At 41.0% G+C, this 144,179-nt stretch overlaps 2 long non-coding RNA genes across 2 annotated transcripts; one reads left to right on the plus strand and one right to left on the minus strand.

The window, feature by feature from the left end:
• The first annotated feature begins 9,963 nt into the window (after positions 1-9,963).
• LOC122698946 lies at positions 9,964-117,372 on the plus strand. Its single transcript, XR_006342461.1, has 3 exons — positions 9,964-10,092; positions 60,922-60,973; positions 117,307-117,372. It is a non-coding gene; the product is annotated as an uncharacterized LOC122698946 (long non-coding RNA).
• Positions 71,386-108,017, minus strand: LOC122698945. Its single transcript, XR_006342460.1, has 3 exons — positions 107,903-108,017; positions 74,034-74,241; positions 71,386-71,598 (listed from the first exon to the last, which is right to left on the minus strand). It is a non-coding gene; the product is annotated as an uncharacterized LOC122698945 (long non-coding RNA).
• Positions 117,373-144,179: the final 26,807 nt, after the last annotated feature.

Here is a 144,179-nt window from a genome sequence, read left to right on the forward strand (position 1 = left end):
CACCCAGTCTCGCAACTTGGCTTCGTGGTCGTTGACTTTTCACCTCTGACCCCAGGACCAGGTGTCACCGCTGAAAAGGTGACACCTACTCCATTTGTATTTTGTGAGGGTGACCACAGGAGTACTCTCACCTGCATTTCTCCAGATGGAAATATTACAGTAGGTTGGAGTGGATGCTCCCCAGCCATAATGTCGGGCATCCTAGCTGCAGACCTGGAGAGGAGGCTACTAGCTCCTGGGACAGGATTTAGAGCAAAGGTAATTAGACACACATTCTGCTTTAGAACCTGGTTATTCAGGGCTTGGCTCACCCAGCCTTCTTCCAGTTCTTTCTGGCCTTGGTTTACTGTCAACGTAGATATTGTTATCTACTTTTCCTTTTAGATGATGAGTGACTCGGAGGGTAAGAATTATCTCCAAGTTCCTATTTGCACCCCTTTGGCATCTTGCCTCACGTTGTGCACGTTGGGGCTTCCCTTGTGACTCAGGGGTAAAGAATCCACAGTGCAATGCAGGAGACCCAGGAGGCGTGGGTTCGATCCGTGGGTTGGGAAGATCTGCTGGAGGAGGGCATGGCAACTCATTTCAGTATTCTTGCCTGGTGAATCCCGTGGGCAGAGGAGCCTGGTGGGCTACAGTCCCTAGGGTTGCGAAGAGTCGGACACGACCAAACTGAGGGCGCTCACATGCAGGCATGAGCCCATGAGACGATTCCAAAGGGGTAGAATTTTTCAAAGTCTCAGATTGTCAGGTAATGTCTTTTGTTATTCAGTCAATTCTGTGGTTGAATAACTATCCTTGCTATTTTCTATAGGTATATGAGCTAAATTCATTTATTGAAGATTATTGTACAAGGAGCAGTACATAGTATTTTACTTTATATTTTTATATTTTAATAAAGTAGCATTAGATCCATATAAGAATTCTATTTCAAAAATAAATAAACAGAGGCCCTGAGTCTTACAGTGAATTTCTTTGGTCCACCAAACTCTGTGCAAAGATTCTGAAGTTAAACTGTAAACATGAAGAAAAAAGGGCCTAAAATGAGGGGTTGATATGTGAAGTTCAAGACATGCCTATGAAATAATGTTATTCAAAAAAGAGAAGGTGAAGAGAATGTTATTCTAACTGGCAGCAACTCGAAGAAAAATTTTACCAGAGATATTTTGAGGCCATCCTAAAAAAAGTACCCCAAACAAAACTTAACTAAACAAATAAAATAAATGATGATTTTGGGACAGTGCAAGGAAGTGAGAGAATCAACAAAGTTAATGAAGACAAAGAAAATAAAAATGGATTGTGAAGTCTGAAAGTGGGAATGGGTTGTTTTTCTTTAGGGATCTGATGACCTCATGCCCTTGGCCTAAAGGGGAATTTCCACAGTATAGGTCCGACCCAAACCACAGGTTGAAGGAATATCAGTAAGAATGTCAATCTTTGGAAAATCTTGTGAGCACGGTTATTGAGTTATGACTGTCACTTGAGCAGTCTTCAGTGGAATAGGATATAAATTTCCCCAAGGCAAGAGCAAGGGCTTGGAAGCCAACAAAGTTTAGTGATCCTCCTTTCATTTTTCTATGCTCAAGTCCTTTGTCAGCTTCAGAACCGGGAAGGCAGCTATTAAATTAGAGATGAAATAATGCCAGACTCCAGATGTGGCTGCCTCACACTCCTGTCTGCAGCCAGATGTGCCCACACCATCACATTCATCATGATTAGAGTGAAGGTGGTGGGAAAGCAGCATACGACGCACCCAAATGATTCCCAGCTCATTCACTCAGGAGACGCCTCCGAGCAATTGGAGAGGCTTTTCTAAGGTCCGGTAAAAAGAGGGATATATTTTCTTTTTAAGGCTAATTGACCCCAGCTCCAAGTTCCAGTGATCTCCACTGGGTCATTTACAAGTGGCTCAGACAGTAAAGAATCTGCCTGCAATGCGGGAGACCTGGGTTTGATCCCTGGGTTGGGAAGATCCCCTGGAGGAGGAAATGGCAACCCACTCCAGTACTCTGGTCTGGAGAATCCCCATGGACAGAGGAGCTTGGCAGGCTACAGTCCCTGGGGTTGCAAAGAGCTGGACACAGCTGAGCGACTAAAACATTGCACCGCCACATTTAAGCCACCACCTCTGGTCTCAGAACTATCCTGCCTTGGTACAGATCTATCCTTGCTTAATCGCTTTCTATTTTGGGATAAAGCCTCTGTTCCTTTCATTCCCCTTCGCCCACCTTTGATTGGTGAAAAGCTTATGTCAGCACTAAATGGTGTGGGAAGAACCCTGAGGGCAACAGGGAAGGAGCTTGGATCTCTAGGAGATTTTTGAGGACACTGAAGCTCCTGGTGCTGGCGGTGGGGGTGGACAGGCCAGAATGAAAAGTCCTACCAGGGCTTAAGGGCACTTGGGCACAGTTATCCTGGTCTAGGCGTGAGCTGGTCTCCGGGGTGATACCAAGAGTTCGCAGATTATCGCTGTCCCTCGGATGAGAATCTCTAAATCACGTGTCTTTCACAAGTGGGGATGAAGCTGGGGAAACTGAAGGGTGTGAGCGCCTGGAAGTCACTGTTCAGACCTGTGTGGAAATGAGCATGTGCTCTGTCATTTCCTCCAAGGCCTGCAGCCCACACGACAGTAACAGGTCCCGTCGGGTGTGAGGTGAGTCACTGTCGGAACACAGCTTGGAAGGAGCGAGCTGTCTTGTGTGTCGTTTAAGAAGCATGTTTATCAGGAATGATTTTACTTAGAGCCGTGAACTCTCCTCTGAGAGCTCTTTGCTCAAAGAGAGGCGTCTCTGCTGAATAAAACAGTAGTAACTACTTGGATTGATTGGTTGCTTCTCACATGAGCTAAAACAAAATGGACAATGGCAATAAAAATGGTCACAAGCAGGTTCTAGGCATTGTGTGCTGACCAGGCAGGATGCATCTGTGTGCACGCTCAGTCGTTTCAGTCGTGTCTGACTCCTCCTAACACTGTGGACTGTAGCCCACCAGGCTCCTCCGTCCATGGGATTCTCCAGGCAAGAATACTGGAGTGGGTTGCCGTGCCCTCCTCCAGGGGATCTTCCTGACTGAGGGATCGAACCCACACCTCCTGTGTCTCCGGCATTGCAGGGTTCTTTACTAATGCTGAGCCACCAGGGAAGCCCCCAACAGAGCACAATAGATCACTTCTAAAAATTCCCAGACAACATGGTGCTTTTCATTAGGCAAGGATATTAGGACTCTTCGAAGAAAATCTTTGAGATATTCTAACATTTCTAATTGGCATTCCACTACTGACAGAAAAGCATGCATTATTCTCTGAAATGTTTTCTAATAATATTCTCCATCTTGACAAAGTGGAATAATTTCAATCTTTTCTCATTCCTTCTACAAGCAGAGAGAGAGAGAGAGAGAGGGAGGGAGAATGGCAGTAGAAATCATGAACAATTTTAGTTCATTCGGAAGTTGAAGAGACTTATTTTTCAAATGTATTCTTTCAAATCCAGATTCCTATAACAGATGCTCTCAGCTCCCAGGATCCTTCCATCTGTAATTCAATTTCCTTCCAAACGTGATGCTGACATCTGTTGCAATGCAGATACACACTCAAGTACCTGCGATTTCTCTGTCAAGCTCAGTGTCATGTTAAAGAACTGTGAACTTTGCAGGTCTGGGGAGCAGACACTGGAATCCTCAGGGCTGCAGGCAGAAAGAAATGTAATGTCTCTTTCATGGTTCTGATGTCTCAGCATCTTTTCCTCTCTGACACTTGGGCTTTTGTTAAAGATTTTTCAGGGAACATAAAGTGTTTATTTAATAGTGCAATTAATTGTTTCAGCTTCACTTCTGGAGCCACCTGAAATAAGCATGTGCTAAGATTTAGCGGGGAGGCAGAGATTGCGTCTTCAGATTCTTCCTGACAGAGTGAATTAGATAAATTACCACCCAATTCTCTAAAGTATTTTAAAAACAAAGACAAAGCACTGCATGTTGCATTTAAAGATGCTGATCTTTGCCCTGTTTCTTTTCTACCCCCTCCCCCAGTGCCTTTCTATAAAGCAAGCCCATTTGAGGCATGGATTGAATTCAATCATTCCATCATTAATTAATTCATTAAATAAACATTTATCAAGTCTGTATTCTGTGACTGGTATTATGCTAGGTGCTGGGGAAAGAAATGATGTAGGATCCATCAGGAATCCTTCAGTAGTGCTTTATTTTAGAAAAAAGTACTAAATCTTACTGAGGTTCCCCGTGATAGGTGAAATCAGAGTTTTATGCCAAAGGAAAATTTTTATATTCTGACAAGATTACAAACCTATTATTGAGTTAAATACTCTTCCGTTTTAAAAAAGCAAGAACTTGTTTTTGAGCTTCATAGGAAGGTAGAAATCTTTGCTATTTATCATCTAATTTGGAGCTGATGAGAATAGGGGAGAATGGACTGTTCCTTCTGACCCTTCCTGCCTTTCTGATACAGACAATCCACTGACTTCTGAAGGGTGACACTTGATTAGCCATGTCATTTCTTCAGGTAGCTTTGCTGGGGCTGTGTTAAAATCACGAACATTCATTCAGGCCTTTAAAAAGGTTTGACACAATAATATTTAACCTGGACACCTTCTCTACCAATTACCATCTTTTCAGTTTTGGACAACACCGTCAAAAGGCTCAGCGGGTTGTGTGAATGTGGCTTGTATTGTTCAGTAGTGACTCAAGGAGGAGTCTGGCTGTGAGAGCCAGGCCAGTTGTGACTGGCAATAGGCAGAGGATAGGACTGTAGGCTGGGGTCACCAAGCTGCTTGCAGGCGGATCTGGTGTCAAGGACAGATAGGGAGGGTCTGAATTACTCACTGTAGTTTCTCAGGCATTTCCTTTAACTTAAGATATTACCAGTTGTTGGGCCTGGGCTGAACCTGGTCCACAGATGTGTGATATTGGGCCCCCATTGTATTATTATTTTTATTTTTTAAATTGATTGCTCTAATGTAAAATTTGGGAGATTTTATCGTCTGTCTGAAAATTGGAATATCTAGCAATGCAGGGTCTGCATGGCTCCATGACGAGCATCACTCAGCATCACTGATGTAGAGCTGAATCCCAGTTTTCCCCTTAGGTGGGTCCTGCATGTTTCCTATAGACCCAGTCCCCACCACACCATATTGTCGCATACCTAGCCTGCTTCAGTATTCGGTTACCTGCCTGGGTCCCTGATCTACATGAATTAATTAAACAAAAAGTATTTTCGGTCAATCAGAATGTTTTTATTGGATCACTTCTCTACTTTTAGATGCTTATTAGGTAGTGTAGGAGAAGCAAATGATGTAAAATGTGAAAGTGTTAGTTGCTCAGTTCTGTCCATGGGATTCTCCAGGGAAGAATACTGCTGTGGGTTGCCATCCTCCTCCAGGGGATCTTCCTGACCCAGGGATCAAATAGTACTGCAGGCAGATTCTTTACAATCTGACCCACCAGGGAAGCCAAAAGATATTCCTGCCCAAATGAGGAATAAAACAGTAACAAATGCAACAATCAGAGACATGGCCTTGAATAGACCACAAATCAACACAAGAATTTGGAGAAAGGAATATTGATATACTTAGTCATTAGGCTTCTATATTTTATTACTTCTATTTTCCAGAAAAGGGAAAAAAACAAAACAAAACACTTCTTGTTCATGAAAAGGAAGTTCTTAGCAAGTTTAGAATGTAGCTATTTAACACATCTAAGTGTGTAAGGCATTTGTATTTTAATCACATTTTTAAGAAAATCTTTTTGTTTATGCAGAAAAAGAACCCAATCCCAGGCAAACATGTATTACTTACACCTGAGAGAATATAAAAAGCAATGATGCTGAATAGACTATAGAGATTTAGAAGAAGAAATAACAATACCAGGTCTATTCTGCAGGTCTTCAGGAGCCTGCACAGAAAATCTAATGCTTAAAACGGATTGTAATTGTTGAGAAAGACCTGGGCAATGTTTTAAAATTCTAGGTTTAATTTAATATCGACTCTCTGGCTAGACTTGTGGTCTGGATTTGCTTTGTGAGAGGATGGCTGACATAGAAAGCAGGAAAGGTCAAGGTCTTATTGGCATTAAATAGGAAACAGTTGGCTACTTTCCCTAGGAGCAAACTCATCGTCCATTACCCCAGTGCTTTGTTTATATCTGAAAACAAGAACTAGTCAGCACAGCTGGACAATTTAAAGCCACCACTGAGGGCTTGGAGATTCTAGTCTCTCACATGACAGTGTTCACATGTATATGCATGAGATGCCATGCGTCCAGTAGTGAATGCTGATCAGTGAGGACACTAAGCAGCTAGCAGCACCAGTGAAATCCTTGTTTGAGCCTTAATAAAAGTTAACGTTTATTGACCACTTATTATGTCTCAGACGTTGTGCTAAGTGCTTTATATGTTTTATTTAATACTTACTACAACCTTACGAAGTATGCTCAAGTAACACCTCCTTTTACTGGTTAAAAAAAAACAACAGACATAGAGAGGCTCAGGAACTTATCCAAGGTCACCAGCTAGCAAGAGGCACTGATAGGAACTGAACCCACACTTGATGCCTGTGTCTCTATGGTGAACCACAGGCTACACTCTAGGTACAGGACACCTTGGCCTTTCCTGGTATGGGTTATCAGCCCTCAACCTTTCCCTCTTTGGAGGAAGCTGCATCATTTTTTAAACATCCTGGGACATCTATGGATTGCAAGCAGTCCCTAATAGTAAGGACAGAACTTCAGTCATTTTCTTTAATCCTACTCCTGCACTTTCAGCCCTTGCTAGAGAAAATTACAAAATCAGGGCAAATTGGTTTCACTATGAAGTCCACAGAAACTCAGAAAGGGCCCCAGAGCTGCTGAGCCTGGCTTGCATTCGCTCGCAGGGGAGCCCAACCCAGCAGCTGTTTCAGACAGCCAGAGTCTTAAGCTGTAGCTCCCATACAACCCCTCCAGGGTTAGAGACGCCGGCAGATACCTTTGTTCTAATTCCACAAGAAAATGAGACCTAGGGGACACAAGCTAGCCTCCCTTGTCTTGCTAGAACACTCTGTGTGCTCACCCCATTTCTATTCTTTCCCTCTGATCTCGGCAGAAGAAAAACTCAAATCTTTCTAAGATTCACTTGCTACTGTGCTCACCAACCCCTCCCCTGGTGCTGCCTCCAAGCAGCCCTGCTTCCCTAGTTGCTCCTGGTATTTCTTGCATCTATAATCTGTCTCCTCCCCACTGCTCCTTCCAGGGTAGCAGGGAGGCAGTGGCCTGGTGACTGGAGCTCAGCCTCTGGGTCAGGCTGCCCACCACGTGCCTATGTCTTAGGCACTGTCACTGACCTCTGTGTGACCTTGGGCAATTTACTTCATTTTCTTATGACTACACTTCTTCTAAGCACTTTGCTCATAATAACTCATCTTAAATTTCTGAACCACCCTAAAAGGAGATGAGAAACTGAGAGAGAGAGAGGTTAATGAAAATTGGGAGTATAATAAGAGCTTATTTCTTTAAGGGGACAACAGAGGATGAGTTGGTTGGATGGCATCACTGACTCAATGGACATGAGTTTGAGCAAGCTCCAGGAGATGGTGAAGGACAGGAATGCCTGGCATGCAGCCGTCCATGGGGTTGCAGAGTTGGACACGACTGAGTGACTGAACAATAAATTTCTTTAAGAGGAAGAAACCTTTTTCTCTTAAAGTAAGTAGTACCAGAGGGTCTAGGTAGAACAGGAGAATCATGCCCATGGGCTCTGGGATCTTACTGCATGTGTCCATACTCAGTTGCTCAGTCACATCCAATTCTGTGCGACTCCATGGACTGAAGCCTGCCAGGTTCCTCCGTTCATGGAATTTTCAATTTTCCAGGCAATAATACTGGAATGGGTTGCCATTTCCTTCTCCACTGGGATCATACTGCTGCTGCTGCTGCTAAGTCGCTTCAGTCATGTCCGACTCTGTGCGACCCCATAGACGGCAGCCCACCAGGGTCCCCCGTCCCTGGGATTCTCCAGGCAAGAATACTGGAGTGGGTTGCCATTTCCTTTTCCAATGCATGAAAGTGAAAAGTGAAAGTGAAGTCGCTCAGTCGTGTCCGACTCCCAGTGACCCCATGGACTGCAGCCTACCAGGCTCCTCGGTCCATGGAATTTTCCACACAAGAGTACTGGAGTGGGTTGCCATTGCCTTCTCCGGGATCATATTAGCTGTGTTCAAATCCCAGTGTTGCTTCTTTTTCTCTGTGTGGCTTTTGGCAAGTTCATTAACCTCTCTGTGTCTCAATTTCTCATCTCTGTATAGAGTTGTTGAGAAGTTTAAGATAAGTTTTTTTTTCCATTTATTTTTATTAGTTGGAGGCTAATTACTTTACAATATTGTAGTGGTTTTTGCCATACATTGACATGAATCAGCCATGGATTTACATGTATTTCCCCATCCCGATCCCCCCTCCCAAGATAAATTTTTATAAGCCAAGTGCTTAGAAGAGTGCTGGTTATGATTAAGCATTTGGGTAAATGTTACTTGTTATTATTAGAATTGGCACTTGTAGACCTCTCGTGTCCTGGATCAGTAGATCAAGTAAATACACAGAATTACAGGGATCTTAACATCACATTCAGAGGCAAGGGAAGCATGTGTTATCACCAAGAGGCTCTGTTTAATAGAAAAGGAAGTATGAGGCTACCGTAATGTTCAGTTCAGAATAATAAAGGGCTGGAACCTAGCCTCGTTCCTGAAGTGACGGCCTGGGAATCTTGATGAAGTCCAGAATTCCTTTTAGGTAGGTTTAAAGTCCTCCTGCCATACCAACCTCATTGGTTCTGATGTTACTTTAATTAGGACAGTCTGCCTCTTGAAGGAAGTTGGGAACATAAGCACAGCACATGGCAAAGCTTAAAGGGATGTTGGGATCCAAGTCCAGCTTTCAGTTTCTATAAGCTAGGAGAGTGTGCTGTGATGCTCACAGACTGACCTTATCATTTGGAAAACAGTGGGCTTCTAGACCCAGGGAGCCCCTCTTCCAGATGGTGAGAGGCGGACCTCAGAGAGACATGTGCTGACTATTGACTCATTTTGTGCATTTCCTGTGTGGTTCTTGCATCTTCCATCTAAGTTACTGACTCAGCTTAACCCTGCTTAGCTTTCAAGACCTTTCAGGGAAATCAGAGAACGAGATGCAGTCACTGCAAGTTGTCACACATGATTAAGGAGCTGGAGGGAGTGATTTATGTGGAAAGATTAAAATCCCTAAATATGGATGGCAGTGCTGCCCTGACTGAGTGGGGCTCTAGGTATTTGCAAACTGCCCCCGGGAAGGCTGCAGACTTCAGTGGAGGTAGGACTGCTTTAAAGGAGTTGAAGGGCGATACAGATAGCAGAAATGTGATGATATGAAAATAGGATACTTCCTCCTGATGAAGCTGAAAAGACTTGATTCAGACAGGAAATTCTTCTGTGGCTTTTATTTTATCGGGCAACTGGCTGTCTCTGGAATTTTCTACATGAACTTCAAGCTCTGTGCTATCAGACAGCTCTCAGTAGCTCTTACTTCATCCTCTGCAGGGTCCCTATTCTTGGGGTGCCTTTGCTTTCTCCCACTGTCCTTCCACTAAGGCTCCTCCCTCTAGGGTCTCTCTTGCTACTTTGTTGCTCCCCACCTCCCCAGTACCCCTCATCCACACTCCCAGTCAACTGGAAATTCCTGGTGTTCTGACTTTAAGTTAGGACTATGATGCTAGAGTTAATTGGATAAACTACTTCCTGTTGAACTTAAGCCAGATAATTAATTGTCTGGTTTTCCCAGATAACACTGACCAAGCTCTTAGCGAGTGTGAGACTTTTCAACACTTGTTGTGTGGGCGAGGGTTGTACGTCTGTGTGTGTGTGTGTGTGTGTGTGTGTGTGTGTGTGCCTTGTGTGTATAAAGAGGGAAGGAAAGGGCAGGGTGCTTTTTAGCAGTCTGTACATGATCCTGTGCAAACCAGACTACTCTCAAAACAGCTAAGCACGGATATGGTCATTGACCAACCAAAGTGATCAAGGAGGACTTTTTAAGGAAGTGATGCTGAAGTCAAAGACGGAAGGCTGAGTCTGAGTTATCAAGGTAAGGGAGGTAGGTGAGAAGGGGGATATATATTAAGTTTCTGAAAACAGTCTTATTTTTCAATACTCTGCTCCATGCAATGATTTGAACAATTTGGTTACTGTACCATTAACTGCAATAAACTAATTTAAAGAAATGGTGCCCTAGCTGCATGGATTTTCTTTTTCTATAGAGTAAGTCAAAGACAATCTATCCATGCCTCTTTCCTATCCTAATGGCCGTCCTCTGGCATAACAAGCCCTCAGCAGTCTTCACCTGACCTTTCTCTAATGTTCTTTATGCTCTGTCCTTGCAGCTCCCAGATCACACTGTTCTTTTTGGACCTCTGTACCCTTGAGCAGTCTTTTTTTTCCTTTCCTCTGAGTTATTTCCTTACTGTTTGGATTTGGCTGCCAAGCTCTTGACTTTTTTGCCAAAAGCCAACTTAAAAATCATCTCCTCTAGGAAGCCCTCCATGATTAAGGACATCTTCCACTATAGCATTCTGGTGTCTTACGCTTCTCCATATTTGGCACATGTGTCGGTATCATGTTTCTTTGAATATGTTACCCCTCTGGCCTATCAGTAGTGCCTACCATAGTGTTGGGCATAGTGTAAGTGCCTAGCAAATATCTCTTGAACGAACAAATAAACAGTGGCATACCTTTCTATATTCCATAACTGTAATGTGCATGTATAACCATTCACCCAGTAGCAATAAACAGGAGCTCAGATAGTGAACATTTGGACTTTCTCTTTTGTTGGGTAATTGAAAAAAGGTACATAGTCAGTCCATGAAGTATAATTCTGTGTTTTAGTGGGTAAATTGCAGATGTCTATCTTTAAAAATAATTTTCTTAAATGTGATAAAGTTTATTTTTTGGTTCGTATTTGTTAGGCTGTCATAGTGTTTTAAAATATCTGGCTTAGATCACTTAAATTTTTAAAATTATACTTCAAGTAGCTATTAGCTTAATGATATTATCTATTAATAGAGATTCCTACAGGAGTAAAGGTACCTGCAATTTACATGAAATCAGAAAACTTGGTGTGATTAGTAGCATCACAACAAACCCAGCATGACTATTGTAATGACTACATTTCCCATCACTGTAATTATCTCCTAAAACTTTTATTGGGAACATTGATTGCCATTTGCTCACTCATTCACTTTGAGAAAGTGGACTGATGAACATGTGCCAGGAGTGAAACAGTGGCTGTGCAGGTCCTCTGGAAAATACATGCTGGATGATTACAAAATGAATCATTTGTATCAGCCAGGAGAGCTGTCTGATCTTTCTGGGTTCAAAATAAATGATAGATTTCTTATTTCTTTCAATTACTAAGAATTTAAGTGAAGAAGATGAACAGGAGATGGTATTCTAAGAGAAAATGTGAGATGATTATTCCTACTTGAAGGACGTTAGACAAAATGTCACATCCCCTCCCCGCTGTAGTGTATCATTCCCCTTCATGCAATTGAGGGAAGGTGGAGATTTGGCTCCTTGAATCCGTCCACTTCTCTCCATTTTCACTGTTAAGTCTGTAAGCCAAGCTGCCATTGGCTCTTGTCTGGACTACTGCAACTGCCTTCTAACTGCTCTCCCCACCTTCCACTACGCTGCTTTCCAATTCATTCTCTCTACTGCAGACAAAGTGCTCTTTCTAAACAGCAAATCTGATCATGTCACTCCCCTGCTTAAAGTACTCGGACTCCCCGAGTCTTTATTCTGGTTTATAAGGCCTTTCACTATCTGACCCTCTCTTAGCTGTGCAGTCTTATAACTCACCATATCCTGGCCACACGGAAGCAGAAGGGCTCTTCTTCCTTACCACTCCCCTCCCACCCTGTCTTTGATCTAACTTCTGATCACCTTTCAGGGTTAGATATTCCCCTCTGCATTCCGAGGGCATCCTCAGCTGACTTCTCCTTGTGCACTTATCACACTGTCCTGAAGTTGCCTCTTGTCTGTTTCTGCCCTGTTCTGTAAACTGATGAGAGCAGAGTCTGGGTCTGACTGGTTCATCTTGTATCCTTAGCACTAAGCGTGGCGAGAAGACAGCCAGACACGGCTAATAGAGGGAGCAATTCTGTTTTCCAGTTTTGCTTGTTGCTGCTTTTAATTCAGGTCAAAGGCAAATGTTAATTTAGCCTCAGTGTCTATTTTTAGGCATTGCTCCACACTTTCCCTATACTAGGGATTTTCTTTGTGGAAGATCGCTCAAAGAACAGAATGAAAAGTGCGATCGTGGTCCTCATTGGTTGTTCTGAGCATAGGAAATATCACTGTGGGTGACCATGTTTAGTCTGTCCCTCCCAGACCCAGGCAGTGAGGACTAGAGGCTGATCAAACAGAATTTCAGGGTGTGTGTGCGCATGCGTGTGTGTGTGTGTGTGTGTATGCGCACACACATGCCTGTGTGGGTATTTAGGTGTGTTGTGTTGCCGGGCACAGGAATGGGTTAGCTTTGTTAGAAATGAATGCTTGTGAGTTCTTCTGATAAAGCAGTTGCTGGGCTCTGCTTTCTTTGCCAGAGAATGACCCATGTGTGTCAAAACGGTATGTCTCAGAAAGGAAAAAGTTGCCAGTCCTAGAAGGTTACCCTGAGATGTATTGATCACTACTCTGGTCATTAAAACTAGCCCAGTTTTAATGACCAGAAAAGTTTTCTTTTAGTCTTTTTGGATATGGCTATGTATGTGTGTATATGTGATTAGCATTGGAGCAAACCAATTTAGAAGAATGTAGCTTTTATCAAGAAAATGAAATTGCAGAATATGAAAAAGGTAACCTGGAGTATCTAGTTACAGATTGGTGGTAGAGATCTTGATTTGAATTTTTGGCATTTGTTAAAATTATTTTGAATGCTCATCTTTTTTTAAAAAAAAGCTTTTTTTCCCCCCTTCAAAGTCTCCCTGTAGCTCCCATTGAACCCTCTTGGGAGGTATGTTACACAAACCTTGCTGGATTGCTTCTTTCTGTCCCAGACTAACAGAGAATTGTGGCAACCTTTTGACATCACTTAACTGTGTGGCTGCAATGGGCACCTTCGAGCTGCATGTAGCCCTTTGTCTCACGAATAGTGCAAATTGGGTAATGCGTTTGAACAAGCCTGATGGATTCCAACCAGGATAAAGACAGAGTAAAGAGTGAGGGAAATCTAAAAGATGCCTGTTTCACTCCCTCCCTCCGCTTCCCAGTGCTGGATCCCCAGAGTCCAATGTAAGCACCGAACAAGTTGGCTTACAGAGATATCACAGAGCAAGGCTATGTGTCATTTGCATTTCCTGAAAAACAATCAGGTGGTGAGAGCCTGCCGTGGGCTGCTGGCAAGAAATTCAGTGATTATATAGCCACCCAAACAATTTCTTCTTCCCCCACTTTTCCGTTTGGGCTTTAATTTGTATCTTGTTTCTTTAAGCAAAACAGCTGACTTGACTTGTGTCTGACTTCTGGGAAAAACTGAATTCTTCTGGCAGGGGCTAAGTAACCAGAGAGCAGCAAATGAAAATTTCACTCTGAAACACGCCCACACTCACCCACACACAGACTTGTGGGCTTGTCCGCAGCACTCTCTGTGGTTTGGAGAGAGGGATTTGGAGAATATTTGTGTATTATTTGCCTTTTTAATTTCCCAGCCCATTTTAAGGGGTCAGAGCTATAAATCTCAACATGGGATGTGGGAAAGAGAATTTTTGTCTGATCAAGAGGCATGTGGATTCTTAAAAGTTGAGAAAAACCGTGATGGCGAGAAGTTGGGTTGCTTTGTGATTTCTCTCAGCCCTGCTTTTATGGAAAAACCTTGTTAGGGAAGGAGGTCAGAAAGGCAGAGAAACTAACAATAGTTGAATGTTCAGTTCCTGTTCATGCACTTTGAGTGAATTAGCGTATTTAATTTTCACAGCAAATCTGCTACTCCACCTATTTACAGATGATGAAAATGAGGCTTGGAAGGATTCAGTAATGTGCTCAAGTACACCCATCCCGTAAGAGATAGAGTCAGAACTCAACCCAGATCTCTCTGATGCCAAAGATAGATCCAATTATATCACTTTAAATCACTGGGGGGAAAATATCTAAACCTACATATCTGTGATTGTGGGGTTGCTTCTCCACTTGTCACAGCCCTGTCTTTTCTCTTGCTCCCTTGCTTGCCTGTCTCCCTGCTTTGGAACACCTCATTAATGCCGGGTAGCTCCAGGGAACAACCTGAGTATGGCAGGCCTGCCTTCCTTTTGAAGTTGTACATGGCACCAGCTTGCATGTTTTTACGCTGAGTTGGGAAGGAACATTTTTTTCTTGTTTTTAATTTATTTGAATTTGAAGGATAATGGCTTTACAATGTTGTATTGGTTTCTGCCATGCAGCATGAATCAGCCGTAATTATACACATGTCGTCTCCCTCTTGAACCTCCCTCCCACCCTCTACCCCATTCCACCCCTCTAATTGTTACAGAGCACCAGGTTGAGCTCCCTATGTTATACAGAAACTTCCTACTAGCTAGCTATTTTACATACGGTAACGCATATGTTTCACTGCTACTCTCAGTTCATCCCACCCTCCCCTTCTGCTGTGTCCATGAGTCTGTTCTCTATGTCTGCATTTCTATTCCTACCCTGAAAATAGGTTCATCAGTACTATTTTTCTAGATTCCATACAAATATCTTAATTTATGATATTTATTTTTCTCTTTCTGACTTACTTCACGTTGTATAACAAGCTCTAGGTTCAGTTTACTGAACTAAAATGAAATTCATTCCTTTTTATGGCTGAGTAATGTTAGATGAGAATACCAGACCACCTGACCTGCCTCTTTTTTTTTTTTTTTTCTGACCTGCCTCTTGAGAAACCTATATGCAGGTCAGGAAGCAAGAGTTAGAATTGGACATGGGACAACAGACTGGTTCCAAATAGGAAAAGGAGAACGTCAAGGCTGTATATTGTCACCCTGCTTATTTAAATTATATGCAGAGTACATCATGAAAAATGCTGGGCTGGAAGAAGCACAAGCTGGAATCAAGATTGCAGGGAGAAATATCAATAACCTCAGATATGCAGATAACACCACCCCCTTATGGCAGAAAGTGAAGATGAACTAAAAAGCCTCTTGATGGAAGTAAAAGAGGAGAGTGAAAAAGTTGGCTTAAAGCTGAACATTCAGAAAACTAAGATCATGGCATCTGGTCCCATCACTTCATGGGAAATAGATGGGGAAACAGTGGAAACAGTGAGAGAGTTTATTTTTGGGGGCTCCAAAATCACTGCAGATGGTGATTGCAGCCATGAAATTAAAAGACGCTTACTCCTTGGAAGGCAAGTTATGACCAACCTGGATAGCATATTTAAAAGCAGAGACGTTACTTTGCCAACAAGGGTCCATCTAGTCAAGGCTATGGTTTTTCCAGTGGCCATGTATGGATGTGAGGTTTGGACTGTGAAGAAAGCTGAGCGCCGAAAAATTGATGCTTTTGAACTGTGGTGTTGGAGAAGACTCTTGAGAGTCCTTGGGACTGCAAGAAGATCCAATCAGTCCATGCTAAAGGAGATCAGTCCTGGGTGTTCATTGGAAGGACTGGTGCTGAAGCTGAAACAATACTTTGGCCACCTCATGTGAAGAGTTGACTCATTGGAAAAGACCCTGATGCTGGGAGGGATTGGGGGCAGGAGGAGAAGGGGATGACAGAGGATGAGATGACTGGATGGCATCACTGACTCAATGGATGTAAGTTGGTGATGGACAGGGAGGCCTGGCGTGCTGCAGTTCATGGGGTCACAAAGAGTCGGACACAATTGAGTGACTGAACTGAACTGAATGTTCCATTGGGGCTTCCCTGGTGGTTCAGCTGGTAAAGAATCTGCCTGTAATGCAGGAGACCTGGGTTCGATCCCTGGGTTGGGAAGATGCCCTGGAGAAAGGAAAGGCTACCCACTCCAGTATTCTGGCCTGGAGAATTCCATGGATGGTATAGTCCATGGGGTCACAAAGAGTCAGACACAACTGAGTGACTTTTACAATATTCCGTTGTATATATGTACCACAACTTCTTTATCCATTCATCTGTCAATGAACATCTAGGTTACTTTCATGTCCTGGCTGTTGTAAATAGTGGCATGCATGTCTTTACACCCACTTAGGAAAGAACATTTTTTTTTTTTAAGATTTTTTTTTTTTTTTTTTTGAGCAGCTTTAGGTTCATAGCAAAACTGAGAGGCAATCACAGAGATTTTCCATCTACTGCCTGCCCCCACACATTCACAGCCTCCCCTGTGTGGGACGTTGGTCTCACACCAGAGTGGTATATTTGTTACAACTAATGAACCTACATTGACACATCATTATCACCTGAAGTGCAGAGTTTGCATTAGAGTTCACTTCTAGAGGTGTACATTCTATGGTTTTAGACAAATGTGTAATGACATACATCCATCATTATAGTATCATACAGACTATTTTCACTGCCTTAAAAATCTTTTATGTTCCACCTATTCATAATTCCTCCCTTGTCCCCGCAGTCCATGGAAGCCACTGACCTTTTTACAGGCTCTATAGAAATAGTGTTAGTCACTTGGGTGTGCCTGACTCTCTGTTAATCCACCTACTGTAGCCTGCCAGACTGTAGCCCGCCAGGCTCCTCTGTCCTTGGGATTTCCCAGGCTAGAATACTGGAGTGGATTGCCATCCCCTTCTCCAGAGGATCTTCCCAACCCAGGGATCAAACCTGAGTCTCCTGCACTGCAGGCAGATTCTTTACCATCTGAGAAAGACCTACAGCCTCTATAGTTTTAATATATATATGTATATATATATTTCTTACAGCTGGAAAGGTAAGGCTATGGGATGATTTGTTGAGCTCACCATTACTTTTCCATCCATTCAGGACTGGCTTGTACATTTACACTGAGTCAACAATCGACACACATTCATGAAGGCCTGTACTAGTCACCTGCCTGGGAGATACAGGAGGACTCTAGCTGCAGTTAGGGCTTGTGAGCAGCTTAACAATCTGGTTAGTGGGATGGACAAGATATATCCATCTCCATATCTGTTTCGATCTCTGTATCTATGTCATTGACTACAAAATTAGAGCAGAGAGAAAAATTTTCAGGGCTTCCAACACCTGTTAATTGAGAAAGTGAGTAAATATAACCAGAAGGTTTTGAAAAGACTTGAAATTGAACATGTTATTTTTTAGAACCTGGTAATGCCTGCTTATTAGCTTTTTATGAGGATAGATAAGGGTTATTTTTTTTAAAAAAGCTCCTCTTTTGTACAATAGTAGCCCAAATAGTCAGGGGTTGGCAAAGCCTTTTCTAATGTTTATTGGAGCAGCTGTGGAAATAATTTTGTACCATTAGGAATAAATTTGGGATTGGGATTTATTTTAAGGCTTTCAAAAACTGGAAGTGCTCTGGTCTCAGAATTATTTTTTACTAAACATTGTCTCCCTGGCTACGTTTTAGGTGCTGGCTGAATTCCTCACAGTGGATTGTGTTAGCATTAGAAATGCTGTTGAATGATAGTAATGACAATAAATTTCATTGGAAAAGACCCTTATGCTGGGAAAGATTGAGGGCAAGAGGATAAGGGGGCGACAGGGGATGAGATGGTTGGATAGCATCACTGACTCAATGGACATGAGTTTTAGCAAACTCCGGGAGATAGTGAGGACAGGGACGCCTGGCAGTGGTGTAGTTCATGGGTCACAAAGAGTCAGACACGGCTGAGCAACTGAACAACAGCAACAATGACAATAAATACATGTATTAAAGGATGGAATTGGGTTCCAATTCTGTTTGGCTAAACTTGATATTTGACTTTGCTGACTCAGTTTGGGCATCCTTAAATATAATTTATATGTACTCTTACCTGGGCACAATCATGCTTGAAAAAAAAGTGAACCCTTGAATACAGGTGCTTTGAATGCAAATTGTTATATATTTCCATCAATACGTTTTACAGATTGACTTCTTAGTCCAGAAGGAAATCTTCCCTGTACTGTCAGTTCAAGCTGACTTCCAAATGAGGATTGAGTAAACATGGTGGGCAAGGAGGCTGGGAAGATCTTGACTTTCCAGGGGCAGCATTGCCACCTTGCTGCCACCATGAATGAGAACTGCATTCTTTTTCTCACGGTATCTGATTCTGGAAAGACAAGTTGCACGTTTTGCTCCCAATACATAGCCATGTACCCCAGCCTCTTTCTCACCCCATTCTCGCTTTCTCTTCTCTCAAGCTCACTAATTCTCTGTCTCCATGGGAGCTTCCAAGAGAAACAGAGTGAATCATTCAGCAAGGAGAAAGCACCACCCAAACATCAACCATCAAACACCTGGAATCCTCAACACTGATTTAGAATCCACTTTCTTATGGTTTCTCAGTAAGGCTATATAACAATGTACAGAGAAGAGAAAAGTGGTTCATCTAATGAGGGCCAAGGAGACAAACTGAAATGTACTGCATATACTCTGAGTCAGGGCCCAAGGGAAATATACAAAATATGAAACTTGTTTTTGGTCTCTAGGAGCATAAAATCAAGTAGGGAAGAAAAGCATACTGACAGTTTATGAGACAGGATGAGACAGGTTATAGCTTTTACCACAGCATCACTTTGCTTCCATTTTCAAAATACAAAGCCCTCTTTCCTGGCTCTCAGGGCTCCTGGAAATCCATATGCCATCTCTTTCACTGTCCACAAAAGTATGCTGGTAGCAGATGGACACCTTGTCTGGGTGAGGGAGCCACAATCAAGATTGTCTTCTATAGTAGACTCTCTCCCAGTTCAATTCACAGCCACTCCCAGTACCATAAATGGATCCCCCAGTGCTTGGACATGAGAGGTTCAGATTCTTGGTCTCAGAGTCCTGACCTCTTTCCTTTCTCTGTAGCCCTGGCAGACTCATCCCCAAGGTCTGGAACTGTCTTTTCATATATCTTTCTTTTGTAAAAAAATTGATTTTGTTTTTGGCCTCACTGTGCAGCATATGGGATCTCAGTTCCCTGATCAAGGATTGAACTCATGTTCCCTGCAGTGGAAACACAGAGTCTTAACCACTAGACCAACCAGGAAAGTCCTTAGATCTTTAAAACACATAATTTATGAGTTTGGAAAAATGGAACCACCTTCCTATTCTCATTATGTAGATACCCTGATGATGATTACTATCTTAAGGACTGCTAAGCTGATCTTCCTTCTCATCTCCTGTTAAAGGGGAGAAAAATAAAGAAAGAAAATGAAAGCACAAGAATGGTTAATTATCAAGTAAGCAAAAAAAAAAAAAATGTGCTGAGCAGCAGCAAAATAACAAACATTTTCATATACGTTATTCTATTTAATCTCCATAATAAAGACCACAAAGTGGTTGTTATTCTTCCCATTTCATTGAAAAAAAAGTTGGGTCTCATAGGAGTTAAACAACTTGCTCAAAGTCACACAGTTAACAGAGCCAATACTGCTTATATTTCTGTTGTCTAGGACAGTATTCCTTCTACTACAGCTTCTCCTAGGTCAAAAGAGGAAGGACTTCCTGTGGGTTGGAATGTTCTCAGGGCAGGTTTATGAGGAGGAGGTATCTGAACTGGCTCTTGACTGAATTACAGGCTTTGGCTAGACAGTGGAAGAAGGCAAACCTATTTCTGGACTGGGAGGATTTGCATGACTAAAACCACAGGTTGGGAAAGTGGAAGGTGTATTTGGAAGACTATGTGTAGTCTGCGTTGGCTGGAGAGGAGGGTTCTTTCATAGAATGAAATGGCATCCAGCCAAAGAGAGGAGAACAATGAAGACGGTTCTGCCATTGTTGCAATTCGGGAGTTTCAGGCACCTCTGTTAAATGAGGATAAACAGGGCTGACCTTCCCTCATAGGCAGTCTGGGATTCTGAATCATCAGTGACTGGGAAGTGGCATGCTCCATTATTTGAGGCATGATATTATATCCACCAGCTATTTTGTGCAGTTGAATTTTTGTTCCATTGAAATGATTCTCTCAGTGTGAGCTCAATAGCAACGGGCATGATGGTGGTTTTTCTGTGTTGCCAGAAACTAGGTCTGAATTTCTTCCAGCTCCTCCTGCTCTAAAGCACCTCTTATGATTAATTAACCTTTTGTGGAGTAACTAGGACATCTGTGTGGGATGAGATGTACTTTGGTCAGACTTCAGTTTTCAGTTGTTCAGCAAGAGGGTAATTAATTATAAGAGCTGAATCTGAACAGAAGATTGTTGGAGGAAATCCAAATGAAGCAAAACATCTAATTATCAATGAACAGGAAGGGTTTTTTTTTTTTATTGTTGTTGTTGTAGGAGTGAACAAAATACTTAATGCGATGTAAATAAGAGATAGTAACAACTTAAGATGTCTTCTTGTGGTGTACACATAATGCAAAAAGTGTGAGATATTTGTATTTTTGGAGATACAATACAATGAACTAATTGTAACAAATAGGACAAATAGGAAACAGAGGCCAAGTTAGTGTCTGAAATAAATATGTATTCCCCCTGAGATAATTGTTATGTTGACTTTAACAAGGATATATCTAGAATCATCTGGTATTATTGCCCCTGACAAATAACAGTAAACACCTCTTGTCTACAGAAGCAGGTTGGATTACGATGCAAAATAAGAGATAAAATTCAGAAGCTAAAAACAGTTTAAAATCAATTTCTTTAACATCAATGGTTACTGTGATAGAGATGTAGCTAGCTTTTTGAGGTGAGTCACCTCTAGCATTTAACTCACTTCTACTTGATACAATCTCCCCAACCCCACCACTAAGCCTGACAGCCAGAGATTCTAGCTTGACTTACTTAACTATGATGAGGGGGTACCTTAGTGGAAATGTGAGAAATTTCCACTCTCAAACAAAATGATTCTCAAGGGGTTGTGCACATTCACCAATAACTTCTATACAAATGCTGCATGATTCAATTTCTATAGGGGAATGTGATTCTGTTACCAGAAGGGGGGACCCTTCTAGGGCCCAAGGATGGACTCTTGTCTAACACTAGGAAATGAATTGTCTAAGGAGACACATGTGCTGACAAAGCAAAAGACTTTCTTGGAAAGGGATATTGGAGAATAGGAGGGTAAGGGAAGCTAAGAGAACTGCTCTGCCACGTGCCTCACAGTCCCAGGGTTTATGGTGGTGGGGTTCCCCTTCCAGGTTATCTCTGGCCAATCGTCTTGCCTGTGTCCATATTTGGTCCAGTTCAAGGCCATTCCTGGCAGTGTGTGCATCTCCCAGTCAAGATGGATTCCAGTGCAAGGGTTTCTCTGAGGTTGGTAGGATATATTAAGGGCTGGGGTCCCCTCCCTCTTCTTGGCTCTTCCCAATTCTTCTGGCTGGCAGTAGCTAGTCAGTTCTGAGTCCCTTATCAGGCCCTCCTGTTGTGAGATAACTCACAAAAGCGGTTATTATCATGGCTGGCCAGGGCTGGCAGTTTTGGTCAATGGCTCCGTGACAGCACTAGTTCATGTTTATAAATACTATCAGGCTCCCACTGGTATGAAGATGCTGTATCCTCTCTTACCTATTTCTTCTGCTGCTGTCAAATAATTTCAATTCCTACTTTTCTTTTCTCTCTACTTCTGCTGTCCTGTGTTAGAACTTGCTGCCTACTCTTTGTGTCTCTTAGTTATCATAACTTTCCATTGTATGTTGCTGTTGGGAGACAGCCCTTTGTGGGTCTCTTGTGTTTCTGCACATCTTTCAAGCAGAGGCACTGACAACTTATTCGCGACCATCTTTTCATGAGTGTGTATTGGTGAGCAGACTTGGAAGATGGAGACAGTGTTTCCCTCTGGAGCAGAGGGCAGCTTCACTTGCCATTCAGTGTAATAATATCTCTCTTATGGGGGCAAAGATAAGAAGGTTTGCTAGTAACTCATTATGAAAGATTTAGGTTTCCTAAGTTTGAATTTTCTCGGTGTTAATTGCTTAGTTGTGTCTGACTCTGAGACCCCATGGACTGGGGCCCACCCAGGCTCCTCTGTCCATGAAATTCTCCAGGCAAGAGTATTGGCTGCTGCTGCTGCTCACTTCAGTCGTGTCCGACTCTGTGCAACCCCATAGATGGCAGCCCACCAGGCTCCTTTGTCCCTGGGATTCTCCAGGCAAGAATACTGGAGTGGGTTGCCATTTCCTACTCCAATGCATGCATGCACTCTAAGTCGCTTCAGTTGTGTCCGACTCTGTGCGACCCTGTGGACAGCAGCCCACCAGGCCCCTCCATCCACAGGATTCTGTAGGCAAGAATCCTGGAGTGGATTGCCATTTCCTTCTCCAGGGGATCTTCCTGACCCAGGGATCGAACCCAGATCTCCTGCACTGCAGGCAGATTCGTTACCATCTGAGCCGCCAGGGAAGCCCTGAGTTTCCTCAGCTGTGATGCAGACCCACTGCATCACCTGGCTGCTCTGTGTCACCCTTTTGGTGACTAAAGGGGTGAAGGACAAGGGGAACCAAAGCAAATATGATGTTTACGCTGCCTGCTGTGCTGTAAGAAGTCCCTTGTCTCTGATTCAGGTGTCTTGTGTCTCCTGCACCATCCACAACAGTGTGGCAGGATAAATTGCTAGCTTGCAAGAAAAGTCAGATTTCTTAATACTTCTTGACATGTATGTCTTACGTCCAAACTCCCCCAGAGAATCTGACTGGGTCAGGTAATCACCATCTGGTACAGAGGACTCCTGTAATATTGATTCTTTTTTTCCCTTCTAGTTTTATTGAGATATGATGGACATACAGCACTGTATAATTTTAAGATGTACAGTGTAAGTATTTGACTTGCCTGCATCATGGAATGATTATCACAATAAATTTAGTGAATATCCATCATCTCATATTGATACAAAATTAAAGGAATAAAGAAAGTTTATTTTCCTTGTGATGAGAACTCTCAGGATTCACAATCTTAACAACTACAGTAGTGTTAATTATATTTTTCACATTGTATATTCCATCCCTAGGACTTTATCTTATAACTGAAAGTTTGTATTCAATACATTCGACTGCCTTCATCCAGCTTCCTCTCCCATCACTGAACTCCCAGATAAGACCCTCTTATAGGCTAGTCAGTAGATCACTGCTTTTGGATCAGGTACTTGTGCTTCGACCAGTCATCTGTGGCCAATTTTTCAAGGTCACTTTGTTCAAATATTGGAAACAGTGAATGAGGGACAGGAACTCATTGAAAGAGGATGTGAGCTTGGCAAACCCTGTTAAGTTCTCAGAAGCAGACATTGTATCTTGCACTTTTCGTAGACCATCTAGGAAAAGTTACTGAGGAAATGGCAAATTCACCTTAACTCTCCTTCATAATCTGGGATTTGCAATATTATATTAGTTTCAGGTGGACAACATAGTGATTTGATATTTTAGATTATACTCTATTTAAAGTTGTCATAAAATATTGGTTATGCTTCCTGTGCTGTATATTATATCCTCTGTCTTATTTATTTTATACTTTGTGGATCTTTTCAATAAGTACTATACTATTACATGATCCATGGTTGGTTGAATCCATGGATACAAGACCATCACTATGGAGGGTCAACTGTAAAGGTACACATGAATTTTTGATTGTTTGGGGGTTCATGCCTCTAACTCCACGTTGTTAAAGTGTCAATTGAACACAACTTTATGTGTGGAGATTATATATTAATATATTATACGTATTCTATATCTATACATATGTGTCATTGTTGTTGTTCAGTCACCCAGTCATGTCCGAGTTTTTGTGACCCCATGGACTGCAGCATGCCAGGCCTCCCTGCCCTTCACCATCTCCTGGAGTTTGCCCAAGTTCATGTTCATTGCATCGTTGATGTTGTCCAGCTATCTCATCTTCTGACACCCTCTTCTCCTTCTGCCCTCAATCTTACCCAGCATCAGGGACTTTTCCAATGAGTCACCTGTTTGCATCTGATGACCAAAATACTGGAGCTTCATATTCAGTATCAGGCCTTCCAGTGAATATTCAGGGTCGATCTCCCTTAAGATTGACTGGTTTGATCTCGCTGTCCAAGGGACTTTTAGAAGTCTTCTCCAGCACGACAGTTCAAAGGCTTCAATTCTTTGGCATTCTGCCTTCTTACAGTCCAGCTCTCACATCTGTACGTGACCACTGGGAAGACCATAGCCTTGACTATATGGACCTTTGTCGGCAGAGTTATGTCTCTGCTTTTCAACACACTGTGTATACATATAAAACTTATATTTTATACGTATAAACAGTAAGCATATAAAATATAAATTTTATGCATATATACATATAAACATACATATAAAACATATACAATTTCCACACACACATACATATTTCTATCTATCCACACACATACATATAATCCACATATCTCTATCTACCCATATACCTATCTACATATATCTATATTTATCTATCTATATTTCTGTTGAGAGATATTTGTTATGAGGAATTGGCTCACGAGATTTTAGAGGCTGAAAAGTTTCACAGTCTGTCATCGTCAAGCTGGAGATTCAGGAAAGCCAGTGGTCTAATTCAATCTGTGTTCGAAGACCTGAGAGCCAGGGACCTTGATGGTATAAACACCAGTCTGAAGATAGGAGATGAAATGTTACAGCTGATGCAATGAGGCAGGAAAGAAAGGCAAGTTTTTCTTTCACCTTTTGTTCTATGCAGGTCCTCAACCGATAGGATGATGCCCACTCACACTGGTGAGAGTTAATCTACTTTACTGAGACCACCAATTCAAATGCTAATCTCATCCAGAATATCCTCACAGTCTGCCCAGGAATAATGCTTAATCTGGGCACCCTATGGCCAGTTTAGTTGACAAAAAATTAACTATCACAGTCACCAGGAGGGAAGTTAGTTTGAAAATAAAGGTGATACTTGGAGGAAGAAAGAGCCAAAACAATAGCAAAAATTGGAGCCAGAGCCGTAATCAAATTATCCCCAAAGTCTATATAGTTTCTGGGCATGACACTTATGTAAGCCAATAAATTAACTTTACTATTAATATCAGTTTGAGCTGGATTTTCTATTACCTACCAACAAAAACATCCCAAGTGATTCATGTAGTAGTTTTCATAACATCTAAAGTCACTCAAGGATAATATTGGAGGTTACACAGGTCATACAGACATCTTTCTGAAGTTGGGAGAGTGCATTTTAGCCCTGGAGAGGTCAGATGCAAGTCTCATAGGTGCAATTCACTGTTCTTTCCAGTGCTGGAGATGATATTATCCATAAACTGCTGTGGAATGAATCCATGAATACTGCCTATTGCTTTTCATAACTTATCTGTTATTTCCTGACTCTGATCACACCTGCTTCATCATTAATGGGCTTTTGCTGCAGAATTTGGAGGATGAGATTAGTTACTAAAGAGTTAAATGAAAAGACCAAAAAAATCATGCTGTTTCCACAAAACAGTGACCCATGTCATCTTGGCCTCCACATTCTTTAGGGGTGGGTTTCCATACTGGTGATTCAGCAGGCCAGGCCATACTACTTAATCAGAAGTTATAATTTTGGTTTGAACTGGTCAGTGGTCCATTATAGTCTACAGTTTACATCTTGTGGAAAATGGAGAGATTAATCATTTTGCTGGAGTACAATCTTATTTTCTTCAGAAAATAATTAGACCTAGAGCTGTGTTTTAGATCTCAGCACTGCCCTTTGGTATTTAAAAGAATATCCTCTTTCCTAACTGAAAACTAACATTAAAAAAAAAAATAATAAGTCAAGACAGAGATGGCCCTACCCCATGAACAGGAATCACTACCATCTGTTATAAGTGGAAGTACCAACAAGAACCACACCCAAAATGAGAGAATAATACAGCCTAGCTAACCACGGCTGAACCATGTTAAAATGATGAAGAATCCTGATGGGAACGCAGGTTAATACTCCCAGCTTGCCAGGCCACATGCTTGCTGATATCAGGATTTTCTAGTAGATGTGGAAAACTGTTGAAGTCAGAATATCTGGGTCAGCATAACTGAATGTGCACTGACAAAAATCTAACATGAACAGCCTTCCCCAATGTGTTCTTTTCTTCTCATTCAAATGCTCTGTGATACTTGAAGAATGGAATAACATCTCGAAATGTGGCCCGTGGACAGCAAAGCCAAGTTGCAAGTTGGTAACAGGGTTCTTAGGCAATCTGGGAATAAGGCACAAAGGCTTCTCCCCAGAGGTGCATCATTTATACCATCAAATACACCCACAACCCTTAAAATGTCTTTCTGGAATCTCAAAGGTGGTTCAAAGGGAAACCCAGGCCAAATAATTGTCTTATAAGTAGAGCTAAATCCAAGGCCATGCATCACTGTGGAGAGCAAAAAGCTTGTTGGAATTTTAAGCAGAAAAGGGCTGTTTGTCCTGGTCAAACTTGAATTCAGAGAAATCCTTTGGTTAAATTCTCCATGGTTTTTCCAATTGAGTTTCATTTCAATATTCATTATTTCATTAATATAGCTTTATGTACATTTATTTTCTTAAAGTAAGTCTATCCATTCATTTTCTTTAGTATTTAGAAGTCCAAAATACTATCATGCTATCATCACTTTCTTTCCAGCGTCAAGAAGCATCTTGACAGGTTTAGATTGCCAACTGACTTTTCTCTTCTGATCAGAAAAAAAAATCCTGTTAACCATTTCCGCATAATATTCTTCTCAGCAGTAAAATTCACAGCAAGGCTACTTAATTTCTTAGGTGCTCGTTTTTTCTTTCCATAAATGAGACTGCCAACAGACGGCCATATAATGGAAATCACCATTGACTCTCATGGATTATCTCTACCTGAGCTTTGTAATCTGCATCAGGAAAGCATTTTCAATATCCTCTGTCTTCCTGGATGGTCTGTTTCTACAAATTCTCTTCACTGTGCTTCTACCTTCTTGTGTGGACATTTCCGTACAGGAGTATATCCCTTTATTCTCATTACAGCTCTTGATTGTACTTACTTTGCAGTATTCTTTTCTTCTCTAGTGTCTTTTTTTCTTTCAAGCATGGATTTATTCCATCCAGATGGTTCCAAGAATAGGAAGCACATCTTCTAATTCTTCTTATGCCTCTAAACACCGCTTAACATGTTGAAGATGGAGAATAAATATGCTTCCCCAGTAATTTCAGTTTCCTAGTCCTAGCTTCATTTGCATTGGTTTCCTTTCCCTTAAAGACATCCCTCAAATTAATTTTTTATAATTAATATTTAAATTGTTTAAAAGCCATTTGCAGCCCTCTTTTTTTTTTGCAGCCCTCTTATAAGCTAATTTCACCTGGTTGCAAATATATTGAAACTGGATCTGATTAGAAAGGAGACTTAGGTGTATGGACTATGACTGGATATATTCCTTGTTTATCTTAGCATCTTGTTTATGTTCTTTTTGTTGTTAATGCTCTAACTGGTTTATTAAATGTGCTTAACTCAGTAGGGTTTAACCAAGAAACGTATTTATCTTTCTTTCTCGATAGCCGTTAATTATACTTGGTCAGTTTTCTCTGCCTCCTTGATGACAAATTGAATAGATCGCACAGCTTTTCAGTCAATTTCTAGGTGTTAATAAATAGGTTCACTCTCAAGTATTAAATGGCAACTTTAATATCTCATCTAACTGAGGCTCCCTCCCACCTGTGTCCTTCCGTCCCCCTCCACTGCCCACCCAATGCTCAGAGAAGACAAGAGCCCTGGGCTGGTGGGCTTCCCAGGTGGTGCTGGTAGTAAAGAACGTGTCTGCCAATGCAGGAGACATAAGAGACCTGGGTTCTATCCCTGGGTCAGGAAGATTCCCTGGAGGAGGGCACAGCAACCCACTCCAGTCTTGTTGCCTGGAGAATCCCATAGACAGAGGAGACGGGTGGGGTCGCAAAGAGTTGGACACGACTGAGGCGACTTAGCACGCACATGCACTTGGCTGGTGGCCGGGCTGTGAGGCAGGTCCCAGCTTCCCTTTGCTTCTCCACTTTGCTCTTTCCCTCCAGGTGTCTGCTCAGAAGGCTGTTGCTTCCATCCTCCTCTGAGTCAGGCTGGCAAGTGGGGAGGACAACCAGATGATGACAGTTTCTCACTTGCCTGGTACTGGTATAAATGACCCCCTTGTTCTCTCTGGCATATGCCCCAGTGCTGGGATTCTCTCAGGAGTGTGTTTCATGACATCTTTGTCCTGCACAGGTCACACATTCTCTGGCTGACCTCTGTGATGCCCTCCGAGTTTCTTTGCTCTGGCTGTGTACCCTACTGAGTGTTTTTTGGGGTCCCGGTGCCCTGCTACCTGAGCCCTTTCAAGACAGGGCTGGCCTGTCTCCTCTCTGTGGCATTCAGATGGTCCAGAGTGCCTTTATCCTACTGGGACAGGTAGAAGCTCAGCATGCTCACTCGGATGTTGTCTCTGTTTGTTTATTTGCCAGGAATAGCTGCTGTCTTGGTGGACAGTTCAGATTCTCTTAAAAATTTTCTAGCCTCATTCTCTGTGATCATCAGTCATGAACTAAGGTGCTCTTATTCATGTATTCAAATAATTGCGCTGCAGCACTTTCTAGCTGGCTGGGTGTTTTGCACGGGAGATGGGAGGCAGAGCACTCCCCCCATCCCCCAGTTCCTTTCTCCATGGAAAAAGGATTGAGAAATCCACTCCCATGAATTTTTCTAAAGAATCTTTTATTTTATTTTTCCTTCCAGGTTATGGGCTCAAGTTCTCAGGACAGGTTTTGGCAAGCTAAGCTAGTCCTATAGGGAGGGTTTTTGGATTATAGGGTGTGAAGTTCCTTGTTCTCAGCTTTGGTTCATCAGATGAAATTCCAATTAATTTGGAATTAATTAATGTCATGATGCAAAGCAGCTTTTGAGACTAAAAGTTTTATGTTTCTCTAGTGAAAACTAAAGTATGAATGCACATTCTTTCAATGTTTATTCCAGATTCTTCTATAGGGTTCTTAAAAATGAAACAAGGCACTTTGAAAGCTTAGATGTTTCCTTTCTAAGTTTAGTATCACACTGTATTACCAAAGTCAGTGCGTATGATTAAAGAAACACGAATTAGATGGATAAAAATTAGAGTGTAAATTTGTTGAGTGATATTTGAGTTTGGATTTCTTTTACTCCTCTTTTAGTTGGTCAGTTATTTTCGTTGAAATATTATTTGGTTGAGAAACCTACTATAAAGTAGGCTTCCCTGGTAGCTCAGTTGGTAAAGAATCCGCTTGCAATGCAGGAGACTAGGGTTCGATCCTTGGGTCAGGAAGATGCTCTGGAGAAGGAAATGGCAACCCACTCCAATATTCTGGCCTGGAAAATCCCATGGACAGAGGAGCCTGGCAGGCTATAGTCCATGGAGTCTCGAGAGTTAGACATGACTTAGAGACTAAATTACCACCACTATAGAGTAAAACGTATTGTCTGTGATTCTTGACTTTAGAGAGTCTAGTTTCTGATATGGTTTAGAGGTGTCTTAATGCTGAGAATTGGATTCGCTTATTCGCACCAATGGGTTTCGAGTTAGGTAAACCGCTTAGCTTCATGATTTAGGACAAGGCATTTTTATGGGACTAAGTAGTACTATTTTTAAATTGAGAACATATTAGTGGGTAATTTTTAAAGTCTTTCAGAGCTCTAACAGTTTGTGACATTTGGATAATATACATTTGTGTTGGTGTAAATTAAAAAATACCAGCTTAAAAAAAACTGCTTTTTAAAAAATATCTGATTCAACATTCACATTATCAATAGTGTTGTTAGACAGAATTTCATCATTCACTATAATTCATATAGTCTTTAATTTTATTACTTAGTTTTGCTATACTTTCAATAAAGGAAAGCTTAATGATCAGTGACTTTGATTAAACATTTAATCTAGCACTAGCATTTTCCCTTCGCTAGCTGTGAAACAAGTTACTGTTTCCTTCAGAATATATACTAAAAATAAATGTTATTTATTTATTTTGTAGACTTCTTGATACTAAATATATTTAGTTTTCCCATCTGGACAATGGGTACAATAACAGTCAAAAAAAGCTAAGTATGTCTTCAGGGAAAGCATTCCTCAGACCTTCCTGCCAGAGAATGTTTCACCAAGTCACAAGACAGGGAACTCCCATGACTATTCTTTCCCCTCAAACTGACATCTAATCAGCTAGAAAATCCTTGGCTCAACTCCAAAGAGGGTCATGCATGCTGTTACCACCGATTCTATAAATTCTTGCCCAGATTAAGCAGCCACAGTGGTCCTTAAATCCATAAACCAGGTCACCTCCATCCTCTCCTTGGAAGCTTCCAGTGGCATTTATATGCAGTTTGAATAAAATCCAAGTTCCTTGTCAGGGTATATTAGTTAAGATGGTGATAAATAAAACTCAAAACATCCATGGCTTAACACATGAAATTTTACCCCTGGCTCGTGTACCAGTTCAGTGTAGGTGATCCTGGTTTTGAGCAGATCTCCTCCACTGATGATTCAGGGACTCAGGTTTGTCATCTTGTGGTCCTGTGTTTTGCCAGCTGCCTCAGAATCTTCTGCATCTTGTGGGAGAATGGGTGGGAAAAGGTGCATCCTCTTAGTTGTTGTGGCACTAATATGGCTGCATTACAACGCTCACATTCCATTGGTCATATGACCCCCGCTAGAAGCTATGGGGGCTGGGAAATGTAGTCTCTGGCAGGAACCACATCCTATGCACCTCTCTTCCCTCTGGAACAGGTGCATAAATTTTTAGGGGACAGCTAGCCATTCTGCCATACACAGTCTTGAAAGTCCCCCCAGTTGTCCCATCTACTTCCCTAGCCCCCTCTCATACACTTTCTCCGGCTGCGTTCCAGCTACACTAGCTTTCTCTTCTCATCTTAAGCTCATCCTTGCTTTAGGACTTCTGCGTTTTCTTCCTCCTGCCTGGAAAGGTTTATCCCCAGACCTTTTTCTGGGTCATTCTCTTTAACTCTCAAGTCTCCGTTCAAATGTTGATACCATCTCCTCAGGAGTTCACTGCCTGACTGCCAGTATGGTCCTCGCCCATGTCACCAGGTTTAGTTATCTTCACAGCCGGAGTCAACTCTCTGGAATTATCTATTCTGATTACGTAGTTATTGCCCATTTTCCTCCCTGCTCTCACTCCTTCTGCCCTACTCCCCACCCTTACCGTGTGCAAATGTAAACTCTGTGCCTGACTGTCTTGCTTTCTCCCCTATGTATTTCCAGCATACAGAACTTCACTGGTAAATATAAGTCACTCAATACATATTTATTGAATGAATCCTGAGTCAAAATCCACAAAGAAGAGTTTATATGGGAAGGCTGGCATCACTCCACATTTTCAGTCACTAGGATTCAGCTCAGCTAATCAGTCATTCAACCGATACAATCACCTATCTGTTGCATTAAATCCTCATTGTAGTACCCTAGAAGAATCTGGTAGGGTATGTTAATCCAATGAACAAATCTTGGGCCTGTTAGAAGTCCATTTTTGCAAGATTTTTAAAACTGTACTTATGTCTCTTGGAATTTTAAAGCAGTCCTTTTCTGGCTAAATGTGAATATGCATTACAGGTGGTACACTTTACTTGTGAATGATTCCCATTGCTACTAAAAATACAACTGGGGAATACAAATGAACCAACACAAAATAATTCTAATGGCTGCTCCACCAGTCAGTTTCAAAACTGCTAATGGAACCTGAGACTTTTGAGTTTTTCATACACTCAGAATATTAGAATGACTATTTACTTCCATTTCCCTGCTATTTCCAGAGTGGAAACTCAAAGCCCTTTTGAATATTCTTGATGAAAGTATTCACACAGTTGTGTTTTAAGAAGATGTATTTTACTCTACTGAGAGGTGACATACGTGGGGGAGTAGAAAAATATTTATTTCAGAGCCCCAAACCCTGAATTTGAATACTTTGGGTGTGCCACTTACCAACTGTGTGACCTTGTGTAGGTATTACACAAGGGCTCCAAAATCACTGCAGATGGTGACTGCAGCCATGAAATTAAAAGATGCTTACTCCTTGGAAGAAAAGCTATGACCAACCTAGACAGCATATTAAAAAGCAGAGACATTATGTTGCTGACAAAGGTCCATCTAGTCAAAGCTATGGTTTTTCCAATAGTCATGTATGGATGGGGGAGTTAGACCATAAAGAAAGCTGAGCACTGAAGAATGATGCTTTTGAGCTGTGGTGTTGGAGAAGACTCTTGAGAGTCCCTTGGACTGCAAGGAGATCCAACCAGTCCATCCTAAAGGAGATCAGTCCTGGGTGTTCATTGGAAGGACTGATGCTGAAGCTGAAGCTCCAATACTTTGGCCACCTGATGTGAAGAACTGACTCACTGGAAAAGATCCTGATGCTGGGAAAAGTTGAAGTCAGGGGGAGACGGGGATGACAGAGGATGAGATGGTTGGATGGCATCACTGACTTGATGGACTTGAGTTTGAGCAAGCTCCAGGAGTTGGTGATGGACAAGGAAGCCTGGCGTGCTGCAGGCCATGGGGTTGCAAAGAGTTGGACATGACTGAGCAACTAGACTGACTGTGTAATTTTTTTTCTGTGCCTCAATCTGTAAATAGAGAAAAAAATATCTGTCTCATTGGACTTTTGTAAGGACCAAATATGACTGGTTAGTCTAAAGCCAGCACTTAGTAGGTACTTAAAGAATGTTAGTTTTTTTCCTCTATGGTATGTGAATATTTCTTTACTCAACTTAGCTCAAAGTTCTTTAGAAGAAAAAGCCCATTTTTTGACAATTGTTCAAAAAAAAATATGGAACAATTTTACACAAAATTTTTTACACACACCCAGGAGCAGATTAGAAATGTTGGAGTCACCTTTTTTCAATTGATTATACATTTAATAAGTTATAAGTATTGTTGATTCTACTCCTGAATTATCCGTAGAGGCCATCCACTTCTCCCTGGACTTCACTTCTGACTTTCTCACTAAGATAATTCCCAAATGGTCTTTTTAGCTCCTTTCTCTTTCAACTCTATCTTCTACATTGTGTCAGCATCAGTTTTCTAAAGTTCAGATATAATCATACTACTTTTCTTCTTAAGTCTCTATGATGGTGAATTTTATGTGTCAACATAAAATTATGTTGTTTAATTTTTTAATTATGATGTTTAATTTTATGATTGTGGGTTGCCCAGGTGTTTGGTTAAACATTATTCTGGTGTGTCTGTGAGGGTGTTACTGGAAGAGATTTGAATTGGTAGACTGAGTAAAGCAGGGTGAACACTGGTGAAAATCATCCAGTCCACTGGGGTCTTGAATAGAACAAAAATACAGAAGTAGGGAAAAAGTCTCTGTCTCTGCCTGACTGCTGAGCTGGGACACAGGTCTTCTCGGACCCTGGAATTGGGACTTACACTCAGTCAGCTCTGGTTCTCAGACCTCTGGGCCTGGGCTGGAACTTACCTGGGCTGGACACTGAATTTCCTGGAACTCTAGCTTACAGATGGCAGACTCTGAGACTTCTCTGCTTCTGTAATTTTGTGAGTCAGTTCTTCATAATAAATCTCTTTATGTATCATATTGGTTCTATTTCTCTGGAGTTGCCCATAGGTAAAAATTTGTCCTTACAAATACTTAGCATGGTATCACTCTAACAACCTTACTAGCCAATATTTCTTTCTTTCTACCCTCTTACATGCAATATTTTCATTATAGTGACTTTTTTTTTATCATTGCCCAAACACTCAGTCTTCTATAAGACTTTCTGCCTTGAAAAGTAGTTTTCTCTGTTTAGGATACCCTATCCTCTGTTCTCTACCTGGTGAACACCTACTCATCCTTCAGGACCCATTATGTCTTCAGGGTGGTTGACCATGTAGCATTGGTGAGAGTCTAGAGTTGCATCTACTGCTGAAGTATAGGCTTGTCTAGTAGAATAACAATTGGGGTGGGTAGTTGGTCCCTTCTGCTGACAGCCCTGTGATGATGTATAAACATTTTATGAAATTCAAAACATTATTACATTAACTTAACTATATTACTTAATAAGGTAAATCCTATGTTTAAAAATCTGAAGATAGAATTTAAACAAAACCATATAATATTTAAAAAAATGCTGTAAGAAGCCACATTTTACAAAAAGAGGTCTACAAATTGAGTCTAGGAAGAATAACATAAACCAGCTTCAAAACCAACTTATTCAACAATAAAGCTCGATCACGGGTACAACATTAAAATCAGATAGTGCTGTGTGTGCTAATTATAAAATATATGAAATTTTAGCTTGCAATGAAAACCTCTAGTGAAAGTGAATAAAAGGATAATGCTTAAGTTGGTGATATTGCATTTTCTGATAATAAAAATTTGGCATCTTTTACAAGTGCGATCTGCGCGCTTTAAATTAAGTAGTTATTAGTTAATCTACATGCAGACTCTGGGAGATAGTGAAGGACAGGGAAGCCTGACTGACTGCAGTCCATGGGGTCGCAAAGAGTCGAACATGACATAGCAACTGAACAATAGCAACAACAACGTGCAGAGAATATTGCTCCTCACTGCTTTAGGCAACCCACCAGGAATCAGTCAGGACACAATTTCAGAGTGTCCTCTATGCTCTGGACACTGTGCTGGGCATTGTGGGGATTATCAAGAAGTATAAAGAGGGGGTGCTTGTCCTCAGGGGGCTTTCAATCTGTTCTCTTGCTCATCCTTGCTTCATCTCTGATTTTGTCTCCTAAGCCTGTACTCAAAACTTTGATTAATGAGCACTGTCTGTATCCATACCATTCTTCTGTGTTGCAACATCAGCCCATCAAGTCCCTCACTCCAGTTAGGACCACCCTGGTCTGTATCTATGCCTCCTACAAGAGGGGATTTGAAACCGGTTAATGTAACTCCCATCTTACCCCAGAGGTCTCACCACTGTTTTTAAGAATTAGTGCCCTTTATTTACATTTAATTGTATTTACTTCTGTCCCTCTGACTCTTTCTCTCTACACTCTCATTTCCAGATCCTCATCTTATTGTTAGTTCTTTACGTTTAGAAAGCTTTTTGTTTTCTTCTTCTTTTTTCCCTAGAAGACTCTTAAAGTCCAAAATGACCCAGGGTAGATATTATGTCACATCTTAAGCTCTTTCACTTGAATTTTCACTAATGTTTTATCCGGAGAGAGGAAGAGTGAAACTAAGGGTAAGTGGAGGGATCGATTTGAAGAACGTGGAGTGGGGTGAGGACTCCTGAAAAAAGAAAGAGGAACTCACAGGAGAGGTGGGAGGCAGGGTTAATGATATGCTGTCGAGTCTTCCCTTTCCTCTAACAACTGGCCCTGAGTAATTAAAATGGCTTCTCTATTCAGGGTCTAGTTTCGTGAACTCTGCTGCTCAACACTTTTTTTCTAGTGAATATTTATTACCCCAACTGTAATCCTTCATTTAACATAATATAAAAATTGTAGAAAAAGAGAGTAGTTAGTAATAAATCATCATCTCATCCATTAGCAGCAAATAATGCCACTTTGTCAAAGTCATAATCATCAAGCAGTCAGTTAGAGGTGATTATGTGTGCTCCCCAACTGGAATCAATCCAAAAACAAACCACAGCTCCCGTTTATTATCCTAATTATGCCTTAATATGATGCTGTCTTTTTCTCCCATAAACTTGATAACAATAAAAGAGTAACAGTGAAAACTGACAGGATAAATGAGCAAGAAAGGTGGCCTGAGAAGCTTACCAGACCTGCCGCCCACCAACCTCTCTAATTTCTGATGCTGCAAAGGTTCTAAGACAGAGGAGGGAGCTGAACAGAACAGGGTAACTCTTGGGGTGTTGGATTCATGACTATATGGGATAATCTTTTGTCCATTAGTCCCTTAATCCAGTTAGAATACAGGCAGTCCTCACTTTACACCATACCACATTAACTGAAATGTGTGCACACCGGAACCGTGTCATTGTTTTACATGGTTCAGTGATACATTTTTGTTACCATGGAATTGCGCAGAAGAGAGAACATGGTTCTGATATGCACACAATTGAGTTAGCATGGTGCCACGCAAGGCGAGAACTGCCTGTGTAGTCTACTGTAAACAAATCTTTGTTAACTTGAGATTTATCAGACTGTTTGAAAGTGGTGGAGTTGATGGAAAATGAATGCAAGAGATATAAATGAGGCTTTCTGACATCCTAACCTATTACCTGGAATGAAAGATATACATCCTCTGGGTTAGGTGGATCCATGGTAGAAGGATGAGACTTCTGGAGAGGGTGAGTGAAGGATAGGGCAGGGGCTAAGAGAGCTAGTTGTCTAAAGATCAGAGTTAGGTGGAGAAAGCAGATTGAAATCCAGAAGAAGAATGCAGGTATGGTGACTGATATGGTTATGGGAGGTCCAGCTTAGGAAAACTAGGGCATTTCCCAGAACCAAGAGAAAGTCAATAAAGGACCTGTGTGGAGAAAGGTTGGGGAATCTTCTTTGAATTTGCTACTTAGGTAACTGTTATGATAGGATTTCTGACCTTTTGTGGAAACTCCCTAGAGGATTTGCCCAACTCAAATGAACACCTGACTGCTCCAACTGGCCACAAGCTCAACTTTCTGGTTTAAATTAGTCTGAGAAGGTTTCTATTCTTGCAATCAAACAATCCTAATATATGATAGAATTTAAACCCTAAATGGTTTAGGATAGAGAGAATGAGGATGAATGAGATCTTGATTGGGAGGAAAAACAGGTTAGATGAATAAAAAAAGTCTTGGTGACCAAAGGCTGAGTCCAGGGCAGTGGCTTGTGGCCAGAAAGTTCACAAAAACCTCTAGTGATTGGAATAGTTTATACCCTGTTGGGTGATATGAGATTTACTTGTGAAGTAACTATATTGTTTACTTATATATATATAAATATATATATATTCTTGTGAAGTAACTAATTGCCTCAACTATAGAAGACTGATGCTCTGCAATTTAAAAATGTTACCAAACAAGATCTGTCATTTTCTGGTCCTTATCTTTAAGTCTCACTTTAGCCATTTGTTATTTCATCCTATTCAGTCACCTCCAGCTGAATTGCTTTCAGTTCCTTTAATGGACGGTGTGGCTCCTAGCCCCTCTTCCCCCATATAATCTTGCCTGGAAGGCCCTGTTTCTTTGCACCTTCTCTACCCACTAAGTGCCTCCTAGGTGTCCTTCTAGGCACCTTTTTGAAAATAAACCTTCCCTAAACCCTATAAGCAGAGTAAATCTCTTCATCCTTTACCCCACAGACTGTCATTGCCTACTTGTTTTTATGTCTTCCTCCCAGACTCATAGTTTGTTTAGGGCAGACAGTAGGTCTTCATCATCTTTATTTCCTCAGTGTGAACACAGTTCAGGAACCATATTATATGCTCAATAAACATTTACTGGCTCAACTTAATGACTCTTTTCAAGCCTGAATACAGATGGAGGAGATTGTCCATGAATGGCGTAAATGTGCTGAGGTAGGCTTGCTGAGGAAGGTGTACCTCTAGTGAACAGGGGATGAAAAACAGTGGTAACCTAAGAGCTGTGATTGCTTTGAAGATGGTATCTACTCTCTCCCTGATTCTTACCTATTCCAGGTTCTGGAGGTAGAAAGTCACTCAGGTGAAAGTCAGAAGAACCAAGGCTGAAGGCACGTTCTCTTTGGGGGATGCTCTGAGGATGACCCATCTAAACACACAGACACACAGGCCAGGACTTGAAGGAAATTGGATTTTGTTGATGCCCGTCTTGCTGCAATGTCCAAATCTGAATCTCTCATCAATTTCAGAGTGTCATTACAATGTTATCAGCTGCCTAATGGACATTGCGGATGGATGTTACTGGAACTTCAAACTTAATGAGTGTAAAACTAACTCATTATAATACCTCCCACCCCAGGTCCTTCTCCAGCCTTGTTAAGGTATCATCATTTTCTCATTCTCAGGCTCAAATGTTGTAATTTTCTCCCTATAGCAAATGATTAACTCTAATCTCCTCTATGCTTCCCTTGTTGTGTCTTTTAAATACACTGTTGGTGGGAATGCAAACTAGTACAGCCGCTATGGAGAACAGTGTGGAGATTTCTTAAAAAACTGGAAATAGAACTGCCATATGACCCAGCAATCCCACTCCTGGGCATACACACTGAGGAAACCAGATCTGAAAGAGACACGTGCACCCCAATGTTCATCGCAGCACTGTTTATAATAGCCAGGACATGGAAGCAACCTAGATGCCCATCAGCAGATGAATGGATAAGGAAGCTGTGGTACATATACACCATGGAATATTACTCAGCCGTTAAAAAGAATTCATTTGAATCAGTTCTAATGAGATGGATGAAACTGGAGCCCATTATACAGAGTGAAGTAAGCCAGAAAGATAAAGAACATTACAGCATACTAACACATATATATGGAATTTAGAAAGATGGTAACGAGAACCCTATATGCAAAACAGAAAAAGAGACACAGATGTACAGAACAGACTTTTGAACTCTGTGGGAGAAGGTGAGGGTGGGATGTTTCAAAAGAACAGCATGTATACTATCTATGGTGAAACAGATCACCAGCCCAGGTGGGATGCATGAGACAAGTGCTCGGGCCTGGTGCACTGGGAAGACCCAGAGGAATCGGGTGGAGAGGGAGGTGGGAGGGGGGGATCGGGATGGGGAATACGTGTAACTCTATGGCTGATTCATATCAATGTATGACAAAACCCACTGAAATGTTGTGAAGTAATTAGCCTCCAACTAATAAAAAATAAAAAAATAATAAAATAAAAAAAAATAAATAAATACTTTCTCCCTTTCCAGTTTCACTGTCACTGTCCTCCTTCAGCCTTGTTGTTGTTTAGTTGCTCAGTCATGTCTGACTCTTTGTGACCCCATGAACTGCAGCATGCCAGGCTTCCCTGTCCTTCACTATCTCCCAGACTTTGCTCACACTCATGTCTGTGGTGGAGAAGGAAATGGCAACCCACTCCAGCGTTTTTGCCTGGAGAATCCCAGGGATGGAGGAGCCTGGTAGGCTGCAGTCCATGGGGTCGCTAAGAGTCAGACACGACTGAGTAACTTCACTTTCACTTTTCACTTTCATGCATTGGAGAAGGAAATGGCAACCCACTCCAGTGTTCTTGCCTGGAGAATCCCAGGGACGGCGGGGCCTGGTGGGCTGCCATTTGTGGGGTCGCACAGAGTCGGACGCGACTGAAGCGACTTAGCAGCAGCAGCAGCAGCATGTCCATTGGTCAGTGATACCACCCAACCATCTTATCCTCTGTCACCCCTACTGCAGAGCAAAAATGAATCTGTGTTCTTTCAAATAAAAATAGTATTCCATGAAAGAGATAGATCAATTAGCAACTCAAACAATTCAGTTCAGTTCAGTCACACAGTTGTGTCCAACTCTTTGCGACCCCATGGACTGCAGTATGTCAGGCTTCCCTGTCCATCACCAACTCCCAGAGCTTACTCAGAATCATGTCCATTGAGTCGGTGATGCCATCCAACTATCTCATCCTCTGTCATCATGTTCACCTCCCGCCTTCAATCATTCCCAGCATTAGGGTCTTTTCAAATGAGTCAGTTTTGCACATCAGGTGGCCAAAGGATTGGAGTTTCAGCTTCAACATCAGTCCTTCCAATGAATGTTCAGGACTGATTTCCTTAGGATGGACTGGTTGGATCTTGCAGTCCAAGGGACTCTCAAGAGTCTTCTCCAACATCACAGTTCAAAAGCATCAATTCTTTGGCACTCAACTTTCTTTAAAGTTCAACTCTCACATTCATACATGACTACTGGAAAAACCAAAGCTTTGACTAGATGGACCTTTGTTGGCAAATAATGTCTCTGCTTTTTGATATGCTGTCTAGGTCGGTCATAACTTCTTCCTAAGAGCAAGCATCTTTTAATTTCAGGGCTGCAGTCACCACCTGCAGTGATTTTGGAGTCCCCCAAAATAAAGTCTGTCAATGTTTCCATTATTTCCCCATCTATTTGCCATGAAGTGATGGGACCAGATGCCATGATCTTAGTTTCCTGAATGTTGAGCTTTAAGCAAACATTTTCACTCTCCTCTTTCACCTTCATCAAGAGGCTCTTTAGTTCTTCACTTTCTGCTATGAGGGTGGTGTCATGGCATATCTGGGGTTATTGATATTTCTCCTAGCAATCTTGATTCCAGCTTGTGCTTCATCCAGTCCAGCATTTCTTTTGATGTATATAAGTTAAATAAGCAGGGTGGCAATATAGAGCCTTGACGTATTCCTTTCCTGATTTGGAACCAGTCTGTTGTTCCATGTCCAGTTATAACTGTTGCTTCTTGACCTGCATATAGATATCTCAGGAGGCAGGTCAGGTGGTCTGGTATTCCCATCTCTTTCATAATTTTCCACAGTTTATTGGGATCCACTCAGTCAAAGGCTTTGGCATAATCAATGAAGCAGAAGTAGATGTTCTGGAATTCTCTTGCTTTTTCTATGACCCAGTGGATGTTGACAATTTGATCTCTGGTTCCTCTGCCTTTTCTAAATCCAGCTTGGATATCTGGAATTGTACATGGTGCATGTACAGCTGAAGCCTGGCTTGGAGAATTTTAAGCATTACTTTTCTAGCATGTGAGATAAGTGCAATTGTGCGGTAGTTTGAACATTCTTTGGCATTGCCTTTTTTGGGACTGGAATGAAAACTGACCTTTTCCAGTCCTGTGACCACTGCTGAGTTTTCCAAATTTGTTGGTCTATTGAGTGCAGCACTTTCACAGCATCATCGTTTAGGATTTGAAACAGGTCAGCTGGAATTCCATCACCTCCACTAGCTTTATTCATAGTAATGCTTCCTAAGGCCCACTGAGTATGCATTCCAGGATGTCTGGCTCTAGATGAGTGATCATACTATCGTGGTTATCTGAGTGATGAAGATCTCTTTTGTATAGTTCTGTGTATTCTTGTCACCTCTTCTTAATATCTTCTGCTTCTGTTAGGTCCATACCATTTTTGTACTTTATTGTGCCCATCTTTGCATGAAATGTTCCCTTGGTATCTCTAATTTTCTTGAAGAGATCTCTAGTCTTTCCCATTCTATTGTTTTCCTCTATCTCTTTGCACTGATCATGGAGGAAGGCTTTCTCATCTCTCCTTGCTATTCTTTGGAACTCTGCATTCAAATAGGTATATCTTTCCTTTTTTCCTTTGTGTTTAGCTTCTCTTCTTTTCCCAGCTATTTGTTAGACCTCCTCAGACAGCCATTTTGCCTTTTGGCATTTCTTTTTTTTAGGGATGGTCTTGATCACTGCCTCCTGCACAATGTCACAAACCTCTATCCATAGTTCTTCAAGCACTCTGTCTATCAGACTTAATCCCTTGAATCTGTTTGTCACTTCTACTGTATAATCATAAGGATTTTATTTAGATCATACCTGAATGGTCTAGTGATTTTCCACACTTTCTTCAATTTAAATCTGATTTTGGCAATAAGGAGTTCATGAAACTGAGCCAGTCAGCTCCAGGTCTTGTTTTTTCTGACTATGTAGAGCTTCTCCATCTTTGGCTACAAAGAATATAATCAATCTGATTTCTGTGTTGACCATCTGGTGATGTCCATGTGTAGAGTCTTATCTTGTGTTGTTGGAAGAGGGTGTTTGCTATGACCATTGCATTCTCTTGGCAAAATTTTGTTAGCCTTTGACCTGCTTCATTTTTACTCAAACGCCAAATTTGCCTGTCACTCCAGGTGTTTCCTCACTTCCTACTTTTGCATTCCAGTCCCTTATAATGAAAAGGACATCTTTTTTGAGCGTTAGTTCTAGAAGGTCATGTAGGTCTTCATAGGACCATTCAACTTCAGCTTCTTCATCATTACCTTTTGGAGCATAGACTTGGATTACTGTGATATTGAATGGTTTGCCTTGGAAATGAACAGAGACCATTCTGTCATTTTTTAGATTGCATTCAAGCACTGCATTTCAGACTTTTGTTGACTATGATGGCTACTCCATTTCTTCTAAGGGATTCTTGCCCGTAATAGTAGATATAATGGTTATCTGAGTTAAATTCACCCATTCCAGCCCATTTTAGTTCGCTGAGTCCTTAAATGTCGATGTTCACTCTTGCCATCTCCTGTTTGACCACTTCCAATTTGCTTTGCTTCACGGACCTAACATTCCAGCTTCAGCCTTGGACTATTATAATAATCCTAAAGTCTCTTGGCCTCAATACATCTCATTCTACAATTTATCCTGTATGCTATTATAACTGAATTAATCTTCCCATCTCATCATGCTAGTCTCCTAATAAAAATATTCAGAAGTACCCAGCACAGTGCCATACAAAAAGTTTGTAAGTTCATTAAAATTACAAATTTTCTTGCCCTTTGGAATTCTGACCATAAGATTAAATATTTAAATTGCTGTAATACCTTCACTATTATAAGCAGAAAAATTTATATAGATTGCTAGATGTTTTGTACTGTTAAAAGTATTTTTTTCTATATTATTGTACTCGATGTGGTGGAAACGGTATAAAGAGAAAAGTAGCAGTCTTTCACATTCAGTGGAGCAAGCGAGACACTTAAAGTGCAATTTGTTCCTTTATCTATTCAACACATTTATTAAGTACTTACTATGCATGGTGTTAGGTGCTTGGGTGTGTCAGAGAGAGAAGAATTGAGTGAGGAGAGATAAAGGGAATGTGATCCTGTTTTGAACCAAATGTTTGTGTCCTTTCAAATTCATATGTTGAAACCCTAACCCCCCAGTGTGATGGTATTAGGACGTGGGGCTTTTGACAGGCAATTAGGTTTTGGGTGTAGAGCCTTTATGTATAGGATTAATATCCTTTTAAGATGAGATAACCAAGAGTTTGCTCTGTCTGCTGTCTTCCATGGAAGGACCCAGCAGGTAGATGGCCACCTACATGTCAAGCAGTAGGCCTTCACTAGACTTTGGACTATACATATATAAATATAGAGGAGGTGCAGGAGATGTGGGTTCAATCCCTGGGTTGGGAAGATTCCCCAGAGGAGGAAATGGCAATCTGGTCCAGTATTCTTGCCTGTACGAATCCATGGAGAGAGGAGCCTGGAGGGCTACCGTCCATATGGTCATAAAGGGTCGGATATGACTGAGCAACTGAGCATGCACACGCATGCACAGATGTCGTCTTTTCATCTCCTGGATGGAGTTATGTGCCCTAAATTGCTCAGTTACATGTCCCAGGAAAATCACCCCATCTCTTTTCTAGCTAGTGTTGTTGCAGATGGTTTGACCTGTATTTTCTGACACTAGCAACTGGATTTTGATTAACAAAGGGATTGCACAGGGACCTAGTGAAGAAGTGGAAAATGTTACGATTATAGAGAGGGCTGAAACAAAGCAAAAGCTATTGTGTCTGGTGACATAAGGAAGACATTGCAGCATGAAATGCAGGGCACTGAAATAATTTCTCAATAGGGTGATGTTTTTGCCACTGGTTGAGATGGGGCCGTGTTATAAGATAGCAGCTTTTCAAAGCTTCAACTATAATTTAAAGAATGCATGTAGGAAAATTAATATGATTTAAAAATTTAAAACTATAACTTTTACATATGAATAATTTAATTGAGTAGTGTGAATTATTATTAGCCCTGCTCCATATGATAAATCACCTAGTTAATTAAAAAATTCTGTTATTGAGGATATTAATAAATACGACATCAATTCTCGATTGGCTATTCTCATTTTAGATATAAGGCAGTCCCAATAGCCACCTCTTTAACACTGACTTGGTTGGCAAAAAGTTATGCTTTCCTTGACTAGTGAAAGAAGCAGCCGTGAACTAGGATGGCAGACAGGTGATTGAATTAGCATTTATACTTGACAGTGTCACAAGTACAACTTTAAAGGGAAGCAAGAGGCAATTGAGAGAAAAGAACAGAGATATCTAGATAAGAGTGGGGGGTGCCAAAGAATTCTTGAGGAGTAAGCTTGAACTGATATTGGAGGGTGAGTAAGAGTTACTAGATGATGGAGGGGCTGAGGGCATCCCAGGCATCATAAATACAGATGCATGGAGGACACAAGCATCTCAGGATGGCAGAAATGAAATGTGCATGTAGCCGAGGTGGGAGATGATGGTAGAATGGTAAGCAGGGACTAGGGACTTTGTGTGTTAAGCTTCAGAATTTGAACTCTGGCTGTAATTTATGGATCACCACTGAAGGACTTTAAAACAGAACAATGACCATTTATTTAAATCTCTCAAGACATTTTTTAAAAGCCTTGACTGCATTTGGTGCTAGTCATAATTGCATGGCAAATCAGGAAATGAGCAATTACTCCTATCTGTAGGGTGTTATAGGGAAAACCTTGACTATCTATGAGGCTCTGATCAACAGGACTTCCAAGGAGTGACTGGGTCATTGTTCTCATGGGGCTTAACCAAAGGCCTTAGGGAGAAAGACAGTACTTTGAGAGAAGGAGGCTTTGTACCAGAGGGTGGGTACTGATTCAAATTCATGTGTGTTGAGTCCCAGCTGGGGCCTTGACATTGATCTTCTGTACTCCCGGATCTGAAATAAATTCAGAAATATCATCCTTTGGAATGAAAGCAAAAATGAGGGTGGGAGAGAAATGGGAAAAACAGAAAAGAATTAGCCTTACTTTAGTGAGAAATTCCCAGCAGGGTATTCTTTTAAGTAGCATGTATTCTGTTCTGTTCCATTAATTTTAAAAGGAGAACCACTAGAAATGACTTATCTGAGTAACCCAGAAGATTCAGATCAGCTAGTCAACTAATGGGACCCAGGTCACCTTTTACATGAATGATGCATGAGTAGATGATAGATACAAAGAGCTTTGCGAAGTCTGCTGATGTTCAGTGTCTAAGAAATTGAAGGGTTTCAGTCAGATGAATAAAGATTCTTCCAGTGTAGTGATTTCTTGTGTTTTAGAAGATTAACTAGTGTATGCTTTCACTAACAGTTTATTTTTCTGCTTTGACAAAGAGAAAAATGAAAGAAAAAGAAAGGGTGATATGTACATGTATTAGGAAGATAGGGAATTTTTAGAACTGTACTGTTTTACTGTTTCTGAACGACCCGTTTTTAATGGAAAAGAGACCTGTGACCTTATTTGCATTTCAAATATTCTTGGAGTGGAATGGTGAAGATCAATGAATTGATTGTCAGAGAAACAGCATGAGTGACAAATTTCTTAGTAAAGAGAAAAGAAATATAAAGGAGGAGGAAAGTAAGGTCTTCTCAATTCAGAAGTAATGGAACAAAAATATCTCCATTCTATTCCTGGTCTCATTTTTTTTGAAAATTCAAATAATCTGTGAGGATAAGAAGAAAAATGCTGACCTGAAAAGTGCAGTTTAATATTTTCTCAGTGCATAATGATGTGACATTTGATTACGGCCTGACATGTATTTTAGTGGTGGGCTGCATTTATCTTGTCTGGGATATTTTGAGAGGTGATACAATGTAATAGAAAATGGGTTGTCTTTGGAAGCTGAAGGCCACCTGTCTAGAAACCCAATCCTCAACTATTCAGGGCCAGAGGGTGGGCTTCTTTTCAGAATGAAAATTCTTCTCAGAGTAGTGGAAACATTTATATATTCAGAGGAAGTCTCATTCTATAGAGCAGGGTGTATATTAATACTAGTTCTATGCCTCTAATAAAATAATCACTTCATATGTCATTGTTCCATATCTGAATGGCTTACAAGTACTTATCTTTACTGATCACTGACTGGGTTAGGCATCTACCTGCGTGATATCAGGTGTCCTGTCTGTGTGGAGATGCAGCAAGGTCAGGGCAGCTCCTTTTCACATCCCTCCTCCACTGAGGGGTAAGGAGCTGGTCTGTAGACTTTCCATACCATTCATTACATCTGCTTTCCCATCTTGTCTGAATGGAGGGAGGCTGGATAAGGACTTACGCTGATTCATGAGCAGGTTGTGTAGGGACATGGCAAGAAGAATGAGATTGCTTACTTAGGGGTTTGGGAAATGGAAATATGATTAGAAATCTAACATGAGCCCAGAGTTAGATAATTTGTATGTTCTATGTGGATGCTCATTGTAGAATTGAGTTGTGTCCCCCCTAAAAGAGATGTCTAAGACCTGACTTTTAAGAAGTGTGAATATGACCTATTTGGAAATAGGGTCTTTGCATGTGTGCTAAGGCTGTGTGCCTTCCAGCTCTGTTCAACCCCATGGCCTGAAGCCCACCAGGCTTCTCTGCCCATGGGATCCTCTAGGCAAGAATACTGGAGTGGGTTGCCATGCTCTCCTCCAGGGGATCTTCCTGACCCGGGGATCCAACCTGTGTCTCTTAAGTCTCCTGCATTGGCAGGTGGGTTCTTTACCACTAGCGCCACCCAGGAAGCCCCAGGGCCTCTGCAGATGTATTTAAGTTAAGAATCTCAAGAGGAAATCATTGTGAATTTAAGGGGTGGGCCCTAAATACAATGGCTGATGTCCTTATAAGAGAAAAGGAGATTTGAGATACAGAAGCCTCTCACAAGGGGAGAGGCCATGTGCAGACAGGGGCAGAGATTAGAGCTATGCTGCCATAAGCCAAGCAATATCTGGAACCACCAGAAGCTGGAAGTGTCAAACAGCCTTTGGAGAGAGAAGGACCCTGCTGACATCTTGATTTTGTATGTCACTAGAAAAGGTCTCCACAGTCTGGAACTAAGAGAGAATAAATTTCTGTTGTTTTAAGCCACCAAATGTGTGGTAAGCTGTTACTGCAGCCCAAGAAACCTAGTATACTTCTGAAAACACCACTTGGGGACTCCAGTCAGAACCCCACACCATTGGGAGAAAAGGTCCAACAGGGGGTTATGGTTTTGCTGGCTTGTCTGACCCTAACACTGGAAGCGAAATGGGGTCGCTACTACAGTACGAGAGGGAGGAGGGTGGACACCTGGTGGCAGAAATGAATGGAACACCCTTAGTCACCCTGTATTAATGGGACTGCCATCGACTCAGATCCTGCAGGAAGAAAACTCTGGGTCACTCTTTGAGGCCCAGAATACCCAACTGAGCTTCTGAAGGCGGAGGAACCTTTAGAATGGGTATGGAATCCATCAGTTCAGTTCAGTCGCTCAGTTGTGTCCGACTCTGCGACCCCATGGACTCTAGCTCGCCAGGCTCCCCTATTCATCACCAACTCCCACAACTCGCTTAAACTCATGTCCATCGAGTTGGTGATGCCATCCAACCATCTTGTCCTCTGTCGTCCCCACCTCCTCCTGCCTTCAATCTTTCCCAGCATCAGGGTCCTTTCCAGTGAGTCAGTTCTTCGCATCAGGTGGCTGTTGGAGTTTCAGTTTGAGCATCAGTTCTTCCAACGAATATTCAGGACTGACTTCCTTTAGGATTGACTGGTTGGATCTCTTTGCAGTGTAAAGGACTCTCAAGTGTCTTTTCCAGCACCACAGTTCAAAAGCATCATTCTTTGGTGCTCAGCTTTCTTTATGGTCCAGCTCTCACATCCATACATGACTACTGGTAAAACCATAGCTCTGACTAGATGGACGTTTGTCAGCAAAGTAATATCTCTGCTTTTTAATATGCTGTCTAGGTTGGTCATAGCTCTTCTTCCAAGGAGCAAGCGTCTTTTAATTTCATGGCTGCAGTCACCATCTGCAGTGATTTTGGACCCAAAATAAAGTCTGTCACTGTTTCCATTGTTTCCCCATCCATTTGCCATGAAGTGATGGGACCAGATGCCATGATCTTGATTTTTTGAATGTTGAGTTTTAAGCCAGCTTTTTCACTCTCCTCTTTCACTGTCATCAAGAGGCTCTTTAATTCCTCTTCACTTTCTGCCATAAGGGTGGTATCATCTGCATATGTGAGGTTATTGATGTTTCTCCTGGCAGTCTTGATTCCAGCTTGTGCTTCCTCCAGCCCAGCATTTCTCATGATGTACTCTGCATATAAGTTAAAAAAGCAGGGTGACAATATACGGCCTTGACACACTCCTTTCCCAGTTTGGAACCAGTCTGTTGTTCCATGTCTGGTTCTATTGCTTCTTGATCTGCATACAGATTTTTCAGGAGGCAGATAAGGTGGTCTGGTATTCCCATCTCTTTAAGAATTTTCCACAGTTTGTTGTGATCTACACAGTCAAAGGCTTTGGCATAATCAATAAAGCAGGGATAGATGTTATTCTGGAACTCTCTTGGTTTTTCTATGATCCAACGGATGTTGACAATTTGATCTCTGGTCCCTCTGCCTTTTCTAAATCCAGTTTAAACATCTGGAATTTCACAATTCACGTACTGCTGAAGCCTGGCTTGGAGAATTTTGAACATTACTTTGCTAGCATATGAGATGAGTGCAATTGTGCAGTGGTTTGAGCATTCTTTGGCATTGCTGTTCTTTGGGATTGGAATGAAAACTGACCTTTTCCAGTCCTGTGGCCACTGCTGAGTTTTCCAAATTTGTTGACATATTGAGTGCAGCACTTTCATAGCATCATCTTTTAGAGTTTGAAATAGCTCAACTGGAATTCCATCACCTCCATTAGCTTTGTTTGTAGTGATGCTGACCTAAATCAAATCCCTTATGATAATAGAGTGGAAGTGAAAAATAGATTCAAGGGATTGGATCTAATAGACAGAGTGCCTGAGGAACTATGGACGGAGGTTGGTGACACTGTATAGAAGGCAGTGATCAAGACCATCCCCAAGAAAAAGGGAATCTGTAATTACCACTTATTGACTCATGACCAGCTAAAGTCTTTTTGATTGGGTTAAACATATTTTTATACTTTAATCTTCTTTCTCTTCCCTCTTCCTTATTTTCTGTTTCCTCCATTATGTTCATAGGGTGAACTTATGGGAATTAGCTTAAGAGTTTGTTTGGTTTAGAGGGTACAGAATACCAGAAGGTCAGGATAGAACTAATGTAAGAATGGACACTGAGAGATCTTGGAGCTGGGCGTAGGACCTGGGGAGACCCTGGGTCTTTTGATGCTCTTCGTACTGTGGGCATGAGGTGATGCGTCATTGATTAAATGAGGGATGTTATGTTAAGCAGCAATATTTTAAAAAGCAGAAGCATGGGAATAAGGATGCAAGTTGATATTTAAAAGCTAAAATGTGGACATTTATCAACTGTTTTGACACCCAGCGTCTGAAGTCACTATCTCTGTGTGGGAGATTCACTGCCTTATGAGTGTTGAGGGAGGCAGAGTCTGCTTTGTACAGGAAAAGCTAAACAGGTTCTCAGCCTCCCGTGCAGATAAGGCACAAGCGTGTGACCTGGGCCCCACCAGTCAGACTTACCCACCCAGAGCTGGAAACTAGAGATAGCAGGTGAGATGAAGCAAGGGTCGCAGGGCCCCTGTTGGCTGCAGCTATCCCCTGTCCAGTTTTGAGAGGCAGTGTGCTAAGGTTCTAGTGCCCTCATCAGAGTTCCGTGCTGTTGGCTTGGCGATGTAAGCTGTAGTGTCTGTGTTCGTGACTTCCCAGGGCTGGCTCTGCTGCCTGAGTTCTTGGTTGACCCCTAGACTGGCCTTCCCGTCCTTCTGGCTGTTCTGTGATCTGCCCAGTATCTTATTAATAAGATCTTTTTTCTGTTCAAATAACCCAAGGTTGGTTTCTTTGCCTGGAGGAATCTGACTGATAAAATACACCAATAGGGCTTGAATTATCTTTTGAAAATATATCTTTTTATTTTATACACACCAAAGAACACACACACACACACACACATGTATGTTACAAAACATAATATTTATTCAAGATAAGACTGAGAATATTACCTTCCTTCATAGGAGATAGCCACTATCCTGAAATTTGTGTTTATTGCTCCTTTGTTTCTTAAAATAATTAATTTTATCACCTATTCAGATTTGTCTAAACAATATAATCTTTAGCTTTGTTTATTTTTGATCTTTATTAAATAGTATGAATTTTCCATATAGTCTTCCAGGACTACCTTTCTTAAAAAAAAACAACAAACAACTCAACACTATTTCATGTATCTAGGTAGTAAGAGAATTAAATTAGTGACATGTTTACTTTTTGACTTTTAAAATATTTATCACATATTGAGGTAGACAATTTTATTTGTTACACATTCTCCACTAGAATTGCTTGTAAGAAAATCTGACAGACCTGGAGAAGAACTGCACTTTCTAGGGAATGCTTTATGCTTTTCTTTCGTGAACAACAAGGAGAGAACAGGTACATGGAATAGGTATTGTTTAGGTGCTGTGTCATCCAGGTTTCCAGAGCGTCTGTGACTGACTGGCTAGAAGAGAAGTCTTTTCTTTTAGTGTGGCATGCGGGATCTTAATTCCCTGACCAGGGATCAGACCTGCACCCCCTGCATCGGAAGCTTGGAGTCTTAACCGCTGGACCACCAGGGAAGTCCTATGGAACAGAAGTCTTGATGGTGACACATTCAGGAAGGGCCTGTAGGTGAGGAATGGTAACAAGGGAGATAGCATTTTCTCAGCAAGGGATGATGAGAGAAAAAAAGCCATGGTTCCTGGGTGTGTGTGTGTGCAGGTGTGTGTGTGCATATGTGTGTAGGGATTTAAAAGAGCAAGAGGCTCTGGAGAAATTTTAGGTTGTGCAATATCTATAGAGAAGAGGAAAGGGGATTTTAAAGAAGTGTTTTTGTAAGACAAAAATATAATTTCCTCTAATACTCTTCAAAAAATGAGAACAAAATTTAGATTGCCTTTAAAAAATTTTTAATGACTTTCACTTTTTTTTACAATAGTTTTAGATTTACAGAGAAACTGAGATGATGTACAGAGAGTTTCCATATACCTACCTGTATGCAGTTTTCCCTATTATTAGCATCTTACCTTAGCATAGTACATTTGAACCAATTACTGAACCAATATTGATACATCATTATTAACTAAAGCTCACAGTTTATTCATATTTCATTTAGCTTCTACCTCATGTCCCTTTTCTGTTCCAGAATCCTATTCAGGATACTACATTACATTTAACTGCTATGCCTTCTTTTTTTTCATTTATTTTTATTAGTTGGAGGCTAATTACTTTACAATATTGTAGTGGTTTTTGTCATACATCTGCTGTGCCTTCTTAGACTCCTTTGGGTTGGTCGTTTCTCAGGCTTCCCTTGTTTTTGGTGACCTTGCCAGTTTTGAGGGGTGTGGGAAGGTATTCTGTAGGATGTCTCTCCATTTGTCTCCTGTTTTTCTTATGATTAGACCAGGTTATATGGAGGAAGACCATAGAGGTAAAGTGCCAATTTCATGGTATCATATCAGGGGCACACACTATCTACGGATGTCTTGTGCAGTCATTTTGTTTCTTGGACTTAAAAAAAATGCAGCTTCATCTAATAGCTGAAACTGAAGAACTATAGGATTTATTCTGGTTGCAATTGAATATAGAAGAAACACCTGCTTGTTAAAACAACAACATGAGAATATTAGATATGGCTTCTAAAGAAGACTGTTACAGTATAGAAGCTGCCATTGCGTGTTGTGCATTATATCCCTTAACTCCAGCTGTGTCTCCTTCTCTGGGCCTCTGTGCTCCTGGGGGATAGATGTGTCTTAGGCAGCTGGTCTTGGCTGGTGCCTATTTGGTATGTTATTTACCTTGTTTTGCTCGTGTTTGCACTTGGAGTGTAATATTAGGAAGAGGCAACTCTAGATCTGGCCTCTCCCTTTTTTCCTCAATAGGCTCCCTGTTTCTTATTCAAATCTATCTTGCCCGTTATAGGCAAAATGGTTAGGAAGAGGGAGTCTGGGGTTTGTTTGTTTATTTTCTGAACATCATTGGAATTATCTTTAGAGAATTCTGGAGACCCTAATTTGTACATACCTTTGGGGAAGTAATGCTGCGATTCATGGGGTCGCAAAGAGTCAGACACGACTGAAGGACTGAACTAACTAACTAACTAACCACACAGAATGTCATACTAGACACTTTCTTGTCACATACAATGCATATGTGTTATGTTAGAGTTTGCAAAGTGCTTTTGCATACATAAAGATTTGACTCCCACAACGGATGTGTGAGGTAGGTAGACCATGTATTATTGTCTTGCCTTTGTAGGAATTAGAGAGCTTAAGAAGTAACTTGCCCAAGACGACAGGACAAGTCAATGATGACAGAACTCCACACCAGGCCTGCTGATTGCAAGTTATTAACAAGTACATTAGTTTGTTAGAGCTGCTATAACAAAGTACCACAAACTACGTGGCTTAAATAACAGAAATTTCCTGTCTCACAGGTCTGGATGTTAAAAGTCCAAGATGACAATGTCAGCAAGGCCATACTTGCCAAGGAAGGACCTGTTCCAGGCCTTTCTCCCAGCTTCTAATGGTTCCTTAACTTGAGGCAGCTTAACATCAGTCTCTACGCGGAGTTCTGTCTGTGCACTCCGCCTTTGGCCATGAAGCCACACGGCCTCTCTCATCATTCCTCATTTCTTTCATCGGCACCTGGCTGTTTGGTTTCTATCAGAGATCCTTCACAAAGTTTGGAAGCATCTCTAATTTCAGGATCTTAAGCCTGTCCCTCCTGTGAGTAGGGAGAGGTTCATCACCCCTGCCCCCGAAAGGTGCAGGCAGGCTGAACAGCCCTGACTGACTTCCTTTTAAAATGCCAGAACCATTAAGTACAGCAAATTTGTTCTACTAGAGCGGGTGGGGTGTAGTCAGCGGGAGTAAAAGCCGTGCCACTTACTTGTCTAAAAAGGTATTTAGCAGCTGCAAATAACCTCCTGGATTAATGGAATCAACAGCCTTTAGGTCTCCAGATGTAAAGGGACCATTTATTCGACATCCATTCATTTATTCAACAAGCCGTGGTGCCGGTTTGGGTTGAGTTAACTCAAAATCCAGGCTGCTGTCCTTCCTCTTAAGGCTTTCTTCAATAATTATTCTGTTATTGACACATCACTGACCCAGGCATGACTAATGGGTTAGTATTACTGAGAGATGCAGCTAAAGGTCACCTCAGGGTGGGGGCCGCCGGGGGAGAGTCGAGCTGACATTTCCGTGGTGCAATGGTGGAGCAAATGGAGATTTTTAAGGGGGCAGACCCCATTCAGTCTTTACAGGAGACTACAATGCCATTATAATGCTGTGTAATCAGATTTCTTCCTTTTCTGTAATCTTTGTCCCACTTATTAATTAAGTGAAATGACACAAGAGGGTGAATGCTGGCGGTCTGTGACACATTTTCGTGTATTGTTAGGACCGTGGCACAGGCTTGATCACAGTCAGTGTGAACAGTAGCAGGTTACTTATTGGGTAATAAGACTGACCCAGGAGTGTCTTTATGGGAGTTGAAAGAGAAATTTTCAGATAAAAGAGAAAAAAAAAATGTTTTTAATGAAATTTAGAAAATGGGGTCAGAGTATAATTTATGGACTACATCTTGCCCTCTGGCATCTGCAAAAATAGATAGAAGCCAGGGAGGAGGAAAGAGTCCAGAGCTCAGGAAATTTCTCATTAGCTCACTGTCTGTCCTGTTCCTGCCCATCTATGACTCCATGTCAATGGACTGCCTACATTGGCAGGCAAGATTTGCCATCATCTCCTCAGATGCCTTTTTTTCTTTTAAATACTGGATGGTTGACCTGTAAAAGAGTTGAGCTGATTGCTTTTCTTCATCATCAGTTTTCCTATGTATAAAATGGGCAGGTGAGTCCTTGATACTGTATTGCCTCACAGAGACTTCTGGGGGCATGATGAGTACAAAGCTCTTTGTGTTCTCTGCGGGCAGACATGCTGGAAACGCTCATCAATCATTGTCGATGGGAGCCATGCCCACTGAAATGATGCAACAAATGTTTGCTGAAAGGATGTGCATGCCTGCTCAGTCACTCAGTCACGGCTGACTCTGCGACCCTACAGACTGTATAGCCTGCCAGGCTCCTCTGTGGAATTTTCCAGGCAAGAGTACTGGAGTGGGTTGCCATTTCCACCTCTAGGGCCGTGAACAGATGAACCCCAAAAGGCCTGTTCTATTTGCTTCCTGTGGTGCTGATCAGATCCCTTCTCTGTCCTATGGGTTTGATACCTCCAACTGCTGGGGTGCTGTGGGCAGCCAGCCCCTCTGGGTTCTCTCTGATGGGGAGAGCTGCTTTGAACAAGGCCACACCCCCTCCCTGGGATAGCTGCATCCGAAGACTGCTTGAGCAAGGGGTAGGGAGCCCTGGCCCTCTCATCCAAATGGGACAGCATTGAGAAGCCAGCCTCCAGAATGTTGGATGAGATGTCCATCGAAACTGCATTACAGGGACTTCCCTCGTGGTCCAGTGGTTAAGAATCCACCTGGCAATGCCGGGGACTTGAGTTCAATCCCTGGTCTGGGAACTAGGATCCCACATGCTGCAAGGCAACTAAGTCCGCACATCACAACTGAGACCTGACCCAGCCAAGATTAAAAAAAGAAAAGAAAACAAAACAAAACTGCATTGCAGCCCGACTTCCCCCTCTGTCCAGTTTTACTTCCTTCCCTTCCTTTCCCTTCCCTTCCCTGGGTGCTGGTATTGCAAGAGCAGCCCCTAAAAGTACCCTGCACTCTAATCTCTGACTCAGAGCCTGCTTCCTGGGACACCCAGGCTGCCACAGTCATGAAATTCTGTAGGTGTCATGTGCCGTACTACAAATGCAAAAAGATCGGGGGGCTGACAGGGTAGGGAAGACATGTGCTGCTCGTTGACAGCTGAGACAACTCTTGTTTGTAATGAGAACCTTAATGTGGCATTTGCAGGCTAGAACACGGCAAATTCTGCCAGCAGCCTCACCCCACCCTGTCCCTGTTTTAAGCTGGTGTCTCTTGGCTATGGCTCCCTTGGAGCCAGCCTCTTTTTGAGTCTCTCCCTTTTAAGGCTGTAGCATGTAGGACCTGGTTTACTGGAAATGTGACTATATTATACAGCAGATGTTAATGAAGAATGGGCACATGAATTTAATAGTACTTTTTGATTGGCTTATCGCATTGTGAAGAGAACACTGAAGCTATTAAAATGTGCAGTTGGGAAACAGAGCCTATGATGCCATCTACATATTCCTGTGACTCATGTTTAAGGGTTTCATTCAGTTCTCTAATAAGTGAAGGGAGCAGTTCTGACAGTGCCTGCTCTTTGTTGTTTTCCTCAGTTTTTCTTTTTTTCCAGGGCTGAGGACATGCAGACCTTCTCTGCATCCTGGATCTATGTTTACTTGCTCTTGCCACTGGCTTGGCCCTGTTGTTAAGGGAAGAGAATATGAGAGAAGAAAAGTTATGCTCCTTAGAGGCTTTTCTAATTAACTGTTTGAAAGAGACTTTTAAAAAATGCCTAAGTGTGAGGTTATTTGTATGCCTAATTTCGTTTTTATGTTACACTTACTTTTAAGTGTAATTTACCAAGGCTTAACACTTGTATTCTTTCAGGGGCATTACAAAGAGCATTGAACATTTATTACAGCCCTTTAAATGGCTGTGTTTTATTTCCATATGCTTTTAAATGGTTATTGAGTGGATTTGGTGCTCTTCCTGTAGTTAAAGTGCATTTTTTTTTATTGTGCATAAATGGTAAATAATTGATACCTGCCATATGCTTCGCTCTCCCTTTTTGAGCTCCCCTTTCCCTTTCCCTCTTCATTCTCTTCCCTTCTCTGTTCCAATTGGTTTCTGCCCTTATCTTGCTCTTTATCCTTTCCTCTGCTCTCTCTGCAGGTCTCCATTGCTTTCAACACCATTTCCCTTGCCGCTAAATATGCTCATTTGAGAGGGGGCTTTTACATGAATTCTTGAGACCATCGCATTACTCTGTGGGGGTGAAGGGGGTGGGTAAGGGCATCAGCTTTTTATTAGGTGATGCCAATATCAAGAATTTAAAATAAGAGAATGGTTTTAGAGAACATTTCTTGAATATATTTTCTTCAGATTGCAAATGGATGCAGGGCTAATTACTGTTGCCTCTTTCTCTGACTAACCAGTGACAACCTCTAAAGCTTGGAATTAAGAAAGATGTGGCCAAGTGTCTGAGATTGTTCTTAGCAGGCAAAGCTTCTCAAGCTGAACAATTTTAAAGAATCTCTCATTAGGGAAAGAAGAGGATAAATAGTGCAAGGGAAAATTTAAAGAATGTTCAATTGGATGAATTTGTGGGAAATTCCTACTATACTGAAGCCACAAGACTAGAAAAACTTTGATTTCTTTGTTCTTATATCCCCAAAAGGCAAAAAAAGAAAAAAATAAAATTATATATGTGACAGCTCACCAACACTGGAAGAGCTTTTCTTTTTGAAGTTTTAGAAAGGAGTTGAGAATTAATATGCAAATGTAAGGAACCCAGAAAACCCAAAAATAATCTTGGCAAAAAAAGAACAAAGTTGGAGGACTCATATTCCCGATTTCAAAAGTTACTACAAAGCAACAGTAATTGAGACAGTATGGTAGCAGAGTATGGATGGCCGTACTGATTGATGGAAAAGAAATGAGAGCCCAGAAATAAACCTACATATCTACTGTCAACTGGTTTTTGGGAAAAAATGCCAACATCATTCAATGGAAAAAGAATAGACTTTCCAACAAATGGACAGCCATTCTTCATGCAAAAGAATGAAGTTGAATCTCTTCCTTATACCTCTACAAAATTAAATCAAAATGGATCAAAGGCCTGAAAGTAAAGCTAAAACTGTAAGACTCTTAGAAGGAAGCATAGGAGTAAATCTTTGTGACTTTGGATTTGGTGATGGATTCTTAGATATGACACCAAAAGCACAAACAACAAAATGAAAAAAAAAAAAAGATAAATTGGACTTCTCTAATGTTAAAAACTTTTTTTTCCTTCAAAAGGTACACTATCAAGAAAGTGAAAAGACAACCTGCAGAATGGGTGAAAATATTTCCAAATCACAGATCTGCTAAGAATACTTAGAATATATATTTACAATATGTAAAGAATTCTTACAGTTCAATAATAGCTAGATTTTAAAATGGGCAAATGATTTGAGTAAACATCTTTCCAAAGATGGTACCACTTAAAAGGAAACAGGAGTAAATCTTTGTCACTATGGATTTGGCAATGGATTCTTAGATATGACACCAAAAGAACAAGCAACAAAATGAAGGAAAAAAGGACCAACAAACTAAAGAAAAGATGCTAAATGTCATTAGCTATCAGGGAAATGCAAATCAAAACCATCATGTGATACCACTTTATATATGCTGTGATAAAGAAGACAGACAATGGCAAGTGTTGTCAGGATGTGGAGAAATTAGAATCCATATACAAGGATGGCAGGAATGCAAAATGTTGCAGTCATTTTGGAGAAGAGTCTAGTGGTTCCTCAAAAGATTAAACATAGAGATACCATATGGAGTAGAACCCAGCAATTTCACTTTTAGGTATATACTTAAGACAAATGAAAACATATGTCCACACAGAACCTTGTACATGAAATGTTCATAGTAGCATTACCTGTAATAATTAAAAGGTAGGAATAAACCAAATGTCTATCAACTGATAAATGAAAGAAAAAAATGTGTTATATCTATAGAGTGGAATATTATTTAACCATAGAAAAGGATAAGTACCAATACATGCTACAGCATGGATAAACTTTGAAAACATTATGCTAAGTGAAAGAAGCCAGACACAGAAGTCCATTTACAGTATGATTTCATTTATATGAAACATCCAAGATAGACAGAAAGTAGAAACAGATGGCTGATAGGCAGAAAGTAGAGACAGAAGTTTGATTGTGGTTACCTAATACTGGAAGAGAATGGATGGGGAGATTGAGGTGTGATAGATAAAGGATATAGGCTTCTTTTGGGGGTGATAAAATGTTCTAAAATTGATTGTGTTGATGATTATATAACTCTATGAATACACTAAAGACCACTGAATTGTATACTTTAAATATTTGAATTGTGTAATATTTGAATTTTATCTCAGTAAAGCTGCTATACACAGAAGAACTATACAAAAAAGATATTCATGACCCAAATAACCATGGTGGTGTGATCATTTACCTAGAGCCAGAATTCTGGAATGTGAAGTCAAGTGGCCTTAGGAAGCATCACTACGAACAAAGCTAGTGGAGGTGATGGAATTCCAGCTGAGCGATTTCAAATCCTAAAAGATGATGCTATTTTAACATATTGAGTGCTACACTCAACATGCCAACAAATTTGGAAAACTCAGCAGTGGCCACAGGACTGGAAAAGGTCTGTTTTCACTCCAATCCCAAAGAAAGGCAATGCCAAAGAATGTTCAAATTACTGCACAACTGCCCTCATCTCACATGCTAGCAAAGTATGTTGAAAATTCTTCAAGCTAGGCTTCAACAGTATGTGAACCGTGAACTTTCAGATGTTCAAGCTGTATTTAGAAAAGGCAGAGGAACCAGAGATCAAATTGCCAACATCCATTGGATCATAGAAAAAGCAAGAGAATTCCAGAAAAACATCTACTTCTGCTTTATTGATTATGCCATAGCCTTTGACAGTTGTCATGTACGGATGTGAGAGTTGGACCATAGAGAAAGCTGAGCACTGAAGAATTGATTCTTTTGAACTGTGGTGTTGGAGAAAACTCTTGAGAGTCTCTTGCACTGCAAGGAGATCCAACCAGTGAATCCTCAAGGAAATCAGTCCTGAATATTCATTGGAAGGACTGATGTTGAAGCTGAAACCCCAATACTCTGGCCACTTGATGCGAAGAACTGACTCTTGGAAAAGACCCTGATACTGATTGAAGATTGAAGGTGGGAAGAGAAGGGGATGAAAGAGGATGAGATGGTTAGAAGGCATCACTGACTTGATGGACATGAGTTTGAGTAAGCTCTGGGAGTTGGTGATGGACAGGGAAGCCTGGTGTGCTGCAGTTCATGAGGTCGCAAAGAGTTGGACACAACTGAGTGACTGAACTGAACTGAACTGAAACCCTTTGACTGTGTGGATCACAACAAACTGTGGACACTTCCTCAAGAGATGGGAATACCAGACCACCTTACCTGTCTCCTGAGAAATCTGTATGCAGGTCAAGAAGAAACAGTTAGAACTGGACGTGGAACAACAGACTGCTTCCAAATTGGAAAAGGAGTACATCAAGGCTGTATATTGTCACCCTGCTTATGTAACTTATATACAGAGTTCAGTCAGTTCAGTTCAGTCACCCAGTTGTGTCTGACTCTTTGCGACCCCATGGACTGCAGCATGACAGGCCTCCCTGTCCATCACCAACTCCTGGAGCTTATTCAAACTCATGCCCACTGAGTCAGTGATGCCATCCAATCATCTCATCCTCTGTCTTCCTCTTCTCCTCCTGCCCTCAATCTTTCCTAGCATCAGGGTCTTTTCGAAAGAGTCAGTTCTTTGCATCAGGTGGCCAAAGTATTGGAGTTTCAGCTTCAACATCAGTCGCTCTAATGAATATTCAGGACTGATTTCCTTTAGGATGGACTGGTTGGATCTCTTTGCAGTCTCAAGAGTCTTCTCCAACACCACAGTTCAAAAGCATCAATTCTCTGGTGCTCAGCTTTCTTTACAGTCCTATTCTCACAACCATACATGACTACTGGGAAAACCATAGCTTTGACTAGATGGACCTTTGTTGGCAAAGTAATAATATCTCTGTTTTTTAATATGCTGTCTAGGTTGGTCATAACTTTTTCCCAAGGAATAAGCATCTTTTAATTTCATGGCTGCAGTCACCATCTGCAGTGATTTTGGAGCCCCCCAAAATAAAGTTTGTCACTGTTTCCACTGTTTCCCCATCTATTTGCCATGAAGTGATGGGACCAGATGCCATGATCTTAGTTTTCTGAATGTTGAGTTTTAAGCCAACTTTTTCACTCTTCTCTTTCACTTTCATCAAGAGGCTCTTTAGTTCTTCTTCACTTTCTGCCATAAGGCTGGTGTAATCTGCATATCTGAGGTTATCTGCATATGTGAGGTGGTTTCATCTGCATATCTGCATATGCAGAGTATATCATGAGAAATGCTGGGCTGGTTGAAGCACAAGCTAGAATCAAGATTGCAGGGAGAAGTATCAGTAACCTCAGATATACAGATGATACCACCCTTATGGCAGAAAGTGAAGAGGAACTAAAGAGCCTCTTGATGAAAGTGAAAAAGGAGGGTGAAAAAGCTGGTTTAACACTCAACATTCGAATAATGAAGATCATGGCATCTGGTCCTATCACTTCATGGCAAATAGATGGAGAAACAACAGAAACAGAGACTTAATTTTCTTGGGCTCCAAAATCACTGCAGATGGTGACTGCAGCCCTGAAATTAAGAGACGCTTGCTCCTTGGAAGAAAAGCTATGACCAACCTAGACAGCATATTAAAAAACAGAGATATTACTTTGCCAACAAAGGTTCATCTAGTCAAAGCTATGGTTTTTCCAGTAGTCATGTATGGATGTGAGAGTTGGACTGTGAAGAAAGCTGAGCACTGAAGACTTGATGCTTTTGAACTGTGGTGTTGGAGAAGACTCTTGAGAGTCCCTTGGACTGCAAGGAGAGCCAGCCAGTCCATCCTAAAGGAAATCAGTCCTGAATATTCACTGGAAGGGCTGATGCTGAAGCTGAAGATCCAATACTTTGGCCGCCTGATGTGAAGAACTGACTCACTGGAAAGGACCCTGATGCTGGGAAAGATTGAAGGCAGGAGGAGAAGGGGACGACAGAGGACGAGATGGTTGGATGGCCCCACTGACTTGATGGATATGAGTTTGAGCAAGCTCTGGGAGTTGGTGGTGGACAGGGAAGCCTGGCGTGCTGCAGTCCATGGGGTCACAAAGAATTGGACTTTGAAAGCTGAAAGCTGCTATCCTCAAAAACTATAAACTCCAAGAATTTAAATAAAAAAGAGTCAAAGCATTTTAAAGTTGTGAAAGCAAAGCTGCAACTTCTTTGAACAATAACTTGTAAAACTCAAGACACACCGGGTGTCAGTAAGCAATTATTCCTGTTTTACAGATGCAGCAATCGAGACTCAGAGGATTAAATGACTTGCCGCATAGTCATACAGGTAATTGGTGGGAAGATGGGGAACCTAGATCTCTCACAGCCTCTTAGTGCATGATTCTGACATTCCACTAGCTCCTCTCAGACTTCCTTTTTCACAGGGCTTTGGAGGCAGCAAAAACATGAAACAAAGCTCCCTTTGCTTATTTCCTTACTTTGTGGTTAACAGTGTATTAGTGGCTCAGTCGTGTCCGACTCTTTGCAATCCCGTGGACTGTAGCCTGCCAGGCTCCTCTGTCCATGCAATTCTCCAGGCAAGAATACTGGAGTGGATTGCTATTCTCTTCTCCAGGGGATCTTCCCAACCCAGGGATCAAACCCAGGTCTCCCAAATTGCAGGCAGATTCTTTATTGTAACTAACCCAAGGCTATTTTTAATGAACAAATCTCAAGTTCTTTGGGGGATATAGCAGAGCCTTGAAGAAACTTGAGGTGGGTGAATTAGTTATTTCCTCACAACCTCTCAATCAGGTGAAGGCGGATCTCAAGACAAATTCTGCCCCATATATGAATATGAGCAGGTTGGCACAAAGGAGCTCATACAACCTGCTTTGCCAACCTGATGACATCTCAGGGCTCTCACCTTTTGTTTATCTTCACTTGTATGAAAGGTCCACTGGGGAAGACGCGGTGATATTGTAGAGGTAGGATCTGCAACTGTTCAGATCAGTTTAGGCTACAGAAGTCCTGGCTAATGATCGGGTGTAAGACCATTCAAACATCAAGTCTGGGGCATCATCTTAAAGAGACAGGCTACAGGTCCAGCTCGATTCTGATACCCAAGCAAGGATGCAGAGAGCCTTATAAATATTTTGTTCAGTCTATACATCTTGAGTACATCTAATTTTTACTAATAAAGCACATTTTTAACCTTTTGAACCTCAGGTTTCACTTCTGTAAAATAAGATATTTAAGGAGTGATGTTACAAATATGTGGAAACTTCTGTGATACTCTAAAGAGCCACTCATTTATTTAATAAATCACCATTTTAAATATTTCTAAAATTCACTTCACTAATTAGAAAACCTTGGGTACTGATTGAGATACAGAAGACAAAATCATTTGCGGTAGCTGCTTCTAGAGCAGTCCTCTCAAATGTGTTGCTAACTGGGCACCCCAGGAGTATAGATTTTCCATTAAGGCAGCTGACTGCCCCTGGAGTGGGAGTTTATACTAAGTGGCATATTCAGAATATCTCAGTCTAGGCTAAAATATTTCAAATTAAATTATAATTAATAAATAAATTAATAAATATGCAAAAAAACTCCAAGCAATGTACTAGGGCTGCCACTTGCTTTACATATTTTAATTACATAATTGTGATGCTTATGTCCTCAGGCTTGTTAGCAAAGGACACAATTTTTCTTTTCAAAAATTTTTTAAAATTTTTATATAATTTTTAAATGTTACTTTCCATTTACAGTTATTACAAAATATTCACATATTCCCCATGTTGTACAATACATCCTTGAGATTATCTTATACCCAGTAGTTTGTACCTCCTAATTCTCCCCCATCCCACTGGAACCATAGTTAATTCTCTGTATCTGTGAGTTTGCTTCTCTTTTGGTATATTTAATAGTTTGTTTTTCTTTAAAAAAAAATCTATTTTTTTAAGATTCCACATGTAAACGATATCATGCAGTATTTGTCTTTATCTGACTTATTTCAATTAACAATGCCTTCTAAGTCCCTCTATGTTTTTGCTAATGGCAATATTTCATTCTTTTTTATGAATGAGTAGTATTCCATTCTATATTTATAACACATCTTCTTTATCATTCATCTGTTGATGGACACGGGTTGCTTCCTTGTCTTGGGAATTGTAAATAATGGTGTTATGAACGTTGGGATGCATGTATCTTTCCAAGTTAATGTTTTTTTCAGATATATAACCAGTAGTGGAATTGGTAGGTAATATGGTAATTTTATTTTTATTTTTTTGAAAATTCTCCATACTGTTTTCCACAGTGGCTGTACCAATTTCCATTACCACTGACAATGTAGGAGTATTCCCTTTTCTCTACATCTTTGCCAATGTTTGTTATTTGCAGACTTTTTGATGACAGCCATTCAGAGAGGTGTGAGGTGATATATTATTATGGTTTTGATATGCATTTCCCTGATGATTAGCAGTATTAAACATTTTTTCTTGTATGTGTTGTCCATCTGTATGTCTTCTTTGGAAAAAATGTCTACTCAGATCTGCTTATTTTTAAAATTGGGTTTTTTTTTTTTTGATATTGAGTTGTATGAGCTGTTTATATATTTTGGGAATATATAAATTTAACTCTTTATTGGGAATATAATTTGCAAATTTTTTCCCCATTCAGTACATTGTCTTTTCATTTTATTGATGGTTTCCTTTTCTGGTCAAAAGCTTTTAAGTTTAATTAGGTTTCATTTGTTTATATTTGCTTTTATTTCCTTTACTTTAGGAGATGGATCCCCAAAAATATGGTTTTGATTTATGTCAAAGAGTGTTCTGCCTCTGTTTTCCTCTGGGAGTTTTATAGTATCCAGTCTTACATTTAGGTCTTTAAGCAAATGATGTAATTTTTTCAAATCAAATAAAGAGAAACATGGATAGAAGAGGAAGACATAGAGAATGGATAGAAAGAAAAAAAAAGTCAGAGGCAGAGAAAAATGGAAACTGAGGAAGGAAGAGTTTTAGAGACTCAGAGAGAGGCACAGAGAGAAGAAGAACCAAAATAATCAGGCATCCTCAGGTTGGTCATTTTTTAATTCTCATGTGATTCCTTCAAAGACCTCTTTTTTACTGCCAAGCATAGCAAGTCTCTCTCATCAAAACTATCCCTGGCTTGGCTGGAGGGATACACAGAGGACAACAGAAATATCTTCTGAGAACCCCCATGTTCATTGCTGCAGTATTTATAATAGCTAGGACATGGACTGAATCTGTGTCCATCAGTGGGTGAATGAGTAAAAATATGTGACATATATAAATTTCAGCCATAAAAAGAAGGAAATTCTGCCGTTTGGGACAATGTGGATGGACCTTGGGGGCATTATGCTAAATGAAATGTGACACAGAGAAAGACAAAGGTTGTATGATCTTACTTTTATGTAGAATCTACAAAATCTGAATTCATAGAATACACTGATGGTTGCCAGAGGTGGAGAATAGGCCATGGAGGAAATGGGAGAAGATAGTCAAAAGGAACAAACTTCTAGTTATATGATAAACAACTTCTGGGGATAAAACATACAGCATAGAGATTAGAGTTAACATGGGATTTTCCAGGCAAGAATACTGGAGTGAATTGCCATTTCCTCCTCCAGGGGATCTTCCTGACTCAGGGTTTGAACCCATGTCTCCTGCATCTCCTGCACTGGCAGGAGGATTCTTTACCACTGAGCCACCTGGGAAGCCCCATGGTACACTAATATGATTGACTAATACAATGTTGTTCATTGTTCAGTTGCTAAGTCTTGTCTGACTCTTTGCGACACCAGCACACTAGGCTTCCCTGTCCAACACTATCTCCCAGTTTGCTCAAGTTCATGTCCATTGAGTTAGTGATGCTATCTAACCATCTCATCCTCTGTTGCCCTCTTCTCCTGCCTTCAGTCTTTCCCAGCATCAGGGTCTTTTCCAATGAGTTGGCTCTTCACATCAGGTGACCAAAGTATTGGAGTTTCAGCTTCAGCATCAGTCCTTCCAATGAATATTCAGGGTTTATTTCCTTTAGGATATGTTTTATGTCAATTTTACCTCGATAAAATTGGGAAAAAGTGAGCAATATCTCCTGAGGAAATAAACATAAACTCACTCTCTCTGAGTCTGGCAGGGTGCTGCAGTGCTGGTAGGCACGTGGTAGAATCCTTCCTAGAGCAAGATGGCAGTGCTGCAGCTACACGCCAACTGCGGGGGATCCCAGTGCTCTTTCACAGAGGTGGAATGAATGACTGCCCATGGGCAATGATACCAGGGTTTCAGAAAAGGATCTCCTTACTCACAATCTCTATTCCTTGCCTGCCTTGACTTTGCCACTCAATGTGGCGTCAGACAAATTATTCAGCCTTTCTGAATCTCAGATTGTACCTTCATACAATGAGGACTAGTGCCGTAAGCATATGCTATATGTACTGTAAATACTTCTTTTTTTCTTTTTCCTTAATTCATTCTCTCTCTTTTTTGGTAACAGATTTTGTTTTTCATTAAGAGTATCTTTTTAAAATATCAGTGACTCTGGGAGAGGTGCATTAAGACAGTTTTTCTCAAATACCCATCAAAGTGCCCCTAATGGAGGAGGAAGATAAACATTTAGACCCCGGAGATCGGGGGAAGGATTTGAAAGTTCCTGCTTCAGGGTCAAAATTTATTTATAGTTTTAAGATTCGTTTTATTTTAAAAGTCCATGAATTTTGCATTTTACTCCATGTTTGTATAGTACTCTAGTTTGTAATGCTCTTTAAAAAAAAGGAATTTCCCCTATTACTGGCACTCCAGGAGAATGTCCCATGTTTATCCTGCAGCTTCTTGTTTTCTTGGCATGTGGCCATGTGCTCCTTAGGGTCTATAATCCCTGGCTTGAGCAGAGTGGCCTTACGTATCAGTTAACATGCTGGCAAATAAAGCTACAGAGGAAATAGGACACCCAAAGATGATTCCAGTTTTGTCTTGAGGCCACCAAGCCTGGTATTCTCACGTCTGTGCTGTATGCTGTGATGTGCTTAGTCGCTCAGTCATGTCCGACTGTTTGCGCCTCCATGGACTGTAGCCCGCCAGGCTCCTCCATCTATGGGGATTCTCCAGGCAAGAATCCTGGAGCGAGTTGCCATGCTCTCCTCCAGGGGATCTTCCCAACTCAGGGATTGAACTCAGGTCCCCTGCATTGCAGGCAGATTCTTTACCATCTGAGCTGCCAGGGAAGCCCGATATTCATGTCTAGGCTACTCTAAATTTCTAGGCTATTTCTAAATTTTTAGCTAGAAACTATGGTGATTTTATTTCAGACTGAGACCAAAAGGTGATAGGAGTAGTGAGTTTAAGAACAAATTTAGGGGTTTTCTGATTGTATCAGCATCCTAAGAATTTGGCTTTAGACTTGAGGTCTTTTTGGCCATGTACAGAATGACAAGGGTTTCTAGTCTCTCAAAGATCTTTATCAGGCTCATTCATCTGGGGCCCTGAGCGAGGGTGAGAATTTGAAATGGGATATGAACCTGAAATATCCTTCTGGGTAATATTTATAGTCTTGGGGGCCTTGAAGTTCTCAAGGTCCTCTTGGTTGCACAGTGCAAGTGTTCCTTTAAGATGGCCATGTTTGTGAGAAGGCATCGTCTAGTCTTCTGCAGCCACTGAATTAATGATCCTACTGTCATGAAAAGGTATTAAGAGGTTAAATGTTCCTTGGAAGCGGATCTTTTTAGAGTCATCTCTCAACAAGTTGTCTTAGGCTGTACAGATAGTCTCAACCATTACTAACAGATGCATCTGCCGTGAGACAATTTTGCAAGCCCAGGCAGAAAAGAACTCATGCTTTTCTGAATCTTCCTCTTGGCTCATATTAAAACTAGCCAGGAGAGGAGTCATAGCAAAGTTTATTAGGGACAGTTCCCTGGAGGGGGAAATAATGGGGATAACGAGACAAATATTCTTAAGGCATCCTGGGGCTTCTGGAATAAGCAGGCTCTGGTCCACCGGAATAGCTGGTGGAGAAATGGCTTTGTTATACATAATTTCAGAAAATATGTTCTGTTGTTATATTCCAAATACATTTGAAATTTCCTAGAGAAGTTCTTTGTTGTTGTTTGTTGTTGTTCCGTTGCTAAGTCGTGTCTGACTCTTTTGCGACCCCATGGACTGTGGTCCTGCAGGCTCCTCTGTCCATAGGATTCCCCAGGCAAGAATAGTGGAGTGGGTTGCCACGCCCTCCTCCAGGGGATCTTCCTGACCCAGGGATCAAACTGGCGTTTCTTATGTCTCCTGCATTGGCAGGTGGGTTCTTTACCATGGGCGCCACCTGGCAAGCCCAGTGTAGGATAACCTTAATCAGGAAGGAAGCAGATGAAGTGTATGTGTGCATGTGTGTGTGTGTGTGTGAGAGAGAGAGAGAGAGAGAGAGAAAGAGAGGAAGAGAGAGAGGGAGCGAGGAAGAGGGAGGGAAAGCTAGAAACTGATTTTCTGGTTAAGGTGAGATAAGCCATCCATTTAATGGCCTAAAAGCTATTGGAACCATCATTTTAGGTTCAGGTAAATGCTACCACAGGCTACACAAGTTAGTATAAGGTCCAGATATGAAGAAAGGAACTTTTATCTATTCCAAAATCACATTATAAAGCCTTATTTAGTGCATCTTTCCAATGGCATTGTAGATAGCTGTGACCCTAGATATATAATGGGGAGGTGAGGAGAGTGTTCTGTGTGCAAACCAGGGAAGCTCCTCCATGCATTACTTCCAAATACATTGACCATTTTCTTATAGACCTGGCCTTGACACTGAGAATATGAAATCAAGGAAATCGGGACATAGTTGAATGTGAGGAGCTTCCGGTCTACTGTAAAGGATTTATGCAGAGGTATTATACCATGGCTAGAGCCATATACAGAGGCATTGTAGTGTAGTGTAAGCTCACAGACTTCTGAAGTCAGGCTGTCTGGGTTCATGTGCTACCATTGCCACTAATTAGTAGTTCAAGATCACTGAATTTCAATTTTATCATTTGTAAAATGGGATTGGTCTTACTCTATATACGTATAGGATATATTTATATTTTTATATATATATATATATATATATATATATATATATATATATATAGAGGTCCTCCTATAGGACTATTTTGGAGAAGGAAATGGCAACCCACTCCAGTGTTCTTGCCTGGAGAATCCCAGGGACGGGGGAGCCTGGTGGGCTGCCGTCTATGGGGTCGCACAGAGTCGGACACAACTGAAGCGACTTAGCGTAGCATAGGACTATTTTATCTATAAATGAGCTGATACACACATACAGACACACACACACATATATATATAAAGTGTCTGACTCATAATAAACATTCAGTAAATGGAGAGATATTATGATTATGTATATAAATACATTTTGTTATTGTTGATATTTAGGGAGAAAATTATGCCAGGAGACCTTTGGTAATCCTCAGATTTGGGAATAATGCCATAACTGCTTTGGAGGTAAATTATCTTTACTTCTATAAGTTAATACTTTGGAGAGGAAGAGGCAAGTAGACCTCAATGAGATATTCTAGTCTCACAAACTAACTCTCTAACCTATACAATAAAACTGAAGTAGTGCTCAGCAGATGAGAAACTGCCTCTTGCCATGGACTTTTGGAGTTAGACAGGAATAGTCTGTTAGGACTATTAAATTTCAGAGACTGTTGAAGGTCAGAGACTGTTTAAGATAGCAAAACCAGCATGAGAATGCTGATTTGCTCAAGGAACAAAAGATTCCTCCAGTAGTCCAGTGATGAGCTTGGAAATTCTGGCTCTGCCCAGGTTGCAAAGAGTCTGACACAACTGAAGTGACTTAGCACACATACACACCCACCCACCTCTTCCAGGTGAGACAGGAACTGTAGAATTTCAGGAGCTGATCTAGGGTTGGGAGTTGTTGGTTGGCCCAAACCTGAGATACAATTAGGCTATGACTGCCTTGAATTTTTGTAGATTCCTCCCATTTTTCTGAGATAGGTGTCCATTTTCTGTTTGATTTTGAATGACTATACCTGGACTCTTTCACACATCTGTGAAGGGTTGAGCAAGTTCAAGGTGAAATAGAGGTACAAACCCAGATGACCTTCAGAAAAGGTTTTCTTTTTCTGCTTATTTTTCTCCCCTCTGCTAAAGTCTCCCTTCTTAAAGGCTTCTTCACCCTTTCCTATCTCTGCCCTCCCCTTCATCAATTTCTGCTTCTGCAAAGCATTTGACATTAGTCATTTATATTTCATAATGAATTTCAGCCAACATGTTACTTCTCTCAGGAGTAATTTTTCCCTTAGCCTCAGATATACGTGACTGTTGAACTCACCTTGTATTGGCTTTGCCTCGGCTCCTATGTTCATTGCAGCATGATAACAGCTTCAGGGGCTCTGCTGTAGATTTTACTGTGATACAACATGGAGGAACTTTTGGTTTCAGAAGGAGTTTTAATTCACTGGTTTTCTTTGATCAAACAAAAAGTTATCCATACCAGGAAAAGGAGCATGTTTGCAGGCAAATCAGGAAGCACGCTATCCAAAGCTGAATGTTAAAGCAGAGGGAGAATGAAGAGAAGAGAGAGGAGAAGGGAGGGGAGAGGGAGGAACAAGGAAGGAAAAGGAAGAGAAATAGAGAGAGCATCATTCTCTCTTCCTGGCTGAGAACAAAGAATCCGAATGACAATGTGGATACATGGCTCCTGGAAGCGTCAGCTTGATGGTATAAACAGGTGCCGCAGAGAACCACAATGATTTTTTACAACTCTTTTCTCCTTTTCTTTGCTTTACAAATCTTTGCCTATGAAAAAGTAGCTTACCTTCTTTCTCATTTCTTACTTTTTTTTTTAAACTCAAAATTTCCTTGCTTAAAACACACATACACAAAAGAAAAACAACACACACAGTCCATTTTAGGACTTTTCTGTGTCTTCCTGTCCTTGTTAGATTTTTTTCCCATTCTGTTCATGACCTAGTCCTTCTCTCTTTCTAACTGATTTCTTTGAAGATGTTGAAGGTCAAAGCTTATTACATTATTACCTTTAAAAAGGTACATTAAAAAAATAGAGCAAAGAATATTCTGAAAAATGAGCCAGGTGATGTACAAAACCCAGAAATTTTTTCAGTTTCTACTTACAGGGTTTAAAAGTTTGCTTTTGAACAGAGATTAAAACTAAGGAAAGAAAAGAAGAAGATCATCAAGCAAAGGGAAAGAAGTCTGAAGTATCCAAAAAGCATTATGTTTTCTTTTTTCTCTTTTTAACAGACTAAAATAATCTAAATAGCCCCTAATTAAAATGCTTAAAATGCCTAAAATGCTTAAACATGCTTTTCTTAAAAAATGGCTCCCCCGCTCCCAAGTTACAATGTCAAACTGGTGATGTTGTAGTTGCAGGGGGAATATGTAGCTTGAGGAAACGCAGTATCTGAGTTACGGGTTAAAATTGAAATTATGAAATAATGGCTTTCATTCAGCCTGATAGAGTATAAGCTGTGATGGCAAAGGTCCTATTAATACAAGTCACATGTTCTAATCCATTTGTCCAGTGAATAATTTCACCTTTCTGCTGTGTGCCACTATTTTACAGGCTGAAAGAATTGGGGTTTCTTCCAGCAAATGGAGGATCCCCAGGGCTCCATCTGTCTGTCACTCTCAGACTATATTAGGGGTAACCTTTCCCTCTCCCCAGCAGTGGAATCCAATGCAGATTTTTTAAGATGCATGACTAAATTCTGTTACAGAGGGCACAAGGGTAAAAACCGTGTAACAACAATAGCCATTTGCTGCATGTTTCCTATGTGCCAAGTGCAGTACATGGTGCTTACTTCATTCTCCACTGTCTTCAAGTCAGGTAAAGCCAACATCTTTAGCGCCCCCTCCCCCCCCACTTCTGATCTGTGGAACAGAAAGTTTCTTTCCTGTTTAGGCTCCAGGTTGATTCCCCCCCCCCCCCCCCCCCCCGCCCCCCTGTTAGCAGGGCCTTTCCAGGCTTTGGGAAAAACAGTTCTCATGATCAAGCTCACCATGGGTACCTAGGGTTGGGGACTGTCAGCTACTTTCCAGAGTTGGTCCCCAGCAAGGGCCCTCCTGCTCGGTGTCCTTTGGGCTAACAGAATCAGGCCAAGCTGGGATCATAAGCCAGTGAAACTTTTATTTTTGGATCAGAAAATGGACAGATGGGAGATTGTGCTGTATATCAGGGATCCCCAACCTTTTTTGGCCCCAGGGACTGGTTTTGAGAAAATGTTTCCTTGGCCTGGGGGTGAGGGTGGGCGGGATGGTTTCAGGATGACTCAAGCGCATTACGTTTATTATACACTTTATTCCTATTATTATTATTTCAGCTCCACTAGATCATTAGGCATTAGATCCCAGAAGTTGGGGAACTTTGCCCTTTAGCACACGATCTCCCCAACAAGCCACTAGCAGGGCTGCTTTATTGAAGTCTTAGTATGGAGGAAAGGGGGCGGAGCTTTCACGAGTCTGGTGCAGGCATGTCGCTCAGGGCTGTGGGTCACAGCGCCAGAGCAGCGACTGTGCACGAGGCCTGCTGCCGCCATCTTGAATTGCAGTGCCATTCACAGCGCTCCTGCGCACGCCCTGAGCCGAGGTGTGGGCACGGCCATTTTGCACTAGGAACTGGTCTGAATGGCCAGTGTGAGGCCTCTGCACATGCCCCTCTATGAGCAAATGAAACTAGTCCAAGCACAAACGAAAAAAAGGTTAGACTGTATTTTATTACCCAGATTCTAGTTTTAATTCTTGGAAATTTTTCCTGGGCTTTGCTGGTGACAGGAGGAGGGATGCTAGCTTGATCAGAGCTGAGTGGTAGAATCCTGGAAAGCAGGGGCAGGTGGCTGGCCTGAATCACGTATTTCCGCAACAATGTGGTCCACCTGCAGACAGTACTGTACAGTTTCTGTCTTATAGTATTTGAGATTTCGACCTGGAAAACAAATGGAGAACAGAACAGTTATACCGTTTTGTCATGCTGTGAGGTGACTTGTGCATGAGTGGTCCCATTCACGGTCTCATCCTGAGCCAGTTATTGACAGTTGCAGTGCCTGGAATGGTGAGAAGTGTGGGGTCTGAAGTGAGACCCTTGGATTTGGACCTCTGCTTGGCCACTTATGAAACACATGACCTTGGGCGGATCACTCAACTTCTCTGGGTCTGAGGCGCTTCCTCTACAAAATGAGGGTTAAACAAGACACATAATATATGCAAAGTGCTTAATGTAGTGCCTGGCAGTTGGTAAGCATTCAGGAAAAGTTGTTCATGATTATTATTCTGATCATCAGTCCGAGAGCTTTAAGTAGCATGTGCTACATGGACTAATGCTTCTGAATACAGATTATTAGCCTTGTTAATCATGTTGAAAATAAAAAATGTGCTGCATATTTTCTTTTTATAGATACACAGTTTGTGATGGTTTTACTGTTTGTTTGTCTTTTCTTTCTTATACATTTCAATGATCTCTTAAAGTGTCAGTTGCTCAATACTGTCCAACTCTTTGCAACCCCATGGACTATAGCCAGCCATGCCCCTCTGTCCATGGAATTCTCTAAGCAAAAATACTAGAGAGGGTAGCCATTCCCTTCTCCAGGGGAATCTTCCCAACCCAGGAATTGAACCTGCATCTCCTACTTTGCAGGCAGATTCTTTACCATCTGAGCCAAATGTTAGACTAAAGTATACTTTAAATCTCTTGATTTAAGGTTGGCAGTTATATATATTTACTTGTATACACACACACATATTACATGATAAAAACACATATATGGGGCATGATGCATAACATGGTTCTAAGTGAGATTTATTAGATTTATTTACCACATTGTTTACAAGTTTTGTGCCCAGGAAAGACATTAGTCAACTTATAATATTTTTTAAAGATATGTATTTAATCAACAAAAATAATAGACAACTTGATAAATTTTCATATTCTAATACAAATTCATCTAGGCAGTTAAAAATAGTATAAGTTGACTAATGTCTTTCCTGGGCACAAAACTGGTAAACAATGTGGTAAATAAATCTAATAAATTGCACTTAGAAGCATGTTACGTATCATGCCACATATATGTGTTTGTATCATGTGATATGTGTGTGGCTCTACAAGTAAATATATATAACTGGTGACCTTAAATCAAGAAATTTAAAGTATAATTTTGTCTAACATTTCTTAGATAAAATAAGTTGATTATCCATTTTTGGCCTCATTCACATTGCAGGAAACCTATTTACCATTTAATGTAGTTAATAAAATTACTTCTGAGGTCCTTCCGTATCTAAAGCTGTGGCTTTCTCTTGAAAATTTGCCATTTTGATATCTGAGTGATTTGAGTTATTTAATTGAGAATTCTTCATCTTTTGATGAGGCAGTTTAAACAAGATTTGTCACCATAGAGGGAAGAACTTTCTCTAAATTCTGTTCATGAGGAAGTTGGTCCCTTGGGCATGGTATTATTTTCCTTTGAGAGATCGTTTCCTGATAAAGGGAATTCAGTATTTCATAAAGATCCTCTAGTTTTGTCAAAAATTGGTTTAATAATCTGTTTCATTTCCTGTGCCAAATACTAGTGTAAGACTTTTTTTTTTTTTGGACTATCATAGTTAATTCATGAACTGCTACATGCAGCAGATCGAAAGCTATGTCAGTACGAGGTACACCTCGGGTTTTTGAAAAAATTTTGAACCTACAGAAAAATTGAAAAAGTAATATAATCCTGGTAATATTTACTAGACCCAATGATTACTTTAACATTTTGCCAGTTTTGTGCCTGCACTCACACAAGCATCTATGTCTCTTGATTTGGACTTGTCTGGGTTTTTCTCTCCTGATAAGAATCAAGCTAAACGTTTTTGGCAAGAGTGCAACACAGCAGAGGGTTGCAAAGCTTTCAGAGCTAGGTGATGAGATAGGAAGGTGACAATGTCCCCTTTTATAGCAGTAATGAATGTGGGCAGAGTCATCTCTCAGATCAGGTGATGTGGGGTGACTGTTTTATATTTGGGGACGGGCTTAGAGAGTGAGTCACTTAGGGATTTGGTGAATGAGAAGGGTCAAGACAGAAAGAGGTTGGCTTTTGCCAGGTGGTACATTTAAATACTTCAATATTCTTGGGTCTAATTTGTATAAATATCATCAGCTTATGAAACTTTCCTTCTCTTCCTATATTTCCAAGGCAAAATCTATGATGCTGTCCATAACATATCCATTCACAACTTCTAGGTTGACCTTCCAAAAACTTGTTTTTCCCTTCAAGGAAATTAAAAAAAATTTTTTTTCTTTTTTATCAAGTTTGACTTAAAAGAAAAGATTTATGGATTGGGGTAAGGGCAGGGGAGGGAATCACAAGCCCCAGGTCTTGTACTTACTAAAGTCAGCTCAAAACTTTGTTTTATTTTTATTTTGAAGCCATGATTCTCTAGGGATGGAGGCAGGGGATTCTTAGAAGGAGAAGAGTTGAGAAGTTTTCCTTAAGTGGGCATCTGAAGAAACCATGCTTGCAGTCCTTCAAGATGGGATGAAACAAATAAGGAGATTGGGGTCAATTGCCTAAAGTCCTGGAGTCTTCAGGAAAAGCTGTAAATAATAGATTTTTCTCTTTAAAATAAAGTTTAGAAAGTAAAAAGCAGAAAAATAAATGATAAATTTCAGAACATTTTCCAAAATTATTTACTTTTCTTTTTCTAAACTTTCTTGCCCTGGGGCTTATTACCTCTGTGGCAAGATCTCAGAAAAATTGATAAAAAAAAAATTGGTCTGACTCTATAAACAATAATGACAAACAGCTATCACATAAGTTCAGGGAGGATGGGAGGTCCTAGAACCCATGCTGAAACTCTGTCTTGAGTCCCTGGACCATACCATAGAACACAATGGCAGCTACTAGGATTTTTTTTTCCCACTAGGTGGTTCTGTAATGGGCCATTGGCAAAACTCATGTGTTAAAAATCTGGCCACCTCTGACTGTGCTCCAGGTCTTGGAATCTCCTCTCTCCTGATGGATATAGCAGAAGCAGTAGAGCAAGAGAGTGACACCAGAGTGAATTCACCAGAAAGATTGAGTTTCCTGTTTTCTTATTATCAATGGCTTCTTAAAGGTTGGGGGATAGTTTGCAGAAAAAGTGGCACATTGACTGTGAATTAATTACTGATACAATTTCCATCTGTGTCTTCCATGGACAGGTGGCTCATATGTAAGTCCTAAGAATCTTCAGCTTCAAGGTGCCCTGGTGGGGTTGGCATGTTGTGAAATGAGCTACACACCCTCTAATACCATACTTATCAGCAGCTGTGATAAAGAAACATCTGCCCCCGTGAAAAGTCAAGGGCAGAGGTCATCTGGCATTCCAAGGGAACGCTCCACAGCAGGGAGCCTTCTAATTGGCTGATATTGATTGGTAAATTGTGTCCCCACTGTGATTAATTCTAGCCGCCCCCCAAACTCCCACAGCAGGAGCGTGATAGGTCAAGATTTGGGGCCTCTAAGCATCCCTTACAAATGGAGCTCAGGTCCTTAAAGGTGCTAGTGAAAGACACAGCTTGTTAACTCTCTCCCGGCTGCTAGTGCTAACCCAGGAAGCTGGTTTCATTCAGTTTCCTTGCTCTCACTAATAACGGCTTAATGGGATGCTAATGTGAGGAACAGAAGTTATCAGATGGCTTGTATGATTCATGATGGATTTATTACCACTCTGAGTTCCCTTGATGTTCAATGCATCCTTTCCCCATCCATCCCTGTTATTGGCCTTAGCAAATGATTTCATAATTAATTAATTTTTTTTTCCTGGAGGGGGTTAAATTATTTTTGCCTTGCTGCCTTTTCTCCATATCTAATTCCCAATGAATGATTCTTCTCTGTGTGCCTACCAAAAATGGAATATACTAACTAACATCTGTTCTCTCCATGGTCCCCTCTCTTTCCCACCTTTCCTGCCAGCTAATGCCTATTCATCTTTCTACAATAGTGGTTCTCAACTTTGACTCTTCACTGAAATTACAAGGGAGACAGAGCTTTTAAAATACTTATGCCTGAATACCTTTCCTAGAGATTCTGTTTTGATTGGTCTGGGTTACTTCCTGGGTAACAGGAGTTTGAAAAGCTCCCCAAATGATTCTAATGTGCAGTCAAGGTTGAGAACCATTGGAGCAGACTCTAAATTCATCTTAACTGCTACATGTCCCATGGTGCTTTTTCCTGTCTCCCAGTAGACATGACCTCTCATTCCTTAGAATCCATGTATTTCTTTGTGTATGTCCTTGGAACTCAGAGTGCTTTGTGTATTTCCATTGGCAGTTTACCTATTTGTGAACTTGTCTTATTGCCACTATTAGACTCTGAGCTTACTGTGGTATTGTGAGCAATGCCCAAGCTGTCTTTGTGCCCTTGTGGTGCCTTGTACCTACCTGGGACTCAGTAAATAATTATTGACCTGTGTTTTACCAATAACCACACCCTATGGGGGGCTTCCCTGTTGGTTCGGACAGTAAAGAATTCACCTGTAATGCAGGAGACCCAGGTTCGATCCTTGAGTCAGGAAGATTCCCTGGAGAAGGGAAGGCTACCCACTCCAGTATTCTTGCCTGGAGAATTTCATGGACAGAGGAGCCTGGTGAGCTACAGTCCATGGGGTCACAAAGAGTCATACATGACTGAACGACTAACAGTTTCACGTTCACACTCTATGGGAAGTTGCTCTCTAGCCCCCAATCTCAATTACATCTCAGGCACTGTGAGTGGATTCTGTTTTATGATCTTTAAGATAGATTTTGCCTGCTAGTGCATCCCTGCTGCCTTCTAGCATCCCTTCTCACCAGGGTGACTACCTGACCTGGTTTGCTGGGGACAGTCACTGTTTACACCTTTTGTCCCAGCATCATTATGTATAATACATCCTTTTGCTCTCAGAGGTATTCCAGTTTGGATGACAGATTATATGTTTCTTCTCCTCATCCCCTTTCTCTTCCAGCTCACTTTCCTTAAGTTACCCAAGAAAAGGCAAGCTTCTTTAGGGCTCAGACCTTCTTGATGTGGTAAGCTTAACTAAGCTTCAGAAAGGCTTATACTAATAATTCCATACATAAAATTCCATGTCTAATTCCATGTTTAAAAAATTATAAAACAGATGAAACACCTACAGCATTAGAAGTTAGGCTAGTTGTTTTCTCTGGAGTTTTCCAGTGTGCAGGATGGGGTACACAGGGGCACTTTGAGGATGCTGGAAATACTGTTTCTTCATCCAAGTATTGGTTACACACCTGTGGTCATTTTGTGAAAATTCATCACATTGTAACACTTAGACTTCTTTTCTCTATGTATATTCAGTTCACTTCAGTTCAGTTGCTCAGTCATGTCCGACTCTTTGTGACCCCATGAATCGTAGCACGCCAGGCCTCCCTGTCCATCACCAACTCCCGGAGTTTACTCAAACTCATGTCCATCGAGTTGGTAATGCCATCCAGCCATCTCATCTTCTGTCGTCCCCTTCTCCTCCTGCCCCCAATCCCTCCCAGCATCAGAGTCTCTTCCAATGAGTCAAATTTTCACATGAGGTGGCCAAAGTATTGGAGTTTCAGTTTCAGCATCAGTCCTTCCAATGAACACCCAGGACTGATCTCCTTTAGGATGGACTGGTTGGATCTCCTTGCAGTCCAAGGAACTCTGAAGAGTCTTCTCCAACACCACAGTTCAAAAGCATTAATTCTTTGGCGCTTGGCTTTCTTCACAGTTCAACTCTCATATCCATACATGACCACTGGAAAAACCATAGCCTTAACTAGACGGACTTTGTTGGCAAAGTAATGTCTCTGCTTTTTAATATGCTATCTAGGTTGGTCATAACTTTCCTTCCAAGGAGTAAGCATCTTTTAATTTCATGGCTGCAATCACCATCTGCAGTGATTTTGGAGCCCAAAAAAAATAAAGTCTGACACTGTTTCCACTGTATACCCATAAAAAGTTTTTCTAAAGGGAGGGCTAAATTATAATCAGCACAGATGCAAAAGTCAACACTTACCCTTGTCAATTAATATGATCACCCTGATTGATGAATTCTTGTTAAGCATGAGCAAAATATTGCAATGGACAGAGCATGCAAAAATCTATTGTTTATCTTCTTGGGGGCATATGTTATTATTGTTTTACTAAGAAAATGTTGCCATTGACAGCAATATATGTTGTCAATCACCAAATATGGTGCAGTCTTGTTTATTATATAATTCTTCTGGTGACTCTATGACCTAGGTGGCTGTTTTCTCGTGTTGCAGTTGAGAAAGTTGTTACAGACTGGTGAAAAAGTGGGCTGAGTTTCCATACAGGCTGAATTTATGCCTAGAAGGTTGAAAAATTAGCTGGTTTTTCAGCTGTCTCAAAGACAGAAGCAAATTAAATGTATGGCTGATGTTATTGATTGGGCAGAAATCAAGTAAGAGAGTTTAAACAAAATAAAATTAAAATACATCTAGAAAATAAATAATTTCTTGAGTTTAAAGAGAAAAGCCCAGAGACTTGGTAGCTCAATAGCAATTAAGACTGATAGTTTTGAGTTTCTGGAAAGCATTATAACAATCCAGGTCTTAGTGAGGGTTTTAGTTTCATTTTTTTTTTTCCATTTATTTTTATTAGTTGTAGGCTAATTACTTTACAATGTTGTAGTTGTTTTTGCCATACATTGCCATGAATCAGCCATGGATTTACATGTGTTCCCCATCCTGATCCCCCCTGCCACCTCCCTCCCCATCCCTTCCCTCTGGGTTTTCCCAGTGCACCAGCCCTGAGCACTTGTCTCATGCATCCAACCTGGACTGGTGATCTGTTTCACACTTGATAATATACTTGTTTCAATGCTATTCTCTCAGATCATCCCACCCTTGCCTTCTCCCACAGAGTCCAAAATTCTGTTCTATATATCTGTGTCTCTTTTTCTGACTTGCATAAAGGGTTATCGTTACCATCTTTTTCAATTCCATATATATGCGTTAGTATACTGTATTGGTCTTTATCTTTCTGGCTTACTTCACTCTGTATAATGGGCTCCAGTTTCATCCATCTCATTAGAACTGATTCAAATGAATTCTTTTTAATGGCTGAGTAATATTCCATTGTGTATATGTACCACAGCTTCCTTATCCATTCGTCTGCTGATGGGCATCTAGGTTGCTTCCATGTCCTGGCTATTATAGACAGTGCTTCGATGAACATTGTGGTGCACATGTCTCTTTCAGATCTGGTTTCCTCGGTGTGTATGCCCAGGAGTGGGATTACTGGGTCATATGGCTGTTCCATTTCCAGTTTTTTAAGGAATCTCCACACTGTTCTCCATAGCGGCTGTACTAGTTTGCATTCCCACCAACAGTGTAAGAGGGTTCCCTTTTCTCCACACCCTCTCCAGCATTTATTGCTTGTAGACTTTTGGATAGCAGCCATTCTGACTGGCATGTAATGGTACCTCATTGTGGTTTTGATTTGAATTTCTCTGATAATGAGTGATGTTGAGCATCTTTTTTTTTTTTTTTTTAGTGTGAGCCTGAATATGGCTTGATTTTTATTTTTCTTTTTTTTTTTTTTTATTAGTTGGAGGCTAATTACTTCACAACATTTCAGTGGGTTTTGTCATACATTGATATGAATCAGCCATAGAGTTATACGTATTCCCCATCCAGATCCCCCCTCCCACCTCCCTCTCCACCCGCTCCCTCTGGGTCTTCCCAGTGCACCAGGCCTGAGCACTTGTCTCATGCATCCCACCTGGGCTGGTGATCTGTTTCACCATAGATAACATACATGCTGTTCTTTTGAAACACCCCACCCTCACCTTCTTCCACAGAGTTCAAAAGTTTGTTCTGTACTTCTGTGTCTCTTTTTCTGTTTTGCATATAGGGTTATCGTTACCATCTTTCTAAATTCCATATATATGTGTTAGTATGCTGTAATGTTCTTTGTCTTTCTGGCTTCCTTCACTCTGTATAATGGGCTCCAGTTTCATCCATCTCATTAGAACTGATTCAAATGAATTCTTTTTAACGGCTGAGTAATATTCCATGGTGTATATGTACCACAGCTTCCTTATCCATTCATCTGCTGATGGGCATCTAGGTTGCTTCCATGTCCTGGCTATTATAAACAGTGCTGCAATGAACATTGTGGTGCACATGTCTCTTTCAGATCTGGTTTCCTCAGTGTGTATGCCCAGAAGTGGGATTGCTGGGTCATATGACAGTTCTATTTCCAGTTTTTTAAGAAATCTCCACACTGTTTTCCATAGTGGCTGTACTAGTTTGCATTCCCACCAACAGTGTAAGAGGGTTCCCTTTTCTCCACACCCTCTCCAGCATTTATTGCTTGTAGACTTTTGGATAGCAGCCATCCTGACTGGCGTGTAATGGTACCTCATTGTGGTTTTGATTTGCATTTCTCTAATAATGAGTGATGTTGAGCATCTTTTCATGTGTTTGTTAGCCATCTGTAAGTCTTCTTTGGAGAAATGTCTGTTTAGTTCTTTGGCCCATTTTTTGATTGGGTCATTTATTTTTCTGGAATTGAGCTTCAAGAGTTGCTTGTATATTTTTGAGATTAAACCTTTGTCTGTTGCTTCATTTGCTATTATTTTCTCCCATTCTGAAGGCTGTCTTTTCACCTTGTTTATAGCTTCCTTCGTTGTGCAAAAGCTTTTAAGTTTCATTAGGTCCCATTTGTTTATTTTGGTTTTATTTCCAATATTCTCAGAGGTGGGTCATAGAGGATCTTGCTGTGATTTATGTCGGAGAGTGTTTTGCCTATGTTCTCCTCTAGGAGTTTTATAGTTTCTGGTCTTACATTTAGATCTTTAATCCATTTTGAGTTTATTTTTGTGTATGGTGTTAGAAAGTGTTCTAGTTTCATTCTTTTACAAGTGGCTGACCAGTTTTCCCAGCACCATTTGTTAAAGAGTTTGGCTTTTTTCCATTGTATATTCTTGCCTCCTTTGTCGAAGATAAGGTGTCCATAGGTTTGTGAATTTATCTCTGGGCTTTCTGTTTTGTCCCATTGATCTATATTTCTGTCTTTGTGCCAGTACCATACTGTCTTGATGACTGTGGCTTTGTAGTAGAGCCTGAAGTCAGGCAGGTTGATTCTTCCAGTTCCATTCTTCTTTCTCAAGATTGCTTTGGCTATTTGAGGTTTTTTGTATTTCCATACAAATTGTGAAATTATTTGTTCTAGTTCTGTGAAGAATACCATTGGTAGCTTGATAGGGATTGCATTGAATCTATAGATTGCTTTGGGTAGTATATTCAATTTCACAATATTGATTCTTCCAGTCCATGAACACGGTATATTTCTCCATCTATTTGTGTCCTCTTTGATTTCTTTCATCAGTGTTTTATAGTTTTCTATATATAGGTCTTTTGTTTCTTTAGATATACTCCTAAGTATTTTATTCTTTTTGTTGCAATGGTGAATGATATTGTTTCCTTAATTTCTCTTTCTGTTTTCTCTTTGTTAGTGTATAGGAATGCAAGGGATTTCTGTGTGTTTATTTTATATCCTGCAACTTTACTATATTTGTTGATTAGCTCTAGTAATTTTCTGGTAGAGTCTTTAGGGTTTTCTATGTAGAGGATCATGCCATCTGCAGACAGTGAGAGTTTTACTTCTTCTTTTCCTATCTGGATTCCTTTTATTTCTTTTTCTGCTCTGATTGCTGTGGCCAACACTTCCAAAACTATGTTGGATAGTAGTGGTGAGAGTGGGCACCCTTGTCTTGTTCCTGACTTTAGGGGAAATGCTTTTAATTTTTCACCATTGAGGATAATGTTTGCTGTGGGTTTATCATATATGGCTTTTATTATATTGAGGTATGTTCCTTCTATGCCTGCTTTCTGGAGAGTTTTTATCATAAATGGATGTTGAATTTTGTCAAAGGCTTTTTGGGTTTTAGTTTCAAATTGAGAAAATCCTCTGAAGGTTCAGTGAGAACCCTGCCTGTGTTTAAGTCCTCTCCGAGCCCAGAACAGAGATTTGTCAGAATGGAAGCATCTCATAGAGTACTTAATGGCCATCTCTGTCTCCTCTTCATTCTACCCCTATAAGCATGATCAGGAAATAAATGTCTTCCCTTTTTAGATGTAGCTAATGTAGGGAAATGAAGTGAATTAGTTTCCACTATAACAGATAATAAATACACCTAGTGGTGAAATAAATAATATAATATATAATAATGGACCAAAAAATATGGCTCATAACTCACAAAGCTGTATCAAAACAAAAACTATCAAAAGTAGAAAAGTCAGAGAGCTATGTATTCGAACAAAAATAAAGCAGTGAAATCCTGGGAGCCTCATGCACTGTGCCAAAGTGAGTTTTAGCTATTCATGCTGTGTTAACTGCTGATGAAATGTCATTGAGCTTAAAATAAAATAAGTTTGTAGTCCCAGATAACACTTCACAAGATCAAATAATGTTAGGCTACTATAGCCAGTTATATGAAGAAATAACTCATAGCAATGTACCAATATGTCAGGATTTTTCACAGGAGGCAATATGAAAACTAGCTGGATGGTGTCAGGCTTGTTTAAAAGCTCATTTGCTCCCCTTAGTCACTGTCCTTTCACCTTTGCATGTCGTATATCCTGGTCTCATGTCGATGTAGTTGTCAAAGCACCAGCTTAATAGTGCTGGTCCCTCAACAGAGACATGTTAAATGTAAAGATGGCAAAGTTCCCTGCCAAAAGGGAAATGCAAAGAAGTGGAGCCAGCTGAAGTCATGAGATATCAGGTGACAATGAGACTGTGTCATTTCATAACACATTTCCCTGAGGTCCCAATGAACTTTACATGAAGTTTTTTTCTGTTTTATTATTTTGACATCCTGAGGGACAAAAGGGGTTGAAGAAAGACATTTCCATGCTACAGAAAGGAAAACTTGGCTTCAGAGGAGTAAAATGGATTTCTCTAGATCACTTTAATTTTCGGGATTTCCTGGTTTTCGTAAATAACCACAAATCTGCCTGTACCTCTCACATACATCAAAACTCCATCAATATTCTTGCATTTGGAGGAGCAGACTTAATGTCTGTGATGGAGAGGGGGTGTAGGAGGTGAATGAGAAAGTTCATAGCTTCCTGCCTACTGAAGTGACCACAACATGAGTCATCCACAAAATCCCTTCCTGGTTCAGTGCAACAACTGTTTGTTTAATTAAACTCAACCTGTAGGCACTTCTCTTCCACTCCTGATATTGCCCATCTATAAGATCCAGTGAATGCTCCCAAGTCATTGGAGTCCAACAAGAAGACTACACACTTTCTCTGAACAGTTATTTCCTGGAGAGTTTCATCTTTACTTTGGGAACTTCTACATCTTTGTGATAGTGGGAAGTTCATCTGCAGTTAGATAGGGGTTGCCGGTCCTAGAAAACAGGACAGAGTAGAAGCATTGCAGCTCCCTACTTCTGAGTGGGCTCAGTGAGGAGACATCTCAGATGTTGGTTCAGCCTCATGTCTCTGTTTTTTTTTCTTTTGCCAAGGTTTCTATAATTTGATTTTTAATATTGAAATCTTCAGACAACCAGATTTTTTTTTTTTTAATCTTTGGCAGGGATATATGGTGAGTCTAAATCTTTTTCTCTCTAAATTTCAGTATCACTTAAAAAATATCCATTCTCCATTGCTTTGTGAGAAAAATATAGTAAAAGGAGGCCTGCTTTGGGAGGTCAAAAAATCTGGGCTCAAGTCCCCATTCATCTTCTCTTTATTATGTTGGGCAAGTCATTTAATTTCTGAGTATCAATTGCTTCATAAAGAAAATAAGCATAATGATAATTCTTGTTTCACTGTATGATTTTGAAGCATAAATGGTAATGCAGGTAGAAAGCTTTGTAAACTATAGAGCCATCTATAAAAGTGACACTAAGTGTAACAGAATCTGTCCCCAGGGTGTTTGGTCTTTTCCTTTGGTTTACATTTTTACATTTATATCAAAACTCACAGTTATAATTGCTGATTCTTCACATCTATATTCTGATATCTGACAAGACTGATCCCTAAGAATACATTTTGCTAATTATTCCTGTTTAGAATTTTGGTCCCTTGTTATAAGATAAGCACCAAGCTTAACAGTTAGTCCACACTAATTCTAATGACTACCCAGAAAGGTCCTGTTGTATTTTTGGATAGAATTATTTTAATAAGTTTGAGAAGCCATGATGCCTTTATGTTAAAATTTTCCATTTCATATAAACGTAACTCTTCCTATTAATTATTCAAATTGTATCTCTCAATCAAAGTTTTAACAGTTTTAATACATTTCACATTGAGTTGGTATGTCTTTTATTTGTTGCTCTTTGAATAGCTTTTCTTTTCCATTTTATGGTATATTTGGTTATTGTCAGTTGGAGTATTATTGCTTTTTAGGTATTTATCCTATTCCAAGTCACTTTATAAGTCTTTATTAATGAAGAAAGCTTTTAGTTAATTCATTTGGCTTTTTCAGATATATGCTTATGTGATTTTTGAGTACTTTATTTAGTATCTTAGTTCACAAAATTGATTCTTTTTGTTTCAAGACTTACTGCCTTAGCCAGAGAATATAAGGTGATAAAAATATTGAAGGACATCTTTATGTTTATTTCTGATTTTGAATATTTCCAGTGTTTACTCATTAAATATATGCTTTATTTATTTTAAGCCAAGAGAACCTTTATCACATTTAAAGGTCATCCTAATTCTATTTAAATGTTTACTTCATTATTAGGAAAAGGTATTGATTTTATCAAATGTGGTGTCTATGAAATTATCACATAGGTTAATTATTGTTGAATCAGTGAATACTCAGTGGATTCTTTTTTCCTTGGAAATCAATCTCTGTTATCAGCTGACTGGCTCTGCTAACAATGACAAATGTGTAAATGGTGTCTTGATGAGTTTGAACATACCAGGGCCAAACTCAATACACAAGAAAGTGGGCCAATGTGGAAGCAAGGGTTGTGGGAGAGAACCCCCCTGAATCTGTCTCTTTGGGCACATTCTCTAAAGTTGGTAGCTTTGGACAGTTGTCCAAGATAATGGCAGTTGACATCAGAGTTGTTAACACTATGAAAAAACCACATTAGAGGAGGCAGTATGGAATACAGTAAAGGAGTTGAGGACATGCCGCCTCAATATGTGATGCTTCAGTGTATTAATTACTTTGTTTTAAATGTGCTTGAAAAACAGCAGATGTAAGGATAGCACTCGGATGTTCCTTTTTCTTCCTAAAGGCAAGAAATAATGAAAGGTGACCTCCCTGTGCCAGGAGAAAGAAACATTCTTATCATTGGAAATGGGGAATCGAGGCTGAGAAAAATCTGTACAAACAAAAAACTTGTTCCACAGCTTGTCCTCCTTTGGCCACCCCTTTTGTTTTAGGTACTTTTCCAAAACTGCTACTCTTTGTTCCACCCAGTAGAGAAGCACTTTGGTCTAGTCACTTCTTTCGCTCTTCATTTTTCATTTTTCTTATGGGGACCCTCATTTATATGTAAATAAAATGTGTCTACTTTTCTCCTGTTAATCTGTTTTTCAGTCCCAGCTGGAGGCTGCAGGAAGGTAGAGGAAATTTTACTTTCCCTACAATGGGAATGGAAATCAGTGGCCTGCTCATGACATGTGCAGCTGGAAGGTTGTCCAAGATGGTGCCTTTCGTGTCTGCGCCTCTCTCTCCAGCCAAAGGTTCAGGCCCTGCTCCCTCGATTGCACCCCCCCGCCCCCGCACCTCACTGGCTCATACTCAGCAAGCTCTGGCCTCCGGGTTTAAGACTCAGAGTAGAATTTCAATGCCATGAGTCTTACATTTTTAAATGCCAAGCTTAAAAATAGCCTCCAAAATGTAGACAAATGAACTGCTAGCATCACTGTCTATACCAGGTTCTTGCTGGCACTCTGGCCGCTTGTATGACCTTTCAGCATAGCATTTGAAAAATATGAGCAGTGCTTTCCTCTTCCCCTGGCAGCTCAGAATAGCTCTGTTTCCTTTCCTATAAACAAGTCGTATCTCTGGGAATTTCTAAAGCCGAATATTGTCTGCTCAGAAGCTGTGACTCACGCTCTTTCCTGGCAGTCCTGACAAATTCATGAATGCCTCTTGAGGAAAGAATCCCAGACAAAGAGTGGTCACAGAAAAGCCTCAGATTCCTGCATGTCAAACCCAGGAAGCTGAGAGACAAAAGAAAATACCAGCAAGAATCGCTAGTCACAGCATCCCCCTCTACTTGGCTCAGCTCACGTTCATGACTGCTGGAGCAGGGAGGGGAAACCCGCCTGGAAACTTGTCCTGTCTGTCTTTAGGTCATCATCTAGCCAGCCCCTCTGTTTGGGAATTTACCTAGCTCAACTTCCTCCTGATTCTGGATATACAAGTTCTCTGAGGGGGACTCCCCAGGGAAATTACCAGGAGGTCATACACAGTGGCTGGTGGGGCTTCCTAACTGCTTTTATCAGGAACTCTGTGCCCCACCAAGTCTCCTTTCTGCAATTCTTGTCCCAGTACTTTCTCCCCTCCTCCACTCCTGGTCCTGTCTCTCCACTTTTTTTTTTTGTCCCTCTTTAGTGTCACGTCGTTTTCCTCATACTCACTAATTTGTCAAGAAACAAAGGAAAAAATATTTATCCTACCTCTCCCATCTCAGCAGCATAAAAATCTGTGTGTGTGTGTGTGTGTGTGTGTGTGTGTGTGATACATATGTAAACAATAACGCAAAGACCTTGGTTGAAAAGTCTGCATGAATAAAATTGAAAAAGCTCTGGCTTCATACTAGTGAAGGGACAAAGGATTGATCTGCTTATGGCTCTGCAAATACCCTGTGGTGGAAGATTTAATCCCAGCTGGCCCACAGCACAGTCTGAAATCAGACTCACTATATCCAGAACCCAGAAAGTCTGAACTATCCATAACTATGTGATGTGTGAGATAATAGCACTTACCATATATACAAGGTGACATAGGTGTCCGACATGGTGGTAAATACTTCACATGCATTTTCTCAATTGCCAAACCTAAACAGCTATTAGTATTTTACAGTAAGGAAGCAGTACTGGAGAAATTTAGTCATTCAAGATTCTTAAAAAAGTCATGACAAGACTGGAACTTAGCCATATATCTATTTGGAAACCAGAGTCTGGTTCTTAGTCAATGTGCCATAGAGGTACCCTGAGATATGAATATGGGATGGGAAAGGAGAGAGAGAGAGGATGAAAAAGAAGACAAGCATGACTGGGCACATGATACTGTGATTTATAATAAGAAATAGATACTCTTCATCCCAGTTTCTTGCACACAACTCTTAAAACCCTCAGAATTTTTAATCAATGAGAATGATAAAGGTGCCTTTTGTTATATTAGTGAGGTGACTTTTCAACCACACCTAAGGATGGGGGCTGGTTGCCAGTGGAACCAACTGTGTGATTAGAGGGTGGAACTTTCAGTTTCCCCACCTCCTACTCCCCACCTCCACAGAGGAGTGGGACTAGAGATTGAGTTCAATCAACAGTGGTTAATGATTTAATCAATCATGTCCATGTAGTGAGGGGTAGTGGGGGTTCAGAGGGCTTCCAGGTTGGTGAATGCAATAGGGGGTTCAGCAAGAGTGTGGCTGGGAGACAGCATGGAGGCTCTCTGCACCCTTTCCTCTTACCTTGCCCCTCTGAATCTCTTCTATCTGGCTGTTCCTGTCCGTTCTGTCATATCTTTTTATAGTAAACTGATAATCTAAGTAAATAAAATGTTCCTCTGAGTTCTGTGAGCAACTCTACCAAATTTGTCAAACCCAAGGAGTGGGTTATTGGAGTCTCCAGTCTAGAGCATGTCAGTCAGAAGCACAGATGACAACTTGGACTTAAAATTGGTGTCTGAAGTTCAGGGTGGGGAGCAGACTTGTAGGTCTGAGCTGTTAACCTGTGAGATGTGATACTATCTCCCAGTACATAGGGATAGCATTGAGCTGAACTGTAGGATGCTCAACTGGTGTCAGAGAATTACTGAACAGTGTGGGAAAAACCTACACACAATGGAATTGGTGACCAGAATCATAGTGACTATTGCACTAATATGATTTACTAGTTTCATTTTTTCCTCAGCTCTTTAGTGTGAACCACTTATCCAAGTTTGCCTGGGACCTTCCCAATTTTAACTCTGGAACTCTGGCATCCTAGGAACTCTCTCTTTCTTGGACAAACCCAAACAATTAGTGAACCCATTGGTTGCCATCTAGAAAATTTCTGCTGCAGACCACATGGATTATTAGAAGACAAAAGCAACCCATTTGTGACCTGAAAGAACCGAGTTATTGGGGGATAACATTGTAATCCATGTCACAAGGAGTACTGTGCATATCCTGTCTCTATACCTCTCACAGAGACTACATAATTTGGGGCATATAACAAGCATGGAATAGTTGTTGACTTGATACATAAACAGCATGGTAGTTTATGTGTCAACAATTTGTGGGATGGACACAGCTGCAAATAATATGATTTTGTTAGGGGAAGCACACTGATTGAAACCGCACACCCTGGCCAGGCACCATAGTAACCATTTGCATGAGTTGTTCTATGACAGGAGATCCTGATAAGGAACATGGAACTAATAACCCACCACCAACCGGAAGAGTTCGGGAAAGGTCAAAAGGAGACACGGCGTGTCCGTCCACTTCCCAGAATCCCTCTTGCTAGCATCCATCTTGGCTGAGCGATGCGTGCACCACCAGGAAAGATTCTGAGTTAGAATGATTGGCCAAAGACCACCCGGAAACTAATCCCATCACCATAAAACCCAAGACTGCGAGCCATGCGGCAGAGCAGTTCTCCTGGTTTCCCTTACTCTCCTGCTCTCCACCCAGGTGCCCTTTCCCAATAAAATCTCTTGCTTTGTCAGCAGATGTGTCACCTTGGACAATTCATTTCTGAGTGTTAGACAAGAGCCCAGTTTCAGGCCCTGGAAGGGGTCCCCCTTCCTGCAACAATTTTAGGTAAAACCAAATTCATGAGCAGTGAAATTTTAAATATAAAATCTTTGTTTTCTATATAAATGGGCAAGTTTTTTGAACAATACTAAATCATATATCTTGACTATTTTTTTGTGTGTCTGAAACCACCAGTATTCACTTTTTATAATAATGGTGCTCCTGAAAGATACTATGAAAAAATATTTTTTTTTGTAAATCATAGTTTTAGTGCCTTAGGCTTCCCTGGTGGCTCAAATGGTAAAGAATCTGCCTGCCAATGCAGGAGACCCAGGTTCTATCCCTGGGTAGGGAAGATGCCCTGGAGGAAGAAATGGCAACCTATTCCAGTATTCTTGCCTGGAAAAGCCCAAGGACCCTGGCAGGCTATAGTCCATGGCGTTGCAAAGAGTTGGATATGACTGAGTGAGTAACATAGTGCATTAGGGAGGCTCTTTGAGAGAATCAATATAGCCCCTCATCTGATTGGTTTTGTAAATGTCAGTTTTAGATATATAGTTATTGTACTAATTGAAAGTAGATAATACCTACGCTAAAACACTTGGGAAAAAATAAACTTCAAGAGTAATATTAAACTTGCAGATCTGGTTCTACGCAGATATGGGTTTAATCTTCAACAAGACAGTTTTCCATTTCTCTGGAGATAGAATTAACTTCCTTTTCTCCTGTGGCTCTCTGTGACCCCAATCTAAAAAAATCCTTTTTCTGACACTTGCTTCCTCTTACCTTGCAAAATTTTCTCAGCACCTTGTCCTTCTGATATGATGTGTCTGGGTCTTGTCTTGTACAACTTTCTAAGAACACCAGAGAGAGGCAACAGATCACAGTCGTGAGGAGTACTGAAAGGAGATTGACCACTTTGGGGGTAACCAAAGCAGTATCACTTACAAGCAAACCCCAAATTGTGGTCAACTTGTAGTTCAGTTCATCTCAACTCAGCTCTCTCTTCAGTTACTCAATAGGACCTTTGTTCTTCCAATCTGGAAGACCTCAGACACCCTCCATAATCGAAGAAACATGGTTTCCAAGGGCATCAATTAAAATGAAAAATCTAGGATAAACCCTGTCCTCCTCCCACTTTCTCAAAAGCAAAAGAGAGATCTGGGGACCTCTTGGGTACTGTAGCTGCTGCCTAGGGTGTGAGCACCCACTGGTCTCTCTTGTGGATCCTTGCTTGGTTTCCCCCTCCCAAATGTTCTTATTGTTGTTTTCAAGTCCTAGATTGGGCTTGACCTAGGCTGGGGGAAGTTATCTTTCCATTTCACTTCTTCTTCAGGTGAAAAACGAGGCTGACATAGTTATGGATTTTTGTTACTTGTTCAATAAATGGCACCCTGGGACGCAATGCTAGGAAAATGACACTTTTAGGAATAATGTCTCCAAAGGTGGTGACTGGGCAGAATTAGCCACTGTGGTGAGAAATATTCCACAGTACGCATTTCCAGGAGACTGGAGGTGGTCAGAAATGCTCCTCTTGATTCTGTCTGCAGCAGTGTATACATGTCAGTAAAATGCCTCTCGGACATTTACAGGACTTCAGGACTAGACGAGGAAAAAAAATGGTTTTCCTCTCCACTCTTTATGCTAGTTTGTCATTTCAAATGGAAGCGGCAGGGCTGAAACATGCCAGAGAGCTTGTCATACTTCCTCCAGAATCTGAAATACTTTTCTGAAGAATGATTCCCTCCACTTTTTAAAAAAAATTAATTAATTTGTTTATTTTTGGCTGTGCTGGGTCTTTGTTGCTTCACGGGCTTTTCTCTAGTTGCGGCAAGCCAGACTTTACTCTTCGTTGTGGTGTGTGGGTTTCTCCTTGAAGTGACTTCTCTTGTTGCAGAACAGGGGCATTAGATCAAAGGCTTAGCAATTGTAGCGCATGGGCTTAGCTGCCCCTTGGCATGTGGGATATTCCCAGAGCAGGGATTGAACCCATGTCCTTGCATTGGCAGGTGGATTCTTATCCACTGTACCACCAGGGAAGTGTTCCCTCCACTCTTTTTAATGACACTCTATTTCTCTTGAGAGACAGAAAATAATGACTTTGTTTCACAGGGTGTTGGGCTTCCATTGTGACTCAGCTGGTAAAGAATCCGCCTGCAGTGCGGGAGACCTGGGTTCAATCCCTGGGTTGGGAAGATCCCCTGGAGAAGGGAAAGGCTACCCACTCCAGTATTCTGGCCTGGAGAATTCCATGGACTCTATAGTCCATGGGGTCGCAAAGAGTCAGACACAACTGAGCAACTTGCACTTTCAATGGAGAAAGTAGGAGTCGTAGTTATATAATTTCCTCATATTTTAGAGATGGGGAAACTAAGGCCCAGGGAAATAAAGGAAGTCATCCTTCATCTCACAGTGAGTTTGCATGTTATCAATCAGGCCAAATCTCAGTTTCCCCTTCCGGTGCCCAGAAATAATTCCCTGGGAATAATCTCAAGAGAATGTGTTTCAAAACTTGGAAGCCAGTGCCTCAGCCCCTCCTTTTTCCTTTTTCTCATTCCTCACCTGCTCTTTGTTCAGTAATGGGCCTGCTGTAGCCAGTTCACCAGGTGGCCCATGGGCTCCTTAGAGAGCATTAGTCTTGGGCTCTCGCCTCAAGGGCCCTGATTCATTTCTAGCCATGATTGCATCATTGTGCATGTGTGTCTCTGTGTGAGAGATGTGGGTGTTTCTCCAGTCATATGAAAGAGTTTGCCACAGCTATCCACCCTCCCCTCCCGACTCTGCCTTCTATCACACTCCATCAGCTATGGCTAAATAATAAAATCAAGAAGGAGGCAGCCAAGGTGGACTTCATACAGACGAGAGGTCTGGTCCTCTTAAAGATTATACATGCTGCCATAGGAAACATTAAGAATTAAAACCATGATTATATTAGGTGTTTGCTTTGCGATCCTTACTAGCATTTGAGTCAGTGAATAAAGTGAGGTTGCTGTTTTAATTGACTCCTTGCAAAAGTGGTTGGGCAGGGTACTCAGGCTTTTTGGGGAAGTGTACGGACATCTCAAGATAAAAGGTTTTATATGAGGGAAAGGTTATTGCTATTATTTTGAACTTTCAGAGTGATTTCCTTTTTGCATATTTATGATATTAATATAACTTTAATAGAAGGCTTAATGTGCAAGTTGCTAAGCACATTGCCCAATGGAAAAAATTAATGATACAACTATTGCAATGATAAAGCAGTTTTCAACTACACTTAATTATCTCTCTTTCTTTAAGTGCAATCGAAAGACTTGATGAAATCTTAAAAGTATGCTGGAAAAGCTTCTAGAATGAAATAGTTTAATTTTAAGATTTATGTTTTAAGTAAAGACCAGGTAATATTCTCTCTGTTTAAAAAACAAATAAAGGTGAGATTTAAAAGTTTTATAATTGTGTGATATGTATTACTATCAGAGAAATCGGATGTTAAAATGGACAAGATGGAAAACTGAAGTGGATATATTCTTAAAAGTGGTGTGAAAGAGGCAGGGAGTATGGGAGTCCTTAGTGAAATAAATCTGACGTTGACCTAAACCTATTTTAGCACTCGGCTCTGGTGTAGACTATGCACAAATTGAGTAAGGAAAGTTTGGGCACCATTTGTTCTTTACTAGTTGAAACTGTGGCTTTGGGCTTGTAGATCATGTTTTATTAATTCTTAAGAAACTGGATATGCTGTCTGTGGATGGAAGTTTTATTGCAAAAACTGTTTACTCTTATGTGAGTCTGTTTCATACAACCATGTGCATTGGTTCAGCTACATATTTACAACCTCTAGCTTTTGCTGGGTCCTCATTGCAGCCATAATCCTATGCTTCCTTTCCTGTTCATTCTGAACTGCCTGGCTCATGACATAACCTCCTGAAAGTGAAAGTGCTAGTCACCCAGTCATGTTCAACTCTTTGCAACCCCATGGACTGTGGCCAGACAAGCTCCTCTGTCCATGGAATTCTCCAGGCAAGAATACTGGAATGGGTAGCCATTCCTTTTTCAGGGGATCTTCCTGACCCAGGAACCAAACCTGGGTCTCCTGCATTGCAGGCAGATTTTTTTATCATCTGAGTCACCAGGGAAGCCCATAACCTCCTAATTCACAGAATACACATATCCTAACCAGCAAGAACTCTTTCAACTTCTTGTTTCTCTCATATATAAGCAGTGACAGCCACACCCCTCCTTCTCTCCAGAGTCCTCCTTTGTTCAGACCTAGCCCCTCTGTGTGAGCTCTGGGTTGCAGACACTTCCACTCCCATCTCTTCAGGGGACTCAGTTCAGGGTGCTTTACTTGGTGCTTTCAGTCACTCTTTTTCTATTGGTTTCTGTCCTCAGCACATAAATACACTCAATTTTTCCCCATCTTCAAAAATATATATACAACTTTCCCTTGACTGAGAGTGTCCTAGCTACTGTAAGACTCCTTTCCATATATAGTCATAAGAGTAGCTTATTACTTCTACTTCCTTATGTTTCATTTATAACTTAATTTAGCTCAACCTTACCTCCATCCCTATCACTAACCATGAAATACTTTCACCCAGATCATTTAGCATCTTCTAAATTCCAAAGCCAATAGACTTTTTGTTAGGCCTCTGATTATTTGGCATTCTGGGTGTTCGCTTAGAGAAAAATCTTCCATGTGATCTCCTTCCACATCTGATCCAACAGCAAATTCTGTCAGCTCTACTTTCAAAATCCATCCAGAATTCAACTACTTCTCAACATCCCACTGCCACCTGGTCCAAGTTAGGATCACTTCTTGCCTGGATTATTGCAATGGTTTCTTAACTGGTCTCCCAGCTCCTGCTCTCACCCTCCCATACCCTGTTATCATCCTGTAGCCAAAGAGTTTCATGCTTAAATTCAGTTCAGTTCAGTTCAGTCGCTCAGTCGTGTCTGACTCTTTGCAACCCCATGAGTCACAGCACGCCAGGCCTCCCTGTCCATCACCAACTCCCGGAGTTTACCCAAACTCATGTCCATTGAGTCAGTGATGCCATCCAACCATCTCATCCTCTGTCATCCCCTTCTCCTCCTGCCCCCAATCCCTCCCAGCATCAGGGTCTTTTCCAATGAGTCAGCTCTTCACATGAGGTGGTGAAAGTATTGGAGTTTCAGCTTCAACATCAGTCCTTCCAATAAACACCCAGGACTGATCTCCTTTAGGATGGACTGGTTGGATCTCCTTGCAGTCCAAGGGACTCTCAAGAGTCTTCTCCAACACCACAGTTCAAAAGCATTAATTATTCAGTGCTCAGCTTTCTTTATAGTCCAACTCTCACATCCATACATGAGTACAACAAAAGTGCAATATGATAAAAAGTGAATGGGGATAGAGTCAAAGAGGTATATAAACTGAGCACTTGAGCGAAACCTGAACAGTAAGTGGAATCTCCCAGCAGAATATAAGTGGAGAGAGTTATCCAAGAAGTAATAGCAAGTATGAAAGTCCTGAGGCAGGAACAATATTGTCCTATCCATGGAACAGAGACCAATGCAGCTGAAGCTCCATGAGACAGGAATAAACAAGGTTAGTATAAGGCAGGCGGGCAGAGGTACGAAGAGACCAGATCACTTAAGCCAGGGGTCGGCAAACTGTGGTCTATAAGACAAATGTAGTCAGAGAACTGTGCTTTTTTTCTTTTTAATTATACATTAAAAAATGTTGAGATACTTAGAGATTCACATGAAGCTTTAAGAAACAACACTCAAATGGTAAAGAATCTGCCTGCAATGTGGGAGACCAGGGTTCCATCCCTGGGTGGGGAAGATCCCCTGGAGAAGGGAATGGCAATCCACTCCAGCATGCCTGCCTGGAGAATCCCCATGGACAGAGGAGCCTGGCGGGCCACAGTCAATGCTTAAATTAGGTAATGCTATTTCTCTCCTCAACCCTCTCCAATGACTGTCATCTCACTCTGAGTAACAGTTAAAGTTCTCAATAGAAGTCACAGGCCCTACAGGATCCTCCCCTTATTCCTATCTGTTTTTAGCTCTGAGACTTTCTTTTGCCTCTCCCAGGCCAGGACTAGCATAAAGATCACAAAAATTGTCTGGGGTGCAAAATTGAAGAAGGTTCCCTTTCTCCATCTTGTATGTCATTCTTGAAATGATTATTGACAACTATCGACAACTTCTTAAAACCCCCTTTCTTAAAACTCTTCTTTTCTTGCTTATGTTGCCTGGTTTACCTTCAGTTTCTTTGACTTTCTCCTTAATTTCATCCCCACTCCCATCTAAGCAGCATGGTGTAACCATGGAATGGTCAGGTTTTTGCTGTGCAGATATGGAGCTAGAGTGCTTGAGTTCAGTTTCTAGAACCATGTGACCCTAGACAATTATTTAAACACTCTAAGGCTCGAATTCCTCATTTGGAAAATTGAAATAATAATGTTTACTCTGTAGTTTTGTTGTCTGATTAAATAAGTCGTATAGGCATTTAGCATGATGCCTGGCATACAGCAAGTGCTCAATATTCATTATTATAATGATAGCAACTAACATTATTACTCCTGTGTGCACACACTTAAAGCCCACTGTCCTCTCTAGTAAACTAATTGAGTTTTCAGAACAACTGCAAAAACAATTCCTGATATAAATTAAGTGATTTTGTCTTTAAAGGCAAAGGAGAGGAACGGCATAGTTCACATTCCTTTTCTTACAGGAGAAATGTTAAGGGTCACACTTTTGCCAAGAAATCTGAAGACCAAAGTTAATTAAAACATTATTCCTAGAAAGAAAGAGGAACATGACATTCACAAAATTCCCTTATCAAATCACATGCTGAAGTTATACAGTATCAATGACATACAAGATGGAAGAGAAATTATAATCACATGTGTGAGGACCAGCAGAGATTTTTACTTGGCACATAGTGGGCTGAATCTTGGCATATGAGTGGTATATATGAATGAAGTGTTTGATGACTTTAAATTATATTTTTCTAAAACTCCAGGCTACTGGGAGGGAATTTGTTTAGCTAACAATGATTCTGTGAGTCATTCTATGAGACGCACTAGTAGGGTTTATACTGATGGAGCACAAGCTGTGGGCTCAGCAAGGAACTCTGTGTGTTCCTTCTGCCTAGAATATTCTGTCTTCAGATTCTATCATGACTGTCTCCTTCTTGTCAGTTAGGTTCCAGTGCCTTAATCTCCAGGAGTCAGAACTCCTAACAGTCATCCTCCATCTCATACACTGTGTTATTTTTGACTGACAGCTGCAGTCAGAGAAGGGAGTGTGGTCATCTTTCTGCTTCTTTTCAACTCTTCCCTCTGCATATATCTAACCTTGCTTTTTGACTCTACAAGTGTTGAAGCTCAAGGAAGTGCTTTGTAAATGTTCAGTGCTTTCTCTTTCCCTTCTGGACACTTCCTGGCTTATTTGGAGACACTGCCGGTGTTCTCTTAACTTGAAGTTCCCTTCATAAGTGAATAAATTTCTACTGTGGCAGTGGATGAGAGCCCTAGGAGAAACCTAGACAGTGTATTAAAAAGCAGAGACATCACCTCCTGACAAAGGTCCATGTATTCAAGGCTTTGGTCTTTCCAGTAGTCATGTACAGATATGAGAGTTGGACCATAAAGAAGGCTGTGTCAAAGAATTGATGCTTTTGAGCTGTGGTGCTGGAGAAGACTCTTGAGAATCCCTTGGACTGCAAGGAGATCAAACTAGTCCATCCTGAAGGAAATCAACCCTGAATATTCATTGGAAGGGTTGACACGGAAGCTGAAACTGAAGCTCCAATATTTTGGCCTCCTGCTGCAAACAGCCGACTCAGTGGAAAAGGCACCGATGCTGGGAAAGATCGAAGGCAGAAGGTGAAGAGGGCAACAGAGCTTGAGATGGTTGGATGGCATCACTGATTCAATGGACATGAACTTGGGCAAACTTTGGAACATAGTCAGGGACAGGAAGGCCTGGTGTGCTGCCATCCACGGGGTCACAAAGAGTCAAATGTGACTTGGTGACTGAACAACAACAAATGGGAACCCTTAACCTGGCCTCATTGCTTAGCTACAACAAAAAAATCTCAAGTCAGTCTCCTTTTCCTGCTCTCTCAACCCATTTTCAGGCAAATGGTAAGCCTGCCTTGCTACCCTCAGATAGCCTCATTATATATGTAATGAATCTTTCCCTATCCGTTTGGTGTGGTATCATCGGTCTTATATTTGGAAACAGATTTTGGGAAGGAGGGTCCATCTTGCAAGGGACCCACAAAAATTGGTGCAGTAATCAGGGTGACCACATTATTTAATGTGTTTGACAGTAGTATAGCCCTTCTAGTTCTCTTATGGTTGCTGTTTCCGTGATATACCTTTTTCCATCTGTTTACTTTCAATTTATTTGTATCTTTCAATATAAAGTATTTGATGTCTTCTACCAGCAGATAGTTGGGTTTTGTTTTTTGTTTTTTAAATCCAATCTGATGGTCTTTTTGATTAGATTGTTTAATTCATTCATGTTTAATGTTATCATTGATATAGTTGGACTTACACCTGACATTCTGATTTTTTGTTCTCTGTGTCTCATGTCTTTTTTCTTGTTGTTTTTCTATGTCTCCTTTACTACCTTTTTTTTTTTTTAGAAAGTAGACTTTATTTTTCAGAATAGGACTCCGGGAGTTGGTGGTGGACAGGGAGGCCTAGCCTGCTGCGGTTCATGGGGTCATAAAGAGTCGGACACGACTGAGTGACTGAACTGACCGACTGACTACATTTATAGAAAAATAGAAAATATTAGAGTTCCTATATATGCCACTGCTAATTTTCCCTATTGTTAACTTCTTACATTAGTATAATACATTTGTTACAATTAAAGAACCAGTATTCCCAGTGGTAAAGAATCTGCCTGCTAATGCAGGAGACACAGTTTCAATCCCTGGGTCAGGAAGATTCCCTAGAGAAGGACCAGGCAATCCACTCCAGGCAATTCACTCCAGGCAATTCACTTGCCTGGGAAATCCCATGGACAGAGGAGACTGGCAGGCTACAGTCGACGGGATCACACAGAGTCAGATATGACTTAGCAATGAAACAATGACAACAATTGATATATTAAGTAAATTCTATAGTTGATTTAGATTGTCTTAGTTTTTAAAAAATTCTAAAAAGTTTTTTTAAAAATTTAAGCTTTAAAAAACTGAAAGCTATCATTTTGGCCATTCAAAAATGTACAGTTCAGTAGCATTTAGTAAATTTATATTGTTGTGCCCCCATCACCATCATCCATCTTTTCATCTTCCCAAACTGAAACTCTGTACCTATTAAATACTAGCTCCAACCGTAACTCTGCTCAGCCCCTGACAACCCCCATTCTGTTTTCTATCACCATGAATTTGACTAACTAGCTACGTCATATAAGGAGAATTATGAAATATTTGTCCTATCATGTCTGGTTTATCTCATTTAGCATTATGTCTTCAAAGCTCATCAATGTCAAAGTTTTCTTCCTTTATATGACTGAGTAATATTCCATTGTTTGTACATACCATATTTTGTTTATTCATCTGTTGATGAGCAGTTGGATTGCTTCCACCTTTTGTCTATTGGAAGTAATGATGCTATGAACATGGGTCCACGAGTATCTGAGTTCTGCTCTTGATTCTTTTGGGTCTATATCCCAGATTTCCTTAGTTTTTACTTATTTTCTATCCTCTATGGTCCCATCCATGATACAAGACTATTTTTGGAAATCTGAACATATATTTGTAATGAATATACAAATTTGAACATTATATTTGTAATGTAATACAACATTATATTAGTTTCCTCTTGGGAGTGACAGCTCTCAGACTTCCCTTATTTTTGATGATCTTGATAGTTTTGAAGAATACTAAGATATGCAGATGATACCACCCTTATGGCAGAAAGTGAAGAGGAACTAAAAAGCCTCTTGATGAAAGTGAAAGAGGAAAGTGAAAAAGTTGGCTTAAAGCTCAACATTCAGAAAACTAAGATAAGAAAACTAAGATCATGGCGTCTGGTTCCATCTGGGAAATAGATGGGGAAACAGTGTCAGACTTTATTTTGGGGAGCTCCAAAATCACTGCAGATGGTGATTGCAGCCATGAAATTAAAAGACACTTACTCCTTGGATGGGAAGTTATGACCGACCTAGACAGCATATTAAAAAGCAGAGACATTACTTTGCCAACAAAGTCCGTCTAGTCAAGGCTATGGTTTTTCCAGTGGTCATGTATGGATATGAGAGTTGGACTGTGAAGAAAGCTGAGCACTGAAGAATTAATGCTTCTGAACTGTGGTATTGGAGAAGACTCTTGAGAGTCCCCTGGACTACAAGGAGATCCAACCAGTCCATCCTAAAGGAGATCAGTCCTGGGTGTTCATTGGAAGGACTGATGCTGAAGCTGAAACTTCAATACTTTGGCCACCTCATGTGAAGAGTTGACTCATTGGAAAAGACCCTGATGCTGGGAGGGATTGGGGGCAGGAGGAGAAGGGGATGACAGAGGATGAGATGGCTGGATGGCATCACCGACTCGATGGACATGAGTTTGAGTAAACTCCAGGAGTTGGTGATGGACAGGGAGGCCTGTGCTGTGATTCATGGGGTCGCAAAGAGTTGGACACGACTGAGCAACTGAACTAACTAAGTAAGATGCTCCTTTATTGGAATTTGTCTAGTGTTTTTCTTATGATTAAACTGGGATTATAGGGTTTACTTGATCATAGAGGTCAAGGGCCATTTTCATTACATCATACCAAGATACATACTATCAGCATGACTCATCATTGTTGATCTTGACCTTGATCATTTGGCTGAGATAATGTTTCTCAGGTTTCTCCACCATAAAGGTACTCTCGCCTACCTGTATCTTCTATATTGATTCTTTGGAAGGAGGTCAGCAGTCTACACTTAGGGAATGGGAAGTTAGATTCCCTCATTAGGAATGGAATATCTACATAATTTATTTGGAATTCTCCTGCCAGGAGATTTTTCTCTACTCCCTATTTATTTACTTATTCAATAATTTTTATATCAGTGTGGGCACATGGATACTTATTTTTATGCTATGAGCTATAATCTAATGCTATTTTATTTATTTATTTTGCTCAAATGATTCTAACTTTGGCCACTGGGAGCTCTCTCAATTGGTTCCTACATTCCTTTGGCATTCTCTATCAATGTAGGGTTTTAATTTATTCATTTTTTAGCACTCCCTTGTTTTCTGTCATTACAAAATGCTCCAGGTTCATCTTGTATATTTCGTGCCCCTGTCCTAGAATCAGTCATTTCTCCAAGAAAATACTGTTTCCTTTCGGTTGAGAATGGTATTAGAAACCAAGATCTGGGAGCTAGGTGTGCTTATTACTATTGTTTTGCATGTCTCACATTTTTTTTTTTTTGAAACTGAATTTCTTGGTAGTATATTATAGCAACTCTAGATACTGATTCCCTCCCTTAGACCCAAGGGATGGTGGTGATTGTTGGTTTTGTCAGTTGTTGATTTGTTTAGTGATTTGGCTGAACTAATCATGTGGCATCTATTTCCCCCTCAGTGGGCAGCACCTTTAATCCATACTTACATTTTCCCCCTTGTTTTTGCTTTTAAGCCTGTCTACCTAAGGGCTTCCTTGGTGGCTCAGACGGTAAAGAATCTGCCTGCAGTGCAGGAGACCTGGGTTCAATCCCTGGGTCAGGAAGATCCCCTAGAGAAGGAAATGGCAACTCAATCCAGTATTCTGGCCTGGAGAATCCCATGGAGAGAGGAGCCTGGCAGGCTATAGTCCATGGGGTTGCAAAGAGTCAGACATGACTGAGCAACCAACACTTTCACTTTTCTTTTTTCACCTAAGGGTCATCCCTAGGTCTCGGTTGGTATAAGCCACTTATTGGTCAAAGGTAGTAAAACTTAGCCCCCTTAGCCAGTCAGATTTTTGCTGTATATTTTATGACATCTGTGTGGCTTTGAGGCTGCTATTACAGTTCAGGGAATTTGTGTTTATTGCCCTATGTACAGCGAAGGACTTCTAGCTTGGAGGTTCTTTCTCTGATTGTTCCCAGGAGGGCTCAGCCTTGGGGATGCCCATAATCTGCCAGTTTGTTAGGGCTGAGTGTGATATTAGTTTTAAACCCAGGTATCACCCTGGATCAGAATTCCTACTCTTCATGGTTTGGTCAGGGGTTGTGTTTAAGCCCATTGTGCCAGCAAGGCTTCCCTCCTGGACTCTGACTGCTCCCAGGAGGGCTCTTCCTGGATGCTCTTTTCCCAGTTCTCTCTATTAAACTTCTGGCTGCTCTGTTGTTTTGCAAGTCTTCAGGAGCTATCCTTCTCCTGTTAATTACTCTCTACCAAGATCTCCAATGTTTTTTAAAACACCCTTAAGCACAGAGATCTCTATTTCCTTTTCCAAGTGCTTAACCCCCTCAGGCAGAGCTTCAGGATCCTTTATCCTTCAGGTCTGCCTCACCTCCTCGGTGGGACCCTCATGCCACTCTACTAGAATTCTACTCCAGTTCTCTGAGGGCACTGGTTCGGGGTGGGGCAGTGCCAGCCCCTGGCCTTCTCAGCTTGCCCTTTCCGAATGGAACCTCTATAACGGAGCTGGGGCAAGGGTGACCATGGTCCTTGTACCTTCGGTGTGCTACAACTGGGGCAGGACTTGGCAAAGCACCCCATCCCCTAGATCTTTCCTCCTAGGAATAGGGCTTCTGCAACAGTGGGTTAATTGGAGTGGGCTGGGGGTATGAGAAATATTGCTGGCAACATGCCACTCCTGAGGTGAAATCATAGCCCAGACGGTGCACTTCAGGGAGGGGAGGCCCCTCTCTTCTTTGCTGCAGATGCCTAGGATATGGGAGTTAAAGGAGCAGATGGCGGCAGACATGCCATAGATGCTTGTCCTTATGCAGTTCAGCAGATTATTTTGCATGAGTATTTCTCCTTTTGCTCTATGCCCTTAAGATAATTCCCAGAGACATTAAATGATTTTACTTTAGTTTTTGTGATTTTCTGTATCTAAATTGTTGCGATGCTAGGGAGAATTCACTAGGAGTCCCATTCATCCTATTTTAATGTTCTTTTACACCAACAATATGTTCCCTTCCCTACCATGAATACTTGACACAGTCTTCCACTATGTTAGTGTTGCTGCTGCCATGGATTGCTTGGTGGGGACGTGGGGTCTGAGAAACAAGGAGAGTGCAAGAACTATAGGAGGGCTAAGGAAAGACCTGGCCCTACCAGCACTGGGGAAGGAAAAAGGTTTTCATTTTATCAGGGGCTTCTGATTGTAATTCAGGTTGATGATCATCACCCTGGTCTTCTTACTACTTTCATTCTAGCCTTCTGGGGATCCTGATATAGCCATCTGATGTTTCCTCAGGCATCTGAACTAATATCAGCATCAAATAGCATCTGTTCACTGTGAGGAGAGAAAATGCACTTTAATTGTAGCAGGAGGAATATGGGCTAAATGTGAGGAGATAGTCCCTGATCAAAAGCGTCAGCCTGAGAGGCCTTTTTCAAGTGAAAATCAGATCATGCCTCTCTGCTGCTTCAAGCCCTCCAATGGCTGCCCAGTGCAATTAGAATAAAGTCCAATCTCCTAACCAAAACCTACATTTCATTTCACTCTCTGTCATTCACCATGGTTCAGTAACTCGGCCTTTCTTTCTGTCTTTCAAGCCTACCAGGCTCCCTCCTACCCTAGGACCTTTGCATTCTCTGCTTGGAATGCCCTTTATCAAATCTCCACATGGGTAACTGTGATCAACTGTCTTAATTCCAAGTTCACCTTCTCAGGAGGACTTTCTGGACCACAATAGCTAAGGTAGGTTCCCCACACCCCGATTCTTCATTGTTCACTATTCCTTATTAACCTGCCTTCACTCTCCTACTAGAGTGTAACTTCTAAGAAGCAAGAATCTGATGAATCTTGGTTATGCTGTCTGCTCTCACCTAAGTACTAGAAGTGCTTCCTATCCAGTGGGAATTCAATAAATCCAAAGAATAAAAGGAGGAATGAAAACATGGATGGGATGAATGTCCATGGTTTTCTTTTTAGATTTTAAATAAATGAATAAAATACTCTCTTTATGTCTCAGAAGAAAGGCCTAGATGAGATTTCATGTTGAGTTCTTGCAATGCGAGAATCCATTTTTACTAGTAGAAGAGTGCTTTATAGAAAGTGGCAGCCTGAAGTGTTTTCCAGGGAAATAAATCCTCCAAACAAGAACAATTCAAAATATATTCAGCTATTGAGTTGTTTGGATCCTGGTTTTTAGTTTCACTCTGGCCCCGAGACAGTTTCATGTACATTTGTGCCCTGTTTTGTTATAAAACCCAAGGACAGGCTCAGTATGAGGATAGCACCACTGTTGACCTTATATACTTGTGATTGAAATAACTTTGAATATTATGACTCATGGAAGACATAGAAACCCCGAATAATGGTGGCTTTGTCAATGGAAACAAATCCTGATTCCTTTCTATTTCATCAACCAATTGCATTTGGTGTTTCTAGTCTCTTTTAATCTGAAACTGATCCCACCCCCCTTTTCCCCATGACATTACTTTTTGAGAGGCTAGGCCAGTTATCTTGTAGAACTTCCCAAATTCTGAATTTTTCTTATTGTTCTATTGTGATGTTATTTAATTTTCCCCTCTGTTCCCTATACTTCTTGTAAACTGGAAGTTAGGTCAAAGGCTTAGTTTAATTCAGGTTGTCAAGAGCTCTTCAAAAGTGATCTATACTGCATCACAGCAGGAAGCATGGAAGGTTAGGATATTCTACTACTAGTGATGCTAACTTTTTAAAGTTCTTTAATTTCAGTGTTTCTATAAGAAAACAGTTTATATTTTGGACAGTAGAGAGCTCCTTTGTACTAAAAGTAAGGTGATTTGCAGCTTACAAAATAGACACAAGCAACAGTTTGCAAGAATAGTCTAAAATGATGACTCACTATCCATTATTCCATCAGTGATGGGGGAGACACGACTGGTTGTCAAAGGGACTTGAGAAATAGCTGAGGTCAGACTACCTCTCCCCTGGAGGATGAGCAAATTCCCGTGTGTCCTGGATCCTGGCAATAACTTCAGGGACGTGGATTTGGGGGTCTAGGGGACACCCAGTAAAGGGCTTAGGAGGTTGGTGGTAAAGTTCAGTCACCTGTCCCCATTGCTTTTCCCCTAAATTTTAGGAAAATCTTCATGGAAATAATTAAACAGCCAGAGTGGAAATTCTGGCCCTACTGCTTGTACTGCTGTTATTTCAAGTGCAACGACTTTACATTTATCTATTTGATTTAAAAAGCTGGTTCCTGCTTTAAAAAGCTTCGGGGCACCAGAACAGTAAAATTGTCCAATAAAATACTTAAATCAGTTGACAGCACCACATTTAAAAACACAGTGTATCACAAAGTAACATAAATGCCATGACCAGTATGAGATTCCCTTTGGCTACACAAATTTTTAAGGACAGGCTTTACTGTGGATTTAAACACATGTAAACCTGGGTCTGGTTGAACCAGTGAAGGCAGATGGAGTGAGAGGTTAAGCAAACTTTCCAATGTCACTGTTTGATGATAAAGCTGGGATTTGAATCCAGACATGTTGGTTCTAGAAGCTATACTTTTAATGTTTTAAATTTCTACTGTAAACTGACAGCATTCATTCATTCAATCACTTACTTAATGAATAACGTATGCAGGTGCATGTCCATGGGCATGCATCTTACTCTGTGCCAGGCATTTCATTTTACTGGGCTCTGAAATGAAATGAAAATCCAAAACACATGGGGCTCCTCAATTCAAGCTGACCCTAAATAGTAAAGGCTTTGGAGTTGTAGATAAAATCTGATGAGGGGGCCACATGTCAGCAAGTTATGTAACTGCTAATGGAGGCATTTCAGGTTAGGAAATCTTTCCAGTCTAACCATTCTGTGGGCTCTCTGCTATTAACATTTACTGGCATTTTGGAGGTCTGTTAAAGTTGATCACAGTGTAGACAACGTACAAACATAAGAAGGGGCTCAAGGAAGCTACTGTTACAAGAAAGGAGTGATGGAGGAAGAATCATGAGGCAAGAGGTTTACTTGAAAAGTATCTCCCATATGAATTGCTCATGTTTGCTGTGTTTTCTTTCAAGAATAGAAACTAAACATAACAAGAAAAATGCCCACTTTAACAGAACACATTTATGTTTCTATTTTGGACAGAAAAATTTTTTATGAGGCGATAAGGTGGCTTATTTCAGAGAGGGATGTTTCAACAATAGCAACGCAAACAGGAGAGACTTCTTTTCATTTGCACAGTCTGACCGAAAGCTTATCAAACTTATACAAGTGCACCGACTATGAGTTGAAAACACACTTGATTTTTTTTTTTTTAAAGACCAATAAGACAGTAACATTTGTCATTGTTTGGGACTTTATAGCGTTCAAACTGCTTTCAGATACTTTATCAGAAATAGCTTATGTGTATCTTTTCACCCTCACTGGATTCTCTCATCCTCACTCACCTCCCAGCCTGGACTCTCAGCTCCTCGTTCTGAGGAGCTGCCCTTCCTGAAGCTGTGGGCCTGTGGTCAGTCTTCCACAGGCCTGGAGACTTTGTCTCTTCCAGAGATTTTCAGACTTGGACAAACTTTCAGACTATGCTCTTTCAAAAGGACATAGGAGTAGACTTTCTGGGTGCTTTCAAGGGGTAGAGGGATAGGGCAGTCTGGAAGTATGGGGCAATAAGTTTTTCAGTGGGTGAATATTCATCATGCTTCATCTTTCCTTGATGGGTTGCCTCAAGGTCTAGTTTCTCCATAGATATCTCACGTAATCCTGTGAATATACCTATCAAGTAACTGGTGGTGACACTTTGTGGCTTCACATGAAGCACTGGTCAACGCAGTAACTCATCATCTTCTCATTTCTTCCTGTTTTCTTTCTTTTTTTTTTTTTTGTCTTGTTTCCTTTTGCCTTCAATCTGGATGCTCTAGGACTGTACCTTCTAAATAAAGCAGCAGTACTTAATTCCTGCCTCAGGCTCTGTTGGGTCTCATACACATATTTATTTCAGACTCTCTCCACACTTTGAAGCAGACAAGTATGTTAGGGTTAGTCATAAGATGAGAAAACTGAGGCTCAGAAAGTTTAAGTGATTAGTCTGAGATTACATTCATTTATTTGTTCATTAATTCATTTATTTATTTAACAGATATTTCTCAAGCACATTCTGTATGCTGATGAAGTCTAAGACAGACTAGGCGTCTGTCTCCATGGAATTTAAATTTTAAGTTTGAGGAGACAGATGGCATGTAAGTACCATTAATGTCTGCTAAATGAATGAATTAATGGACAAATGAAAGATTCTTATCTTTCCCAGGATGACTGACATGAAAGTGTTCATCACTCAGTCAGGTCTGTCTCTTTGCTACCCCATGGACTATAGGTCACCAGACTTCTCTGTTCATGGAATTCTTCTCTAGGCAAGAATACTAGAGTGGGTTGCCATTCCCTTCTCCAGGGGATCTTCCTGACCCAGGGAATTGAACCCAGGACTTCTGCATTGCAGGTAGATTCTTTATCATGTGAGTCACCAGGGAAGATCAAAAACCATATCAAATTTCAAATTATTTTCCCCATATAACCTTTTCTTGGGGTCCCATTGCTTTATTGTTGTCCTATACTTATGCTTAATTTGCCCATCGAGTAATCCAGTATTTGTTGAGAGCCAAATGATTAGTAGGTTCCTTTTAGGACAACACAGGCAGAGGGAACAAAGGTACGAAGACAATGAGGTATAAACACGCCTAGTGACTTCAGAAACAGAAAGAAGGCTGGTGCAGCTGGAAGTAAAGTGTGAGAGGGAGAGAAGTGTGGGATAGGGTCAGAAAGATGAGCAACAGCCAGAGCATACAGAGTTCTGAATACGGGTTATGACTTATCATAAGGGCAGTAGGAAGCCACAGGAAGATTTTAAGTGATGTGGTTAACATGACTGCTAAGTGGTAATTCTCAGACCTTCTGACTCTTGGGCCTATAGACTTCTACATGAAGCAGGTGTCAGAGTCTGGACTAGAAGGCAAGCTCTGAGGCTCTGACTTTTGATGGAGTGAAGCAAGTTTCATAATGATGACTCAGCTATGAAGTCCTCTGGTAATGCAGAAATATGTCTCCAATGGCACACCTTCCAATACAGTAGGTGAAAAGGCAGGCTCATGGAGTCACTTCCACCCAAACAGGCCTTTATTGTTCCATCTATAGACTGGGAATGATGTAACCTCTTATCCAGTAATGAGGTGGAGGGGCAGAGACCTACAGGTCCTTGGGAGCAGGGAGCATGTGACCTCGAGAATCATCTCTGGTTCAAATCAGTCTGAGTAATCCAGGCATCAGATAGGGAGTGTCTGTCCTGATAAATTCCACAAGTGAAGATTATGATATTGCCCTGTCTAGTGTAAGAGAACTGGCTGATTATATTCAGTGACAAGACAGGTGTCAGCATGGGTTTCACATTGTTTTGAACATCATCCAGAAAAGTCACAGGCAAGATAGGTAAATGCAACCTGATTAATAAAGTTATGTTTAATTTTTGTTTGTTATTTTTGTATGAAAAGGATGATGGATTTTCCTACACAGGGGGCCTTTGCAAGGGACTCTGTGATCCTCAGTAAATGGGCAGGGAACTGCCAGTGTTGGGGTCACTGTCCTGAAGAGAATTCAGGACTTATCCAAAGGCTTGAAGCTTGGCTCCCCTTTCCATCTCAACTTCTATTTCCCTAAAAGAGAATGCCAGTGGGGACACAGCTCCTCTTTCCCTCGGATGCCTCCCTCCAGGAACTGTGGACCAGGCAGTCCTCAAGCCTTTGCTAACTCACAGCCCTGTGCCTTTGCATCATGAGTCCCCAGTGCGGACACTCCTTAGTTCCCAGCCCATTCTTTCTTCTGACTTTGCAGCTCTCAGTCCAGTAGTTTGCCTTGAGGCCAGCAGAGACTGTCCTTTTTGAGCTGACCACTAAGTGACATTTTGATGTTACTAATGTGTATTCATCTGCTCCCTTTCTTCTCGCAAAAGCAGTCGGGGAGACAAACGTTACAGAAAAGAGATTATGGGGACTGACTGGTGATCACGTACGTGGGGGAAGGGAGAGAGGAAATTCTAAATGAGATGAGCTTGGTGGAGCAGAGGACGCGAAGACGCCCAGGAAAGCTGATAAACAACAGTGTCTGCGCATCGCAGAATCACACCTTCTCTGAGTCTGCTGTTTCACCAGCCTGCCCCCACCAGCCCGGCGCCTCTTAGCAATTCCCCAGCTGTCAGCTCCCTACCTGCCTGGCTCTGGCTGCTCGGCTCAGAGCGGCTCCCCTGGGCCTCTCGCCGGCTTGTCAGTGGGCTGCGTCAGCATCACGCCACACTGTCTCCCGTTGGCCCGGTGATCAACGCCTGACGGGCCGGCCCTCTCTCCCTTCTCAGCTGGGGCCAATGGGAGTCAGGGGAAGGTTTTGGTTACAAATGAAAATAAAATAAATAAGTCATACTCCTGCACTCAGGAGTCTGGGAGAAACATCTTCATGGACTCGTAAATCTTTCCTTTTAAATTTGTCCTTCTCCTTCTAGATGCCCCTCCCAACCCCCTGCATACCCTTGGCTGCCCCTCACAGTGCAGGGAATGCAAAATGCGAGGCTTGGGCGTGGGCTAGATGTCGGTATCCCCCCTCCGCAAGAACCCCCAAAGGCATCTGCGCTGTGCTGTGTGTGTGTGTGTGGAGAGAGGAACCAGCTAGATAGAATCCAGGCCAGCGACGGCTTGTTCCCAGTCCTACTCTTCTGACCTTGTCAGTAAGACACCCAGCCCACTCCCAAGGCTCTCCCCTTGACCTGGCTACATTACCCCCAAAACCTTGGTTTCTTTCTTTCTTTCCATTACAGGGGGTTCTGATGATTAAATGTAATCTATTTTAAGATTTTTCTAAATGTGTATGAGACGTTTCATTAAAGCTGTTGACTTTGAACGTTTTTCTTAAGACTTTGTTGTCTGTTTAAAGACACATATTAAGGCGGGGGGTGCTAGTAATATCATATACCTGAATGCGAAAAACAGTACCCATAAGCTGGGTCTCAGAGGGTCAGGGGAAAGTGCTAGAGGTCCTGAAGGCATGAAGAGTATGACGTGTGAGAGGCGCCAAGCAATAAAAGCTGGAATAAGCCTTAGACCCCTTTGCCAGTTCACCTGGGGTTGCCCAGTTTGGTCCTTAAGGAGGATTCACCCTGTTCATCAGAGGGGGTGTGCCCTGAGCAGATGGGGTAGTGGTAGGAGGGGAGCAAGGTCACAGGGGCCAAAGGATGGAAGGGAAAGAAAGCAAGAGGGTGGCTGCTTGGGCAACCAATGCTTGGTGCAGGGGAGCTCCCCCCACAGAGGATCAGCTCTGTTCTAAAAGGTCTTTTTACTTCATGAGGGTAGATGACCCTCCTTGATCACTGCTATGCCAGACTCCTTTCCCTCTCTCACTTTAATGCATAATTGATGAAGTGAATGGAGGTGAAAGTGAAAGTTGCTCAGTTGTGTCCAACTCTTCGCGACCCCATGGACTTGGTTCATGGAATTCTCCAGGCCAGGATACTGGAATGGGTAGCCTTTCTCTTCTCCAGGGGATCTTCCAACCCAGGGGTCAAACCCAGGTCTCCCACATTGTGGGCAGATTCTTTACCAGCTGAGCCACCAGGGAAGCCTAAGAATGCTGGAGTGGGTAGCCTCTCCCTTCACCAGTGGATCTTCCCAACTCAGGAATCGAACCAGGGTCTCCTGCATCACAGGCAGATTCTTTACCAACTGAGTTAAAAGAGAAGCCCTGAATGGAGGTGTGCCACCCATTAACCATGGTCAGAGGGCCCACTTTGCCAATATCATGAGTTGTTGAGGGGCTGAGGAGGGATTTCTACCTGCTGTGTTATCTGATCTGGTTAAGGAGGAGGAAGAGACTGGGAAAGGGTCAGGTTTAAGGAAAAGTTCCCCAGTTTCTGCCAGATGGGAACAGTGGAGGCACCACATGGCAATGGGGTGCCCTCAGAGGGATGCCAAGATGGCGCCCTGGCAATTCAGGAGGGTAGACAGGCAAGATGTCTGCTGTCACATAATTATTATCCAGGAAGATTTCAGTGTTCAGAGCCATGTACAGTTCTATCTCTTTGAACCTTTTCTATCTGCTTCCCCTGCATGGTCGCCATGCTGAGACGGTAGTGAAATTTTTATAGACTACTTCTGGGGGGTAGAGTAGCTCCCACATTGGTTTGGGGCCAAGATAAATAGGCACCATCACAGAAAATCTGGGTGCTGTGTAGAGGTAGATTTGCCACAACTCTGGTGAAGTTTAAGGCTTAGAGTCCCTCATTTGCATGAGCTCTGTCCGTGGCAATGAGGTTGTCCTGGGAATGTTTACAGTGGGGTAAAGTTGGCCCTTGGGAGGACAGACAGAGGAAGAGGGCAGGTGTTGTATGAACAAGCAATCCTAGGATCCCATATACCTGGAGCAAAATCAAGAAGTGGCAAGCATTGGCTTTGAGTGAAAAGTGAAAATGAAAATATTACTCGTTCAGCTGTGTCCGGCTCTTTGCGACCCCATGCACTGTAGCCCTCCAGCCTCCTCTGTTCATGGAATTCTCCACTTAAGAATACTGGAGTGAGTAGCCATTCCCTTCTCCAGAGGATCTTCCCAACCCAGGGATCGAACCTAGGTCTCCCGCATTGCAGACAGATTTTCTTCCATCTGAGGGCATTGAGTATACACGTCAATTTGACCCCATAGACGCCTTGCCCTGTGTAGAAGGACAGAAAAAGAGGAGGAATAGAGTGTAGCCTGTAAATTCAGATTCCCTCCAGCCTGGGTTAAGGGTGTTTCTGAGAGCATCCCAATAAGATGCCTGAGGCTGGACGTACATATGTATACAGGGAGTAAAAATATTTCAGACATGCAGAGCCAGAAGCCAGTCTGTGGAAAGTTCTTCCAAATCCTAAATCTCATATATATGAAAGAAACTTGATGACGATTTCCCCAAATTTGACAACCATGCTAACAGTTTATATGACAATACCGACAATGACTTCTGAAACTGAAGGTTTTCTAAACTATTAATAATAAAAGGCTAATTTTGACCAATCATGCTAGAGGAAAAACTGGTTTATCTTTCTATTTCCTCTATGGGATAAAATATAACAAAATTATTGTCATGTGAAGAAATTATCAAAGAGTAAGCAGCCAAAAATTGTTTTCATAGAGGCATGTCAAGAAGTTAATAAAAATGTTACTTTTTTCTATTTGTGATGTATGTGATATTTATGCATTAATTTTGAAAAATTATGTGTATTTTGTTTCTTTATTCTAAATTTAAATGGGCTTTTAGGTACCTAATTTTGAACTTGTAGTTTAGCATTAGTTTTTTCAGAGGGGCTTCTACATTTTACAAACTTCAGCCCCCCCAAAACCTGTAGCAACACCTATCACCCTAACTTTTTTCTGGGTAACAATGTTTGATTTCCTTCATGACTGTAGCTGAGAATAAGAGAAAATTGCTGTAACCACTTGAAGTCCTCAGTAGATTGGGCTGTATATGCTAAGCCCAAGGTTAATAATATTTGTGATGTTAGAAAGTTTATAAAGTTTGGGATATTTACCAAACTTGCAGTGTCATATGATCTGAAGTAAGCTATGAACAGTTTGAATTTTGGATTCCTCATCTATAAAGTGAGAGGAACAGGCAAAATGTTTTCTAGTTTTCTCTCCAGCACTAATATTCTATACTTTTCCCACTGAACACTGAACTCAGCATCAGCAATTGGTATAAGCTGAGGACTGTCAGTATGAATTATGATCCACAGCAATAACTAGATACCCAGATAATGTCTTCCCTAAAAAGCCTCCAATCGCACAACTTCTCTCCATATCCTACCTCCATAAAGGCATGGCTCACAATTTACATATGCTTCTTCAAAGTCATATTTTCCTGATTCAGAGTACATAATGGATATGCTAGGGAGGACTCAAGAAAGAAAATCTATCATGAAGCTCTTTTTGGCAAATGTAAGCAACTGTGACTTTACAAAAGGATTCTTCAAGTGGATTCCATCTATGCAAAGATATTCACACCTCATATATAATTTCTTAAAATTCATGTATTCAGGTTAAGTTATATGGAGCCAAATTAAAAATGGCAAAAGTGACAAATAGGAGAGCCAATTTTGATCTTAGAATGGGGAGAATGGGATAAGATGGCGAGATTCCAAGTCTGGGGAAGTTGAATATGCCAGCAGAAAGAGGCCCTGTTATCCCCAAATATCTGGGTAAGACCAAACTGAAAGACAGTTCTTGGGATGTGTCTCAGGTGCCACACTTATTCCTGCTTTGACTGTAATACTTTCTGGAGCCAGAAATATGGCCAAGACAATTCCATAGGTTCCTATAAGAGGATCTGTTTCTGTTAATACATACTGTGTATAATACAGAACTTCCCAGGTGGTGCTAGTGGTAAAGAACCTGCTTGCCAGTGCAGGAGACAGAAGAGGCACGGGTTGGCTACCTGGATCAGGAGATTCCCTGGAGAAGGGCACGGCAACCCACTCTAGTATTCTTGCCTGGAAAATCCCACTGACAGAGGAGCCTGGCAGGCTACAGTCCATGGGGTCACAGACTGAAGTCGGACACGACTGAAGTAACTTAGCACGTATGTGTATAGTATGTTCAGAACTGGAGCTTTCATATATGTCTCTAACTGGATCCATGCAGTGATGCAGCTAAAGAACTTCTGCCCCAAGGAGTCTCGATCTCCAGCTCTAAGAGACAGACAGACTGCGTTGACACCTTGCAATTGTTCAACAGGCATCTCTCCCCTCTTTCATGATCTCTGGGAAACTGTTTCTATGTACACACACCCCCACCGTAAAATGCACTCTAGCTCGGTGCATATGTTATTCTGAGGCAATAGTGGCTCTGAGTACACACTTCTTAATTCATTCTGCTGTGTCACTGTCTCACTGGATCAATATCTGGCACAGGAAGTGCTAACTCGGAGTGAAAGCTGCTTCCTCTGTCCTCTTGCAGGGGAGTCGGGTCTCCCTGGAGTGTGGCTTACACTTATGCACTTACCATTCTTTTTTGCCCTCCTGTTTCTGTCTTCCTTTGTCAGCTGAGGCTGACTCTGTTTTAAGAATGGATTTAAGGGTGGAGGACTTAGGTCTTATTTTTTTTTTTCCCCTTTCATTCCTATGCAAAGTTTTATTTTAAAACAAGGAAAGAGTCTGTCTATTTTAGTCTTCATCCACTGCCCAGGCAGTGTTGAGCAGCGTTTAAACATGTGGATGTGGAGAAAACTTCAATTATTTCGTATCTGAGTGTCCTTGGGCAAGTCACTTAACCTCTTTATGTTGTAATTTCACAATTAGGAAAACAGAGATTAAAAACTTACCTCCCTGAAGAGCTGTGAGATTAGATGACATGATGAGTGTCAAGTTCCTAGCGTGGCTCCGACAAGTGAACAGTAAACGCTCAATGGGTATTCACCAAGATTATTGCTTCCCATGTTTCCAGTTCATTCTGCACTCCTGTAGGTGGGGGGGGGGGGGGGGGCGGATTTATTTTGTGACCTGAGTTTCTGCAACAGAGACAAGAAGTTGTCTCAGATCTGCATTATTAGCCTTTTGGCACTGTATTGTTCTCCCCACCCCCCCCCCCCCCCCCCCCCCCCGCCCATACACACACACCTTTTTCTTTCTTTCTTTTTAAATCTTTCTTCCAGACCACACCTCCCTCACTCTTTACCTCACATACACATTCACCCTGACAGGGTGTTTCTCAGTGGTCAGTAGTGAGTGCCTTTATCTCTCATCCCTAGCTCCTGACTTAGGGCATGATTTATATCAAACGTCTGATAAGTGTCTTTCAAGTAGTTTTCTGTCTATATTCTGATTAGATTCTTGTCTCTTTACTTTTTATTAGAGTCCTATAGTCTGCACATTGACTTGTTTTGGCAATGGAGTCCACATTTGTAAGATATTCCTGTAAGGCTGTGTCCTAAAATATTTCCCAAAGTAGGTATGACCTGCAGGGACACTAGCTCAATGGGAAATATCAGAAGAAAAGATGTCTACGGCCATCTGCCTCCCCTCACCGCTTTGTGAGGAGTGGACACTTGTGAAGAAGTGTCTAGTGGAGAGCAAAGTAACAATTAGAAACCTGGGGAGGAACATCAAGGGTTCTGTGCTTTCCTTCTGCTTTTAGCCTTCCTGCACAGAGATCTTCTTGGGGAGATCCTATCCAACATCCATACCTGGTCCCCTTCACCTGTCATCTCTTTCCCTCCTTCTTTTCAAGTTATTCTCCTTGAACCTTCTAGTAGTTGTAGATAATTTGTCTGGCCACCCTACATCAGCTGTCTACCTTCGTACATTTTCTATGTGAAGTAGAAGTTTTCTACTCCTCTCCTTTTTTTTTTTTTTTAATAACCACACCGCATAGCATATGGGATCTTAGTTCCCTGACTGGGGATCAAACCTGTGCCCTCTGCAGTGGAAATGCAGAACCCTAGCCAGTGGACCTCCAGGGAAGTCCCCTACTTCTTTTTTTAAGGATATCTAGCAGTGTGATGGCTCATCCCACTGTCCTTCCCAGCTGCATTCTCCCCCGCCAAAAAGCATTATTTTTTCATTGGCTTCTCTGCAAAGAAGGGTCATGGTAAGTTCAGTCATCTTAAGCTAATTCCTAGAATACAGAAGTTGAGAGGTACCGATCTATGGTAATAATTCTTTTTTAAAAAATTTAAATAAATATTTTATTTTAAAAGTATTTTTAGATTTACCAAAAAATGACAGAGATAGTACAGAGAGCTCCTATATACCTCACGTGCATTTTCTAACCTGTTGCTAACTTCTTACATTATTATACTGATTACAAGTAAAGAGCCAGCATTGGCACATTACACCGCTTTTAATGAAATTGCCTGTGCGGTACTTAGTCGCTCAGTTGTGTCCGATTCTTTGTGATCCCATGGACAGTAGCCTCCAGGCTCCTCCGTCCATGGGGATTCTCCAGGCAATAACACTGGAGTGGGTTGCCATGTCCTCCTCCAGGGGATCTTCCCAACCCAGGGATTGAACCCAGGCCTCCCATATTGCAGGCAGATTCTTTACCATCTGAACCACCAGGGAAGCCCCTTGATTTGCCTACTTTCTGTAAATGTTCTCAGTTTTCCCCATTTTCTGTCATTTCTGTTCCAGAATCCCATCCAGGATACTACATTACATTTTGTTGCTGTGTCTCTTTATTTTTTTTTTTTTTTTTTTGCTGTGTCTCTTTAATTTCTCCTGGTTTGTGACAGTTTTTTGGACTTTGCTTGTGTTTGATGATCTTGAGTAGTGAGGGCTTCCCAGGTGGCGCTAGTGGTAAAGAACTCACCTGCCAATGCAGGAGACATAAGAGACATGGGTTCGATCTCTGATTCAGGAATATCCCCTGGAGGAGAACATGGCAACCTACTCCAATATTCTTGTATGGAGAATCCCATGGACAGAGGAGCCTGGTGGGCTACAGTCCACAGGGTCACAAAGAGTTGGACACCACTGAAGCGACTTCGTACATGCACGTTCTTATCTAAGGGCTTCCTGGGCAATGCTAGTGGTAAAGAATCCATCTGCCAATGCAGGAGATACAAAAGCTATATTTACATATCCATAGAATTTATCAGTGTACATTTTTATAGTATATCCACAGATATGTACAAATATCACTGCAGTCTGCATTAGAGTATTTTCATGATTTCAAAAAGAAATTCCATATCCTTTGGCTATCACTGCTCCCAATCTTTAACCCCCTGGCCCCTGTTCTATGTGCCCCTTTTCCCTAGGCCTAAGCAACCAATAATCTACTTTTTATAATAGTGTTGCCTATTCTGGATATTTCATTTAAATGGAATAGTATAGTATATGGTTTACCGTGATTGGCTTCTTTCATTTAGCACAGTGTTTTTAAGGTTCATCCAAGCTGTACAATGTACCTCATTCTTTTTTAAGGTCAAATGCTGAAGTCAGGTGTTTGCTATCTGTTCTTACCCCTGAATTCTGAAAATGGCTAGGGTACTTTCCTGCAATTAGAAAAGTACTTGTAGAGAGAACTAGATATATTGCCTGTGCAGTAAGTGCCCATTGATCCCAAGTACATGAAGAATATAGTTTTATAGCTAATTTAAAGTAATGTAGGGAATTAAGAGCACAGCCTCTGCAGTCAGATTGCCTGGGTTTGCTTCTTGGATTTAACCTTTTATTCACTGTCTAAGTAAGTTGTCTAATCTTTCTGTACCTCTGTAAAATTGGAATAATATAACTGTATTCACCTTAATAAATGTCAGCCATCAGGGAGGTTATACACATAGTGGGCTTTTGAATTTTGTTAGATCGAGTCAGTGGTAAAGAATCAGTATTAGTGAAGTCCCTCAGTTCTGTCTGACTCTGCAATCCCATAGACTGTAGCCTCCTAGACTCCTCCATTCATGGGATTTTCCAGGTAAGAGTACTGGAGTGGGTTGCCATTTCCTTCTCCAGGGGATCTTCCCAACCCAGGGATCAAACCTGGGTCTCCCACATTGCAGACAGACACTTTACCATCTGAGCCACCAAGGAAGTAATGCAGTTATATATATATATATATATATATATATAATATATTATATATATGATATAAATATAATTTATATTATTTATAATTTATATAGTCTTTATCAGGGAAGTGGTGAAGAATCCACCTGCCAATTCAGGGGACACAGTTTCGATCCCTGGGTGGGGAAGATCTCCTGGAGAAGGAAATGGCAACCCACTCCAGTATTCTTGCCTGGAAAACCCCATGGACAGTGGAGCCTGGCAAGCTACACTCCATGGGGTCGCAAAAGAGTTGGACACAACTTAGCAACTAAACAACACATAGATCAATGGGATCATTTAATGAGAAGCATGGAATATCAGTTTTCAAAAAAGGAATTAATAATGCATTCAATTATGATCAGTGTAGTTAAGTGTTTCTGGGGTGATTCAGAAAGCACTTAGGCATTTTACAGGAACCCAGCATCATGCCTCTGAGAGGAAGAGGTGAGGGAGATGGGCTGAATCCAACCTGGCCCAATGACATCCCCCAGAAGTTAATTTTGTAATGAACCCTTAAAATCTGCTTAGCTTACTAACCATTTTTCTCTTTTCTAAAACAAGTATGCCAAATGTATGAAGAAAAAAACACTATTGTTTAAATGCTGTATATACAAAATTTTATTGTATTCCAAGCACAACAGGTGTCACAGCATTTCCTGGGGGGTTGGATAAGACAAGCCATGAGGTCTCTTCTCATCCTGAGAGTGCATGATGCTTTGTATCAGCATCATCAATACTTCTTCCTCCAAAGCTTCACTCACGGCGCTGCCAAGAAGCAGCCCCACAGAGCCACTTCGGTGAAGTAAAGCTTACTCTTACTCCTTCTGCAATCATTATAAATTCATCATTTCCAGCTGCTCCCAAACTCATTTCTTCCTTTCTTCTTTGTGCTTTACAAATTGTGTAGCTTGAGGGTGGAAAGGGGATAACTTTAGAAGGGAAGCTACTGCCAAAAACATAAAATGAAAGAACCACTTTTCTTTGTTTCAATTCTGCCATCTCAGAGGATTTCTTTTATTTTATTTTTCTTGTTAAATTACCTCTCCTAATTAGGTCATGCTACTGGAGGTGACCTACATTTCAGAAGCCAACAAGCAACAACAGAGAGACAGGGAGCTGAGTGAGACAAAAAAGAATGACTTCAAAATGGCTTCACACACAGCTTTCCTCAAGTGATTTGCTTGCAACGGAGGTCCATAAACTTGATCTTTAAATGAGAGTTGGTTCAATGCAATATTTTGAAAGCCTATCTAATGGGATACGCTGTGCTCTTTTATTCATTCAGTATGCCCACTTTATCAAACATATTGTGTGTGTGTGTGTGTGTGTATATATATATACACACACACATATGTATATCCACACACACACACACACACACACACACACACATATGTAATGTGAGATATCTATACCTATATATATATATATATATATATATATATATATATAGGGCTATATATATATAGCCATCCCTGATGGCTCAGATGGTAAAGAATCTGCCTACAATGTGGAAGACCAAGGTTCGGTCCCTGGGTCAGGAAGATCCTCTGAAGAAGGGCACGGCAATTCACTCCGGTATTCTTGCCTGGAAAATTCCGTGGACAGTGGAGCCTGGTGGGCTAGAGTCCATGGGGGTCACAAAGAGTCGAACATGACTGAGTGACTAAAACTTTCACTTTCATATATATATATCTGTATTTATATATGTATAATTATTGGACATGGTTGAAAATGCAAAGAAATACAGAAAATGATCTCTGCTCTCAGTTGCAATCTAGGAGGAGAGGAGATACCAAGGGAACATTTTATGCAAAGATGGGCACAATAAAGGACAGAAATGGTATGTACCTAACAGAAGAAGAAGATATTAAGAAGAGGTGGCAAAAGTACACAGAACTATACAAAAAAGATCTTAATGACCCAGATAACCATGATGGTGTGATTACTCACCTAGAGCCAGACATCCTGGTGTGCAAAGTCAAGTGGGCCTTAGGAAGCATTGCTACAAACAAAGATAGTGGAGGTGATGGAATCCCAGCAGAGCTATTTCAGATTCTAAACGATGATGCTGTGAAAGTGCTGCACTCAATATGCCAACAAATTTGGAAAACTCAGCAGTGGCCGCAGAACTGGAAAAGGTCTCTTTTCATTCCAATCCCAAAGAAGGACAATGTCAAAGAATGCTCAAACCACTGCACAATTGCACTCATCTCACACACTAGCAAAGTAATGCTCAAAATTCTTCAAACGAGGCTTCAACAGTACATGAACTGTGAACTTCCAGATGTTCAAACTGGTTTTAGAAAAGGCAGAGGAACCAGAGATCAAATCGCCAACATCCATTGGATCACAGAAAAAGCAAGAGAATTCCAGAAAAACATCTACTTCTGCTTCATTGATTACGTTAAATCCTTTGACTGTGTGGATCACAACAAACTGTGGAAAATTCTTCAGGAGATGGGAATGTCAGAACACCTTACTTGCCTTCTGAGAACCCTGTACGCAGGTCAAGAAGCAACAGTTAGAAATGGACATGAACAATGGACTAGTTCCAAATTGGGAAAGGAATATGTTGAGGCTATATGTTACCCTGCTAATTTAACTTATATGCAGAGTACATCATGTGAAATGCCAGGCTGGTGAAGTACAAGCTGGAATCAAGTTTGCCGGGAGAAATATCAATAACCTCAGATACACAGATGACACCACCCTTATGGCAGAAATGGGAAGAGGAACTGAAAGAGTCTCTTAATGAAAGTGAAAGAGGAGAGTGAAAAAGTTGGCTTAAAACTCAACATTAAAAAAAACTAAGGTCATAGCATCTGGTCCCATAGCTTCATGGCAAATAGATGGGGAAACAATGGAAAAACTGAGAGACTTTATTTTTTTGGGCTCCAAAATCACTGCAGATGGTAACTGCAACTGTGAAATTAAAAGACACTTGCTCCTTGGAAGAAAAGCTGTGACCAACTTAGACAGCATATTAAAAAGCAGAGACATTATTTTTCCAATAAAGGTCTGTCTAGTCAAAGCTATGGTTTTTCCAGTGGTCATGTATGGTGTGAGAGTTGGACTATAAAGAAGGCTGAGAGCCAAAGAACTGACGCTTTTGAGCTGTGGTGTCGGAGAAGACTCTTAAGTGTCCCTTGACCTGCAAGGAGATCAAACCTGTCAATCCTAAAGAAAACCAGTCCTGAATATTCATTGGAAGGACTGATGCTGAAGCTGAAGCTCCAATATTTTGGCCACCTGATGCAAAGTACTGACTCATTAGAAAAGACGCTGTGGCTGGGATAAATTGAAGGCAGGAGGAGAAGGGGAATGACAGGATGAGATGGTTGGATGGCATTACCAGCTTGATGGATATGAGTTTGAGCAAGCTCTGGGAAAGCCTGGTATGGTCCATGGGGTTGCAAAGAGTTGGTCATGACTGAGTGACTGAACTGAACTGACTGAACTGAGGAGGAGTAAAGATATTCCCCAAAACATCTTTATCTTTAGAGTCAAGCAATTGAGCTAGTGTGTGAGAGTAAGAGTTGTATTATTTGTCTATTGTTGCTGATAAAATCACTCCATCACCTAGCAGGCTAGAACAGTAGATATTTGTTACTTCATATAGTTTACATGGGTTTGGAATCCAGGAGTAGATTATCTTGATAATTCTGGTTCAAAGATTCTTATGAGGTTTCAGTCAAGATCCCAATCTGGGCTACAGGCATCTGACAGCTTGACTGGGATTGGAGGATATGCTTCCAAGTTGGTTCATTCTCATAAATGGTGAGTTTGTGAGGACTGTTACCATGTGTCTGTCTCCTTAGGGCTTCCTGAGTGTATAATGACATGACACCTTGCTTCTTCCAGAGGGAAGTGTCCAAGAGAGCAGGGAAGTTGCTGCAGTGACTTTTATGACCTGGCCTCCGAAACCACACACCATTTCCATAATATACTCTTGGAAATATATATCAATCCTATCACCATGGGAGGGAGCCACACAAGGGCATCAGTCCCATGAGGTGGACATCCCTGTGGGCCATGTGGGAGTCTGGCTACCACAGAAGCCAAAGGATTTGTTTAGAATTTAGAAACTATGGGACTCAAGGAGCAAAAGAGGGTGATCATGGTTAGGAGCAGTGTATTAGTTCCCTAGGGCTACAGTAACCAATTATTATAAACTGGTGATTAAAAATAGCATGAATTTATTCTCTCATCACTTTACAGTCCAAAGTCAAGGTGCTGCAGGGTTCCCTCTGAAGGCTCTAGGGGAAAATCCTTGCTTTCCTCTTTCTTAGCTTTTGATGGGTACACCACTCCAATTTCTGTGTCTATTTTCACATGAACTTTTTCTCCCTATGTGTCCCTGTATATTTACATGGTCTCTTTATAAGGACACTATCCATTGGATTTAGTTCCCACCCTAATCCAGTATCACCTAATCTTAGCTAATTATCAATACATCTGCAAAGACCTAATTTCCAAAAACAGTGATTCACAGGCACCAGGTGTTAGGACTTCAGTACGTCTTTTAGAGGGACACAGTTCAACCCACAGTGATCAGGAAAAGGGGTCATGAGGAAGCAACATCAGACTTTCATGCATGGTGAAAATATGGATGGAGAAAAGAATAACACTTTGGGATAGAGGGAGGAGGTGTGGTTGATGTTTTGCTGAAAGTTTTCACTTTCTTCTCAGGTTCAAAGAATTTGTTAACAAAATAAGACACATAAATAATGCAAATATTTATTAGAGAATTATCTAGTTTACTTTCAATATACTAACATTGAAAGAAAAGAGAAATAGAAAACAGCAGAGGATACATCACTAAATTGGGTTTTGACAAACATCCAGACTCAAACAGCACTGGGAAGTCCCATGTCACAGCACATCTGGAGTCCCAGTTGGAAAAAGGTCCCAGGCAATCCATCCACTCCGTGGGTGAGACTTCAAAGATTGAAGTTTAAGGTTCCTGCTTATAATCCCAGGATGTAAAGTAATATCATCATCAACTCTGTGAGCAAATTGCAGCTATGGTTTCGCGTTAATGGTGTTTGTTTTGTCATGTGAAACTTGGAATGTTGTTAAGCCTGGGGCTTGGTTGTCCGAGAATTCTCTGTCAACAAAGGTCTTTCAGTCAAAGCTGTAGTTTTTGGGAGTTGGACCATAAAGAAGGCTGAGTGCCAAAGAATTGATGCTTTTGAACTGTGGTGCTGGAGAAGACTCTTGAGAGTCCCTTGGATAGCAAGGAGATCCAACCAGTCCATCCTAAAGGAAATCAGTCCTGAATATTCATTGGAAGGACTGATGCTGAAGCCGAAACTCTAACACTTTCGCCGCCTGATGCGAAGAACTTACTCATTTGAAAAGACCCTGATGCTGGGAAAGATTGAAGGTAGGAGGAGAAGGGGATGACAGAGCATGAGATGATTGAATGGCATCACTGACTCAATGGACATGAGTTTGAATAAGCTATGGGGGTTGGTGAAGGACAGGGAAGCCTAGTGTGCTGCAGTCTATGGGGTCACAACGAGTTGGACATGATTGCGTGACTGAACAGAACTCAACTTGGTAATTTTGGAGGTGATCTTTGCGCCACCCTTTGAGAAACACTGATGAAGAATTTGAAATTTGGGAGAGAGAAATTGAACATCTAAGTATTTTCTCACTGACATGTCTTGATGATCACCTGAACTAGGATGTTGCCCCTGGGAGTGAAAAGGAAGGGATGGTTATCAGATGAGAAAGACAGAAGGGAGACTCAACAGGCATTGTTGACAGACCAGCAGTGAGGAGTGAGGGAGACAGATGAGTCTAAATGACTCTGTGGTCATGCTGGAATGACTGTAGAAAAGGTGACATCATTTACAGTGATAGGAATGTCATACTAAACAACTTGTTTTATGGAGCTGATAGGTTCAGGGCAGTCCTGTGGTTTGAGAAGATGATGTAGGCCCATGACAACATCTGGATGGTGATTGAGGAGGCTGTGTTGAAGGTCACTGCTATTTTCTGGTCAGATTTATGCCATCTCATTGAGCTTAATGCCAGTCAAGTTTCTAAAATGTCAATTCTGAGAAGTCCTCAAAGTCTTTCTGGTCTGCTCTCTGTTGGTAACCAAACTCATCCCGAAAGAAGACTAGGTATAACATTGCTTAAAATTTCCAGGCAGACCCACAGCTTCTTTTGATATTGTTAGAAATGGTTCTGAGTAGCCCTCTAGCTGAAATACTCAAAGATTTAAACACCTATTCAAAGTATATCTGGTTGCTCTTGGACAGCCATGCATTTGTTGTTGTTCAGTCACTAAGTTGTGTCCAACTCTTTGCAACCCCATGAACTGAAGCATGCCAGGCTTCCCTATTCTTCACTGTCTCCCAGGGTTTGCTCAAACTCATGTCTATTGAGTCAGTGATACCATCCAACCATTTCATTCTTTATCACCCTCTTTTTCTCCTGCCCTCAATCTTTCTTAGCAGCAGGGTCTTTTCCAATGAGTTGGCTCTTTGCATCAAATGGCCAAAGTATTGGAGCTTCAGCTTCAGCATCAGTTCTTCCAATGAATATTCAGGACTCCTTGTTGTCCAAGGGATTCTCAAGAGTCTTCTCCAATACCACAGTTTGAAAGCATCAGTTTTTCAGTGCTCAGCCTTCTTTGTGTCCAACTCTCACCTCCATACACGACTATTGGAAAAACCATAGCTTTGACTAGATGGACCTTTGTTGGCAAAGTGATGTCTCTGCCTTTTAATACACTCTCTAGGTTTGTTATAGCTTTTCTTCAAAGGAGCAAGTGTCTTTTAATTTTGTGGTTGTAGTCACCATCCACAGTGATTTTGGAGCCCAAGAAAATAAAATCCATCACTGTTTCCACTTTCCCTCCATCTATTTGCCATGAAGTGATGAGACCTGATGCCATGATTTTTCTTCCAAAGAGCAAGCGTCTTTTAATTTTGTGGTGGTAGTCACCATCCACAGTGATTTTGGAGCCCAAGAAAATAAAATCCATCACTGTTTCCACTTTCCCTCCATCTATTTGCCATGAAATGATGAGATCCAATGCCATGATCTTAGCTTTTTGAATGTTGAATTTTAAGCTTTTGCCTTCAGTTAATTCATAGAAACACTGGTTGTGCATATCCCTTCATATTAGGGTTGAGAGCTCCCTTTTCCTACTAGTCCTTCCTTCTTCTGGAGGATATATTTTACATTAGTTTTTCTGCATAGATCCAATTTCCCAAATCTTTAACATTTTTTGTGCCTCTCATCTGGAAACATGTGACTACATGCTTGACTAAGAGAAGCATTTGTTTTCTCCATACTGTGCTAGGATTACTGGAAAGTGCTGGAAGAATGTGATCTACAGGTGTAGTTCACTTTTAACCATGGATGTGCTCCCTTAAAAATGTGCATGTAAAATCACCCTTTGGGGGTGAAATTGAACTGTACTTTCCCTTTTGTTTAAATTGTAATCTCAGCAATACTTTTACTTACTTCTCATTGAACTTCTTTGAACTCTAACGTCTAACACATTAGTTGTAAAGTATATTCCTCTTTCTAAATTGTCAGCAGCTGCAACAATTTCCCCCTGAAAAGCATGATAAAATGTCTCTTTATCATGATTTAACAATGATCACTTCCTCAAAAATCAGATTTATCTAATTGGAAAATTTTTAAGTCTCTTTAAGTTGAGAAGTGGTAAAATACCAGAGTGTCAAAATCTCTGGCAGGAGCTCAGGTAGAAGGTAGAGACCACTGATTCAAAACAAAAGGATATTGAGAGTGAGCCAACTTCTCTGTAGCCCAGAGAAGTACCTGCCCCACCCCACCTCTTGTGGAAGGCAGAACTCCATCAGTCCTCTTGGTGGAGCTGGGCAGGGCTTATACACGGAGATGAAAAAGGAGAGCAAAGCAAGCAAGGCTGGCCTTCCCATTCAGAGAATCACTTAAGTTTGTGAATGCTTCAAGCAATATAGAAGCATCCTCTATCTTGCTCCTTTGAGTATTTGAAGAAAGATAAGGGTAATTTCAGCTGGCAAAATATTTGCAGCCCAGAGAGTTTAAATGATTAGCTGAGGATGACAATGCAAGTAAGTGATAGGGTTAGAAGAACTAAAGATTACAGATCTAGTGTTTTCTTGCCAGAAACCAGAGGATTATGATCATGGTGAATGATGTCAGGCTTGATAAAGATGTTTCTCACTGGGGCAGCATGGATACATGCCCAGACAGGCAGGAAAATCCTGTCTTCCCTCATAGCCATCAGCCTTTCTAGCTTCCACCTGGAGAAAGTGTTCCATAGCCATTTCCCAGGAAGAAAGAATGATTTATGTAGGACTTAAAGAGAGGGCAGAGCCAAAGTGGGGAATGACATTCCGTTCTCCCAGCTGTTCATGTTGATTGACAGGGTTTTGTCAGTTGCCTCTTCTGGTTGTCCGTCTTTGTATTGAAGCTTGCCCCCCAAGCCCCAGCGTCAGCACCGGGCTTTGTTTCGATGTTTGTGAGCTTCCAGAGGAGGTCCTGGACTCCAGGCAGAGGAGTAGTGTGGGTGAGAAAAGCAGAGCTCCATGTGCCCCAAACACAATTATGCCCGGACACATTTCCTTTGGTGCATTTCTTAAGGAAAGTTCAGACTAAATGATAAGGCTCCATTTCTTAACTGTGGTAGCAGAACTGTACTACTGCTTTTACAACACCCTGTCAAATCTGAGGGGTGCTCAGAGGCAGTTTGCAGAATGCACTGTTTCCCAACCAGGTTGTTTTCTCACTAGTAAACAGTCTCTTCTAGGCAGTGAGGCTGTCCACACATTTAACAAGTAGTTGGAGAAGGCAATGGCACCCCACTCCAGTACTCTTTCCTGGAAAATCCCATGGATGGAGAAGCCTGGTAGGCTACAGTCCATGGGGTCACTAAGAGTTGGACACGACTGAGCGACTTCACTTTCACTTTCATCTAACTAGAGCCACCGGACATACCCTCGGAAGGATTCCTGGCTCTGTGTGACTGGGTTATGGTGAAGTTGAAACAATACACACTCAGGGGTATTTATCTCAGGGAGGCCACGAGCTTTCCCCTTCTTTTAGGGTAAAAATGTCTTGTTTACCATAATAGTATGATAAAATGAGGGCTTTCTTGTGATAATGAGTTCTCAGTCCCTGGAGTCTCTGAAAAATCCAAAGGTCTCTGCTCCCCTGCAGAGGGCATGGGGAGGGTCAACCCTGCATAGTACTTGGGTCATCTATGTTTGGAGAGCACTTTCTTAGCTGTCTTCTTATTTTTACTTTAAAAAAGTATTTATTTATTTACTTGGCTGTGCCAGGTCTTAGCTGTGGCACGTGGGATCTTTAGTTGCCACATGTGGAACCTAGTTCTCTTACCAGGGATCAAACCCAGGCCCTCTACATTGAGAGTGGGGACTCTTAGCCACTGGACCAACAGGGAAGTCACTTATTTTTACTTTTTAAGGAAGCTTTCTATTGGTATGTAACTTATACATACAGAAGTGCATAAATCCTAAGTGTATAGCTAAATGAATTTTCACAAAGTGAAATCTGACAATGTAAACAGTCTATAGAGGACTAAATGGGCTTTCCTGATGGCTCAGTGGGTAAAGAATCTGCCTGCAATGCAAGAGACACAGGAGACCCAGGTTTGATCCCTGGGCTGGGAAGATCCCCTGGAGGAGGAAATGACAACCCACCCCAGCATTCTTGCCTGGAGAATCCCACGGACAGAGGAGCCTGTCAGGCTACAGTCTGAAGGGTCGCAGAGAGTCATACACGCCTGGAGACTGAGCAAAGAGGACCAAACAGAAGATCCCAGGACTCAGAAGACTCCTCATTGCCCCTTCCTCTCATGGACTTCCTCTTCCAGGGGTTGCTACTATCTGTGAGCTCCAACACCCTGGAGTATTTTTGCTTAAAAAAAAAAAAACCATACAGAAATGAAACACTGCACTGTTCTTTGCATGTCTGGCTACTTTTGTCCAACATTATGGGTGTGACATTCAATCATTTCAAGAAGATAGTTCTTGTTGTTGTCGGTTAGTCGCTAAGTCATGTCCAGCTCTTCACGACCCCATGTAATAGCTAATACATGTGATTTTCAGCTAATACATTAAATATGTGTATTTAGGAAAACCTTAAGAAGCATGTAAAAGCAATCCAAGTTATTTATACAGAATTTGAGCACAACAAACTTTTACATGACTGATATGAAGAACATTTTTACCCAAATTATACTTCTTACCCATCTTGATGGGGTCGTCTTGCTAATGTATATTTTCTTTATCACACATTTCTCACTTTATAAGGCTAAGCATTTGTTTACAAGTGCGAAGTGAAATGTTTTTGGAAAGGGCATGACCAGGTATAAAGTGTGTGGCTATTGTTGTAAGTTTATCAAACATTTTGATATGATTTTTACCTTTCATATTTTCAGCCATTAGGGATGAGAAAATGGTTCACCTTTCTTTTTAGTATATGTATAAACCAAACTATTGAGGTTGTTTTTACTGGATTAATAACTACCCTTCCCCAACTCTGTTTGACTGCTTAAAAATCCTCAATTATGTTAGCCAGTACCACGTAAGTAGCTACACTAAATTATCCTATGTGCCAACTGGAAGATAAACATAACTCTTCCCAGGACAAAATGAGGCAAGCAGTGAAATTACCAAGAATACTTTTCCCCCTAAAATTACAAGCACTTTTAAATGGACTCAAATACGTGAACCAATATTTGGAGAATATTTTTGTGTAACACATGTTTACAAGAGTCACCTATGAACTACTAACAAAGTAATTAATTTACTACGCAACTTTAGTTGGGAAAATGACTTGAAATTGTAAAAATGTCTTGTAAAGAATGATTTAATATAATGACTTAACAGCAAGTATTATCCCCTTTAAACTCAAATTTATGGAAGCCCCTTCTGTGGTGTCTCCAACTTGCCTAGCATAGTAATTCAGTGAGGAAGGGGAACCATTATAGGAAAGCAGACCCCTCCACTCCAGAGGGAAGGTAGAGGGAAATCATCCTGCCTCACCCCTGCTCTTCTCCACTTTTCTTCAAGGAGCCTTCCTTGAGGCTCTCTCATCAGCCTGTACTCCCCTTCTACCCTCACCTCCTATGGAATAACTGAAGATGTGGCCGGAGGAATGAAGACATAACGTGCACAAAATTTGCTTCCGTTTGGTCCAGATGGAGTCGAGGGCAGAGGCCGTTTATGAGTGTATGTTTTCATTTGTGTCAGTGACCGGCTCTCATGCTGAAAATTCAAGCAGAAAAATCCTGATAACTTCCATGTTTCTTTGATTACTCAAATAATTTACCATATATAGCCTGAGTTCCCTCCACTCCTGACCATGACATTGGACAGTCACTTAGCCAGCCTGAATCTGGAAATGGGGATGACCACACCCTCTCTTTGCTGTTTTGTGACACTCAAGCAAAATAATATCATTGGAAAGCTCTTTATAAGAGGAAAAAGAGGAAAGCATTATAATTTTTATTATACTTGAGTAAAGAAGTAAGATTTTTTTTCAGACTGAACTGTATCAGCTCTTCTGGCTCACTCTCTCCAGGTCCTTTAATTAGTTTTGTGTAGTATGGATTCAGTCTGTATGTATTCTGATATTCTGCCTGTTTTTGGAATGGTAAAGACTTTAGTGTTCTAAGGATTATATGAAGTTCTTATCCAGGCACAGTGGAAAAGCTTCGTGTATTTTTAAATAAACAGTAACAAAAAATTTACTATTTTAATGAGCCAACATATGGTCTTTATATGCCTGCTATGGACTCAGCTTTGTACGATTTCTTTCTATTTTTTTTTAGAAGCAACAATAACTAGAGAAAACTTTCATGGTTTTGCTCCTATAAAGTGTAACAGGAATTTTACCTGGCCTCCAGCCAAAGGATGTAGTTAGGTAGAAATTAACAGTAAAGTAGCTAGTCTGTGTTTGATCTCGTTCAGGTTCTTCCCTCTGGTTTCCTAGAGGTGTGTGTGGGGTGTAGAGAGAAGGACTTTGTAGGGCTTGTCAGTGTTTGCTCTTAAGATTCCCTTGTGATCCTTGTGATTCCTGTGTGACTCCAGCCAAGTCTCCCTGGAGGACCCGCCTAGCAATGCTTCAGGGATTCACAGAAGTCTGGAGGGATCTCTCTGCTCCTAGAATCTCCTGTTTTCAGCTTGGGAAGGCATGATTCGGGCCAGGATGTGACTGTGGTTTGCTGGTTGCTCTCATGTCCAGGGGAGGGAGGGCGCCTCATACTACTCACAGGACTCTAGGGTGCTTCTTTCCAGGAGACAAGTGATAACAACTCCTGAACTATTCAGTTTGCTTGTTTTTACAATGCAGCTGTAATATTATCCATCATGGCAGCTGTTCTGAACATTCAGTGAGATAATACTTATAAAGCAGTCAGTGTCTGGCTAAGGTTAGCTTTTTAGGTGATACTGCACGTCTCCCGTGTTCACCTGGACAGAGAGCTCGACCTTGAGATTTCAGTGTCCTTGTCAAGTGCTGCTAGCCTCTCTCCCGAAGCTGCAGCAGTCTCATCCCACTGGGGATCCACGAGAGAGGGACAAGGATTCCCACCTTTGTCTTATTTCTGCTCATCCAGATTCATTCTCCATCAGCCGATTCACTCTTTTGAGCAGATGGTCTTTTCCAAAAGGCGTGTGCATCATCCTCTGTAGGAACCAGCAGTCCCAATCTTTGAAGGGATGACTGGGAGCATAGTTTAAAAATAAGCAACAATTACAATCATTAGAGCAATAAACATTGATTGGCCTGAATTGGGTTCTTCCCTGTACATGTGACAGGGGAAGAGGGTGAAAGAAAAAAGTCAAACCCTCTGCTTTAGCCTCTCCTGTGTGGGGACCCAGGGACTCTTCCCGAGTGAAAGGAGCAATGCTATTTTTCCTGGATGAAACGCAACGTGACAGTAACATGCCCCCAAATTCATAAATGTTGGAGGGAATTGACAGCTGGTATTTTAAGGGGAGATGATTTAGTGGCTAATTTTATTTATCTTGCTTCCTTTGCCAAGATCAGCTGCTTCTTTGCCCTGTGCCATTAAGTCCCAGGGGGTCCATAGGCAGCTATTTAGAAATCTATTCCCTTCCCGTGGCTAAGGTTCTCTCTACCACCATGGATTTTTCATAGAGAAAATAGAGACTCTAGAAGCCATATAACCAGAGACATCTTTAATGTTTCATCAAAGGCTGTCCTATATGAGTATTTATTTATACTTAGCCCTGAGTGAGAGGCCCCAGGAGGCAGCAGGCTGAGCAGATTTGGCTCAATATCTGCAAAGGAATTTAAATAAGCTCACCAATGAAGAAAACGTCCTACATGAAGACAAAAACCGGAGCTTGATTCTGGTTGACCTTGGGACAAAGACAAGCTGGAAACCATTCAATGCCAATAGGACAGCTAAGCGGCATGTGTACTCATGTCTTTGTGAGTGTGGTTATGTGTAAATTGGGCCAGGTGTGGAGGGAAGGATACAGTAGCCGCATGAGGTCTCCATGGCTGCATTAGATTGGGAGGAGGAGTTGATGATTTGTTATGAGGGCAGACTAAAAATCAACATTTTGAAAATTGTTGACAATCTGGTTTAAATAAAATCATAACAGATGAGTACGAAAATGGTATTGCTGGAGATGAACTGTTGTATAATGGATATCCTGGTGTACAACATTTATGAATAGTGCATTCTTGTCTATTATCATTAAATCTATCCAGGATTAATAGTGTTGCAGATTATTAATATCTACAATTTAAGGGATAAAATCAAGACATATATGTTTTGCTAATCAATGATAATCAATTTGTTAAAAAACGAATATTGAGCCAACTTGCGTTAAACCCTTAGAGCTGTCCTTATTCTCTGATGTGCTGGCTTATTTCCTAAACTGCAGCTACCACGCTGGGAAATTTGGGATGCTGTCTTCATAATCTATGTCAGTATTGCGGGGGGAGGGAGGGGAAGAAAAGACCTCCAAATCTTAGGGAAAAATACAAAAAATCTTCTCCAGGAGTTTCAGTCTAAAGGAACAAAACTATCTATTGTCCTTGGGGTTTCGCTGCTGCATCTCCTGGCACTGTGGGTTGAACAATGATTGGCTTCCTTTGATAAAAAGATCTATGGGAAAAGAACAGCTGAGTAAGAGAAGGCTACCAGGCTGTGTGACCTAGCCCTGAGGGCTTGGGCAGTGCTGGGAAGAACAGAGGAGGAGCAGTCCTTGCTCGGCTTCCCGCTGTCCCCAGGGAAAACAGCTGGTCTGGAAAAGGTGGCGACCGGCTCCACTCACGTTTGGAATGATCTGTATTTTTCCCCATTTCAACATGGATAACTGGGTAGAAACGAGTTGAACCTAGCTTACTGACAGTGTGGGGCTCAGGAGAGATTGCCCCACCCTCAAATCTTGTGCTATTCCTTTCTGTCCTTGAGTTTATCCACTCAAGGTATGCCCTGATTTCAGACTTATTATGTCTTTTCCTCTCCCTCCGCCTTTCCTTTCCTTTTTCTTTCTCCACAATGCTGAGCTTTTGGCAAATATAACAAATAGACAATCCATTTGCAGCCAAAAGGCAGAGTTTATGTGCATGTTGATTGTTTCTGATGAGTGAATTGAAACCTCAGCTTCTCTGTGCCCTTGAGCAAAAAGAGCTGAACAAGTGGTGTGTTTCCACATTACATATTGTCGAAATAGCTAATTCCTCGGTTGCAGGATATTGTCATATATTGGATTCTGGGGTTGTAGCTCAATTCACTCTCCTTCATAACCACTGCACACATTCTCCTGACCGTGTGTCACAGCTTTTTGTTTAGACCGATAGCTGGTTTCACAGGGGTTAGAAGCTTGTGTTTGAGAAATGTGTTTTGCATCGATTAAAATTTCTTAAAGGACATGCAGCAATTGAATGACAGGCTATTTTTAAATTATTTACAAGCTCGACATTTTACTCAAAGCAAATTGTCAACTAAATCTAGTTATCATTTTATCTGCTGGACCCACTCCCCCTTGAGCTTACCAACCACCGAAAAGATTATCCCCTCAATTTATTGCTTTAACAATTCTGTAGACATCTTCTTGGCACCACCCCCCACCCCAGTACTAATGGTGATAGGAAGGCATTGGTGAACTTTGGGGGACATTTGTTTTCAGAATTTCCCCAGACACAATTTTTCAACTGCATCATTGAGGAAGGCCATGATGTGACGGCTTTTCTGGATTTAATTTCTACTATAATCACTCTGGGCTTCCCTGATAGCTCAGTGGGTAAAGAATTGGCCTGCAGTGCAGGAGACACGGGAGATGCAGGTTTGATCCCTGGGTTGGGAAGATTCCCTGGAGGAGGAAAATGGCAACCCACTCTTGCCATGGCAAGAGTGCCATGGCAACCTAGTCTTCTTGCCTGAAAAATCTCAAAGTCAGAGGAGCCTGGGGTACTACAGTCCAAAGGATCCCAAGAATCAGACACGACTGAGTGACTATGCACACATGCATATAATCATGATTACTTTTTCACTCACATTTTCCCCATATTATTAATTCTGTAAGTTGACATTGTTTCCTCTGTAATCTTCTATCATGTATGTATTGCCGTTGAATATCATTAATACAGTTCCAAGCTCTTCTCCATCTTATTACTTTTGTACTTCGATTCTCTCTGACCAGGAAGTTCTTCCCACTGAGTTTTGCTTGACTCTGTCTTTATTATCTTTCAGATCTTAGTTCAAGTATCAGCTCCTTTAGGGGTCTTCCCAGGCTGCCTTATCTAATGTTGCTTGCTTCTCCTAACACTATTCCAGTGGCCATCCATTACCATGTTACCTATTTAATATCACTTGTTTAAAATACTCCTGTTTATTAACCTACATGATTACTGTTTGCCTCTTTCAATAGAAGGTAAACTCCATGAAAGCAAGGATCTCATTTTCTTGTTTATTACTGTTTCCCAGTGCTTGTAACAATGCCCAGGATATTACAGGCACTCAAAATAAATATTTCTTACACAAATGAGTGAATAAATGCATAATTGCAGTTAGGAGACCTAGCCGCATTTCTGTTTGTATTTTTGGCTTTTTGCTTAACTCTGGACCAACCACTTTCCCTTTGTATGCTCAGCTGCTCAGTCGTGTCCAACTCTTTGCGACCCTGTGAATTATAGTCTGCCAGGCTCCTCTGTCCATGGAATTTTCCAGGCAAGAATACTGGTGTGGGTTGCCATTTCCTACTCCAGGGGATCTTCCTGACCCAGGGATTGAACCCGCGTTTCTTGCATCTCCTGCACTGGCAGGTGGGTTCTTACCAACTGAGCCTCTGGGGAAGCCTGGACCCTTTTGGATCCATTGATTTTCTGCAAACTCACAAAAGATGGGTTTCAGGACCAAAGCTATCTTGAAGATAATGTAGTCTTGAGGAAATGGAAGCCCAGAGAGATTGGATCACCCAACTAGTAAGTGTCAAACATGGGGTTTAATTCCAGATCTCCTGTTTCCTTAGAGCAGTGACTTTTCAACCAGTGCAGTCTAGCCTTTAGATGACATCTGGAGACATTTTTGGATAACTTGGTGGGAAGGGAGTGATGTGTGTTACAAGAGTAGAGGTCAGTGATCTGCCAAACATCTTACAAGGCACCCGATAATCTCCCATGACAAGGAATTATCCAGCCAAAAATGTCAATAGTGCCAAGGTTGAGAAACCCTGCTACACCCAGCATTAATGAAACATCTCCTTCTGTTTGAAGATGAATGAAGTAAGATCCATATAGATATGGGTTTTTAAAAAAATTTCAAAAATCAATTGGCTTTTTTTGCATATAAATTAAAAAAATTTTTTTAAAGTAGCTTTAGTATTTTTTGAATATAGAAATTATATATACTTATTATGAAAGAATATGGTAAAACACAAAGGTATTAAAAAGAAAATCATTCATAATCCTACCACTTTTAGATAAACATATGACCATGTTGGTATGTAATCTTCAAGACTTTTTTTCTATGCATACATACATATAGATACACACATTTTTGACAAAAAGGGAATAAAGTGTTTAATATATACTATATTTAATTTGTTTTATTCACTTGACAATATCTTGTGGGCTTCCTATAAATCTATAAATATGAAGCTATATTATTACTTCTAAAGATTTCATAATATTTTGCTGTACAGATGATCCAAAATGTGTTTTATCAGTCTCCTATTGATGAGGATTTAGGTTGTTTCTGGTGTTTAGGATGAAAAACAACCTTAGAGTGAATATCCTTGTTCGTTCATTCTTTGTTCATAATTATTTCTTTAGGATAAACTAGTAGAGTGGGATTGCTGGGGCAAATGAAATGTAATACATTTTGCCAAGCTGCCTGCCTGAAGGTTTGCCTGATTACAATGGGAAACAAATAATTAAAAATCTCAGTATGTTGGGATTTTTCTGTGCCACTTCCCTTTTAAATGAGAGATGTAATTCACAAGGCAAAAAAAATGTCATATTAGGCTTTTTTTTCCTTTATGCCTACTGTCAGAAAAAAAATCATTCTTATTGCCTATACTAATTTAAATTTGACTTGGGAAAAATTACTTCAGAGAAGCAAAAGGAACATTCACTGAATCCTACTACGTACGTGCCATGGACTTTATGCTAGGAACTTGTATTCTTCCAACAACCTTTCCCTTTAGGCCAGTTGTTAGGCAGTTTCCTTCTGCTTGCAGATGGGAGCACTGGGAATCAGATACTCTCACTGGAGAACCCAAACTTTGTACCAGACAGAATCAGAATTTGAATATAGTCCTTGCCCTTAAGAACTTATAGTCTACTATGAGACAAAATGTGCAAGGGATACTTTTCATATCACTGCCATGTATGATGAGATTAATGTTCAAATTATAACCCTGAGGATCTTAAGATTTTACACCTGTAAAGAAATAGTCAGCTATAGTCAGGATATTGTACTTACCAAAGTGGGAAAGTAGATGAATATGCATTTGCAAAACACTTTCAGTGAATAATGCTGAAAATATATAGATGTCCAATTTCTCTTTAGTAACCAAAAAACTTAATCATTTAATTGAAGTTTGTATTTGATAATTCCTTACTTCAAAAGATCCCAGGATACTTGCCAATCATCAACATACAAGACGTATATCAATATACAAGATATACTGCTCAAGTCAATATCTAGGGCATAAAGATAATTTCTTTTAAACTGCTGAGAAGGCAAGAAGAAAATCTTTGAGAGACTATTAGAAAACCTCTTGCCTAAACATTTTCTAATGTCCTTTTATTCCCCCTCATCAGAATTCTTATCTTCTCCTTAAGCCTATGTACCCTGGTTAAGATATTCCAGGGTCTTTAAAAGAAAAAAAATATTGGGCAAGGCTGAGGCCAAGGGAGTACAGTTAGTTTCAGAGTGAGATTTGCAAGATGGGAGAAAACTCATCTGAGAAAAAATATCTTTCCATTGGCCCTTGTTGTTTGAAACTCTGCTTTATCCCATGACTCTGTAACCCATGTTTGGGTAATTCATTAGGAAAACACTCAAAGATGTACAAGTGTATTCATTACCACACTTATTTAGATAATGAACTAATAGAAACAGACTAAATGATCATAATTGGGGGATAAACATAAACTATGACACGTACATACTATGGAATAATATGCAAAGTTAAATCTGTTCTGAATACGAGGTTTTGTTAAATACATTTCTTGTAAATATCTTGTGTGGCTTGTCTTTTCACTCTCTTAATGGTGCCTTTTGATAAACAGAAATTTAAAACTCTGTAATTTATAATTTTATACTTTTCTAAATTAGATTTTTATATTATATTATATTTAATATATTATGTTTATATTATAGTTTTTATATCCTGTTTTTAAAAAGTTTTCTCTCAGCATGATCATTGAGATATTTTTTTTCTTTAAAAAATGTACTGCTTTACTTTTTATAGTGAAATCTACAGTCTATCTAGGATTTATTTTTTATTATGGTGTGAGGTAGGGACTAAAATGTTTATTTTTCTGTATGAATATCCTTTTGACCCAACACAATTTACTGTAAAGACATTTTCCCCTACTTTTCATCACTTCCAGTTTTATTACAAATCAAGTGATTGTATATGTGTGGAATTTCTGGTTTTTTCTATCGATCTATTTATCTATTCATATGCCAATACACACTGTCTTAATTAACTGAAGCTTTAAAATAGATAAAGGACTTAAAAGTTTTATAAAAGAGAATATTCAAATGTCCAACAAACTTATTAAAAAGTGCTCAACCTTAATAATATTCAGGGAAAATATATACTAAAATCATAATGAGATATCACTACTTATCTACCAGAATGGTTAGAATGAAAATAAGAAGACTGACAGAAAATACCAGATGTTGATTAGGACATGGAACAACTGGGACTCTCATTTACTTCTGAATATACATTGGTACAATCGTTTTGGAAAGATATTTTGTAGAAATATATGAATAATATATGTATATTACATCATTTAGCAATTTCATTCCTAGACATATACTCAACAGAAATGCTTACATACACAGGCCAAAATATATATACCCACATTACATACATACATACACAGGTATGAGTGCAAATGTATCTTAATAGGACTTTCATGTCCATCAGTAGTAGAATGAGCAAATGATTTGTGTTATAGTCAGTCAATGAAACTGAACAAGCTATTGCTCATTTGTAAGGACAAGCTATTGCTTACTTGTATGGAAAAACATGGATGGATCTTACAAGGATAAGGCTCAAAGAAACTAGACACAAAAGAATATACTCTCTGTAATTCCATTGACATAAAGGACACAAACAGGCAAAACTAACACAAGTTAGGTAGAGACTGGACACTAGACACGAGAAGAGGAGCTGAGGCAGGATTCTGTGATAATATTAATTTCGATTTCTTGATTTTTGTAGGGATTAGATGACACCACCCTTATGGCAGAAAGTGAAGAACAACTAAGGAGCCTCTTGATGAAAGTGAAAGGGGAGAGTGAAAAAGTTGGCTTAAAGCTCAACATTCAGAAAACTAACATCATGGCATCTGGTCCCATCACTTCATGGCAGATAGATGGGGAAACAGTGGCTGCCTTTGTTTTTCTGGGCTCCAAAATCACTGCAGATGGTGATTGCAGCCATGAAATTAAAAGATGCTTACTCCTTGGAAGGAAAGTTATGACTAACCTAGACAGAATATTAAAAAGCAGAGACATTACTTTGCCAACAAAGGTCTGTCTAGTCAAGGCTATGGTTTTTCCAGTGGTCATGTATGGATGTGAGAGTTGGACTGTAAAGAAAGCTTAACACCGAAGAATTGATGCTTTTGAACTGTGGTGTTAGAGAAGACTCTTGAGAGTCCCTTGGACTACAAGGAGATCCAACCAGTCCATCCTAAAGGAGATCAGTCCTGGTGTTCATTGGAAGGACTGATGTTGAAGATGAAACTCCAATACTTTGGCCACCTGATGCGAAGAGTTGACTCATTGGAAAAGACCCGATGCTGAGAAAGATTGAGGGCAGGAGGAGAAGAGGACGACAAAGGATGAGATGGTTGGATGGCATCATCAACTCGATGGACATGGGTTTGGATAGACTCTGGAAGTTGGTGATGGACAGGGACGCCTGGCGTGCTGCGGTTCATGGGGTCACAAAGAGTTGGACATGACTGAGCGACTGAACTGAACTGAACTGAAGGAATGTTCACCTTGCAAAAATTCTTTGAGCTGTACACTTGTGCCCTGCTTAGTGTATATTATTTTCAATAAATATTTATTTTAAAAATTAATCAGATATTTATATTATGAGTACAAATTAATGAAATATGTGTATGTATATATATTTATATAGCACTTTTATGAGTACCCACAAAGTTCAGTTCAGTTCAGTTCAGTCACTCAGTCGTGTCTGACTCTTTGCGATCCCATGAACCGCAGCATGCCAGGCCTCCCTATCCATCACCAACTCACGTAGTCCACCAAAATCCATGACCATTGAGTTGGTGATGCCAACCAACCATCTCATCCTCTGTCATCCTCTTCTCCTCCTGCCCTCAATCTTTCCCAGCATCAGGGTCTTTTCATTTGAGTAAGCTCTTCACATCAGGTGGCCAAAGTACTGGAGTTTCAGCTTCAACATCAGTCCTTCCAAAGAACACCCAAGACTGAGCTCCTTTAGGATGGACTGGTTGGATCTCCTTGTAGTCCAAGGGACTCTCAAGAGTCTTCTCCAACACCACAGTTCAGAAGCATCAATTCTTCTGTGTTCAGCTTTCCTTATAGTCCAACACTAACATCCATACATGACCACTGGAAAAACCATAGCCTTGACTAGATGGACCTTTGTTGAAAAAGTATTGTTTGCTTTTTAATATGCTGTCTAGGTCGGTCATAACTTCCCATCCAAGGAGTAAGGGTCTTTTAATTTCATGGCTGCAATCACCATCTGCAGTGATTTTGGAGCCCCCCAAAATAAAGTCAGCCACTGTTTCCACTGTTTCCCCATCTATTTCCCATGAAGTGATGGGACCAGATGCCATGATCTTAGTTTTCTGAATGTTGAGCTTTAAGCCAACTTTTTCACTCTCCTCTTTCACTTTCATCAAGAGGTTCTTTAGTTCTTCTTCACTTTCTGCCATAAGGGTGGTGTCATCTGCATATCTGAGGTTATTCATATTTCTCCCGGCAATCTTGATTCCGCTTCCTCCAGCCCAGCGTTTCTCATGATGTACTCTGCATATAAGTTAAATAAGCAAGGTGACAATATACAGCCTTGATGTACTTCTTTTCCTATTTGGAACCAGTCTGTTGTTCCATGTCCGGTTCTATCTGTTGCTTCCTGACCTGCATACAGATTTCTCAAGAGGCAGGTCAGGTGGTCGGGTATTCCCATCTCTTTCAGAATTTTCCACAGTTTATTGTGATCCACACAGTCAAAGGCTTTGGCATAGTCAATAAAGCAGAAATAGATGTTTTTCTGGAACTCTCCTGCTTTTTTGATGATCCAGCGGATGTTGGCAATTTGATCTCTGGTTCCTCTGCCTCTTCTAAAATCAGTTTGAACATTTGGAAGTTCACAGTTCATGAATTGCTGAAGCCTGGCTTGGAGAATTTTAAGCATCACTTTACTAGCCTGTGAGATGAGTGCAACTGTGTGGTAGTTTGAGCATTCTTTGGCATTGCCTTTCTTTGGGATTGGAATGAAAACTGACCTTTTCCAGTCCTGTGGCCACTGCTGAGTTTTCCAAATTTGCTGGCATATTGAGTGCAGCATTTTCACAGCATCATCTTTCAGGATTTGAAATAGCTCAACTGGAATTCCATCACCTCCACTAACTTTGTTCGTAGTGATGCTTCCTGACGTCCACTTGACTTCACATTCCAGGGTGTCTGGCTCTAGGTGAGTGATCACACCATCGTGATTATCTGGGTCATGAAGATCTTTTTTGTACAGTTCTTCTATGTATTCTTGCCACCTCTTCTTAATATCTTCTGCTTCTGTTAGGTCCCTACCATTTCTGTCCTTTATTGAGCCCATCTTTGCATGAACTGTTCCCTTGGTATCTCTAATTTTCTTGAAGAAATCTCTAGTCTTTCCCATTCTGTTGTTTTCCTCTATTTCTTTGCATTGATCACTGAGGAAGGCTTTCTTATCTCTCCTTGCTATTCTTTGGAACTCTGAATTCAAATGGATATATCTTTCCTTTTCTCCTTTGCTTTTTGCTTCCTTTCTTTTCACAGCTATTTGTAAGGCCTCCTCAGACAGCCATTTTGCTTTTTTGCATTTCTTTTTCTTGGGGATGGTCTTGATTCCCGTCTCCTGTACAAAGTCACAATCCTCCATCCATAGTTCATCAGGCACTCTGTCTGTCAGATCTAGTCCCTTAAATCTATTTCTCACTTCCACTGTATAATCATAAGGGATTTGATTTTGGTCATACCTGAATGGTCTAGTGGTTTTCCCTACTTTCTTCCATTTTAGTCTGAATTTGGCAATAAGGAGTTCATGATCTGAGCCACTGTCAGCTCCCGGTCTTGTTTTTGCTGACTCTATAGAGCTTCTCCATCTTTGGCTGCAAAGAATATAATCAATCTGATTTTAGTATTGACCATCTGGTGATGTCCGTGTGTACAGTGTCTCTTGTGTTGCTGGAAGTGGGTGTTTGCTAAGACTAGTGTGTTCTCTTGGCAGAACTTTATTAGCCTTTGCCCTGCTTCATTCTTTACTCCAAGGCCAAATTTGCCTGTTACTCCAGGTGTTTCTTGACTTCGTACTTTTGAATTCCAGTCCTCTATAATGAAAAGGACATCTTTTTGGGGTGTTAGTTCTAGAAGGTCTTGTAGGTCTTCATAGAACTGTTCAACTTCAGCTTCTTCAGCGTTACTGGTTGGGACATAGACTTGGATTACTGTGATATTGAATGGTTTGCCTTGGAAATGAACAGAGATCATTCTGTCATTTTTAAGGTTGCACCCAAGTAATGCATTTTGGGCTCTTTTGTTGAATATGAGGGCTACTTCATTTCTTCTAAGGGATTCCTGCCCACAGTAGTAGATATAATGGTCATCTGAGTTAAATTCACCCATTCCAGTCCATCTTAGTTCACTGATTCCTAGAATATCGATGTTCACTCTTGTCATTTCCTTTTTGACCACTTCCAATTTGCCTTGATTCATGGACCTAACATTCCAGGTTCCTATGCAATATTGCTCTTTACAGCATCGGAACTTGCTTCTATCTCCAGTCCCATATGCAACTGGGTGTTGTCTTTGCTTTGGCTCCTTTCCTTCATTTTTTCTGGAGTTATTTCTCTGCTGATCTCCAGTAGCATATTGGGCACCTACTGACCTGGGGAGTTCCTCTTTCTGTATCCTATCTTTTTGCCTTTTCATGCTGGTTGGGTTTTCAAGGCAAGAATACTGAAGTGGTTTGCCATTTCCTTCTCCGGTGGACCACGTTCTGTCAGACCTCTCCACCATGACCGGTCCGTCTTGGGTGGCCCCACATGGCATGGCCTGGTTTCACTGAGTTAGACAAGGCTGTGGTCCTGTGATCAGACTGGTTGGCTGTCTGTGATTGTGGTTTCAGTGTCTGCGCTCTCTCAGTGCCTATTGTCGTACTTGGGTTTCTCTCACCTTGGATGTGGGGTATCTCTTCACGGCTGCTCCAGCAAAGGGCACACAGAGTAATACCACATATTCTTTATGAACATATACGTCAGTGCATATATATATATATAAAGGGAGGATATTAGATGTTGAGCATATGTTGGCTCTTTAAAATCAAAATGATTTTACTTGATTTAATTCTCACAATTCTGTTGGCATCAGTGTTGAATCAAATTGGGAATGAGATTACTGGGTATATCCAAGTTTCCTAAGAGAAGGACTATTTTTTTCCTTATTCCCATTTTAGTTTATTTTCAAACTTTAAACTTTTTATTTTGTATTGGGGTATGGCTGATTAACAAAATTGTGGTAGTTTCAAAGGAACAGTGAAGGGACACAGCCATACCTACCTATGTATCCATTCACCCCCAAACCCCTCTCCCTCAGGTTCCGACATAACATTGAATTGGGTTTCATATTCTATGCAATAGGTGTTTGTTGTTATCCATTTTGAATATAGTAGTGTGTATGTGACCTTCTCGAAAACTCCCTGACTATTCTTTACCTCCAGCAACTATAAGTTCATTTCTAAGTCTGTGAGTCTAAGTTCATTTGTATAGTTTCTTTTTCAATTCCAGACATAAGGGATGTCATACAATATTTCTCCTTCTCTGTCTGACTTACCTCAGTCAGTACAACACTCTCCAGGTACATCTGTGTTGCTGCAAATGACATTATTTAATCTAAGAGAGGGACTCAGCAAAAGGGGGTAATCAGGAAATTCCTATTTTCCTAGCACTAAATAGAGCAGAAATTATAAGTTGACCAAATTGAAGGATCCCTGAGTACCAGTTGATCATAAGCAACCCCTCAAACATTGTATAAACTACTTTAACACTAGCTGTCAAATTTAACCAAAAAACAACCCCTGCAAATCCAAAGTGTTAAAAAAAAATCAAACATTCAAAAGTGCATCTATAAAGAGAACCAAACAAATTCTTCAAAAATGGGTACTTCTTTTACAAATTGAATTGGAGAAAATTCAATCATAACAATGTTTAGGTAGTTTGGGAGAGTAAGCATGGGGCCAGGGTATGTGTTTATTTAAGAACAATAGAAAATCAAAATTTGTTATAAAAAAGGTGAAAGTCGGGACAGCCAGTTAAGGAGAACTCTGCGTATCATGCTTCCCAGGTGGCGCCTGTCTCCAGCTTCAGGAGGGTAAAAGAGAACAAATGCATTTTGACTCTTTAAATTGGGGTTTGGATAGCAACAAAGCCAGGAGTCCTACTGAAACTTCCTGTGGACTTGGCTCCTGGGAAAGCAGGCAAGGCCAGTGAAAGATCTCCCCACACTTAGCCTCCTCTCTTTTGGGGATATTAATTAGTAATTAAAATTAGTGATATTAATAAGTAATTAAAGATAAATCCCTTTGTTCATGTAAAAGCTAGAATTGGCTCTTTGGCCTTGGATGCTGGAGGTCCTGTATTAAATATTTATACCAGAGGAAGGGGCCATCATGTGTTATGGATGAGGAGCCTGCAGAGGGTGAAAATGCCTTAGAGCTCATGAGTTCTCAGCCCAAGCTATCTATTAGATTCACATGAAGGACTTTTACAACACTGAACAGGATCTCAGGGGTGAGGGCGAGACATTGGTAATTTTTAAATGCCCCCAATGGATTCTGGTACCTTTTGTGGATGGAGAACCACTGGTCTATTTGGTCCATTGATTTTCATCTCTCTAGAACTCCGTGGTGTGCCACATAAATTTCAGCTGAGATGCCCCACTTGATTCTACTTTACAGTTTCACAATTTGAGGAAAGGGTTCTATTTCTAAAGGCTTAAATATTTAGAACCACTGATGTGATCCAATGAGTTTTCAGACTTTCATCTCTCTTCACCTGAATTTGTCAGGTTAATCATTTGGCAATAATCTCACATGTGTGTGTGTGTGCTCAGTCATGTCTGACTTTTTTGTTACCCCGTGGACTGTAGCCTTCCAGGCTCCTCTGTCCATGAGATTTTCCCAGCAAGAATACTGGTATGGGTTGCCATTTCCTTCTCTAGGGGATCTTCCTGACCCAGGGATTGAAGCTGTATCTTCTGTATCGCCTGCATTGCAGGTGGGTTCTTTTATAGCTGAGTCATGGGGGAAGCCCCATAATAGCATGATGGGACTGAAATTGGTAACAGCCGTCCCAGATTGGACTCTCTAGAAAGAAATTCAGAGCATTGTGCTCACTGGGCTCCACCCCTGTGAAGGGGAGGAACCAGGAACAGATCGGGCAGAGAAAGAAGCCTGCTGTGATACAGGCCCCAAAGGCCTGGGCCCATATCACCAGGAATGCTGAGACTGGCGTCCTTGGCATCATGCTCTGGTGGGCCCCTGTCTCTGCCAAGGGTTGTAGGCTGTCGGGAAAGAGAGTGACGTTGGGGAGGAGAGTCTCCGCAATAGGAGCAGATCCCAGAACAGCTGACACCTGAAGTACCACTGCTGCTGACGTTCCTCCCACCGAGCCCTCCCTTGCGGGAGATGCTAGGCAGCACATCAGTGGATCAACAGGACAGGTATGAACATTTGCGGAGGAAGGGAATGCCTGTGGACCAAAGATCTCTGATTCAAGAAGAGGAAGGCAGTAACGCGGGCAGCACAGACATGGTAAGCCAGGCTCCGGGCAGTGGGACCTGAGAGGCTCCTGCAGGAGCCCAGAGAGGTGGTGCAGGTCAGAGAAGAAACAGCGCACCTCTCCTCTTCTTGGGACACCTCACGTGGTAGACCTCCTCTACAGAGCTTCCTCTTGAGGATTAAAAGGGAATAAAAAGAAATTTTAGACCTGGGATGGGGTTAGATATCATGCCAGAGGATACGGTTGTTAACTTGTGTCTCTCGCAATAGACTAACTTTAGCACAAAGGAACTTCAACTGTCAGATTCAGCCTGTGTTTATCAATCTCCTGGCACTGGCTACCCTCTGGATTAGGTCTTTTTATACACAGTCCCATTGACCCATATTCTCATCTTAATCTGTTTGTCGAGAAGATAACCCTGGGGGTGATTTTCTTTTCTTTTTTTGACTTACCTACTTTTTTTGTTTTAAATCTAAACGTAAAGGACATAATTTTTCTGAACTGGAAACAGTAGAATCCCGTTACTAATGTGATGAATCCTGTTCTCATTGTGTTTAAAAGATACACTGTTGTCAACACTTTAATTATACTTGTAAAATAAATCCTTATGAGCAGAAATGCCTTTCGCTAGGTCTTAGTTTTAAGAGATACAGCACAATCCTTTTATAGTGGTTGAGTAGATTAGATCAAGAGCAGTGAACTAATACTGAGTTAATTATCACCAGATTTGTGCTTTATATCAACCTCCTATGACCAACATAGGTTAGAAAAGTAAACACAGGCTGTTTTCTACTACAGACCACAACATTCAGTAACACATTTTTACAACAAACATATGTAGTTTCCCACAGTGAACACTTACAGTTTCAAGGCTATAACAGTTCTTAGAACTATTAAAAGAAACTTTTTAATATTGCAAGAAATCTCATTGCAGTAGGAAAGAGATTTAGGCAGAAAGTTTAACATAAGGTATAAACAATGGGTTGAAACAGCTTAAATTATGGTAACTGGTATGTAAATATTCAACAATAATTTTCCTAACCATTTATCAAGATGTAATTTCTAACTGAAAGATTTGTCTCTCAAACTACCTGTGTTGACTGTCTCCCAAGCGTTCAAGGTTTCTCATTAATCTGCTCACTGAAGCTTATAACTGCTGGCTT

This window comes from Cervus elaphus, chromosome 8 (genome assembly GCF_910594005.1).
Source record: "Cervus elaphus chromosome 8, mCerEla1.1, whole genome shotgun sequence".
Classification (NCBI taxonomy): domain Eukaryota; kingdom Metazoa; phylum Chordata; class Mammalia; order Artiodactyla; family Cervidae; genus Cervus; species Cervus elaphus.